General features: G+C 38.9%; 2 protein-coding genes across 3 annotated transcripts; one reads left to right on the plus strand and one right to left on the minus strand.

The window, feature by feature from the left end:
* The first annotated feature begins 15,047 nt into the window (after nucleotides 1-15,047).
* LOC126354921 (death-associated inhibitor of apoptosis 1-like) lies at nucleotides 15,048-16,830 on the plus strand. The gene has a single exon (XM_050005013.1). It carries the CDS (start codon nucleotides 15,240-15,242, stop codon nucleotides 16,350-16,352), a length of 1,113 nt encoding a protein of 370 aa, XP_049860970.1. The 5' UTR covers nucleotides 15,048-15,239; the 3' UTR covers nucleotides 16,353-16,830.
* A 42,837-nt stretch (nucleotides 16,831-59,667) lies between these two features.
* On the minus strand, nucleotides 59,668-120,576 carry LOC126354920 (uncharacterized). 2 transcript variants are annotated; one of them, XM_050005011.1, is made up of 8 exons: nucleotides 119,800-120,576; nucleotides 118,436-118,557; nucleotides 113,106-113,355; nucleotides 112,784-113,009; nucleotides 100,184-100,500; nucleotides 79,105-79,971; nucleotides 68,756-68,983; nucleotides 59,668-59,867 (listed from the first exon to the last, which is right to left on the minus strand). In XM_050005011.1, the coding sequence occupies exons 1-8, from the start codon at nucleotides 119,959-119,961 to the stop codon at nucleotides 59,760-59,762; spliced, it is 2,280 nt and encodes a 759-aa protein (XP_049860968.1). In that variant the 5' UTR covers nucleotides 119,962-120,576; the 3' UTR covers nucleotides 59,668-59,759. The 2 variants fall into 2 exon arrangements, with proteins under 2 accessions (XP_049860968.1, XP_049860969.1); XM_050005012.1 differs by lacking the exon at nucleotides 68,756-68,983 and having other exon boundaries at nucleotides 119,800-120,504.
* Between the last annotated feature and the right edge of the window lie 23,603 nt (nucleotides 120,577-144,179).

Here is a 144,179-nt window from a genome sequence, read left to right on the forward strand (position 1 = left end):
ACCAAGCGAGGCTTACCCTGGGGCCTAACCTAGAGAGGGTAGAAAAATATATGCAGATACCACAAATATAAAATATCATGCTTATAAGTTGTAGGAAAACCGTTGGCATTCAAACCAGCTTCCAGTCGTCTCGGAATGGATAAATACAGGTCCTATATGATTTTCAAGGGAATCGTACATCATTCTTCCTGCAAAACAGTGGCAAGTGCAGGTAAAGACGATGAAGGGAGAAAGCGATCGCACACCCTTGATTCCAAAGCAGACCAAAAAGGCTCAGTATTACGGAGATCTGGTGTTTTAGGTGTCTTCTGGAGCTCTCTTAGTGTTGTTTTGGTGCTGACAGGGTTCGCGAGTGCGACATTCAGCTCTGCAGTGACTTTTGCACCGTTGTCCTCCTATTTTTCGTTACAATCCACTTCAATGTCGGTTGCTTATGGTCATTGAACACATACTTTCGTCGGCGTTGTGACTTATAGTATGACGTTTTTCCGCACGTATCTTTGTATCGATCTGAGGGGAGACTACGACTCACTGGTGGTATACCGGCGAACTGCAGTTTGCTGGCGGAAGTATAGCTGAGAGGACGTGTCTTGAGTCGTGCTTGGGTGGCTCAGTTGGTAGAGCACTTGCCCGCGATAGGTAAAGGTCCCGAGTTCGAGTCTCGGTCAGGCACACAGCTTTAACCCGCCAGGAAGTTTCATATCAGCGCACACTCCGCTCCAGAGTGGAAATTCCATTCTGCAGTTTATGTACTAAACTGCATACAAACACTTGTACAGCCCGTACTTGAATGCTGAACAAGTGTATAGAATCCACACGAAGACACAGGCTGTAAACAGTTCTAAGGGGCAAGTTGTTTGTTTTGAGAAATTCCGCAGTAAAGTTTCTACAAAATTTGATAAATAAGATGTTTCACGTACTGGTGCGTACATCCATTGAGATTTTTTGATTCAGATGTATGATTGTTTCAAATATTTCTAGAACAGCGATGTAATTTTGAAATCGTAAGTTCTATCCAAAAGTTTGTTCGTAAAAACATGTAAGGTGGTACCTGACATTGTTAATTTGCAAATAGAGTGCACTTAGCATTGGTTAGCGTTGATTTTCCACTGTTTACTTACTGGGCCAGTTAACAATACGTTACTGTGAAACCATTAAAAAAATAAAAATTTGAAAGGCCCGAATTTTTTCGGTTTATGATACTAACGAATTGTTTCGGTTTATGATACTAAGATTTGCGTTACCAATTTTTGGAATAATAAAGAATGACTGCCTCATAAATTAACGTTAGATTCTGCGCTACATAAAATTAATTTTATTGTCTACTGCGCGTAAGCAACGTTAAGAATGACCCTTAACATTTCAAGTTATGATGACTATCATGTTTATTCACGTAAACCAACACAACTATATTTACCTGTTGAAATAAGTATTCACATATAGCTGACTACCAGGAATTTTCGAAGCGCATTTGCTTTCAGCTACATATTGAGGACCTTTATCTGAGTCGTAGTTACCCATCATACCACGATTTGTATAAATCGTTCGTGTAAAGCATTTTCCTGACACGGACATTGCACACTTTTCATTACTGGCAGTCATGTTTTTGGCACCTACTACTGTTTACAGGCACTCGTCTTGACAAAGTTGCGCTCGCAGGTTCGAATACTGCCTCTGGCATGGGTGTGTGCGATGTCCTTTGGTTGGTTAGGTTTAAGTAGTTCTGAGTTCTAGGGGACTGATGACCTCAGAAATTAAGTCCCATAGTTCTCAGAGCCATTTTGACAAAGTTGCCGTTAGCGAAAATCTGAAATTGAAGATAGAGCATCCATTTCTCGGTTTATCATAGAACCACCGACTAATGCGAATAATGCACATCATGTACCATGTTATACATGAAGTAACTCTGTTTTTCATCGACTGTCGCTTGTACTGTTTACAGCCGAATACTAACAGAGGATATCGTGCGTAGGCAAAGAAGAGCCGTCCGAAATATCATCTACTTGTTTCACTGGCGAGAGAGTGATACAAACTGAAAATCATAACAGGTAGACACTCGAAGGAAGATACAGTTCATCGGTAGAGAACCCGATTAGAAAGCTTTAAGAACTCCCTTTCAGGACAGAAACTATGAATATTCAGAAAAAATAGGAAATTCCAAAAAAGAAGATAAGTTAGATAAGCGATAATCCTGGCTTAAGAATATCAGAACGTGGACCTCTAGAACATCTACAGAGCTACTTAGAGCTGTAAGTGACAGGAAAAACACTTCCAAGATGGTTGCCAACATCCGGAACGGATAGGAACCAGAAGAAGAAGAAGATAAGCGAGCTAGAATAATTCAGGAAAAAACAGAGACATAAAAGATGAACAACACGGTAAAAAACCTAGAATACTTGAAAGCATTCTCTCCATTTCTTTTCAACATCTGTATAGAATATGTAATAAAGACTGCTATATAGAAATCAAAATAAATACAAAACGAATACATGTGCCTAGTTTTCCGGATGATGATGATGAGCTGTGATACTCCAAAAGGTTGGCGGTATTAATTCCGTACCAGGAAACGAGAAAACGGAAATTAACACAAAAACACTGATATACTAATGTAAGAACAGAAAAATTGAAACATTAAAATTCAAGTAAAAAATATAAAACAAACAATAGCACACAGATATTTAGATTGTAAAATATCTCAAGATAGACGAAGCGGACAAGGTACAAACAAAGAATTAAGGATGTAGAAGTACCGTCTTTGAATAAAAAGAAACTGTACTTTGTTGAATAAACATAAATATTGAAGTGAAGTAAAATCTGGTTAAAAGCTACCTCTGGAACACAGAACGTAATGGATGTGAAACGTGGACTGAAGGATAAAACGAAATGAACTCTTTTGAAGCGTCTAAGGGGATCTGTTAAAATAAAACAGACGGATAGAGTCCCTAACAGGAAGATCTTCAAAGACTTGGTAAGGAAAGAGCATTAAGGAAAACAACCAAAGAAAGACGATATGAGTTGATGCGTCACATACTGCGCCATTATCTGTTCCTTTTAAACATTCTAGTAGGAGCAAGACAACGAAAGCAAGCCCAAAGAAAACTTCGATTGACATTTTTAAAACAAACCATAGATAATGCGGCAGTCACTCAATGTGCCGAAATGAAGGAATTTAATTTTTAAACACCCGGATGGAAGAGCTACCAGCCAAACGAAAGAGTGATGACTGAAAGAGATCGTGAAGACAAAATTAGACAATAACATGCAGTCATTTTCCCTCAATCTATCTATGAATTGAAACTTTAATACAATATGGTACAGGGAAAAGTAATCTCTGGCATGCGTTTTACGATGAATCGCAGAATATTGGTGTAGATACGGGTTACCAAATACACTGCAAAGCAACAAAAAATGCAACATCCTCAAGGACAAGGTCATTTTATTGACAAGTGAGGTGAAACGTAGTTCATCATTGTAGGAGTATATGGTAACAAATTCAGACCGAATGAAACACGTCACAGTCAAGCGTGACCAGACAGTCGTATCAAATGTACAGTGTACCCTTCTCTGGTAGCAACATAGGCGCCTATTCTCGCATGCAAACGATCACAAAAGTGCCGAATGACATGCTGCGATAGATTGTCCCAAGCTTCTGGTGCCTTTTGTTGCAATTCGACAATGGTTCTCGCGGGTTCTGCAGAACAGGTATGTTTCCGCTTCATCATGTGCCGTATTTGTTCAATTGGCGAGAGATCGGATGACCTTGCTGGTCCGGGCAGGTTTTTACACCAAGAACAGCACCTTGCGTCGCAGCAGCAGTATGTAAACAGTAATGAAATTCTAAACTCAGATTGGAATGTATACCGCAGAGACAGGCTGGACAGTGAAGGGGGAGGCGTGTTTATAGCGATAAAAAGTGCAATAGTATCGAAGGAAATTGACGGAGATCTGAAATGTGAAATAATTTGAGTGAGGGTGGCGGTAAAAGCAGGCTCAAACATGGTAATTGGATGTCTCTATAGGCCCCCTGCCTCAGCAGCTGCTGTAGCGGGACACCTGAAGGGAAATTTGGAAAATATTTCGTGTAGGTTTCCCGACCATGTTATAGTTTTGGGTGGAGATTTTAATTTACCAGATATAGACTGGAAGACTCAAAAGTTTATAACCGGTGGCAGGGACAAAGAAACCAGTCAAAGTTTTTTAAGTGCATTATCTGAAAACTACCTTGAGCAGTTAAACAGAGAACCGATCGTGGCGATAACATATTAGACCTTCTGGTGACAAACAGAACCGAACTATTGAAACAGTTAAAGCAGAACAGGGAATCAGCGATCATAAAGCGGTTACAGCATGGATGATTTCAGCCTAAATAGAAATATTAAAAAAGGGAGGAAGATTTTTCTGTTTAGCAAAATTGACATAAAGCAGATGTCAGAGTACTTGACGGCTCAACACAAAATTATTGTCTCAAGTACAGATAGTGTTGAGTATCAGTGGACAAAGTTCAAAAGCATCGTACAATACGCATTAGATAAGTATGTGCCAAGCAAGATCGTAAGAGATGGAAAAGAGCCACCTTGGTACAACAACCGAGTTAGAAACCTGCTACGGAAACAAAGGGAACTTCACAGCAGACATAAACACAGCCAAAGCCATGCAGACAAACAAAAATTACACGAAGCGAAATGTAGTGTGAGGAGGGCTATGCGACAGGCGTTCAAGGAATTCGAAAGTAAAGTTCTATGTACTGACTTGGCAGAAAATCCTGAGAAATTTTGGTCTTACGCTAAAGCGGCAGGTGGATCAAAACAAAATGTCCAGACACTCTGTGACCAAAGTGGTACTGAAACAGAGGATGACAGACTAAAGGCCGAAATAATAAATATTTTTTTCCAAAGCTGTTTCAGAGAGGAAGACTGCACTGTAGTTTCTTCTCTAGATTGTCGCACAGATGATAAAATGGTAGATATCGAAATAGATGACAGAGGGATAGAAAAACAATTAAAATCGCTCAAAACAGGAAAGGTCGCAGGACTTGATGGGATACCAGTTCTATTTTACAGAGTACGCGAAGGAACTTGCACCCCCCCCCCCCCCCCCCTCTTCTTGCACCGGTGTACCGCAGGTCTCTAGAAGAGCGTAGCGTTCCAAAAGATTGGAAAAGGGCACAGGTCATCCCCGTTTTCAAGAAGGGGCGTCGAGCAGATGTGCAGAACTATAGACCTATATCTCTAACGTCGTTCAGTTGTAGAATTTTGGAACACCTGATAAGTTCGAGTATAATGACTTTTCTGGAGACTAGAAAGCTACTCTGCAGGAATCAGCAGGGGTTCCGAAAAAGGCGATCCCTTATCATTTAGCTACAAAATAGCAGGTCAGCAACTGGAAGCAGTTAATTCCATAAATTATCTGGGAGTACGCATTAGGAGTGATTTAAAATGGAATGAACATATAAAGTTGATCGTCGGTAAAGCAGATGCCAGACTGAGATTCATTGGAAGAATCCTAAGGAAATGCAATCCGACAACAAAGGAAGTAGGTTACAGTACGCTTGTTCGCCCACTGCTTGAATACTGCTCAGCAGTGTGGGATCCGCACCAGAAAGGGTTGATAGAAGAGATAGAGAAGATCCAACGGAGAGCAGCGCGCTTCGTTACAGGATCATTTAATTATCGCGAAAGCGTTACGGAGATAATAGATGAACTTCAGTGGAAGACTCTGCAGGAGAGACGCTCAGTAGTTCGGTACGGGCTTTTGTTGAAGTTTCGAGAACATACCTTCACCGAGGAGTCAAGCAGTATATTGCTCCCTCCTACGTATATCTCGCGAAGAAACCATGAGGATAAAATCGGAGAGATTAGAGCCCACACAGAGGCATACCGACAATCTTTCTTTCCACGAACAATACGAGACTGGAATAGAAGGGAGAACCGATAGAGGTGCTCAAGGTACCCTCCGCCACACATGGTCAGGTGGCTTGCGGAGTATAGATGTAGATGTAGATGTGATGCACTGACCTGTTACGAAACACATCATTATCCTGCCGAAGAAACGTCAGTAGCGGGGGAATAAAAGCGTATACAGTGTAGCGGACACTGGCTGCTTTTGCTTGCAGAAACACCGAATGTAAGAGCGACAGCACCATGGAGACTGGGATGGGATATGTCTGTCGTCGGCGGATGCGCTCTGGAATAGACGTCTCACCAGGCCTACGCCATTCACATGTACAACCACCAGTCCCATACAGCCAGAACCTGCTCCCATCACTCAAGACAAAAGGAGGACATCCCACTCTCGATCCAGCTCTTTCACGACACCAGAATAGCCATGCCTGGCAGTGTCGTGACGTCAGTGGTATCCTGGGCAGAAGCGCACTTGCTCTTAATCCTGCTACAGACAAATGTTTTCCAACGGTCCCTAATGACACAGCAGTTGCAACATGACGCCAGATTTCGTCCCTGGATGATGTTCTGTGGCCACTGCTACAAGTACACCAATCCGTCGATACGTCCGTACAGCTTCCCGCCGCCCCCCAGTGCTACACTAGTCGAAAGGCTGAAGCTGTTCAACAAGAGTACGTACTCGCGGCAGGGCATGGTTATACCCTAGAATGAATCTTGAAAACACTGTTCACCTCTAAACACAGCACAGTTGCTACATGCAGAATCAGAACAGACGGTGCACACACAGGCTTCCTCAGCGTCATCGGATCGCCAATGACGGTGACAAATGAACCACTAACACTACAACCTTTCAGTGTGCACATACATTACTGGTCATTAAAATTGCTACACCACGAACATGATATCCTACAGACGCGAAATTTAACCGACAGGAAGAAGATGCTGTGATATGCAAATGATTAGCTTTTCAGAGCAATCACACAAGGTTGGCGCCGGTGGCGACACCTACAACGTGCTGCCATGATGAAAGTTTCCAACCGATTTCTCATACACAAACAGCAGTTGACCGGCGTTGCCTGGTGAAACGTTGTTGTGACGCCTCGTGTAAGGAGGAGAAGTGCGTACCATCACGTTCCCGACTTTGATAAAGGTCGGGTTGTAGCCTACCGTGATTGCGGTTTATCGTATCACGACTTTGCTGCTCGCGTTGGTCGAGATCCAATGACTGTTAGCAGAATATGGAATCGGTGGGTTCAGGAGGTTAATACGGAACGCCGTGCTGGACCCCAACGACCTCGTATCACTAGCAGTCGAGATGACAGGAATTTTATCCGCATGGCTGTAACGGATCGTGCAGCCACGCCTCGATCCCTGAGTCAACAGATGGGGACGTTTGCAAGACAACAACCATCTGCACGAACAGTTCGACGACGCTTGCAGCAGCATGGAATATCAGCTCGGAGACCATGGCTGCGGTTACCCTTGACGCTGTATCACAGACAGGAGCGCCTGGTATGGTTTTCTCAGCGACGATCCTGGGTACACGAATGGCAAAACGTCATTTTTTCGGATGAATCCAGGTTCTGTTTACAGCATCATGATGGTCGCATCCGTGATTGGTGACATCGCGGTGAACGCACATTGGAAGCGTGTATTCGTCATCGCCATACTGACGTATCACCCGGCGTGATGGTATGGGGTGCCATTGGTTACAGGTCTCGGTCACCTCTTGTTCGCATTGACGGCACTTTGAACAGTGGACGTTACATTTCAGATATGTTAAGACCCGTGGCTCTACCCTTCATTCGATTCCTGCGAAACCCTACGTTTCAGCAGGATAACGTACGACCGCATGTTGCAGGTCCTATACGGGCCTTTCTGGATACAGAAAATGTTCGACTGGTGCCCTGGCCAGCACATTCTCCAGATCTCTCACCAATTGAAAACGTCTGGTCAATGGTGGCCGAGCAACTGGCTCGTCACAATACGCCAGTCACTACTCTTGATGAACTGTGGTATCGTGTTGAAGCTCCATGGGCAGCTGTACCTGTACACGCCATCTAAGCTCTGTTTGACTCAACGCCCAGGCGTATTAAGGCCATTATTACGGCCAGAGGTGGTTGTTCTGGGTACTGATTTCTCAGGATCTATGCACCCAAATTGCGTGAAAATGTAATCACATGTCAGTTCTAGTATAATATATTTGTCCAATGAATACCCGTTTATCATCTGCATTTCTTCTTGGTGTAGCAATTTTAATGGCCAATAGTGTTGCCGGCCGGGGTGGCCAAGCGGTTCTAGCCGCTACAGTCTGGAACCACACGACCGCTGCGGTCGCAGGTTCGAATCCTGCCTCGGGCATGGTTGTGTGTGATGTCCTTAGGTGAGGTAGGTTTAAGTAGTTCTAAGTTCTAGGGGACTGATGACCTCAGATGTTAAGTCTCATAGTGCTCAGAGCCAGAGCCAATAGTGTATTATACCCTGGTGCCACTGAACGCAGTCCTTGAAGGTTTTCCATTTTTTTACGGCAGTGTGCAATTAACGTACACACCATATTTTTATAAATATAATACTAAACTAGCAGAGCGGAACGTGTTTACGTCATGTTCACTGCTGTCATTTGCTACCATTAAAAACTAAGTGATGTAAACTGTCGCATATTGTCTGCTGAGTAACGTCGCTGAAGGGCATTCGCAGTTGCCTGTAGTGATTTCGTGCAATTTTGATTGTGAGAAGTATGCTTTTGGCTTAACATAACATCTCCTAGGTATGAGCTTGAAATCTGTCGATTCGTGTGCCATGTGAGAAATTGGATCCGGATTACGTACATCACTTAAGCTGACGTCAGACGGGTAGCCGAGTGGCCGGTTATTTGCAGACGCCCGAAGAGGGACACGGCAGATCGATGACAAACTCCGTAGAAATTTCCACTACGCTTCTGACGTGCTCGTTGTTGCAGTTACGGCGCCACCAGAACAAACTAACCATTCTCCGCGAGGCAAACACTGTAATAGATCGCCGAGGAAAAAGGGACCTGCTACTTTCCATATCCAATATGTGCTGTGTAGACGCAATACAGAAGGATCATTTTTGTGCACCAAGAGGCATGACGGGGTGTGAAGAATCAGAAGCCGTCCGGTAGGCAAAGAACGCAGTGAAGAATGGAGTACGGAGAGACGCGGATCCTTTTCCTGTAGTCATAGACATGGCCAGAAGTGAATGGAACAAGGGTTCAGAGACCAAAGTTTAGCGTTAGAGCACATGGAAGAGACAAATCCACCCACACATACCAGAGGCACAATGGTATGCAGAAAACTAAAGAATAATAAGTCCAAGAGCAAAGTGCTGGATTGAAATTCAACCACAGCTGCTTCTGACGCCTCTATAGAATTAACGTCGTACCATCTTCACACTGCGAGGGTACAGAAGTTCAGGAAATCAACCAGATTAACTTCGGCTGCCATAAGCACAAGAAGGGATTGTTTACTTACGGAAATGGTTAAAATGAAACGAGACCACCCCTCCACACTAATAACACTCTTGTCAGCAATGAATACCGACTATAGACTAGTTCATGGAATTCCTGTTAAAAGTTGGCATTAAAATACAATCGATCACTTCGAGTCTGTATGTGTTATTTTGCTTATTTAGAGACTACCTTGTTAACATAAAATGCCCAATGTTTTTAGTCATTGCAGTTAATTGTTATAGTCAATGTCAATTGAATTTTTTGTTCTAAATTACGTATCAAATTGTGGGAAGGTAGACATGCAAGTTTTAAATACCTGTGTTGGTGAAGAGATCAATAAAATTAAATTTAAGAGAACCTGCACATACAATAATTCATGTATCGTTGTCGGACGGGGGTTACGCGAAATATTCCACGCAACGGCTCGTGACACGATGAAATGAATTCTACCTTTCGATTTTTTCGTTCGGATATATTTATAAAACCACAGCGATTTCATTCGACCGGAAAAAAAGGGTTAAGGAAGATTACAAATACTTAAACTAAATGCCCGCGGTATACAAAGCTCGCCTCGGAGGTCAAGGTTTCTGAATGGAGACATCGGCCTGGTGTTGAAGCTAGTGTTTTCCTTTTTTCTGAAAGAAACTGAAGCGCCTAGAACCGCTCGGCCACCGCGGCCGGCGAAAGTTAATTAACCCTTCTTCTAACTATAATCTATCGTAGATCCCTCGAACAAAAAACCGTGCCCTGTTCTTGGAAAATGACACAGTTCACACCCATCTAGAAGAAGGATAGTAGAAGTGATCCACACATCTACCGTCCAATACCATTGACATCGATTTGTTGTAGAATCTTAGCACATGTTCTGGGCTTAAACATAATGACGTATTCTGAACAGAATGACCACCTCAGTGCCCTCTCCAGTATGGATTCCGAAAACATCGATCGTTTGGAACCCAACTTGTACTTCTCTCACATGACGTACTGAAAGCTTTGGACCAAGGGAAGCAGGTAGCTGCTGTATTTCGTGATTTCCAAGAAGCATTTGACTCAGTACGACACCTACACTTCTTGTCAAAAGTACGATTATATGGGGTATCAAGTGAAATTTGTGACTGGACTGACGACTTTTGGTAAGGAGCACGCAGCATATTATCCTGGACGTAGAGTGTGTCCCAGGAAACTATGTTGGGACCATTGCTGTTCATGTTGTATATTAATGGCCTTGCAGACAATATTAACATTAAAATCAGACTTTTTTTCAAATAATGCAGTTATCTATAATGAAAAATTATCTGAAAGAAGCTGCGTAAATATTCAGTCAGATCTTGATAAGATTTGAAAGTGGTGCAAAGATTGACAACTTGCTTTAAATGGTCGGAAATGTAAAATTTTGCACCTCAGAAAACGCGAAAACGTAGTATCCTGTGACTGTAATATCGATGAGTCACTGTTGTAATTGATCAACTCATTCATATGGCTCTAAGCACTGTGGGGCTTAACATCTGAGGTCATCAGTCCCCTAACTCATACATATACCTGGGTGTAACACTCCATACGGATATGAAATGGTATGATCACATAGGTTCAATCATAGGTAAAGTAGGTGGAAGACTTCAGTTTATTGGTAGAGTGCTAGGGAAGTGCAGTCAATCTACAAAGGAGATAGCTTAGAAATCACTCGTGCGACCGGCTCTAGGAAACTGTTCAAGTGTGTGGGACCCGTACCAGATTGGGCTAACAGGGATACTGAACGTATACAGAGAACGACAGCACGATTGGTCACCGGTTTGTTTAATCCGTGCGAAAGTGTCACTGAGAAACTGGAGGAACAGAACTGAGAGCCTCTGGAAGATATACACAAACCATCCCGAGAAAATATACTACAACCCCCTACTACCACGCGCACAGGAATCTTGGGGTTAAGGTCGGAATAATTACTACGCGCACAGAGGGATTCAAACATTCATTCTTCCCGCACTCCATACGTGAGTAGAACAGGAAGAAACCATAGTAACTGGTACATTGGGACGTACCCTCTAAATGGTTCAAATGGCTCTGAGCACTATGGGGCTCAACTTCTGAGGTCATCAGTCCCCTAGAACGTAGAACTACTTAAACCTAACTAACCTAAGGACATCACACACATCCATGCCCGAGGCAGGATTCGAACCTGCGACCGTAGCGGTCTCGCGGTTCCAGACTGCAGCGCTAGAACCGCTCGGACGTACCCTCTGCCTCACTGTGATTTGCAGAGTATCGATGAGTCAACGTTAAGTCGAAATACGGAAGCCGTGCAACCGTGGAGAGCGAGATAGTTAGAGACAGGAGATTAGCTCACTGTCTGGCAGACAACGGTATTGAGGAACCCGTCTAACCATTCTTTTAAATTGCCTTAAGAAAATCAAGGCCTATCTGAATACGGAAAGAACGGCCAAGAACTGAGCGCAGTTATCCCTAATGCACGTTCATGCCATTAATAATTGTATCAACTCCTTAGCTTTTCACACGTTAAATCCTTTTTATCAGAGGTATGAACGACCTACAACCAAACGCGATGCGACTATTACTTTGATTTCGTTGCGAGAAAATCACAAACTGGAAGAGTTGCTTGCGGATGATAAAGGGTGGGAAACGACACATAGCCCTTCTTACCAAAGCCATCCGGTCGGAACTGATAAACTTGCACGCTACTTGCGGGTATACGTAACAGACTCTTCATGCGAGCCTTGGCCAGATCAGACTCAAGAAAGAGATTAGCGCTTTCACCTAATCTTGCACGAAGGCAGGGTCCTTATTTATTACTAACCTGCCGCAACGTTTTAAGTGACCCCAGCTGAGCGGATGGGCAGGACGTAGAGAGATGAACCACAGAGGATGTCGCTCACGCCACGTCTGTGTGGCACCCACTAAGTTTTGCCGATGACAGTTCACAATAATTAGATCACTTACCTCCACCCGAATTCTACTAGACGTGTAAGTAGTTCCGGCTTACTATTATTTGATAGGAAAATGGAGGAATCGATATTTTTCCTGTGCTGAACTACGGGCAGATACTATCAAAGGCACAAAATACACCTCATCCAGTTCGAATTCATAACATGAAAACAAAAACAGCGACAATAAATCAAAATAGCAATTTTCAAACTCCAATTACAACCAAATGACATGAGACCAAGTCCGTCCTTACCTTTAAAAAAAAAAAAAAATAAAGAGTACGAACACAGAATCAAAAGTGTCAGCACTATATAATTAATGTTAGAGTAGTATTCCGTGTATTTTCTCCGCATAATGGGCGCAACGTATCAGTTATTTCTCATCAGTTTTCCTTCCCGTCATCTTCCTTTCCGTAGAATGGAGGTGAACAAGTACCTATCGCCGATCTTGTGACCAAGCGGTTCTAGGCGCCTCAGTCCGTAACCGCGCTGCTGCTACGGTCGCAGGTTCGTATCCTGCCTGGGTCATGGATGTGTGTGATGACCTTAGGTTAGTTAGGTTTAAGTAGTTCTAAGTTCTAGGGGACTGATGACCTCAGATGTTAAGTCCCATAGTGCTCAGAGCCATTTGAACCATTTGAAGTACCTATTACTATTTTGTGCCAAAATGACTCTGAGGAAGAATTTCTTCCAGTGCGGGTACCACCTAGTCTCTACTAAAAGATTCCGGGATCTTGACTCATTTCATCTCAGAGGACGAGTAATTACGAAAAGACTGATATTTTAATATTATTTAAGTTCTTGGTAATCAGTCTGCCGCTGTTGTGCTTAACTGAAAGCCAATCAGCGATTGTGTTTTTCAAGTACTCCATAGTAAATAACAATGTTCCTTCTGATCATAGATTGAAGGTTTTCACTACCAGATGACATAGCTGCTGGTAAACGCCCGACCAGTCAGTCGGCAAGACTCAGCAGAGGAGCGCCTCTGAAGACGTCCAGCGCAGTCCTTGACGAAATGTCAGGAACAGAAGAGTTCTTGGACCACGACCTCACATCTCGAAAGGTTTACCAGCAGCAATGTTCCTTTTGTTCATTCAGGCCACTCCTATTAAATATTTATTCCAGAGTAACATGGAGTGCGTATGGGATTACGAACTCAGTCACTGTTCCATTTTATATAACTTTTTGCTCCCTGGATATTTAGATCACATGATATTAGCCATATTCCTTTGATCCCACGGAGAGTGGCCTCTGAGGTATGGAAGGAAGTCAAAGACGTACGTTTTACTTAATTTAACAATAAGATCAATACAGTGAAATGGCGTAACATTACTAAAGACTGCTGTGTCACAGTACTTGGGCTAATTTTAAACTAATCTAAAACATTAAATGTGTGAAGACAGGCTACTCTTCAGTGGAGTAGGAGTTGCCCAAAAAAAGTTCTTTGACTCAGCCTTAAACTCTGCCACATCATCTATATGACATTTTTGATAACTTACCCAGTGATACAAAATGTATGACAAACAGAAAAGTAAAATGTGAAAAAGGACCGAAAACGTTTCTCCTTGACAGTTCCTTCCATTCCGTAGGATTCCTGTTATTGTAATAGATACACTGCATAACAGTAAATAATTACATAATATAGCAATTACAAGATAAAGAGATGGGTAGGAATTACTAACATCAGTACATTAAAAAAAATGTTGTAAATGTTCTGCATGTAGTCATATTTACTACGTGTGATATAAAGTGACCTGTTTCGTCATTATGATTTGTCGTGAAAGATGATACATGGACCACAATGCTTAGGAAAGTGCGCTGGTAGGTTGTTGAATACACCTGTACCCGTATACCGGTATCTGATTTCTTTCCTTACAAAAAGCTCTTTGAGCTTTGATGGAAGTGACAGCAGCCGTTGATCATATTTATTTACCTAGGCATATTGTTGTCTGTAAATTACCTGACGTAATGGAAAGAAGAGATTTTAATACTTTACTCGACAATTCACTTTAACATAAACAGGGTAAAACTAGGATTTTTGTTAATTTTACTTTGTTCTCTCTTGTTTCGTAATTGTCCTTCGCGCCTCAGTTTGTGGAAGATAATAAGCTACTTATCATCGGAATACTTAGTGACACCAGCGCTGTTACGCAATGCGTTCATTCATACTTGTATCAGAAAGAAAAATGGTAATGATTTCTTCAATGAGTGACAGACGATCCACATTTATCGTGAGAATTAACTATAAACTACAGACTTTATTTTGTAATTATATAAATATGCTGCGTCGTGTAACTATTTTATTACTGTCTCGTGTGCTTATTGTCAAATATCTGTTTAATTATTTGTTGCCGGCCGTTGTGGCCGGGCGGTTCTAGGCGCTACGAGCGACCGCTATGGTCGCAGTTTCGAATCCTGCCTCGGGCATGGATGGGTGTGATGTTCTTAGGTTTAATTAGTTCTAAGTTCTAGGCGACTGATGACCTCAGAAGTTAAGTCGCTTAGTGCTCAGAGCCATTTGAACCAGCCAGCCAATTATTTGTTGTGTTTGCCATTCATTTAATTATGTTGTGCTTTTATCTTGTAATTGCTCTATTATGTAATTATTTACTGTTATTGTCATTAACTTAATTGTTCAGTGTATCTATTTTGTATAGTTTTCTTGTCGTTTGTGACACGTCGTACTCTTGATTTGATGAGTTCGGCAATCAATCTCTCGAGTCCAAAGTTCCTGCGCAGAAGCAGGGAGTCGGTTTGGTGGGAGGGAGGGCGCTGAAAAGCAGAGGGGAACGAGACTGGTGGGGGAACTTGGGACGTATATCTTCGGCAGCAGAGCTTTGGCTCGGCCGTGTTGGCAACCGCTGCTAGTGCTTCGAGAGCCGTGTGTGAGTGCGGAAGTTGTATGCTCAGTGTGTGGTGCGTTGTGGCAGTTTAATGGCTCCTGATGTTGTCAGAGTAATTCCTCAAGAAGAAAGAAGCGGGCCGCCTCTCCCCAACAACGTCAAACCACCGGCTGCACATCAAGCTCCACCGACGGCTGCAGCAAATACGACGACAACGGATCGAAATAGGTACAGTTTGGAATCTGAGAGGCTGAAAACGTTCACAAACTGGCCCGTGCCTTTTATTGAAAAAAGGGAGCTAGCGTCTGCTGGCTTCGTTTATAAATACAGGGACGTTGTGCAGTGTATATATTGCGGTGTGGAGATTGGTGAATGGGAAGAAGGTGACGAACCCATCGTTGAACATGAACGATGGGCGCCATTATGCCCATTCATAAGGAACAGGACAGTTAACGGGTCGACTACGGAGCAAAATGCCGTGCCTCGAACTATTTCGTACGACACTTGTGGTCTGTACGGAACAGAAATTCGTCCAAATTCATCTCCAGAACCGACTCCATCATGCAGTTCAACTGAAAGTGCGCCGACCCTGGATAAGCTGGGCATCCACACAAACACGGGACCAGTTTGGCCTAAATACAGCACCCAGGAGGCGAGGTTAGCGTCGTTCGATGGCTGGCCGTTGGCTATTAAGCAGCGACCGGACAAACTCAGCGAAGCTGGATTCTTTTACACCGGTAAAGGAGACCAAACAGTGTGTTTCCATTGTGGCGGAGGCCTAAAGGATTGGGAAGAAGCGGACGATCCGTGGGTTGAACATGCTTTGTGGTTTTCTAAGTGTTTATTTGTGATACTTGTGAAGGGCAAAGACTTCGTGGATAATATCTGCCAAAACAAAGACGCAATAATCACTGCGAAGGAAGCAACTAATATTAAACTTCCTCCAAATCTGCAGGAAGCTGTCAAAGTTGTTAATCCGGAAGCAGCAAGTGCGGCATCGTCTGAACAGCAGCTGCCAGTTTTAAATACGGAGAGGGAGATAGACGACCCTCGTATCTGTAAAATTTGCTTCCAGGAAGAGATGGGAGTACTTTTCCTGCCATGCGGACACATTGTTGCTTGTGTTAAGTGTGCACCATCCCTTTCCTCCTGTGCTGTATGTCGGAAGCCAGTTTCAGCTACAGTAAGAGCATTCCTGTCATAATATAAGCGAACAGTTTTGAGTCAGTGCTTGACTGCATTAATTTTCCTTCTCCTAAAATTTGTGTAACGCTTAGCAGCTTTCTACTACTTTTATGTGGTACTCATGTATTGAAAGTTTGCATACGTTACTTATAATAATTGTTGATACTTCATAGTCTGCAGAATCCTTTTATGCAAATTGGTCAGCAATTAGTAATTCATTAAAGCAGTTAAGTAAACCGCTAATCTGAATTCATAAAGTTTTCTTCCTGTAATTTCATGTGTAAAACATTTGTAATAGATGTGATATTGCAGATGCACGCAGTTCTTTTTACTGGTGTTTACTTTGTAAGTTGAATGTTCAATCTGTTTGACCTCCTAAACCACGTAAATTTAAGCCTGCACTTTGAAATGATTCACAGTCAAAGGTATTTGTGTGTATATATTGTGCAAAGTTTACAGTTAAGACTTTGTTTGATTAAAATAAGTAGAAAAAAGTTGTTGCTAGTGTCCTCATTTTTTTCCCTCCACTGGCATTGTGCTATTTGGTTTGTAATGTGTAAAGATTGCAGATTTCAATTGAAAGCTTTTAATATTCAATGTTAGTTTCCACCAATATAGCTGATTTTTTTTTTTTTTCCTAACAGGGTGATTTTATCATACACCATTCAGCATAGATGTAGAGAACACTTTACATTAATTTGCAAGTATAAAAGTTGTGCCTCTTACTCGTATTTGTAACAAAATTTTTAAAAAATATCTAAGGTAGATGGCGGCAATTGACGTTTCGTCGTAAGTGCTGAATCTTTCGCCAACGGTTGTTAAGCATAGTTGTTTGGTGTCAAGATCTGTTGGCGTCTGTTTTCCTGGCATTTTCATTCACAACTTGTGCACAAAAAAGTTTTTGAGAGCTTTTTAATTTCCTGTTGCATCAGAACTCCATACTTTTATAACGCAGAAGTTTAAATATGATGGTGTTTACTTTGTAGGTTGAATGTTCAATCTGTTTTTCCCGTTCTCCAATTCCAAATAGTTATCGGATGTGGAATGTGCCCGGTGTGGTGCTCAGGTCACAGCGCACAGGACTCGTGACGTCACGTGAAAACTTGCAATACTCATGTCAACAGTGCCATTGATTTATGGAGTGAAGTTTATGAGGACAGTCGCTTGTGTCGTTCTGTCAGGTGTTATATTTAATCTGATAGGTGATAATTTGGTTGCCTCGGCAATGCCAACTCAACTTAAGAAGCTGAAGGAAGATTGAGCATCTCGTGCTAAGTGTGTGGGACGTCCGCCCCGATTTGTGTCGGTTGATATAATCTATTCGAGAAGAGGTGTCCGTGTCCCTCCCTCCCCCCTCCCCCCCCCCCCCAAGCTTGGTTCGTAGGAAGAAAGCTAATTCGGTGGAGCCGCGCATTAAAGAGCTCTCGAGAAAGCATTAGTTTTGTTCATTTTATGGTCCTAAAATGTTTAGTTCGACGTAGGTAGATTTAATAAAAATGCTGCCATTTCAGCAGCGCATTGTTGTTAATGTGGAATTTGAATTAATTCCTTGGCAGTGGAAGAAATTTGCAGGAGGGATTGACAATTTCAACTCCCACACGTAAATATTTCAAATACGTAAAATTCATCTACATTTAACACATTGAGGTACAATGAAAATTAGATTTTTAAAATTTAATTTGAGTATTCAATTTTAAATTTGTATCGTGTGTTGGAATTAGTAGCAAGCGTTTGCTGATAGTGAGTAAGCAAGTTTCTAGAAAGTTACAATGCAGGTTTCCAGTTGCACTCCGTTTTCGTTGAACTGTCTCTAACAACTTCTTCTAAAGTGATACAAATGCAATGACTTTAACATCAAAAATGTTTGAATGGCTGTTCTGTCATAAATAGTGGAATTGGGCCTCGATTGTAAATGAAAAACACTATTACAATTTGGGAAAAAATATATGAACTCAGAATTTGTAAATTCTTAAAGTGTCAGACAGAATGAGATCGTGTACATTTGTCATTAATGTTCAATGTACATATCTGCTGCCTGTACTCAGAGTAAAACAAGTTTTAAGACATATTACATTACACAATTCCACTTTTCATTGGTGGCTTAGTGGAGAGCTACAATTACTATAGTGATGTCAGCCAGTGAGATGTGTTGTAGTGAGAAGGCATTCTGTGTGCTGGATTTCGCATTTTAGGTTCAATACCGGTTACACTTTCAACATCTGAAATTTTCTATGTTTCTTGGCAGAGGAGACCAAATATTATGTTCAAATTGTTGTATGTTAAACAAAATATTGCTATGACTACATGTTATTTGGATCACACATTAAACTGTAGATCTCTATAAGGTAAGTCTATTCAAAGGCCAGAGTATGGTAAGTATCGGCTAAAATACTACCACACCCAGTAAAACCAGTGTGATGTTTAAACCAACCAAGAAGCAAGAGTACAGCACTATCTATTACATGACTTGTTCCACATCTTTCAAGCCAACAGCACTTGAAAATGCCAGTAGCATTAGAGTAATTACAGAGAATGTCATTTAACATTTGATATATCTTGGTAGTTGAGGATTTATGAGTAGGGGAAGTAAAATAGAATGAATGCCTGATTTGATGCACTAAAGAACTTCAGTTTAGTAGAAACTGATAAATTCAGCAGCCAAATATGAGTACATGAAACTGTCATGTAGCATCTTAAAAATTTGAATTGCGTGAAACTAAATTATGTAATTCACTGCTAGTCCCAGGGTGGTATAATTGTACCAAATGTTCTTGCAAGTTAGCAGTTCTTTGATGTATTTGTATGTTCTATTTTTTTACACTTACTCATAAGCAGTTGGACTTTGTGGTTCTTACTGACAAAGATATAGACATTGTGACAACTCAGGGCACTGATGAATTTGCTGTTAAGTGCCTTCACACACAGTTCATCCATATCAGTACCCTAAAGTCAGTTTTCAAAGATATGTTAATTTGTGCCAAATTATCTACTCTGCAATCTCTCCATATGTATGGGGAATTGCTGTGATGTTGGTTGAAAGGGATGACAGTATCTGATATAGGGTCTTTGGAACATGGTGAAATTATCAATGAATGGCAACTTATGTCCTAATATAGAAAGTAGTCTACAGGTAGAATTCTTTCCTGGGTCCCAGGCTCAATCTCAGCCACAGTTTAAATTCTGATTAAAAATCTTGAACAATGGTGGCCCAAGACATCCTGAAAAGGCTGCACACATTCTCCTGACAGCTTTGTTAAGAGGGTGGACAAACAGGAAGAGGGTAGGTGGAAGAATCAGCAATGATCAACAGCATGAGGATGCAGAAGACAGTGGAAGCAAATGCATTAAAAATGCGGAGTGAGGAATTTTTTATTATTATTATTATAGGAAGAAAATAAGTTATTTTCTTTTGTTGTAGTGATGACAGTAGAAAAATCTAACCCAAGGATTCCTGGGATTTGAGATAGATAGTTCCCTTTTAATTCTTTTTGGTGTTTTATATAATTTTCAGGCCTATTATCATGTCAGATAACTGTTACAACTGGTTCTAATTTTTTTTTATTCCAGTTCTGCTGTAGCCATAAAGCTGCTGCCTGATACTATGTTCAGTTTTGAAAGTAAACTTTCTGAGATAGGAAAATGCAAATTCTGTAGTGATTGGCTTGAAGATAAACAGTTTGAGAACTACGAGTCTCAGTGTGTGTGGGAAAAGCTAGTGAAACTGAAGGATTTTTCAGTGTGTGTTCTTACTGTATTAATTTTGATACAAAAGATTTTCAGGCAATATTTAACCACTCACATTCAACAAAACCGTGTTATGATATACAGGCATCAAAATTGGCCCAGGATAGGCTAGATGGTGTGCAAATCATGAATGAAAGGAAGGGAGGTGGAAACCATTTGGAAAAATATTGAGAAAAGAAAATCTATCATGATTAGATACTTTATTTGTTGTTACAAAAAAAAAAAAAAAAAAAAAAAAAAAAAAAAAACTGGAACCCAAAAATATTGTTTTGATCTTTTTGCATTACTGAAATGTAGAATTTAGATTACCAATTTTGAATTACCAATGTACCTGTGCAGACCAATGAATTTGTATGAGAAAAGGAAGTGGCCATACCCCATCAAGGATCAAAAAATTAAGATTTATTATGATATTAATTGTCCTTCTTGGTTGAGGATTGTCAAATATGAAAACAATTTCTGCTGAATCTTTTTGCTGAAATAATTTTCACCTTTTAAGCACTCTTAAAATATTTTATCAACACTCACTCTTGCCAATTGCCTCCATGGCCCATCACCCTCAAAACACAATGGGTATCCACGGGATAAGTGTCATATCTTTCAGTTGGTATAGAATTCCAGGTTGGTCCTCCATTTGTGTGTCTGGGAGAGACTTCCAAGGGGGAGGTAACCATGAGAAAAAGATCGAATAAATTATGAAAGGGTGTGGTAGGGCAGATAGAAAATCTGAAAAGAAAAATTTAAAGGCTGTCTTATTGTGGGGGTCTCTGAGAAAGTGAAAAGAAAATAAAGATTTATGGTCACATGAATATGTGGTGAAATCTGCAGCAGCAGTAACTGGTTTAAGATCTGTTACAAATACAAAGATAAGTCAGAAGGAGTTACTTCGAACTATTCAGAATTGAATCACACTAGCACACAGCAAACCAACACCGATAAAAACATTTAAACTACATTTGCTGGCATGATAAATAGATGGAGAGATTGAGAGTGAAAGTGTATGGGGATATTGAACTTGTAATTCAGTACACAAAGGATTGGCTTGGAGAGGGGAATGAGAGAGGAGATACATTAATAGAGTTTGGCAGTAAACTTAAGTGGGTAACAGCAAATATTCTTCATAAATCACGATAGGAGGATCCTGATGAACATGTATGTTTGTAGTTTCAGGTCTGAAACTTTTTAACTAAAAAATTATCACCAGCAGAAATGTGAACTTAGTATATTTTGCACCCTGTAAGACTGGAAGTGACTGTTCGCTGGTCTTCTTACACCTAGTGCTTCTGGGCCTCTTTAGTTGTTTTTTATGGTCAACAGTATCAAAAGAATAGTCTAAGAATATAACTAACACACACATTCTTGTCAAGAGCTTCAAGTACCCCTTTTGTGAACTGTTTAGTAGCTGATATTGTACTCCCACTTTGGAAATCCATCTGTGCTTCATTAAAAAGGTTATATTCATTCATATAACTCATTAGTCTATCTCTCATGGTGGATCCAGTTACTTTTGAAAATGCAGACAGTAGTTCTCAATATTCTCTGCATTACCTTTGTTTGATAAGGGCATAACACATACATGCTTTTTAGATGCTTTGGAATGCCTGAACTAAAGGATGATCAGTTTCGCTTTAGTAAACTTAAAGGCACCAGAGAGGCTGTTCTGACATCCTGCTTGATAGTGGAAGGAAGATTTGAGAAAAATCAAGACACTGTCATGTGATTTGTCGATCTAGAAAAAGCATTCTCCACATCTGAACTGTCTTCTCAAGCCCAGGGTGTTAAAACAGACATTCTATATAAATATGTCCCTGTAAGGTAGTTAATATCACATACAGACCGTAACAAAGTTATTAGAAGTGCTGTTGTCACTGAACTAGACTGTATGGATTAATAAAAATGAAAGTTTGGGGTCAATTCTAGAAAGACAAAACAGCTATTTCCTTTTTTATTCTACATATAACTTATCAACTGTGGTTTCAGGGGTCAAGTGATACACCACAATCCTGTTCAATTACTTTCAACAAGCAATAACAAGATATTTAACTCTTGGACATATTGAACTGATGATTATTAAATTATTTACCTCTACACATGAAAAAAATTTTATCACAGGAAAGAATGATTAAAATCTTTATTAGCTCATTTACATCTATGATGTCGTAGCTGGTCAATGCACTGAGTTGATAGAAAATAAATTTAAACCAATGAAAAAACTCGTATACTCAATGTGAGGGTAGGTTAGTATCCTAGTTTTTGATATTCAATGGTCAAAGCGTACACAAGTTGGAGTGAGCAAAATCTCAACTCAACATTTACTGTGGCCTAATGCACAATGGTACTTTACCAAGCGGCATCAGCAACGGCTTTGTCTCCATGCTGGATCTGGAACGCTAGTTCCCTACTCTGGCCATGACTGAATTCACTCAGTCTCAACTTTCCTGCGTTCCATAGAACATTAATTTCTCCCTAGTTGAAATAATGGCTGTTGCACACTCACAGAGGATTGGAGCGATGTGCACAATTTCTTTGTCTGCAAAAAAATCTCGCAGGGGTAATTAACTACCTCTTTGCTATCTGTCGGCACAATACGTGAAACACATCGTCCACATTTCGCAGAAAGCAAAGATCTCAATGCCCTCGCTGTTTTCCACATACTCGTGTGGTCTGCCACGAGATGAGAGAGATACCTAGAAACTTAAGTTCTCAAAATGCTTTTATATACCGAGTTGCATCTGCATCACTCAGTATGGCTTTGGCCAATCGCTGTCTCCTTAGGGGTGAATTTTAATTTTCTTGCTGGGTTGCAGCTTATCCCTGTTAAAGGCGTCCAGCCACTTACCGTCAGTCCCGGCCATATTTACGTTAAAAGGGATAATGTAGTGTTCTGGCCTTATCTCTTCCTGCGGTGAAGCTTGCTGCTCTCTTGTTAAGTGGGGTTTTCTGGTGCCATTAACCACCTGCTCATTCGTCTCCAAAATGCGTTTCACTTTAACTTATTTATTCATATATTGGCACATATTATTTTGATACTTTTCAGTACTTGAGATTACTTCAATTGCTTTTTGTTGATGCAATATAATCATTATTTTCTGAGGTTCTCATACTGAATCTTATTGTCACTGTGGATTAAGCTCATGTAATGTCCGTAAAATCTGGATGCCTTAGAAGTTAATAGACAATATGTGTAAGTACCAAAAGGGAACAATAAAAATGAAACATCACGAATGAAGTGCTCAGATTAAAAAGGGTATAAGACAAGGATGTAGCCTTTCTTCCCTACACTTTTATCTGTGTATTGAAGAAGAAGTTATGGAAATAAAGAATAGGTTCAGGAGTCAGATTAAATTTCAGAGTGAAAGAATATCAATAAGATTTGCTGATGATGCCATTACTATCTTCAGTGGTAGCAAGAAGTAATTACAGGGCATACTGAATGAAATGATCAGTTTACTGACCACAGAATATGAACTAAGAGTAAACTAAAGAAAGACACAAGTGATGATCATTAGTAGAAATGAGATTAGTGATAAAATCAACATTAAAACTGGTGACTGCAAACTAGACAAAGTGGAGGAATTTTGCTGCCTTGGAAACAAAATAATGTATGATTGAGGAAACAAGGACGGCGTGAAGAGCAGACTAATACAGGCAAAGAGAGCATTACTGGCAAAAAGGAGTTAGCAGTATCAAACATTGCCCATGATTTGAAGAAATTACTGGGAATGTTCATCTGAAGCCCAGCACTGTGTGCAAGTGAATCGTGGAATTTGGAGGGAGCTGAGATATGGTAATATAAGATGCTGAAAATTAGGCGGACTGATAAAGAAATGAAGTGATTTTCCAGCTATACAAAGTAGCTGTGTTTATTTTCTAATAATCACTTAACATTTACATGATTACACCGAATTGTGGCGTAGAGACAAGATGTTGGACAGGAGTCCTAAATAATGACTAGTATTGAAATATTCGACACTACAGGAAAACAAAGCTTGTCAGGAAGTGAAAGGGCTGATGGGTTGGGTATCTTTAGAGATTGTATCCATTCACAGTGAAAATGACAGAAGAAAAAAATGTATGAGCAAATGACACTAGATCTAAAGAAAGAAACATTTTGTCAACTGAATAAAATTGTGAGAGAGGAAAGAATGGAGGATAAGGCATGTCACCATTCAATAAATGAATTGAGAGCAAAATGAGACACTACACTGACACTGAAAGACTAACAATTTACGTATGCATGTATGTGAAAACAAATCACTGAGTTTCCGCAAAATATTACACTCAGAATAGCAGACCCATCGCCCAGCAGATGCGCTTAGTAATGTTATAGCTTTATGTAGATATTTATTGTAGGATGTTGGATATCTGCAGAGTTGTTTATGTGCTATGAGAATAGGGGCTTAGTTAAAATGAACTTGGATACCTGTCCTATTAGTGGCATATGTGCTCAATCCTTAAATCAAGATAATTTTTTTGGAGTGGCGAACCATGAACCATGGACTATGCCATTGGTGGGGTGGCCTGCATGCCTCAGAATACATCTAGCCATCCTGTAGGTGCAACCACAGCAAAGGAACGTCTGTGGAGAGGCCAGACAAACATGTGGTTCCTGAAGACGGCAACAGCCTTTTCAGGAGGTGCAAGGGCAACAGTCTGGATGATTGACTGATGTGGCCTTGTAATATCAACCAAAACAGTCTAGCTGTACTGGTATTGTGGACGTCTGAAAGTAAGAGGAAACTACAGTCATAATTCCTCCAACAGGCATGCAGTTCTACTGTATGGTTAAACAATGCTAGTGTTCTCTTAGGTGAAATATTCCAGAGGTAAAATAGTCTCTCATTCTATGGATTGGAGTGTGGACCATCCTTATCAGGCAGGTAGGTTAAAAAATTTAAAATGGGAAAAGGGAAGGTTGAAGTTGGATATAGTGGGTAATGAAATTCGGTGGCAGGAGGAACAGGACTTCTGGTCAGGTGAATACACAAGTATAATTAAGAGTTGAAATAGTGGAGGATCAAATAGGTAAAAAGGCAAGGCCTAGTAGAACTACTTGGATAACACAAGATATATTGAATTTAATTGATGAATGCAGAAAATTTAAGCTGCAGCAAATAAAGCAGGCGAAAGGGAATACAAACATTTCAAAAATGAGATTGGCAGGAAGCGTAAAATGGCTAAGCACGAATGGCTATAGGACAAATATGAGGATCTAAAAACATGTTTCACTAGGGGAAAGATGCCACCTACAGGAAAGTTAAAGAGGCCTGTGAGGAAAACAGAAGCAGGTGTAAGAATATCAAGAGCTCAGATGGAATACCAGTCTTAAGCAAAGAAGGGAACGCTGAAAAGTGGAAGGAGTATATAGAGGATCTATACAAGGGAGATGAACTTGAAGACAGGAAGAGAAGTGGATGTACATGGAGATGAGATGGCAAATATAATACTGAGAGAACAATTTGACAGAACAATAAAAGACGTAAGTCGAAACAGGGCCCCAGGGTTAGACGATATTCCGTTAGAATTCCTGATAACTGGTAGCCTTTGGAGAGCCAGCCATGACAAAACTCTTCCATCTGGTGTGCAGGATATATGAGAAAGATGAAATACCACTAGACTTCAAGAAGAATGCAATAATTCCAATTCCAAAGAAAGCAGGTGCTGATAGAGTTGAGTATTAACTGAACTATCAGTTTAATAAGTTGGGGTTGCAAAATACTAACATAAATTCTTTACAGAAGAATGGAGAAAACTGTTAGAATCTTACCTGGAGGAAAGAAGGAATACATGAGGCAATACTGTCCCTACAACTTCCTTTAGAAATATGGGTTAAGGAAAGGCAAATTTCATTTGTAGACTTAGAGAAAGCTTTTGACAATGCAGACTAGAATACTCTCTTCGAAATTGTGAAGGTAGCCAGGGTAAAATACAGGGAGAAAAAAGCTGTGTACAGCTTGTATAGAAACCAGATGGCAGGGCATGAAAGAGAAGCAGTGGTTGGGGACTGAGACAGGGTTGTAGCCTAACCTCAGTGTAATTCAATCTGTACACTGAGCAAGCAGTAAAGGTGTCCAAAGAAAAATTTGGAGTAGGAAATAAAGTAGAGGGAGAAGAAATAAAACCTATGAGGTTTGCTGATGTCATTGTAATTCTGTCAGACAGCAAAGGACTAGGAAGAGCAGTTGGACGAAATGGACAGTATTTTGAAAGGAGTATGCAAGATGAACACCACCAAAAGAAAAAACGAGCATAATGGAATGTGGTTGGCTTAAATCAGGTGATACTAAGGGAATTAGACTAGGAAACAAAACACCTAACATAGAAGATGAGTTTTGCTCTTTGGCAGCGAAATAACTGATGGTGGATGACGTTGGCAGAATATAAAACGTAGGCTAGCAAATGCAGGAAAAGCATTCCTGACGAAGAGACATTTGGTAACATCGAATGTAGATTTAAGTTTAAGGATGTCTATATTTATCTGGAGTGTAGCCTTATACGGAAGTGAAACATGGATGATAAACAGTTTAAACAAAAAGAGAATAGAAGCTTTTGAAATGTGGTGCTACAGAAGAATGCTGAAGATTAGATGGGTTAATCACATACCTAATGAAGAGGTACTGAATAGAACTGGGAAGATAACAAATTTGTGGCACAACTTTACCAAAAGAAGGGATCAGTTGATAGGACACATTCAGAGACACCAAGGGAACACCACTTTAGTGTTGGAGGTAAGTATGGGGGTAAAAATTGTAGAGGGAGACCAAGAGATGAATAAAGTTAGCAAACTGAGAAGGATGTGGGTTGCAGTAATTATTCAGAGATGAAGAGGTTTGCGCAGGATAGAGTAGCATGAAGGGCTGCATCAAACAGTTTTTGGACTGAAGATAACAACAAGAAGTTATGTCTTTAATTTGAAGAGATGCAGTTTATTGCTTTGTCTCCTGGCAGGGTATTAAAGATCCTTGCCACATAGTACAGAACTCTGAATTCTAGGTAAGGGAGCAAGGTCATAGGGAAATTATTTTTATATGTGCAGATTTCAGTTCATTTGTAACCAATTTTTTAAAGTATAGAGTAAATGTTTTTTTGAGAAAAAGTGTATAAAATATTTGAGAAAGTCTGTGACTGATGGGGTATTATCTGTTCTACGCAATATTATTAGTGCTAACCTTTGCTGTGTAAAAACTATTTACTCAATTTCATTTTTTGATCATGCTGGATGATTGGTGATGAATCATGCAAGTTCTACTGTCCACACACTTCTAAGCCAGGTAATTAAACAATAGGAAATACAGGTTGGTATATCAACAATTATGGGAAAGGTAGATTGCTACTCACCATAAAGATGAATTGTAGACGAGCACAATGAAAATGCTATTACACATTAAGCTTTCAGCAAAAGCCTTTACCAGAAAAGAAAAAACACGCACAAATTCACCCATTGAAGCTTGTGTGAGGTGTTCTTCCTTGTGTGAATGCATATGTGCTTCTTGTTTCCTGATGAAGGCTTTGGCTGAAATCTTAATGTATAACGGTATTTTTGTTGTGCCTGTCTGCACCTCAACATGTAACCTGTACGGTGAGTAGCAATTTACCCTTTCCATAATTGTTGGTAAGTATGGTAATCTGAAGTGTAGGCTGTGGCACTTCGTACAGGAGGAATAGTCTTCTGTGTCCTTTGCTGTGTATGCTGATATTACTGTGTATGCTGATAAATATTGTGTAGTGTAACAAATCACATTTCATCTGTGTGCTATCAGACAAGCTTAGCTTCTCATCCATGCCCTGAAGGCCCAAGATATGTCGACAGGCCGCTGTGTCGTCATCTGTCACTTGGTGTCATGCTGATACAGTAGGGAGAGGTATGTGGTCAGCAGACTGCTCTTCTGGCTGTTTTGCCAACTTTCCAGATCTTAAGAGCTGTTACTTCTCAATCAAGTAGCTCCTCATGTGGTGTCACAAGACTGATAACACCCTGTATCAGTCCACTCACCAAGTAAAATTTGTTAGCAGTACTGGAAATTGAACCTGGGTCTTCTGCATGGCAGCCACCTGCGCTGACCAGTCAGTTATGGAGGCAGGCTCTGTATGCCGTAAGTACATGGGAGCAGTCACAATTGTTTTAATTTCTGATGAGCAGAACTCTGAAATTATTATTTTCGCAGCAATTTTTAGTTGGCTTTTCTCCGAACACCTCGTATCTCAAGAATTTTCCTCAATCTATCTAATGTGCACTTGCCATTGGTTGACCAAGGGCAATAACATACATGATATCCCACAAAAAAGTTATCCAAAACTACAAATGGATTGGACACATATCATGATAAGCTTATGACAGAAAACTGTGTTGATTAAAGAAAATGTAACTGCTAAACATCATGAAGCAATAATATATTAAACAACTGGTTACATGGAGTCTTGGCCGATACAAAATAGCATTTCAGGGCTATCAAAATATGGTAGTTGGAGTACACTCGTCACGGAAGCCATTTAACAAATTATTCTGTCACACACATTAATCAGTTTATCTATTTAGTCCTTTGATGATATGTTGTACAGTGAACAAAATGATACTGGTTTTAACTCTAGTCATTACAAAGAACAATAATCAAGACTACATGTTGGCTTACGTGCTATAAATTATGATAGATACAAATTACAAAAGAGGTCTGTTCAAAAAATGCCGGAACCCTGTCCACAAAATTTTTATATGTTTACCTTATACTTAGTGTGCATAGTCTTCTTCAAAATATTCTTTACCACTATTGACACACCATTCCCAATGCTGTTTCCACCTGAAAATTTTCTTGATCTCGTCTATCATTGCAAATCTTCATCCTTTCAACAGAGTTTTCAACTTTGGAAATAAAAAAAGAGTCCACAGGGGCCAGGTCTGTAGAGCATGGAGGATGAGGCAGCACAGCGATTTCATTTTTTGTGCAATAGTCATGCACCAACAGGAGTGAATGTGCAGTGTGTTATCGTGATGCACGAGCCATGAATTTTCTCGCCACATTTCAGACTGTTTCCTTATCATATTTTCTCACAGGCATCGCAACACATCTTGCTAGTACCACTGATTAACAGTTTGGCCCTGTGGTACAAAAGTCCAAGAAAACTATCAGTGCGGTTTTGACATTTGACCTGACCTGATGAACTATTTCTGGTGTTGGAATACCCTTCCTGACTCATTGTGACGGTTGAACCTTGGTCTCAGCATCATAAACATAGTCCAGCATCTCATCATCGGTTTTGATTCTCTTAAGGAGCATCTCATTCTCATATGTGTGATCCAAAATCTCTTCACAGATAGCGAGGTGAAGGTCTTTCTGGTGTTAACTCATGAGCCATGGGATGAACTTGGCAGAAACACAATGCATTCCAAGATGCTGTGTCAGGATTTTGTGACATGATCCAACTGAAATGTTACATTCTTCTGGAATCTCTTTTATGTCATTCTTTGGTTGGTATGCACAATTTTGTTGACATTCCAGACATGAGCATCGGCAGTAGATATCGAAGAATGTATTGAATGAGGGTCATCTTCAACTTCCATCTGGCCATATTTAAACTACATAAACCATTCATAACACTGAGTATGGCTTACGCTCTTATCACCATAGACTTCTTGAATTATTTGGTGTGTCTCTGTAAAGGTTTCCTTCACTTTCATGCAAATTTTAATGCAGACGCATTGCTTCTCTAACTCTGCCATCTCGAAATTCATAAGCCTTGCGACACTATGTTCTATTCAACACAGCACTGAACAGTAATCAACAGACATACAACAATGAAACTTCCGTCAGTTACACATTAAACGCAGGCATGTGCAGGGATGCCTACCACACTTTGCTCCAAAGCAACATTGGCACGAAATTACGAATGTTCCAGAATTTTTTGAACAGACCTCATATACTGAAGTTCGCTCACTGAATAGCAGCAGTGGTAATCTAGATATTCTCTATCATATTGTTCACAAATGTTAATATTTAGCAGTACATTTTATATATCCCAGCGACTTGTTGAGTAGTTTTATCACCATATAGCATGTACTTTTCTGATACAAGCATGTATTGCCTGGTAGTACATGCAGATTACCTTTTTGTCTAGTGGTGTGGTTATGTAACTCATAATTTTTTACATTCTGCTATCGTTTTCAAATACATTTCTTTAATATACATAAGTGTGTCAAGAATAAACATGTGGCAGCGACAGTACTTTCAGTGTTATTTTAAGTTTACCTGACTCTCTAACTCTGGTCCCTCTAATAATCCCAGTGGCTCCACTTTGGGTTCTGTAAGTCCCCAAAGCTGTCAGAATTTCTCCAGAGTATGAGTACATATTTCAAATGTGCATTAAAATATGTGTAGAAAGTACACTCAGTGACTGTGTGTTTATATATTCTTTTAGAGCCCTTGAAAGCAAACATCCTGTACTCAGCTTGGCATTAATGTGTTCAATAAGTTGTTTCCTGTTTTAGGCCACTTTGTATCCTAATCCCAAGAGATTTTGTTGCCTCTTTGTTCACTATGGATTCTTGGTTGATGGTAATGTACATGATAGAAGATGTTTTGACAATTACGGAAATTTAATGCTACTGTCTTTCTGTTGTTTATTATATGCTGATTTATTTTTGACCATTTTTTTAGTTTTCAGAATGAAATTTTCACTCTGTTGCAGAATGTGTGCTGATATGAAACTTCCTGGCATGTTAAGACTGTGTGCCGGATCAAGACTTGAACTTGAGACCTTTGCCTGGCAGAGCACTTAGCCACGAAAGGCAAAGGTCTCGAGTTTGAGTCTCGGTCTGGTGCACAGTTTTAATCTGCCAGGGATTTTCATTTATATGGTTGGTTTGTAAGAGTTTATTTCATGTTGGATATCTTTGTTTTGATTGCTTGTACCAATGATGTCAATATCAAACAGAAATTTTTGGTGTGAATCAACGTGTAGACGCATATAATTGATGATAATCAGGAAAAGTAGAGGTCCTGTTGTGGACTCTTGAGATACACTGTAGGTGACTGGGTGTTCATCTGACAGGTATTATTAGACTATTCGTACTTTTTTCATCTATGTGTCTGATGCACACTTTTTGTTTTCGGTCCTTAAGAAATGAATGAATCAATTCATTTGACATTAATGCCACAGTTTTAGCCATGTTTAGAAGAGTTCTGCAGTTTACCATGTCGAAAGCTTTGGTTAAATCTAAAACTATACCTGCAATTTGCTGTTATTCATCAATGGTTTTTAAAACAGTGATTGTGATACCATAGATTGCTGTCACAGTTTATTTCTTGCTTCATAAACATTTTATGAGTTGGCGAACACTTCTTTTTTGTTTATAACCTTTGTTAACATAATGTATAGTTTTTTTTTTGCCAATAATTGTGAAAAGTGGGAGATTATCATAATGGGGCAATAGTTGATCACTTTGTCCCCAGCTTTGAATATAAGAATAAATATGAATGTTTTTAACTGATCAGGAACAATGGCTGGCTGTAATGAGCAGTTACATATTTGAGGAAGGGGATCGATTATATTGAGGAGGGAGAGCTGTAAGATGCTGTTGGTTATGCTGTCAGTTCCTGCTAAGTATGTTGTTTTTAGATCAGTAGTATCTGTTACTGTTGCGTCCCTCCTAACAAGATCCACAAACAATCATAATTTACAGCTGTGTACTTCATTGTCCACTGAAACAGTTTTACATTAAATTTTTATCTATTCTGGTGAAGTAGCTGTTAAGTATATTTGCTGTTTCACAAGGCTCTGTAATCTTTTTATTCACAATTAATAAAATATTCCGGGCTATGATGCTGTGGTCAAATGGATTTCACATTAAAACCCAATGTTATGTCTCTATCTGCAGAGGACATTTTGAAGGGAGATCACACCTTCTTTGAGTGTCCAATTCAAACCCTGTCTCACTACTGACTGCAGCAAAATTCCATTTACACATCTCCTGTGTAAACGTAATTTAGCTACAGTAAGTAGTAAGCCAGGGTGTGAAGTGGGCACTTCAAGAAGCTACAATCCCCATTGAAAATGCCTCCTGCAAATGAGAGAAACATTGGGTTTTAATGCGACATCCATTTGGCTAAGGCATAATAGACTGAAATATTTTATTAATTGTGACATTTCTGGCTGTGAAAGTTTGCATTTTACAATCTTTTTATTGTAATGTAAGAACATAATATTATCATTGATTTTTTATTTTTGCCCATTTCCTTTCTTTTGATGTCCAACATAACTTTTACTTTACTCAAAGAACTTTTTACAGACTATTATTGTGCTTTCTTTTCTCTTCATCCCTGTTATGACCTACTGTAAAAATTTTCTGTATGTTTGTAGCAAGTGTACAATCTGGTGCGATATTTTCCTTGCAGATTTGGTGCAGTTCTCTTTTTCAAGCAAGAAGTTCTAATTCCCTTAATGATCCAGCCACTGCCTCTTGTATTATTTCTGATATATGCAATTTTTAAAAAGAAGGATGTATCACAATGTTGTACTAGTTTTCAAGAAAGATGTTGAATTTTGTACCCAAAAATTAGACAACATATTTTTTTTAAAAAAGGCAGATACAAAAAAGTGTCCACTTTCACAGTTTGCATCTTTGGATCCGTCACAAAGAAATATCACGCTACTCATAACTCACACATATTTTACCCTGTTGACTGTTCACTTAATGAATCAGATTATGAATCTGTGTCGTTAAGAGTAGCTACAAACGAAGGAGATTCCGATGACAACTCCAGTGAGATATTGAATCTATGATGTAAGAATTCACTCTCATTGCCATAATTGTGTGTAAAATAATTAGTTTGCTGTATTGGATAAACACTTGCAGCAAACTGCATGGAACTATTTTCTGATCAAAACAAAATTACTCGGTGTCACATTGTAAGTGAATTGTATTCAGCACATTTAACTGAGGTGGGAAACCAAGAATCTGGGGCTAAACAACAACTATGGATAATGTTCAGGTACCTACACCATAAAGTAAGTGTAGGTGGGTTGAGTGCCTTTCCTCAGCAGCAGCTGTTGTAATTAATTTGTTATTTTCCATCTTACACACACTAGACACCAAAAGCCTCATTCATCATATAAAACTAGTATCCCCCCCCCCCCCCCCCCTCTCTCTCTCTCTCTCTCTCTCTCTCTCTCTCTCTCTCTCTCTCTCTCTCTCTCTCCCCCCCCCCCTCTCCCCCCATCTTTCTTTTACCAAGAATTGTGAATGTTAAACAAATATACATTTTATTCTTTTGATTATGGAACTGTAGCATGTAGAAATAGTTTTGCTTAAGAGTGTTGTCATTGAAATTGTCCTCACAGTGAAAAAAATGCAAGAGTAACAACACAGCACTGAGTGAAAAATGTGAACACCTGCAAAGAGATGTTTTATTTGTTATGAATACTAAAGAGTTTCCAATGCATGAAGTGAAAGTGTGAAAAAGTCACATGCCATGACCAAAAATAGTAAGCATAAAAAAGCCATTAAAAAAATAAACAATGAATTTGTGCAGTGCTAGTTCAGCTCTAGCCTCTACAGACAACAAAAGGCAAGTAGGTATCATTACATGTGTCATCTTTAGGTGTATAATAATCAAAAGTGCTGATGGTTTAGTAACAGCTGCTGGTCCAGAAAAGGAGATGAACAGCAGGCTGCAGTTGTTAGCTGATGAACTGAAAACAAATAAAATATGCCATTAAATAAGAAGAAAACTAAAGTAATGACAGTTAGGGAAAAAAAGATTAAAGACAACATGGAGATAAAAATAAAATAAAGCAGTTCAAGTGTTATGATAGAATAGTTATAGAAATGAAAAGAATAATAGTACTGTACCAAAACATGTTTATGGCTACAAAAATATTCTTCCAAATAAACATATCAGAGGAGGAGTGCAGGAACTCCTTGCAAATTAAACTGTAAGAAATATACTTCTCTGTGAATGTGAAAATGTGAAGGCTAGGTCCTGGAGAAATAAGAAAATACCAATCTGAAGGGAACGGAAATGTAGATGTGGCAGAAACTGGTCAGGAGAAAAGAAAACACAGTTATAAGTACCAGAAAACGGAGGTGACATTGACAGGACACAGCTTTACACACAAATAGGGGATGACCTAAACATTATAGATGGCAGAGTAGAAAGATTGTGGTTATAAAATCTTAGTATCATGCTTTGGTAATGATTCCAGGAGATATAAAAAAATTAAATGCACAGTCTCTCTAAATATACAGGAATCCTACTCCTCAAGTGGAAATGTAGCCCCAAACTCCAACGGCAAAGAGTCTACACCCTCCTTTTCAAAGAGGAAAATGAGACCAAAACATTCTCCTTGTTAGCACTACATGTAGTAACACAAAATCCATTTACATGTTAATTCAGCTCCTCACAAATTTCACGATTCTATTTACATGGTAAAAGGAGCCACCTTCCCCCCATCCCCCAACTCCATGAACCTCAAAAATTGCTGCTGGCTGGTGTGGAGGCTTGCATGCTTAAGTGATACAGATAGCCATACCAAAAGTACAACCACTAGAGGGGGGGGGGGGGGGGGGGGTATCTGTTGAGAAGACAGACAAACATGTGGTTCCTGAAGAGGGACAGCAGCCTTTACAGTGATTGCAAGGGGTAACAGTCTGAATGCCTGACTAATCTGGCCTTATAACATCAAACAAAATGGGCTTGCTGTGTTGGTACTGTGAACAGCTGAAAGCAAGGGGAAACGACAACCATAATTTTTCCTGGGGGCATGCAGCTCTACTGTATGGTTAAATGATGATGGCACCCTCTTGCATAAAATCTTCTGGAGGTAAAATAGTCCCCCATTTGGATTTATGCACGGGGACTACTCATGAGGATGTCGTTATCAGGAGACACAAAACTGGCATCCTACAGATCGGAACATGAAATGTCGGCTCCATTAGTCTGGCAGGCAGGGTAGAAAATTTGAAAAGGGAAATGTATAGGTTAAAGTTAGATATAGTTGGAATTAGTAAAGTTTGGTGGCATGAGAAACAGAACTTTTGGTCAGGACACACCTTTATACACAAATAGGGGGCGACCTAAACATTGTAGATGGCAGAGTAGAAATATTGTGGTTATAACATCTCAGTATCATGCTTTATTATTGATTCCAGGATGTATAAAAAAATTAAATGCAGTGTTGATATTATAAATACAAAATCAAACAGGGGTAATGCAGGAGTAGGTTTAATAATGAATGAGAAAATAGAAACACAGGTAAGTTACTATACACAGCACAGTGAATGCATCATTGGAGCCAAGGTAGACACAAATCCCACACACACCATAGTAACGCTTTTATGTCAACTAGCTCCCCAGACAAGGAAGAGATTGAAGAAATGTGTGATGAGGTAAAATAAATTATTCACGTTGTTGAGGGAGACAAAAATTTAATAGTCATGGGAGACTGGAATTCCACTGTAGGAACAGGAAGAGAAGGAAATATAGAAGATGAATATCGACTGGGGCAAATGAATGAAAAAGGAAGCCGCCTGGTAGAACACAGAACATAATTTAATCATTGCTATCACATGGTTTAAGAATCATAAAAGGAGGTAGTATATATGGAAGAGATGTGGAAACACCAGAAGGTTTCATATTGATTATCTACTCGATAGGCAGAGATTTTTGAACTAGATTTTAAATTGTAAGTCATCTCGAGGGGCAGATATGGACTCTGACGACAATTTATGAACTGTAGGTTAAGACTGGAGAAACTGCAAAAAGGTAGGAAATTGAGGAGATGGGGTCTCGATAAACTAAATGAACTAGAGGATGTAGATGAAGATGAGGTAGGATGTACGATATTGCGAGAATTTGGCAGAGCACTGAAAGACCTAATTAAAAACAAGGCTCCACGAGTAGACGAAATTTCGTTAGAACTACTGATAGCCTTGGGGGAGCCAGCCATGACAAGACTCTTCTGTCTGGTGAGCAGGACATATGAGACAGGTGAAACACCCTTAGACTTCAAGAAGAATGTAATAATTCCAATTCCAAAGAAAGCAGGTGCTGACAGATGTGAATATTACTGAACTATCAGTTTAATAAGTCATGGTTGCAAAATACTAAGATGAATTCTTTACAGAAGAATGGAAAAACTAATAGAATCTGACCTCGGGAAGATCAGTTTGGATTCCAGAGAAAAGTAGGTACACACGAGACAGTACTGACTCTACGGCTTCCCTTAAAAGATGTGTTAAGGAAAGTCAAACCTAAGTTTATAGCATTTGTAGACTTAAGAAAGTTTTTGACGATGTGGACTGGAATACTCTCTTTGAAATTCTGGACATAGGGGTAAAATACAGGGAGTGTAAGGCTGTTTACAACTTGTACAGAAATCAGACAGCAGTTATAAGAGTTGAGGGGCATGAAAGGGAAGCAGTGGTTAACAAGAGAGTGAAACATGGTTGTAGTGTATCCCTGATGTTATTCAATCTGTACATTGAGCAATCAGTAAAGGAAACAAAAGAAACAGTTGAAGTAGGAGTTGAGGTTTAGGGATAAGAAATAAAACTTTGAGATTTGCCGATAACATTGTAATTCTATCAGAGACAGCAAAGGACTTGGAAGAGCAATTGAATGGAATGGACAGTATCTTGAAAGGAGGATATAAGATGAACATCACTAAAAACAAAACAAAGATAATGGAATGTAGTTGGATTAAATCACAGATGATGCTAAAAGAATTAGATTAGTAATGAGACACCTAAGTAGTACATGAGATTTGTTATTTGTCCAGCAAAATAACTGATGATGGCCAAAGTAGAGAAGATTTAAAATGTAGAATATAAGATGTAGACTGGAAAACACAAAAGCCAGATAAGCATTTCTGAAGAAGAGAAATTTGTTAACAACAAGTATAGATTTAAGTGTCAGGAAATGTTTCCGGAAAGTATTTGTATGGAGCATAGCCATATATGGATGATAAACAGTTTAGACAAGAAGAAAATAGAAGCTTTTGAAATGCGATGCTACAGAAAAATGCTGAAGATTGGAGGAGTAGACCTTGTAACTAATGAGGAGGTCCTGGATAGAATTGGCGTGAGCAAAGAAGTTTGTGGCACAACCTGACTACGAGAAGGGGTCGGTTGATTGGACACATTCTGAAACATCAAGGCATCACCAATTTAGTATTGGAGGAAAGTGTAGAGGGTCAAAATCGTAGAGAGGGACCAAGAGATGAATACAGCGAAGGATGTAGTGTGCAGTAGTTACTTGGAGATGGAGAGGTTTGCACAGGATAGATTAGCTGGAGAGCTGCATCAAACCAGTTTTCGGACTGAAGACCACTACCACAACGACAACAGTAAATGTAGGATCAAGCAAGTGTATCATATTAAAGGGAAAATATTTAACTGTTATAATGAATATTTTGGGCCTATGATACAAAAATCTAAAACCTTGATTCATTTTTCATATGCATAGCAGTGTTGATAACTGAAGAGAAGACTTTTTCATTTGAAAAGTAAAGTCTGCTCCACTATCAGTCATTATACTATTCCTCAAAAGTTATATGGTTGATCCTCTGATAGGCAGGAAAACACTACTTTACTGCACCTCTCTGACTGTTGTTCCAGTCACCTTCCCCCTGTTTTTCCACTGGCCATGAAACAGGGAACTGCTTCCTTGAGCATGGCAACTTTGGAATGAATTGGCATGTGTATTGTCCAAAAGAAGTCCTTGTCAACTGTATGCAATATAACTGTACTTTTCTTCCTTAATATAGATAAAATTGTCCTTCCACTACTAAAATTTATTTGGTGCAAAATTGAATTGATTACTCACAAATAAAATTATCTAAATGCACAAAACTGACATTCCTAAAATTTACATAATAGGAAACAGTCTATGCTAGCATGTTTTTAGGCTAATGTATAACAATAATGGAAATCCCTGGATGAAACAGTACATACAACAGGGGAAAGACTCCCACTCACCTATAGTGGATTGGAGAAAGAAAGGGGGGAGAGGAAGGTGAGGGGTTGAAAAAGGGGGAGGAAGAGAGGAAAAGTGGTGGAGGGTAGATAAAAGAGTGGTGGGAGGAGGCAATGCATGATCTGGGCAGAGAAGGGGTGGTGTGATAGAAGAGAGTAGAGAAAAGGTGAGGCAGTGGGAACAGGTTAATGAAAGTTTAGGCCAGGCGGATTTTGAGATTGCAGGATGTGTTGGAGAAACAATTCCCATCTGTATAGTTAAGAAAAACTTGTGCAGGAAGGGAGTACTCATATGGTCTCATAGTGAATCAACTGTTGAAGTTGTTTGTATTGTGGTGTGCAATATGTTTGGCAACTGTATGGTCAAGTTTGTGGTTTGCCACAGTTTGGCAGTGGCCATTCATGCAAGTTGACAGTTGGTTACTTGTCATGTCCACATAGAATGCTGCACACTAATTGCAGCATAGCTGGTAAATAACATGGTTGCTTTCACACTTACCCTGCCTTTTATTGGATAAGAAATGCCTCTGACTGGAGTGCAGTAGGAGATGGTGGGTGGGTGCATGGTCAGTTCTTGCACCTGGGCCAACCACATGTACTAGGTGGACATTCTGTTAGTAAAAGGGCAAATGGCCTTCCAGACCATGATGCACAAATTTTAACACTAAAAGGCTTTTGTACTCAAACAAATGTCACATGTAAGTACAAAGTATGTAAGGGTATCAGATGAATGCCACATTTCTTGACTTCTGGAAAGCGTTTGACTTGGTGCCCCAATGCAGGCTCCTAACTAAGGTACGAGCATATGGGATTGGTTCCCAAATATGTGAGTGGCTCGAAGACTTCTTAAGTAATAGAACCCAGTATGTTGTCCTCAATGGTGAGTGTTCATCGGAGGTGAGGATATCATCTGGAGTGCCCCAGGGAAGTGTGGTAGGTCCGCTGTTGTTTTCTATCTACATAAATGATCTCTTGGATAGGGTGGATATCAATGTGTGGCTGTTTGCTGATGATGCTGTGGTGTACAGGAAGGTGTCGTCGTTGAGTGACTGTAGGAGGATACAAGATGACTTGGACAGGATTGTGATTGGTGTAAAGAATGGCAGCTAACTCTAAATATAGATAAATGTAAATTAATGCAGATGAATAGGAAAAAGAATCCTTTAATGCTTGAATACTCCATTGTTAGTGTAGCACTTGACACAGTCATGTCGATTAAATATTTGGGCGTAACATTGCAGAGCGATATGAAGTGGGACAAGCATGTAATGGAAGTTGTGGGAAAGGCGGATAGTCGTCTTCGGTTCATTGGTAGAATTTTTGGAAGATGTGGTTCACCTGTAAAGGAGACTGCTTATAAAACACTAATACGACCTATTCTTGAGTACTGCTCGAGCGTTTGGGATCCCTATCAGGTCGGGTTGAGGGATGACATAGAAGCAATTCAGAGGTGGGCTCTTAGATTTGTTACTGGTAGGTTTGATCATCACGCGAGTGGTACGGAAATGCTTCAGGAACTCCGGTGAGAGTCTCTAGAGGAAAGGAGCCATTCTTTTCGTGAATCGCTACTGACGAAATTTAGAGAACCAGCATTTGAGGCTGACTGCAGTACAATTTTACTGCTGCCAGCTTACATTTCGCAGAAAGGCCACAAAGATAAGATAAGAGAGATTAGGGCTCGTACAGAGGCATATAGGCAGTCATTTTTCCCTCATTCTGTTTGGAAGTGGAACAGGGAGAGAAGATGCGAAGATGCTAGTTGTGATGTGAGGTACCCTCCGCCCCGCACCGTATGGTGGATTACGGAGTATGTATGTAGATGTAGATCTAAAAAGGGAAAAAGGGATAATGTAGACAATTTTAGACCTATTTTTATGCCATCAGTGTTTGCTAAAGTTATTGAAAAGGCTGTATAAAATTGATCATTTTATATCATATAATTTGCTACCAAATGTACAGTTTGGCTTTAGAAGTCATTTAACAACTGAAAATGCTATATTCTCTTTTCTCTGTGAGGTACTGGATGGGTTAAACAAAGGTTTCAAATGCTAGGCATATTTTTTGATTTAACTAAGGCATTTGATTGTGGTAATCACAAAATAATGCTCCAGAAGTTGGACCATCGTAGAATATGAGGAATAGCCAACAGTTGGTTCACCTCTTACTTCAGCAACAGACAGCAACTGGTCATTATTCACAGTGTTGAGAATGACTGTGATGTGAGGTCTGAGTGGGGTACGATCAAATGGAGGGTTGCCACAGGGATCAGTGTTGGGGCCACTACAGATCCTTATTTATAAAAATTATATGCCCTCTAGTATTACAGGTAACTCTGAAATATTTCTGTTTGCTGATGACACTAGCTTGGTAGTAAAGGATGTGCAACATTGGCTCGGTTTCAAATAGTGCAGTTCATGACATAAGTTAATTGCTTGTAGAAAATAAACTAATGCTAAATCACAGTTAGACTCAGTTCTTACAGTTTCTAACACACAATTCAACAAAACCTGATGTTTAAATATCACAGAGTGGGCATATGATTCATGAAACTGAACAGTTCAAATTTCTAGGTGTTCAGATAGATAGTAAACCGTCATGGAAAGCCTACATTCAGGATCTTGTTCAAAGACTTAATGCTGCATTTTTACTATTTAAACAGTCTCTGAAGTAAGTGATCATTCGACACGAAAATTAGTCTACTTTGCTTATTCTCATTTGCTTATGTCATATGGTATTGTATTTTGGGGTAACTCTTCCCATTCTAAAAGGATATTTTTGGCTCAGAAATGGGCAATTCGGGCAATAAGTTGTAAAAGTCTATGAGTCTGGGTATTTTTACATTGGCTTCTCAATATATATTTTCCTTACTGTCATTTCTTGTTAACGATATTAGCTTATCCCAGGAATAAGTAGCTTTCACTCAGTTAATACTCAGCAGAAATCAAACCTGCATTTGGATAGGACTTCCTTAACTCATGTACAGAAAAGTGTGCAGTATACTGCTGCATCCATTTTCAATAAGCCACCACAAGAATTCAAAAATTCTAGCCGTAATCCATGCGTTTTCAAATCAAAACTGAAGAGTTTCCTCGTGGGTCATTCCTTCTATTCTGTCGAGCTGTTACTGTGTTTACTTAAACTTGTGGCTTGACTTTTTTCGGGTCCATAAACATTTTATTTTTATCTGTTTTTACTTTTATGTTATAATTTCATGCACTGACACATTACATGACCTTGGAGATTTGCTCCTCAACTTGGTCGTACGGAACTTGAGGTGCGAATTAAGAACTTGAGGTGCAAATTAAATAAAAAAAATCCATACCCATCACCTCTTTTGTAATAGTTCTAGCCAACCACAATCTGACCCACAATTATTTCACTTTCAAAAGCCAAATCTACCAATAAATCCACCTCACACTACGCTAACTTATTTATGGGCCATCTGGAGCAGTACTTCATATCCAGTCAACACCTAAAACATCTTATCTACTCCAGATTCACTGATAACATTTTCGTGATCTGGACTCACGGCATAACCTCAAAACCTTTTCCCAAATTCTTCACTTGGTCTTTCTCCATCGAGCCATGTTTCTAGATATTGACCTCTACCTCTCAGACAGCTCCATAAATGTCTGTCCCTATCAAGCACACCAACAACCAAAAGTACCTCCACTTTGACAACTGTCACCCATTCCACGTCAAAAAGTCGTTTCCTTACAGCATCCTCATTTGTGGACATCACATCTGCAGTGGAAAGTAGGAGTTGTTGAAGTAGATCAATAACTGTACGAGAACCTTTCTTGACAGACAATATGCTATCCAGCTCATCCGCAAACAAGTTTGCTGTGCTATCTGCTCCCCTGACACAAGTAAACCTGTTAATCAGCCACTGATCGGTACTCCTCTGATTACCCAGAAATCACCCTGACCTTTATAAGTTTAACCACATCCTCCACCAGGACTTCTCCTACAACTTTTTGTATCCTCAGATAAGGGATAAAGTACCCAAGATCTTACCCACATCCCGCAAAGTAGTGTCTCACTACCCACCTAAGCCACAGAATATCCTCGTCTATGCCTGTTTCAATCCTACTCTCAATCTTGCACACCATGAGTTGTTCTCATGTGTTTGGCTCAGGTGCAGGATCCATCACCTCCCACCACAGTCCATTCACCCTCCACTCCCACTCCCTCCACCTCCTTCTCCCTGTGTATCTCCTCCCTTTTTCAACCCATCTCCTCTCTCTCCCTTTCTCATACTTGATCGTCAACTTTTCCTGCCCTCCTCTTTTCTCCTCCTCTTCTTACACATTCTTTTGTTGCACTCTCTGTACAATTTTAGTCTTGTGCACCTGCAGAGTCATTTGTCTAAAGATCTGCCTCTTTCCTACTATCACCTCCTCGCGTTCTTCCGTAATCTTCCCCATCTCCAACTCAGTCAACTGTTTTAATAATTGAGTGTCTAATTAGTCTTGCTATGGCCATGGGAGTGTGCATTTGGATGGCTGTGTGTTTATGTGTGTAGTACTGTTAGAAAATGAGTAGTGTTTGAAAGCTAGTGTGAATGCTGCTTTCTGGTACGTATCTGTGTGCTCCACTTATTGATCCACAGCATTTAATGATAATGTAATTATTAAGTATGTCACTGGTTACTAAACTTTTATCATGGGCTTACAGCCAACTATGAAATGTGGGGGGAGATGAAAGGAGCCTCCTAGAAGAGTGCATATTTAGTCAGAAGTCCCTTGAGGATAATAAAAATACAGTAAAATTACCAGCTGATTCTTTCAATAAATAAGCATTCTTTGAAATAAAAGATAATCTTCCCACTCGACTTCAGCCCTTTTACAGCCAGAGATGACAATAATTTCTGCCAACATAGAAGGCTTACCACCAGCTGAAACAAATTTGCTGAAACAGCTATGCATCGATCAGAAATGTGATGATGTGTGTATGCAAGATACCCCCTCTTTGCTGAAAGGCCCCATTCACAGTACTACTATTCATTGTTTGCAGAACCAGATATTAAGATCATAAATGCTGATGTTGGTGAAAGGAGTAACTTAAACATTATCACTGTGGAACTTGGTGATTATGTTATTTCCTCTTTATAAGAGGGTGTTTCACATGGAAACCTTAAAAGTTCCATAAAATTTCGAAAAGTTGTGTAATGGAGTTGGTAGGTGGCAGTAGTGTTTCTTGAGTTCTGAAAGTGGCCAAGAGGTGCAGAGTGACGCTACAACGCAGGAGAAGGTAGCAGCATCCACTACAAGACAACCACTTTGCTTTCAATGTGCACTGCGACTGAGCAGCAATCTGTAATGCCTTTTTTACATAGTGAAAGTGTCAAATCAATCAAAATTCATCGCTGAATGACAGTGCAGTACAACAATTTATGTGTTGCGGCAAGTGTGTGAGTGGTGTAGAAAGTTTAAAAGTGGTGTAACATCTGTTGAGGGTATCCCAAGACCAGGGCAGGCTCAGTCACGAATGAGGATGTTTGTTAGTAGAGGAGCTTGTAAAGGAGAACAGATACATAACTCAGAACAAAATAGCCGCAAGTCTGAAGATTAGTTTGGGTTCAGCACAGAATGTTGTTCACTATGTACGGCACTTTAATAAGGTGTCTGCAAGACAGGTATCACGTCAGTTGGTTGCAAAATTGAAAGACCATAGTGTTGATGCCTTTGAGGAACTTTTGCATCATTTCCATGTCAAAGGTGATGCATTTCTGGAAAAAATTGTTTCAGTTAATGTGACTTGGGTCCACTATCACCAATTAGAAATGAAACACTCAAGCAAGGGATAGTGCCACAGCTCATCATCAAAACCAAAAAAATTCTGCACTCAACCGTCTGCTGGAAAAGTCTTGCTCATTCCCTTCTGGGATGCAAATGGAGTAATTTTGAATTATCACATGAGGGGGGGGGGAGGGGTGACAGTAACCTTTACATTTTATTCAGAGATGCTGAATAATCAACTTCACCCTGCAATCAGGAGTAAATGAGAAGGACTTCTGGTTTCAGGAGTATTGCTATGGCATGACTGTCCTGACTGCATACAGCACATGAGACAGTTGAGACTATTCAGGAAATTAAATTTTAGTGTCAGGTATATCCTCCTCACTCACCAGACCTCACTCCTAGTGACTTTTATTGGTTTGGTGCACCCAAAGAAGTGGTGGGAGGCAGGAGAAGCAATGGGAGGCGGAAGAAGCAATGGGAGGCAGGTATTTCAGAGATGACAAAGAGGTGAAAACTGTAGTGCATGACTGGCTACAGACATGACCAAATTAATCCTTTTATCATGAAGCATTCAACATCAGGGAGATTACATCAAAAAATGACATGTAAGATTTTTGTTCACTGTTACAATTACAAACATTACAGCATTTTTAAAGTTTTTATTGGAATCGCCCTCGTACAGACCTTCAAATTTGATTTTGGTGAGCCAGAGAACATTTATAAAGGAAAGATGAAATATATAATTGGAGATTTCAAGAGTCATTGTATGCTGTATGGGGGGCATTATAATGATAATGAAAATTATGAAAGTGTTTTCACCTAACAGTAATTAATGACAACAAATGATTCACATGATTCAATAGTAGCAGATGGAAGTGTGGCTACAGACCTGACCTTTTTTACATTGACCATAACACTGCTGAACAATGTGCAAAATCTGAATCCACAATAATCCCATGCACCCAGCATCAACCAGTAATATGCCAAGTAATGTCATAAATAAGACCCCAGGTAGTTCATTCTGTCATAACTAAAGAAACACTGATTGGAATAAATTGGTTCAGAAGTTAATTGATCTATTCCCTGAACCTTAGTCCTTTCATCAGTTTGTTTAAATAGAACAGAAATGCCCAAGGTTGCTGAACCAATCAGATACAAGGACTTACTCTGGGTGCAAGGCAACAACTAAAGAAGTACCTTAAAGTTTTAAGGAAGACCCACGGAGTGAGGAAAGAGCTCTAGCTGTTTAACACCATAAATAAATAACCACTGAAGTCAAGAGAGAGGACAGTATCAGTTATTTAAGTTGCTGGTTTTAGATGGTGAGTAGATCCCATAGTTGGAGGAAGTCTACTGTAGTTCCCATTCTGAAAACGGAGAGGCAAACAAGTTGACAACCCATAGAGTCACAAACCCATCTCTCTTATATATCATCTCTGCAAGATCTTTGAATGAAATAGTTGTGATTGACTCTTAGAAGAGGCTGAATCCTTCTTAACACCACCCCCCAATTTACACAAGGTAAGGACTGTACAGCACAGGTGTTGAATGCAATCCAGCATACTAGAGACAGCTTTCAAACAAGAATAGTCAGTGGGATAGCATTTTCTGATCTAACAGTAGTAATGATTTCAGAAATAAATGTAATGACAAATATTTTTAATATGTGGTTTATGTATCAAAAATGTTGATGACAAATTGATTCGTAGAGATCAACATGTAGAAATGTATTGTTAGGGAATGAAAACCTAGAGGGAAGTAACTGTGTATAGGATGTGGTTAGCACACCCATGTACAAGGAATAAGGGTATATAGAGGTGTGCCAAGATAGGAATGGCCAAACAGTCAATTGGTAGCCTTTAGACCGTTGACATCTTAAGCCTTGGATAGCCATTTAGCCAACTTACTGCATAGTAGAATGTTTATACATTATCCTGTGGTGTTTGTATGTGGAATAAAGACTTACATTAGAATAATTTGTATGATAAGTTGTGTTGGCAAAATACTAGCCTGAACTTTCCTGCCATTACTAAATGCATCATAATCTCCAGGCAATGTATCGTCTCATTAGATTTGCAAAAGCGCATTAATCAGTATTTCCTTTGCTGTGAATGATAAATTTGTGGGCTTCAATTTTCATGTGTTCCAAGACTTGACCTTAGTCACGCAAGCTCTCGTAAAGGAATTAAAGACATTAGTGACCAGTGAGTACTGATTTAAATCAATGGGGAAAGTTGAAAATTTGTGTTGGACTGTGATTCAAACCTGGGACCTCCTGCTTGCTAGGCAGAGGCACTGACCATGACACCATCCAGACACAGTGATCATTGCAACTGAAAGAACTATCCTACTACATCTCCCGTCAGACCCAAATTACCAACTTCATCACACACTACTGGCTTGCCCATTATCCTTATTACCCGTGGCATGTCGCCTATTTCTGTAAGAGTTTGAACTTGCTGTGCATCTGCACTAAAGGGATCACTGGCTATCCTCGCCTTAATTGTATATGTGGCGCCTGTTCTTTCACAGATGAGGATAGCCAGTGATCCCTTCAGTACAGATGCACACCAAGCTTGAACTCTTACAGGAATCAGTATAATGCCACGAGTAATGAGGATAATGGGCAAGCGCACTACATCAGTAGTGTGTGGATAAGTTGAGAATTTAGGTCTGACGAGAGGCGAGCTAGGGAAGACCGTGCAGTTGTGGTGTCCACAGTGTCTGGATGGTGTAGTGGTTAGTGCATCTGCCTAGTATGCAAGAGTTCCAGCTTTGAACCCCAGTCCAGCAACAGTTTTCAATTTTCCCCATTGTTTTACATCTACAGCTACTTGATTACTCTGCTATTCACAATAAAGCACCTGGGAGAGGATTCAATGAACCACCTTCAAGCTGTCTCTCGAATGGTGCATGGCTAAAATGAGCACATAATTTTTCTGTGCGAGCCCTGATTTCTCTCATTTTATCATGATGATCATTTCTCCCTATGTAGGTGGGTACCAACACAATGTTTTCGCAATCGGAGGAGAAAACTAGTGATTAAAATTGCATGAGAAGATCCCGTTGCAAAGAAAAACACCTTTGTTTTAATGATTGCCACTCCAATTCACATATCATGTCTGTGGTACTACCTCCCCTATTTCATGATAATACAAAATGAGCTGCCATTCTTTGTACTTTTTCGATATCATCTGTCAGTCCCATCTGATGCGGATCCCACGCCGCACAGCAATACTCCAGAATAGGGCAGACAAGCGTGGTGTAAGCAGTCTCTTTAGTAGAGCTGTTACACCTTCTAAGTGTTCTGCCAGTGAATCACAGTCTTTGGTTGGCTCTACCCACAACATTATCTATGTGATCATTCCAATTTAGGGTATTTGTGATTGTAATCCCTAAGTATTTAGTTGAATTTATAGCCATCAGATTTGTGTGGCTTATCGCGTAATCAAAATTTAGCAGATATCTTTTAGTACTCTTGTGAATAACTTCGCGCACTTTTCTTTATTGATGGTCAATTGCTGCTTTTCGCACTATACAGATATCTTATCTAAATCATTTTACAATTTGTTTTGGTCATCTGATGACTTTACAAGATGGTAAATGACAGCATCATCTGCAAACAATCTGAGACGGCTACTGAGATTGTCTCCTATGTTGTTAATATAGATCAGGAACAATGGAGGGCCTATAACACTTCCTGGTGGAATGCCAGATATTATTTACTTTTTACTTGATGACTTTCCATCTATTACTTGAACTATGGTCCTTCTGACAGGAAACCACAAATCCAGTCGCACAACTGAGGCGCTATTCCATAGGCATCCAGTTTGGTTAGAAGATGCTTGTGAGGAATGGTGTCGAAAGCCTTCTGGAGATCTAAAAATATGGAATCAGTTTGATGTACCCTGTCATTAGCGCTCATTATTTATGAGTATAAAGAGCTAGTTGTTTCACAAGAACAATATTTTCTGAATCCATGCTGACTAAGTGTCAGTAATGTTCGAATACAATATATGTTCCAAAATCCTACTGCAAATCGACATTAGTGATATGGGCCTGTAATTTGACGGATTACTCCTACTTCCCTTTTTGGGTATTGGTGTGACTTGAGCAATTTTACAGTCTTTAGGTACCGATCTTTCTGTGAGCGAGGAGTTGTATATAATACTAAATATGGAGCTATTGTATCAGCATACTCTGAGAGGAACCTGACTGGTATACAATCTGGACTGGAAATCAAAGCCCACTAGCACCTAATGTCTTTAATTCCCTTGTGTCTTGATTCATTGTGCCTGCGGGATCAAAAATGGCATTTGTCCTTTCGGACATGTATGAAGGAACAGACACCACAAATATAAAAAGAAAACTTTCACTTTATAATAATAACTGAAGCACTAAAAATATGAGTAAGGCAACTAATAAAGTTGAAGAAAGACTGCACTTCTTGGACTGTGTAATTTTAATTGGAAATTTGCTTGCTAAAGAAAATAACTAGCATCTTATTCCATTCATTTTGAAGCCATTCTTAAATAAGTGATACAGAAGAGGAATATTGTGGTTTGCATTTCTGCTTTAAGAATGTCCTAAGCAAGCATTGCCATGTGTTATTTTATTGACACAGCCCCATATTGTAGAAGTAGGTTTGCTGTTTGCTTGAATAGATACTGGAAGGAAGATATTATTTCAAAGCTAGACAGTTCAGTTAGCAAATGTTATTGTGAGGGAGGTTTGCTAGTCTGTTAATATCTCATTCTAGAGAGTTGTATAGAAGCTGGTGATAGTGGCTGATTTTACAAATCTGTCTGTGTGTGAGACATCTTTATCGAATGAATCTCTGAATTTTAAAATTATTAACACTTATTTCAATATTTTATGTTCCATCATGACCGATGACCATACTTTTACCTGGCTAAAAATAATTACAGTTGCTAAACAAAATCCTGTTCAAATACTGCTTTGTAGTGTGTACTCTCATGTATAAAATAATGTTGTGTTTTGGAGATGAAACCAGTAGCTCAGTTGCTTAAAATCCATTACTTACAGAATCATGGACCTGTAAAAAGGAGCAAACTTGCTATTATAGGAAAATAGTAAAGGGCTGTTATATGTGGTGCCTGCATTACAGGACTCTGTAGTTACTAAGCATCTAGTGGCATGAATTTGTAGTAACATTATAAAATACAAAGAAAATAAATTGTATAGTCTGTGGCCAAATAACTGTATTGTAATGGACATGAGAACAGCAGCAGGACCAGGTGTAGAAGTATGAAACTGGAATTTGGTTGCAATAAGTACACGTCTGTTATTTGAAACTGAGAAACAATATTATATTCAAAACAATCTCCATTGTTATTTATACATTTCTCCTGCCTCTCCATCTGGCTATAAATTCCACACAAAAAAAGCAGTTCTTCTTTTGAAGCAAACCAGTCAGCGAGCCATTTTCATATGAATTGAGGCGTTGTTCAGTGAGAACGTGTCACAGTGGTGGAAATAGATGATAATTGGATGGAGCCAAGTCTGGAGAATAAGCCACATGCTCTAGTATTTCTCAAGAGAATGTCTCAATTGTTTCCCTGGCCCATTTTGCTGTGTGTGAAGGGGCATTATCATGGAGCAATATGACTGTGTTGCCTTTTTCCATATTCTGGTCATTTTTCTTATAATGCTCAATTTAAATCGATCATTTACTGTTGGTAGTGATCAGTGTTGAAGGTTTCACCAGGTTTTAGCAGCTCATAATAGATGACACCTTTCTGATTTCACCAAACACAGAGCATTGTCTTCTTTCCAAAGTGATTTGGTCTTGCAGTGGATGTTGATGATGTGCCCCAATTCACCCATGATTTACGATGCTTAGGATTCTCAGAATATATCCATTTTTCATCATCTGTCATTATTCGATGGAAAAACGACAATCTTTTGAATCTGGTGAGCAGCATTTCACAAGAGGTCTTTTGATTTCCTTTCTGTCTTTCATTCAGTTCATGCGGAACCTTTTTTCCCTCTTTCTGCACCTTTCCCATAACTTTCAACCAAAGAGAAACAGCTTTCTATGTCATATTCAGTTGTTCTGTGAGTTCCTATCGAGTTTGAGTAACATCTTCAACCAATAAGGCCTGCAATTTGCTGTCTTCGAACGTTTTTGGTAGTTTCCCATGCTCATTGTGTCTCACGTCAAAATCACCACTTTCGAATTTTTTGAACCACTTCAGCATGTTCGCCGAAAACTTTGACAAGCATTTGATGCGATTCTGCAGCAGTTTTCTTCAAATGATAACATAAAACCAATGCTGTCCACAAATCGTAGTTCGTAGGCACAAAACTCGACATGTTTACAGGTTTGAAATAGATGCCGGTGTGTGGAACTTGGGTTACTGTGTGTTGACATTCGTCATCAACCATTACAGGAAGTAGATGGCGCTGCGACGTGATCTCAAGGGCACTACACTGACGGCTTGCACCATCTGTAGGGAAATTCCAGTTTCATACTTCTACACCAGGTACATGATGTGGAGACTAGAGAACCATAGAACAGTGAGTGAATTGTACGAGACAGAAAATGCATCTGCTGCCTATGCACTGCAAGAAACTTATGTAGCCAGTAATTACTATGTAATCGATGTTCAGACACAGAGAACACAACAGAAATAAAATGAGAACCTGAATATGTAGTGGATGTAGGAGAAATGAGCAATGAGGAAGTTTTGGAACAAAGTCTTGAAACACAATCAGGTATGAAAAATTTTGTTAAAAATTGTTCCTGTGCTCTTAATTTGGGGAAGGCCTCTAAATGCCTCTGTACTTTGGACATGGAATCTGGCTCCAGCTGTATTTGTTTTACAGGAGTCATGAAGAGATCACTTACAAGGCATCCTCCGCCAAAAAGTACCACATTTCCCCTTTAAAAGTGACTGCGGTACGCAAAAGTGGTGTGAACACAGGAGTAATTTCATGTTACAATCTTCTAAGTCTGAGTAGTTAATTGTGGTATTTATTTGATGAATGCCCCTATTTTGTGATGTGTGACGAATTTGTTTGCTGGATTGTTTTTCTTTGCTACTGAATTGGTTTGACACAAGAGGGCATGCCCTCGGATATTCTTTGTTATTCTGTGATACTTACTTATGCTTTACATTTGATGAAGCCTTCATCAAAAATATTTTGCTGACTCAAAACGCTTAGTGCAGAAGTACTAAGATCCATTTTAATGTGTTACCTTTTGGATAAGTGGGGAGCCATGAAAATTGAACTGAATTTTGTTCTCTGGATTAGATAGTTTTCATTAATGGGTTAGCTTTAACTTCGTTCACTCCTTTTGAAGGATTGAGAAATTTTAAAGAAAATCTATTTCCGTACATTAAATAAATTTTGAAGATTGCTCTCATTGAGGCAGTGTGTTAATGCATGTGGTATTAAAATAATTGTATCCTGTGAGTTTGTTAAGCATATTCCTTAGCAATCAGTGGACACAATTAGTTCCAGCCGGTGTATCAGCCAGCCCAGTCCACCACTCCTTCCTGTTGTAGTAGTATTTTGTTTAAATGCCAAATGGTTTAATTCTACTGACCAGTACTCTGTGATAATTTGTTCTGAAACTAGCACACTATTTAATTAGGCCCTAAGAATCAAAAATGTCTAGGAACTGTGGGAAGTTCCAAAAAGATTCCAAGAGAGATGTAGGCAGCAACCACAAGTTTTGCAACGTCCCTGGAACATGTGGAAATCCTGGTTTCTTTAGGTATAATAACTAGAACGAACAAAGTAACAATGAACAGGGTCCATAACATGGTCAGTGTGATACTATAGATACAATTTTGCAGGCATGAGACATGACTTAGTCCTGGTAATGATTAGGAATGTAAAGAGGAACTTAAAGGCTGCATGCATTGCAGCTCCAACAAATGTGGTATGACTTTCTTGGCCAGGTATAAGAAGCACAGTTATACTGAAGCAGAAATTACCATAATAAAAATCTTAACAAGGAAGCATCAAAAGGCTATAGGGTCATTGTACCAGGTGAGCATAATAAAAAGCGATCAGAAGTGTGCCACCACAAGTTATCCCCCTGTGCATGATTCCGGGTTATGTGAGAGAGAAATAGCCCTGGCAGTGAGGAAGGGGCTGACATCACTGGAGCAAGCAAAGAACTCACTTTGCAGAAACCAGATTTAGGCTAATCATGAACGAATGTCTGAAAATAATCAGTGAGATAATGTACCATAACAGTGGTTTATCTGAAATCAATAAAGGAGACTATAATAGTAAAGTATTCATCAACCCAAAGATTGTTTTGAACATCACAGTGCTTTACTAGGCATGGTCCTATCGGAGGAGGTATGCCGTTGTCTTTTTCCGACCTTTCAACTAACGTTCCCAGCCAGTTTTAGGGGGACCTAAGGTTGAACGTGAATTCTGAACCACAGTGCAACTTGGCATTTTTTACATCAACAAAGATGACACAGGTGAAAGAAATGACAAGTGACAGAAAAAATCCTAGGATTGACCCAAGATCTTTTGATCCGTAGTCTAGGACTTTACCACCGAGCCAAATAAATTGCCAAGAGTACATTATTGGCTAGAACAAATCAATAACCTGTATATGATTTTAAAGCAAGGCAAAGGAGAGGATGCAAAGAGGAAAGTGATGATGAACTTAAAGAGGTACAATAACAAAGGTAAGGTCTTTCATAACACGATGCCACCAAATACGAAGGATGGGAGGTGCAGATTAACAGAAAGTACACTGCAAAGCACACAAGCTGTTAATGAGTGATGATGTATTAAGCAGTGTTAACAAAATAAGAAATGTTGCAAAAGGTATGGAAATTGTTGACACTGTTATTAGCATTGTGAATGAAGTATTCCTGGATAATGAAATAAATATGTAAAAGAACCAAGGGTACGAAGGCAAGAAGATGTGGCTGAAAATTACTGTGTATGCATAATAGGATTATACGAAGTATGAAGTCCAAACTGACATCAAGAGTTAGCCTGACAAAATTACCCAAAGTCGACACCAATCCAAAGAGAAAGAAACAGTCATCAAAGCAGTAAATATAAAATAATAAATAAAGGTTGCACAAGACATGGTGATCGGAAAACAGACAAAAACAAATTAGGAATGAACATTTCTATCAAGTGCCCTAATGGTTGACCAATATTTGCTGTGGGAGAACCTCGAAAGCATAAAACCGAACTGTACTTTGGAGAGTGAGTAGCCATTGACTGTAATGGTTCTTTACCCAAATGTCAGGACACTTTACATGCAGTCTGGTACCGTTGTCAAAATATATCCTCTAAGAAAAGTCACAGCTATATTAGTATTTGGTAAAATGATTGAATACTTTTCAAGAATGAGGAAACTAAATTTCTTTTTATCAGAAAATGGGCTCCAATTCATATCAAAATTGTAGAGAGAAGGGGTGTAAAAGGACGATGTGCAAATGGTTCATATTTCCATATACCATCTGGTGACAATCATACTGAATGCTGTATTGGGAATATTGTACAGTATACATTGCCATCATAATCATTAGAAGTGTGGCAAATTTATAGGGATTTTTAGAAAATCATGAATTCTCTAATGAATTCTCCAGATTTACACTTGAAGAAATTTTGTTGGGAATAAAGTCTAAAAGTTTACCGGAAGAAATGTTTGATTTTCTACCAAATAAAGAAGTTGAACTTGACAAAAAAGGAATTGTTAAGAGAATGAATGAGTAAACAAGTAGAAGACAGGATCAAATGGCATGATAATAAAAATATAAAGACCACACAATTTAAATCAGGAGATATTATTTTGGTGAAAATACATTAGATAACTAGTGAAATAAATCACAAAATTTCAAACTTCAGATATGTGTACAAAAGATCTTTTAAAATCCAAGAACTCTTCATGCTTACTATCTTACTTATCCAAAGTCTGAACAACATTCAGGTATGAGAAATACTGTTGACCTGAAAATCTGTCTGTCCACGTCCATAGCTGAGTGGTCAATGTAGATGGGTGCCACATGGAGGTCCCAGGTTTGTTTCCTGGTGCAGTATAAGAATAGTATCTTTAATGATAACGGTTTGATTGGTATTTTGTCTTTTGAGCATGTTATGGAATGTATGTAGAAACACACATACACCACTCAAAAACAAAAACTCTTTATATACATAAATTTAAATAATATTTGCAAAGTGAATCTTTATTGAATACAGTATATGTAAATTGTAATGGTTTATGACTTCTGTGACAAAAGTTGATGTAAAATATTAAACATTACAAAAATTGTTTAATTATTGTATTTGTACTGTAACACAGGAACATATATATTCAAGACTATGGTTGCACATTGTTGGATATTTCACTGATGAAATCCTTGGCAGAACATATCAATGAAACACGGGGCACATGTGCCATTAATAATAATAATAATAATAATAATAATAATAATAATAATAATAATTATTATTATTATTATATTCACCATTTGTAGTAAAGATTATTTTTTACATGTGGTTTGTGTAGAAAAAAAAAATGTTTATTACTGATTCATTTGTAGGGATTGATAAGCAGAAATGTATTTTTACCGAAGGAACAGTTTGACAGAAGTCCCTCTATGTATTGGAGGTGGTTAGCACGCCAGAGTAAAAAGCATTAAGGGCAGGCAGCAAGCACTCCAAGTGAGGATTGACAAGCAGTCTGACAGCAGCCATTAGAGTGTCAACACCTTAGAGTAGAATTGAGGCTAAATTATCTGAAATTTTACTGGAAATAAGCCTTCAACAGACACACAGTCAGCTAATTGTGGTGTGGAATGTTTATGCAGTGATCTGTGATATTTAGATATGGAATGAAAAATTTTATTAGAGCAGTTTGTATGCTGAACTGCACTAGCACAATACTAGTCAAGGCCACCACCCCTGCAGCTCGGTGCTCCAGCACCTCAAGGCAATGTACTGTTTCAGTGCATGAATAATTATTTTCTTTGCTGTGATCTAATACATTACTGGAATTTAATCTTTGCCTGTTCCAAGCTAGCCGCAATATGGTTACATATAATTATAAAACGTTTGGCCTTGTTAGTAATAACTGAAAAGCAAAAAAATATGAGTAAAATCACTAGTTAAGTTAAAGAAAGACTACACTTTTCGAATGCATACTGAGTCAAAAATTTGCTTGTTGAAGTAAATAATTAGCATTCTATTCCATTCTTTCAAAGCAATTCTTGTACAAGTGATTGATATGGGGCTGAATTGTTGTTATACTGAATGGTCCCCATTCTCTAGAAGTAAGTTCAAAACTTCCTGGCAGATTACAACTGTATTATGCCAGACTGCGAATTGAACTCAGGACCTTTACCTTTCGTGGGCAGGTGCTCTACCATCTGAGCTACCCAAGCATGACTCACGACCCTTCCTCACAGGTTTAATTCCACCAGTACCTCGTCTCCTACCTTCCAAACTTCACGAAAGCTCTCCTACAGACCATCCACAACCAGCACTTCTGGAAGAATGGATATTGCAGGGACATGGCTTAGCCACAGTCTGTTGGATGTTTCCAGAATGAAATTTTCACTCTGCAGTGGTCTGTGCGCTGATATGAAACTTCCTGGCAGATTAAAATTGTATGCCAGACTGAGGCTTGAACTCAGAACCTTTGACTTTCATGGACAAGTGCTGTACCATCTGCCTGGATGTTTCATATTAATGCACTCTCCACTGCAGAGTGAAAATTTCATTCTGGAAACATTCTCCAGGCAGTGGCTAAGCCATGTCTCTGCAATAGCCTTTCTTCCAGGAGTGCTAGTTCTGCAAGGTCTGTAGGAGAGCTTCTGTGAAGTTTGGAAGGTAGGAGACAAGGCACTGGTGGAATTAAACTTGTGAGGATGGGTTGTGAGTTGAGCTTGCGTAGCTCATATGGTACAGTACATGTCCGCAAAAGGCAATGGTCCCATGTTTGAGTCTTGGTTTGGCACACAGTTTCAATCTGCCAGGAAGTTTCATATCAGTGCACACTCCACTGCAGAGTGAAAATTTCGTTCCAGAAGGAAGTTTGCTCATTGCTTGAACAGATATTGCAACAGAGATATTCTTTCATAGACAGCTCAGTCACCAAATGCTATTGTGAGGGGAAAGGTTTGTTAGTCTGTGACTATCACATTGTAGAGAGCTACATAGAAGCTGTTATAGTAACCGATTTTGGGAATCTGTCTACATGTGAGATAAATGCTAGAAGGTACCATTTTATTTAATGAATCTCTGAATTTTAAAATTATTAACACTTAATAGGATATTTGGTGTTTTCGACGGGGTACAAATAACTACTACTTTTAAACTAATGCCTGTTCATATACTGCTTTGGAATCTATACTTTCTTGTATAAAATATTAAGTAATGTTTTATTTTGGAGATAAAACAGTAGTCCAATTGCTTAAAATCCATTAGTTACACCGTCACACTCATAAATCATGTAAAAGCATAACACCAACTTGCTATTATGGTAATATAGTAAAGGGATGTTTATACTGAGATACTTCAGTCAGTTTTAGAATGAAAAATTCAGACACCCACATTATTGTTGACAGAATCCTACTAGTATTAGAACCTGTTCAGCATATTCAGGAAACGTGATAAACAAAAAGAGAAAATGTGAGCAGTTACTACAAATGCAGTACCAGTAGCTCTGAATTTGCCACAAAGAGTTACTTAAATGCTTTGATATCAGTTCTGAGACTAGTTTCTACAGGGGATTACAGCTGTCTTGAGAATTGCAGTCCCCTGTCATACAGTGTATTGGGAGCTCTGATCAGTTGATTTGTGCACCAGAGTCCACAAGTGGGTGTTGTACTCATGACAGTGCAGAGATAAGTCATTGCAAGCAGAGATGTGTGTTATGTTTTATACATTTCAAATGTAAATAAATAGCAAAATACCTATCTTTATTTTGCAGTTAAAATATTTATTTTCAAAAAGCATTTTCTATTTTATTTGAAATACTTAAAGTAGAAATATTCTGTATTTATAGAATGCAAAATGCTTCTCTTGAATTTTTTATTTCATAATTTTCAGTTTTAATTTGTTTAATGAGTCACTTTCGTTTAAAAAAACGCAGTAAGCGCCAAAGGTATACCTGTCAAGTGAATATAACCATGATCCTAATTATTAGAAAAGACACTAAGACTTGATTACACATTATATGTGTACTGCTATTGTTTGCTTAATGAAAAACATATCAATATCATCTAATAATGCCTTGTGATCACGAAAGGAAGGGAAGTCAGTATTGCATCTTTGTGTGATTATGAGGTTAATTACAGGCAACACTAAGAGAGTTCATTCAATGCGACAGTATCAGCTATACCTATGCCCTTTGTAAACAGTGTTTACATCTGAAGTACTTGAAAATGGCTTTTTCTTTTTATGAGTAAAGGTAACAGCCACAGAACAATATACAGAATATGCTGAGAACACAAAAGTAACTTTGAAAAATCATTTTGTATGCACCACCGCTGATACTCAGCAATTATCCAAGTCAAGCTATATGGGTGTAAAACAGCTCATTGGCTTGATTGTAAAATGTGTGGAAAAAAATTAACTCTGGCTTGCAGAAGGTTTAAGGGAACACAGTAGCCAAACAGATTGTGGACATTCATTCTGAATTAGATTTAAAGCTGACAAAATTCGTGAAAACTAATACTGACAATGGATCAAATTTGGTCAAAGCTTTTAAAATACACAGAAAAGATTTGGATACAGAAGCAAGAGAAAAAGATTCAGCTCAGAGTCAAAATATTGAAGTAGTGCATGATAATGTTGTTGTTGATTGTAACTGCCTAATCATGAGTGGGACACACACACACACACACACACACACACACACACACACACACACACACACACACACACACATTACATTACATTTAACAGCATAAAGTGATTCATACAAAAAAACTTATGATGCAGCCATGTTAAAATTTAAAACATTTTGGTATCTGTGTTCAAGGTATCTCAAAGATTGTGAAACCTATTTAGAATAAAAAAAGAAAATCCCCTACTTATCTATGTCCAATACAATGGAATTCATACTATAATTCTATTCGAGATCTACTCACAGTCAAGGGAAAAGCTGTTCAAAACCTACTGCTGACTGCATCAGAAGTTTTGAAGGGTATAAAGATACGTACTATGGATGCCTTCTGCCAGAACTAACAAGAATGCTAAGCAGCTTGCAAATGGGGAACCCTATGTATTGTGGCATGCTGATAGAGGTTATTAAAGGAGGTCTTACTAAGAATTTTGAGAGAAGCTGTAAATCTGAGGAACCAAAAGCAAAGAATGGCATATTAGCACCCATATCTTATCCTCTTTTTTTTTTAATTTTTTAAGGAATGAAATGGGTACCAAAGGCTAGCACAGAATACCTTAAAGAACTGTTTATTGCAGAAGTGCATAAGATGAAAGATGATGAAGACAAAGACAAAGATGGGAAGAACTTGCAAAATTTTGATGAAAAAGAACAGGTTAAATCTTATTTTATCTCTATTGAGGACTCTGATTCTTCTGTAGCCAATGATAGTGCCTACACTGCAATTGATCTGGAAACACTACAATGTTTGTAAATGACTATTTCCTTTTGGTGAAATAATAAAGGTATTTTGAAAGAAAAAAAAACAACATATTTTGCATTTAAATACTTTTGCTTAAAACCATTTTGTATTTACATTTGAAAGAGAAAAAGCAACCAAGTATTTGCATTTTGAATTTAAATATTTTTAATATACTATTTTGCACATCTGTGATTACACATTCATGTGGAGGTTAGTTGATAGTAAATACAATCACAGGAATATCACAGTAAGAGACCTGTTTAACAGTGGTGAGGGTCTCTCTATGTACAGAGAATCACACCTTTGTGGGTGGTTGGATGGGAGCTATTAATGTCCATAGGTGCTACGATAAGGTACCAGCCACGTTTCAGAGGTGGTGTTGAGTTTATTTCTTCATCTTAAGTGATAATGCACATCTGCGTTGATTTGCTGTAGCAAGTAAATCTCTCACAAGTGAAAGACTCACCCTATGGGCTGGTTAGCAAGGTATCTTGATTCGAGACCTATAGAGCATGTAGTAAATGCACCAGAGATGGACAGCAGCCCATCATTTGCCACCATGGACTCTCCCAGACCTCTATATGAATCTTTTTTGGGAATGTGGCTGACTGCCAACTAAGTTCTTGAATCATCTCACAGAGAGCAAGCCATGTTCTTGCCAGTTCATTCGTGGCTTGAATTAACCATATACTCATGCTGCTGCATTGTGTCACTGTGGAACAAAATTCCACTGAAAGTGAATCCATGAGTCATGTGCAACTATTGTATAGCTAAACCCATTTGTAAAATGTATTATTCATGATTATTTAGATGCTTGCTTCATTTCAGAATCATAAAATATATGAAGGTAGTGACTGAACCATGATGATTGCACAAACTGAAAAATTCAAATTGCTTTTAATTGTATCAAGGAAAATGTTTGCTTGAATTTTTTTTGTCTTTTGGTAACCTTTCTCAAGGATATGAGTGACCTGCTCCTGTCCTCCTTTGCTCCAAGAGGAACACACTAAAAATTCTGTAAGTTGAAACAGTCTTTTGTACTTTGGATTCTCCCTTCTGAAGGTTTCAGGAAGTACTGGCCAGTCATTCTACCTCTTTGTTATTATATAAAACCTAATAGCTAGCTTTCAAGCTGCTTATTTTGAAGTTACATGGAAAACTAGGACAGTGAAGAATGTAATGGAAGTGTAAAATGCAGCACACATTAATCAGTTTGAAAAAAAGAAAATTAATGTGTGATAGGTAAGTTCAGAGGTTGTGCTGTGAATAAAAAATCTGTTTGAACGTAACTCACTGTTTAATATCTTAGATTCACAGTTAACAAACTAATTTTAATTACGTTGTCTCTTGTAGCACTTCTGGATAATTGGCTATGATGGTAATTTTTCTGTGACAGAGGTTCTCCATTGTTTTCTGAGTACTTCTAAGTTGTCTGCTGTTGGCTGAGCTCTTTCAATGTCCAGATTCATTCTGATGCTCTGAAATCATAATAGTTACTCGTCAATGGCATATTCGTACAAGGCTATCCATTATAAAAGCATTAAAGTCGAACTATTTTTGCACAATTATTCAGGTATTGGCTTATATTACACATTCTACTAATGAGTGAATGCCACTGAGTACATACCAGAATTTACACCACAAATTTTAAAGTGACTCATTTCATGGTAACCACGGCCTTATAAAACATAGACCAACACATTTTTACTCCATATCTGCATCCAGTCGTGCCTGTGGGCTGAGGATTACACGGTGGACGGTCAGTACCGTTGAAACTCTGGCCGAACAGGCCATGAAAGCCCGTTTTTAACACATTTTCTCAACTCCACTGACTACAGAGATATGGGTACCATTTCTTTACCATTGCTAGTTTTCTGCACTGGTCTAGGAGATCTATACAAGACAAATTTGGTGATATAGGCCTAACTCTTCCGTAAATGTGTCAAGAAGTTACTGAGCAAAAGAAACATTGAATATGGAGAGTTTTACATGGTTACAGCCATTTGAATGGTGCACCACTACAACTTTACTCCACATTACGTGGAAACTAGCGCACCAAAGGTAAGTAATACACCACTTTCGATGGAAACCTCTGTTGGAGTTGACTGAAGTACAGTAGAACCTTTTTAAAGTCTAATGCTCAAGCAGGAGTGTGTGTGTGTAATGCAGTGAAGCAAGTTTCCATGAAAATTGGAGTAAACTTCTATGGAGTACACCATTCAAATGGCTGCAAAGATTATATAAAACTTCCTAATTGAAGCCTAATTACAACCTTCTTATATGTGTGTGTGATCTGTTTTTTATCTATCCAATTAAATTATTCTGTCAAATTTATTGTCAGATATACAAAAGCATTATACCACAAAATTAATCTTGTGAAAATTTGCTGCTTTGGGATAGAAAAAAAGTATAGTTTTGTTTAAAAAAAGTTAATGATTTTATTTAGACAATGTAGAACAATGAGAGTAATTTACAGTGGATCAGCTGACACTTAGCATAAACAAGTGCCATTTTTCACACATGCAGGTAAATTACCTTGGGCATGTAATTATTGGGGAAGGTGTTCAAACCAATCTTCATCTAACAGATGCAGTCTGGAATTTTGCAGCACCAAAAATAACAAAGCAAATACTGCCATTCCTGGGTTTACACAATTCCTACTGCAGATTCGTTAAGAATTTCGAGCAGATTGCAGAACTCTTGAATTGGTTGTTAAGGAAGGGCATGAAATTCCAATGATCAGCAGCATTTGAGGCATCGAAAGCAGTTCCTAATCCTGCAGGCTAATACAGTAGCCCCAGTTTTAGGAAACAATTGGAAACTTAAACTGGGAGTACCTGACACCTTAGTCACGGATCAGGACACAAATTTTGTGTAAAGTTCGATGAAACAGTTATGTCACATACTTTGTATGCGTAAATTCAAACAAGCCCATTCCATCCATATACTAAGGCAGAACAAAGTGAGAGCATAGGACAATCTTTAAAATGTTGAGTTATTATGTTAACAGCTGTCATATAGACTGGGATACATATTTGCAACATGCAGTTTGTGCGCATAACTGTAAAGTGCACACCGGTACAAGTCCCTCACCTTTTGAGGTGGTGTAGGGTAGGAAAATGCCATCCTCATTTGATGTCACAATTCCTAAATTACAACCAAACTGTGAATCAATTAAGAAATTGGCTAAGAGAATAAGGGAGGTATTGCACAAATTTAAGTGAGCCAATGGTAAAGTGTTGGAGCTACGGTGATGGTCCACATACCATTCAGGAAAGTTACTGCAGTATTGAGTAGGTCAATGGCTGTTGGTCACCAATCAAAACACGTGTAAGGGAAAGATGAAAAAAAATTTTGACAAGGTATTAGGTTGGGTTCGTATCAGGCCACTGAGATCATTGAAAGCACAGTAGTATTCAGATTTAGTTATGTTATGTCTACGAGTTATTCTATACTTGTCAAGTGCATTGTGAAATTGTACTGTGGGCTGTTATATTTCTATAGTAGTTATGTGTTGTTTCTTAGTTGTTTTAGTGTGTATACACATTTTCAAAGGAGGGCTATGAATCACCAGGAACAACTGGATGAGTTGTGGTAATCCTGATGCAGCATGGAATCAAGGGAGGAGCAGTGCATACAGTTCACATTCAGGTGTGTTATATATTCAACAACATGATGTGTTGGTAACAAGTCACCAACGACATTGAGGGTCACCATTGGGGTATGGCAGAAAAGAAACGAAGTTCACAGACTGCAGAAAGTATTCATGCAGTTACATAAGGAACTGCAGGGTAACAAAATCCTCACCGTGGAGCAGGGTGAATATCATGAACTGAGGCTGTCATGCGGCAAACTGAGAGCTTAACTGATGCAAATCACTGACACTGTACCATGAGACATTAGCTTGCAGAAAAAGAGGGTGATTGGACAAAAGAGGAAAAATCTTAAAAACAGCAGATGATGATGAAGATATCCAAGAGCTGAATAACAGAGTTCAGCATGTGCAAATGTGCCAGACACTACCAAAGGTATAGTAGGATGGCGTATGACACAACTGTCAAATGTAGAGCAACAAAGGCCTTCTTAACTACATGAAGATGGAGAATGAGGTAACCACAGTGTTAGCCCAATACACTTGGGACACATTGAAAACACTGAACAGTAATTTAGGGAGAAATACAAAAATGACTGAGCTTACTGTACAGCAAACTAGCTGTAGCCAGACTCTTACGAGAATTAGCAGATTGGTTCAATTATGCAAGAATTGAGGTGGGGTCATTACAGGAGCAGTCTATCTTGTGCTAAACAGACAACTGAGTTCGATATTGTTGTTGTTGTCTTCAGTCCTGAGACTGGTTTGATGCAGCTCTCCATGCTACTCTATCCTGTGCAAGCTGCTTCATCTCCCAGTACCTACTGCAACCTACATCCTTCTGAATCTGCTTAGTGTACTCATCTCTCGGTCTCCCTCTACGATTTTTACCCTCCACGCTGCCCTCCAATGCTAAATTTGTGATCCCTTGATGCCTCAAAACATGTCCTACCAACCGATCCCTTCTTCTAGTCAAGTTGTGCCACAAACTTCTCTTCTCCCCAATCCTATTCAATACCTCCTCATTAGTTACGTGATCTATCCACCTTATCTTCAGTATTCTTCTGTAGCACCACATTTCGAAAGCTTCTATTCTCTTCTTGTCCAAACTAGTTATCGTCCATGTTTCACTTCCATACATGGCTACACTCCAAACAAATACTTTCAGAAACGACTTCCTGATACATAAATCTATATTCGATGTTAACAAATTTCTCTTCTTCAGAAACGCTTTCCTTGCCATTGCCAGTCTACATTTTATATCCTCTCTACTTCGACCATCATCAGTTATTTTACTTCCTAAATAGCAAAACTCCTTTACTACTTTAAGTGTCTCATTTCCTAATCTAATTCCCTCAGCATCACCCGATTTAATTTGACTACATTCCATTATCCTCGTTTTGCTTTTGTTAATGTTCATCTTATATCCTCCTTTCAAGACACTGTCCATTCCGTTCAACTGCTCTTCCAAGTCCTTTGCCGTCTCTGACAGAATTACAATGTCATCGGCGAACCTCAAAGTTTTTACTTCGTCTCCATGAATTTTAATACCTACTCCAAATTTTTCTTTTGTTTCCTTTACTGCTTGCTCAATATACAGATTGAATAACATCGGGGAGAGGCTACAACCCTGTCTCACTCCTTTCCCAACCACTGCTTCCCTTTCATGCCCCTCGACTCTTATTACTGCCATCTGGTTTCTGTACAAATTATAAATAGCCTTTCGCTCCCTGTATTTTACCCCTGCCACCTTTAGAATTTGAAAAAGAGTATTCCAGTCTACATTGTCAAAAGCTTTCTCTAAGTCTACAAATGCTAGAAACGTAGGTTTGCCTTTTCTTAATCTTTCTTCTAAGATAAGTCATAAGGTCAGTATTGCCTCACGTGTTCCAACATTTCGACGGAATCCAAACTGATCCTCCCCGAGGTCTGCATCTACCAGTTTTTCCATTCGTCTGTAAAGAATTCGCGTTAGTATTTTGCAGCCGTGGCTTATTAGACTGATAGTTCGGTAATTTTCACATCTGTCAGCACCTGCTTTCTTTGGGATTGGAATTATTATATTATTCTTGAAGTCTGAGGGTATTTCGCCTGTCTGATACATCTTGCTCACCAGCTGGTAGAGTTTTGTCATGACTGGCTCTCCCAAGGCCGTCAGTAGTTCTAATGGAATGTTGTCTACTCCAGGGGCCTTGTTTCGACTCAGGTCTTTCAGTGCTCTGTCAAACTCTTCACGCAGTATCGTATCTCCCATTTCGTCTTCATCTACATCCTCTTCTATTTCCATAATATTGTCCTCAAGTACATCGCCCTTGTATAAACCTTCTATATACTCCTTCCACCTTTCTGCCTTCCCTTCTTTGCTTAGAACTGGGCTGCCATCTGAGCTCTTGATATTCATACACGTGGTTCTCTTCTCTCCAAAGGTCTCTTTAATTTTCCTGTAGGCTGTATCTATCTTACCCCTAGTGAGATAAGCTTCTACATCCTTACATTTGTCCTCTAGCCATCCCTGTTTAGCCATTTTGCATTTCCTATCGATCTCATTTTTGAGACGTTTGTATTCCTTTTTGCCTGCTTCATTTACTGCATTTTTATATTTTCTCCTTTCATCAATTAAATTCAATATTTCTTCTGTTACCCAAGGATTTCTAGCAGCCCTCGTCTTTGTACCTACTTTATCCTCTGCTGCCTTCACTACTACATCCCTCAGAGCTACCCATTCTTCTTCTACTGTATTTCTTTCCCCTATTCCTGTCAATTGTTCCCTTATGCTCTCTCTGAAACTCTGTACAACCTCTGGTTCTTTCAGTTTATCCAGGTCCCATCTCCTTAATTTCTCACATTTTTGCAGTTTCTTCAGTTTTAATCTACAGTTCGATATTACTGACACCATAACAACTGCAACAATCAGAAAAAGAATTTCCTACAGAGCTATGACACATAGCAGAGGCATCAGAGAAAAACTTAGCAGCATTTTATCATGCAGCAAATGTACAAGTAAATATAGATAGAGCTAAAGTTATGTGTCAGCCCAACTACCAGCGGTGGGGATGAATGCACGATATCGAAGTTACATGGTTCACGCTTATCCAGTCAGATGGACAGTGATGGGAAAATGGGTTCAAGTAAGAACGCAACAGGTGTTAACTATTTGTGAGCATGGAGAAGCTCACACTCATATGTGACTGAGTGACCTACAAGAGTGATTGAAAGAGAATATCAGCATTTGCCCAACCTGAGAAGTGCAGTCTGATGTTCAGACATGTGAGATGCAACTGTTTCTGGGGATAACTAAGGCAACAGAATATCGGAATGAAATTTGACACTTGTGTCTCATTTTCAAAAAGTAGAAGCACACTGGTTATACTCAGTCTCTGAACCAGAAGCTGTAATTATGAACTGCTACAGGGAAGGAACACCTCAGGCAATGGTGAAGTTTGTCACATGGTAGATGATGCTTGTGAGATACTTGGGACACCCTTCCACCTACTAGCTACACTCACAGGTACGACCGTACACTGATTCACTCCCTCTGCATTATACTGGCCAGAGAAACTGTTTCAAGTGCTGCCAATGCAAAATCTAACTTACATTTCCCACACACTGAATCCTGTTGTCATACATTCCCTAGACACACTGATGGCATTTCAGCAGGGTAAAATTTCCATGGGACAAATGTTGCAACATATTCAAGAATACCAGGAGATCCAATGCCAAAAATGGTAACCATAAGCATTACAACCACTAATCTTTCTGTGTTACTGACAACAATTTATATAGAGAAACAATCAGTAAGTTGCAAATAAGAAATTTTATTTCATTTACCAGTTTCAGGCACTTTAGAGCCCATCTTCAGAAGGTTAAAACTGTCACATTATTTATGAGTGCTAACAGTAAGATGCTTACGCATATTGCTGTGGTCATGTGGTTCATAGTGCCTGCAGAAAAATGGTATAAAGAAGCTAAACAACAAGTACAGACATCACGCCAGAACTAGAGCTAATCAGTTAATAACCATTTTTGTACAGGCACTATGAACCACATGACCACAGCAATACACTGCACGCATCTTATTGGTGACACTCGCAAATAATATGATAGTTTTGACACTAAGTGCCTGAAACTTGTTAAGGAATTAAAATTTCTTTTAACTAACTGCTGATTATTTTGATAAATACAGTTGCTGAAGATTGATGAAACACTGATAGCAATTTGTGTACTTTACTTTTTCCGCGGACAGAGAAGTATCCATTCTCTAGACTTATCGACACATCAGATATTTTTTGAGCAGTTAACTACCATAAACTGAGAAATGCAGAATAAGGGAACAATAAAAAAAGCTTTTGTGAAAGGCAAATAAGGATAACAGAAAATAGCTGTAAAAAAGACTCAGCAAGCCAAAACTTTCAGGATGATAATAAAGAATTGTGAAACAATAAGTCAGCTCCCATGAGCAACAAACTTTTGCACCATGCACAATTATGTAATTAGATTTATGAGATTAGTATAAAGAATAAGCAAGAGGCAAAATTCGAGATGTGAATTTTTTGAAACAGGGAAGGAGTGTAGTGCAACAGAATTATCTTACTGTAGAGGCTTGGGGCTGAGCACAGAACAGAGTAGGTTAGTGCTGGGCTGATGTGACAATCGGTATGTTTAACAGACCACAGCACGGGGCAGGCAGAAACTCCCCAAGCACTGATGTGTTACTTAACAAGGCACTATGAGGTAACACTATGTAACGTCATTGGCCAAGCAACACTACAATATCAGATGTAAACAGGAAAGAACTGAGCTTGGCTACCCATAATTATTATTGAATTATCATAGCGAGGCAAGGAGCGACAAGGACAAATCTGCTCATACAGTCAGAGCCATCATGCCATAGGTGTGTACTCGGCCCTTTTAAACAGAGCCTTTCAGATATCAAGAACACATGCTGCCATTCCATCCATGTGACTAGAACTAATGAGAAAGGCAAACTATTGAGTTTCAGTGAAACCATGACAAGCTGATCAATGATGGACAGCCTGCTACTTGCTTGCCACCGCTAACTCTGAGAGGCAGCCAACCTGATACACTCTACAACTATGACCTGCCATTGTTGCTTAGTGGGTCATTGTGGACGAGGAGACTGGTGAGTGGCCGGCCTTAACCACTAAGTCATCACGAATGATCTACAAGCTGTCATCTTTGCATTGACCAGGCAAGGCATGTCTACGCAGCCTTCTGGCTGACTCTTGAGCATCTCCTGCAGTCTTAGTTGACCCACAGTAGTTGACCAGGGGCAAGCTTTCACAACAATTGACATTCTGGATCACAGTTCTTGTCTCCACCTGACCCACCTCAGTGTGCGATAGGCTGTCTTCGAGAATGCTGAGGTGGGAGCCATAGGAGGTCACTGTGGAACATCTGGGTGAGCAATGCCTTCCTCGCCCAATTACCGCTGCCAGCAGCACTGCACATGGCCATGGCACTGACATGTGGCGGCGATGTCATGACTCCCGCACACCTTTGTGGCATGTGCCCTTGCACCCAATTACTGACTATATCTTTGAAGATACTTATCCCTTTGTACACTCTGCAAAATAAATAATGTTATTACAGATACCACTGCATCACTGACACCTGCATACGTCCAATGGACCACTCACCCTCACTCTATATTTGACCTTCTAATCACAACGTGACCCCAACAGATGGGTTGCAACAGCACTAACTGGGCAGTTCAGCTACTCAGTTCTCAATGGAGAAAACATCTGATTACAGGGATGCATAATTGCCTTTCTCTGTTGTTCATTTTCTACTGAAAATGCATATGGGATGAAATTTTGTTACAATTATTTTTGAACTTTTAGTACGCAAGGAATTGCACTGTGGCAAATTTTGGTTCACTTGGTATATTAGAGGAGGGTATGACTGAGCTCTGTAATCTACATACAAAATATTTAATGTTCTCTGCTGTGTAATGCCTAGGAAGTGCAAAAAGGTGTAAGAAGCTACATAAAAATGATCTTGGGATCTTGGCTGGAAACTTGCACCACACCCAATCACAAATCCTTGTAAATGCTAGTAGAATCTCTTTCTCTGTAGAAACAAAAATATTATGGTGCTCTCTATTCAAAATCATCACTTATTTCACTACTGGTAAAACATACAGATGAGCTACTCTAAAAGGCATGCAACTTATGCATCACCTGACATCTGTTATTCCCTCTCAATGTCAGTGAACTGAGTCAAACAAATTATTCAACAATATCAAATAACTCATAAATGAACATGCTGTGGAATGTTGTAATAGAAAACTAAATGCTTTTTTTGTCACTTGGGTTGTGCACAGAACTTCCTGACATATTGCCAGCTGATGTACAGATATAGTAGTCTCTTGTCCTCTGAACAGTACGTGGCTTCCGTCTCTGTCAATTGCTTACATCTCATCACAATTTCAATATGAATCGCAGCTGTTATATTCCACTGTTACTTCTGACTTGTTTCAATACAGCTTTCCTCTCAAACAATTTGCTATTTCTTATTTTTTACTGTTTTATTTTGAGCTTACCTTCTCACCTATGTTATTTATTTATTAAGAGCTAGTTCAAATAAGAAAAAAAAAAGTTTGAGCTTTGTGTACATTATTGCATTAAGTTCTTAATAATACAGGATATATAGCAAGTATTTTAAGTAATTTTCATTAGGTACTAAACAGTGATCCATAAAACATAAATTTCAGACAGTACTGCAAGTGATCTTGCATCTGAAGAAACTTCTCACCTGTGCAACATCTACAACTGATATTGGAATCTTCACCTCCTGAGAATGTCTGCCAGCAGTGAGCATCTCTTCAGTTATGCACTGTTTGAAGGCATGGAGAGTCAGAGGATCTTTAGATTGTAGTTCTACAGCAGTAATGCCTGCATTAACAATGAGCTTACATAAATTCTGCCCCACTCTGACCCAAACCATCTGATCCACACGAACCCTGTCCTTGCTGGTCTGGAACTACGTTAAGATAAAACTGTATACATCACATTCATTCTTCAATACACAGTCAGGATTAGCACTTAACTGCAGTTAGTGTTTCTAAAATTGCCTGGGAAGACAAGGTAAGGGAATACTCAAGTGAAATAATAATTAATCATTGATTCAGATTGACAATGTGATTCACCTGGAAAGGCAAATACTTACAACTAATAAGCTATAACTTTAACTAACTTGGAATTTTATTTGAATCAACAGAATATCTCCCAAATTGAAATTATTAGACTTTAACATAAATTTTGATTGTACATGTCTTCTTTTCAGTAAGTGGATATCATGGTATGTTAGACAATGATTCACTTATATGGAATTATTACACCAAATATAAAATGAGTAAATTAACCAGCCACTAGGGGGTAAAAGAAAAGTTAGTGTATGTGCTATAAAAGAGTATTGTCAAATTGTTTTCAATACGGAAACAAAAAGATTTTAACAGCTACCTACATACCACTAATGCAGTTTCACACTAAATATATTAGATCAATTACAAAATTTATAGCAACAGATGACAAATTTTATTTGAATGTTTCTCTTGTAACTACAGTTCAGATTCTGTGAGATGTACAAGTAAAATTGTAGGTGTCCTTTACCAAGTATTTAACGTTCATATTGATACTCACGACTTCTTCTCTGCATGTCAAAGACATTTATGACAAGGAAGAGGTATAACCTAGTACGTCAATCGAACAGTCCATGGGTATGCTGCTGGGGGCACAATATTTCGTGTTACTACTGTCAGGTGCATTGACGAATTGGCAATGCACCTGATGACGGCGACATGTCTGATCACTGAAATATTGTGCCTGTTGGAAACTACGAACTTGCAGTACATCCGTGGACTATTTGATCAACAAAAATGCCATGACAAACTGAAGAATCACACAAAGTATGTCAAACCACACAATGAAATAGTCAGCACTGAAGATCGACCAAGGTGAGTCAGACAGAGAAAATCCATAAAATAGAATGAGGAAAGGCTCCCATCACACATACCTTCCAGAGACCTAACAAGAAGGCCATCAGAAAGCAACGAGATGAAGTGTGACCGTACATGATTAATCATGTGTAGGAATATGAGAATGTAGCACACATTTTTGGTGATATTAACATCTATCTTGGGTGAAATTAACATCTAAACCAACAGGGAAAAAAATCATAGCAACAAAAAGTAATTAATGTAAGTAATGAAATTTTGGGAACACATTTGTCTAGGTAACATATTTTGATGATTAATATTGCAAGATCACAGGTTAATATGTGGGCGAGATAAGCCATTGCAAATGTGAAATGCTGCTACATTAATAACTGCCAGAATGTTGAATGCAAGCATGCAAATGTGCATGCATTGTGTTGTGCAGGTGCAAGGTACCAGTTTGGGCATGGAGTTCCATGCCTGTTGCACTTGCGTCTGTCAATGGAAGGATGGTTAACGCTGTTTGTGGATGATGCTGGAGCTGTCATCTGATGATGTCCCATACTTGCTTCGTTGGAGACTGATCTAGTGATCAAGCAGGCCAAGGCAACATGTCAGCACTCTGTAGAGCATACTGGGTTACAACAGCGGTATGTCTACAACCGTTATCCTGTTGAAAAAAACACCCTAAAACACTGTTTACGAATGGCAGCACAACAGGTTGAGCCGCCAGATTGACTTACAATTTTGCAGTCACAGTGCTCCTGCTGCCATATGAAACACACCCCAGATCATAACTCCTGGTGCAGGTCCAGTGTTTAGCACACAGACAGGTTGGTTGCAGGACCTCAACTGGCAGTCACTGGCACTGAGGCATAACCAGCTTCCATCAGAAAAAACAACAGACCTTCACCCTGCCCTACAAAGAATTTTTTGCTGGACACTACTTAAGTTATAAATGGCGGTGGTTTGGAGTCAGTGGAATGCATGCTACTGGCGTCTGGCTCGGAGCTATCCTTGAAGTAACCAATTTGTAACAGTTCATTGTGTCACTGTGTTGCCAACTGCTGCTCAAATTGCTGCCACAGATGCAGTACAATGTGCCAGAGCCACACGCCAAGCTGAAAGGTCTCCTCTCTTGGTAGTGGCATCGCTACCAACAATCATGTACAGTGGCTACATTCCTGCCAAATCCTTCTGCAATATTGCAGAAGGAACATCCAGCTCCTCGTAGCCCTATTACACTACCTCATTCAAACTCAGTGAGGTGCTGATAATGACGTCTTTGTCACATTAAGGGCATTTTGACTAACATCTACTCACTACATCCAATCTGAATGGTAATGAATGCTTAAGGACCATTACAGTTTGTCAAGCAAACATGATTTACATCCTCATCGTGGTGCTACTAGTGCCACTATTATTCGACTGGTGCGAAATTTGCCTAGACATCATCTTTCAGATATAGAAACATGCCTACCAACTTTCGTTTATGTTGCACAACTACTCCTTCGGTGTTGCAATTATTTTTACCATCAGTGTATTCTTGGTGCAATAAGCATTATTTTTGACATAATAAGTGCTGTTAGGGGTAGTCACACGTTGTGGTAAGGATTAAGTGAGGCACACATCTTTTTCTGGGTTCTATATTCAACTATAAGTGAGTCATGCCACTAAGGAAGAAAACGCTTACAAGAAGAAGAAGAAGAAGAATCTGCTAGATAAATCTTCCTAGTCCCCCCCCTCTCTCTCTCTCTCTCTCTCTCTCTCTCTCTCTCTCACACACACACACACACACACACACACACACACACACACGTATAACATACAAAGATGGCCAATGTCATCTCTTGGCACTAAGGGCCGACTGCTTCTGAGATGTGTGGTAATCTTTATTGGGGGGATAGTGGGGGTACAAAAGAGTCATGTGGCAGTCTCTTTTCAGTGTATGTCTGTCACTCAACATCCCCACTATGTGGTAAGCAGCACACTATCCTTCTCATACTACTGTTATTCCAGCCCAGATTTACTTGTTGCTCAAACACATGGTGGTGACAAAATGTGCAACTAATGACCCACAAAATGATTTTCCATTGCATAGTAACTGCTTGTGAATGTGACAGCATTAATCACTACTGAGACAAAAATTATTCGCAGAGGACAGATGATTTGTGCCAGAGAACCTCTGGAAAGTAGGAACCAGCTTTCGACTAAGACTACCTTCTTGATGTAACTTCAAATTAAGAAGACAAATCTGTAAGTCTATCAAAATGATCATGCAAAAGCTTTCAATTCTGCTCCTCTTGAATGACTTTCCAGGTGACTTGAAATACATCTAGGATTGTTAACAGTTGGAAGAAAAGGCAAAGTATATGGAAGAAAACTTCCATTTCAAGTTTGAAATAATTAAAATGAATTTTATATTTTAATAAAAAGCATTCCAAATAGCAATACATTTTTATTTTTAATTCTGTTGCTGGCTTTAGTCTATACGAATTCCCTAAGACCAATGAGTTCTAGTGAAAATGGTATCTTTTAAGGACAGTATCTACCCATTTTTGGTGTGTTTAAGTCTGACTCTTTACTTGTACTATGAAAGTAAAACAAAATGGTCAGTTAAGAAAGTATTTGAGATTTCTATATTGGGACACAATAACTAATCAACTTCAACCATGTATTGAAGAAAGAGAATGAGAGAACTTGCTGAAAGAACACATTAGATTACTGCAAACCTTAAGTTTCTCAACATGCCCTCTAAGGCAATCCAATAACTGCAGGCCATAGATCAACATGTGATTGCAGTGCTGAACTGACCATCTACACTGTGCTGTGTGAAAAGTGTCCTAAACGGATGACGACAGAGTAAACATCAGGCTGGTTCCCAGTTTCTGCCTTGGTTGTAGGATGAACAAACACCTTGAAAAACAATGTTGCATTTGACCATATGATATACACTAGGCACGGACAGAAGGGGGAAACTTTAAAATGCTTTTGGGATTGGTGACCACATCATAATAATAGACTATATAAAGGTATTGTTATCCAAGAAATGTGATCCATGCCATTGGATCACATCAGTAGCAACCCGACATTGGCTGGACACAGAGCACCAGAACAGATGGCTGTAGCATATAACTAATAAGATAGTTTAATGATAATGAAGAGTGGAAACAGAATTAACATGTACAAGATGTGACCAAAAAGTAATGGAAATTTCTTCAATTTTGCAGGTTTTATAATTGTATTTTCAGTTCTTTTTATGTGGTTGGTACACATTTTCCTGATATATATTTGCATTTTCAGCTGTTTCGAATATTTAGTATATTGTTGACATCGAAAAGGTTAGATGCATTTTCAAGTGCTCGGTGAATTTTTAGTTTTGAAAAAGATGGATCAATAAATGCAGGCTGTAGCTTTTGCTGAAAATCTACTATGAGTAAGACAAGACTTTACAAATGGTATAGATGTTCCAAAGAGGGTCAAGAAGACATTGAAGACGACGATCACCCTGGACGCCCTAGCACATCAATTACTGATGACAAAGTGGAAGAAGTAAAGAAAATGCTTTTGGAAAATCACTATCAGAGAGGTTGCTGATGGTGTGGCATATCTTTTGGCTCATGACAAGGAAATTTTTTGAAAATTTTGGGCATGAAATGTGTATTACCAAAGTTTGTTCAAAATCTGTTGAATTTCAACCAAAAGCAACGTCATGTAGACATTGCTAAAGAATGCTGAATAAAATTTGACAGCGATCCAGAGCTTCTAAGGAAGGTTATAACAGGTATGATTGGTATGATCTCAAGGGCAAGGCCCGGTTGTCTCAATGAAACCTGCCTGAAGAACCAAGCCTGAAAAAAATTCAACAAGTTCTGTCATGAGTGAAGGTTTTTCTCACTGTTTTCTTTGATTGCAATGGGATAGTGCATCATGAGTTCCTGTCTTATGGTCCCAGGATCAATAAGGAATACCAGCTGGAAGTTATGTGCTGTTAGAGTGAAGCAATCTGAAAAAACAACCAGAACTGTGGCAAAACCACTTAGGGAAATTTCATCACAATGCTACCATATTCGCCAGACATAGCTGCCTACAACTTGTTTCTGTTCCTGAGACTGAAGAGAACCATGAAAGGATGTTATTTTGCCACCACTGATGAGGTGGTGAATGAGCTGAACACCACAATGAAAAGTGAGTTCCAGAAGTGCTTTCGAGATTGGAAAAATTGCTGGCACAAGTGTATCGTATCTGAGGGGGATTACTTTGAAGGGGAAAAAGTTGATGATGAAGAAAAAATAAAGATTCTTTAAGAACAACAAAAATTTTTATTACCTTTTGATCGCATCTTGTAAGAGAGCCTTTTATAAATAATGATAGAAACTAGCAATATTGTGAAAAGGAAAGTTGTCACTCACCTTATAGTGGAGATACTGAGTCACAGATAGGCACAACAAAAATACTGTCACAGTATAAGCTTTTGGTCATCAAGGTCCTTTGTCGAAAACAGATGAAACTCCCCCCCCCCCCACACACACAAACAAAACAAACAAGTAAAACACACATGAATGCAGCCTCTGGCAGCTTGTGCCTATCTGAGACTCTGCTACATGGTGAGTGGCAACTTTCTTTTCCATAACATTGTTACAATCCATCCTGGATTTCCCATTGTACGATACAAACTAAATCAGCCATGGACATGTGTAGAAAGCAAAGGACAACGCGTATCAACATAGTAAATGTAATCACAAGGTTATTATCCACAATAAATTCGTCTTTAATCCATTAGGAATGAATCTATCCTTACATAAATTAGGAATGCTGTGTTCTATTTTTACATGTTCCTGTCATAGTTCAGGGGCTGTGCCTCCTGAAACTAAGAACTGTCCAGCTTTTCTATAACTTTTGTGAATTTACTACTTGTCACATTATTCAAAATTTGCACTGTGTCAATGAAAATACACATTTTGTTGTGTGCTTTGTCGGTCTAATATTAACATAAGAAGATTGTGGTTTACAAACTGTTTACAACATCATTATAGAGCACTAGCTTGGCCTAGACAAGAATGGCGAAGGAAATCAGAAATATCTTCGAACGAATCATCCTGCTTTCACCTTAACTGATTGAAGAAACCATGTAAACCCTAAAATGGCAGGATAAAGATTTATAACTCACTGCCCCCACACTCAAGTACAGTGCCTTAATTATTGGGTACCATAACTTGGTACATCTATACAGAATATCAAGTTTGATTCATCTTTCAAAGCATGGATTCATATGTGAATGACATATCTAAGCAGTTACCAAACTTTAGTACACATCAGGATGTGCAGACTATTGTGGGCTGTCATTACTATGGAGTAGTGGTTATAGTCACAGGACGGCAATGTACGATCACCGATTTGATTCTCACCTCTTGCAGCTATTTATTGTTTAAGATTCATAATTTCTATAAGGTTCTGGGACTTATTTATGGAATACTGGGACTTATTACAATATTTTATGTATGTATCAATAAAAGCACTTTATGTCGAACCAGGCATTTCATCTCCACTTGTATTTTTATCTGTACTCAATAAATGTATTTTCAATATAAAGGATCAGTTCTTGTTGATAACTCTACTCTCATAAATTCTGGATCATATGTGACAGTTTGAAGGAGGCAAGAGGTATCTTGGACAAGTGAGATTGCCCTGCCTCAAATAAGGCCATGCGAAAAGGAATTTGAAAACAAACAAGAGATATTTTTGTATTTTTGAGGAGGTGCTGAAATCATTCTTGGCGCTTTTGGTCAAGAAAGGTGAACTGGAATTCCACACTGTTACTTGGTGATTAAGAGGTAGGTGATGTTGTTGTGCAAATCCACGGAGACAGGGCACCTAATGCTATTTTGATGACAGATAATTCACTGTTGTGACTGACTGCCATTATTTTGCTGTCTGACAAGTCTGAAGACTCCATCAGGATGAGTGGCAACATGAGCATTTAAATTTCAGGAATATGTCCTGGTAGTATACGAGAATGGATGCAAACACAAGGTTTTTCGTGGAGTCTATTGGATTGGAATTAGATTACAGTGCTGGAGGTAGCACAGTCATTACTTCTCTAACGAATATTGCTGCTGAATAAAACAAAGCTCCAAGAAACAATAGTGGCCTAAGAGAATGAATAAGCTGACAAAGGATAATTCAGATTAATATGTGGACTACTGTACAAAAGGAATTATGATTCAATCAGATGGAAATGGTTACTCATCATCCCAACTAATTTACAGCCAGATGAACTGAATTATTTTTGCAACACTCTGACATGAAGTCATCTGGAATATGTGTAGACCTTTGATAGAACCAGAAGCACGCATCACTTGCTAGGTCTCTGCCCATCTGTCAGGCACAACGTAAGCCACTGCAGGAAATACCAAAGATGGAAGCATATGCCTCAGTTGTCCACAGAACATCTGGTATAAATTCCTTCTATAGTTGCTCCATTTCACTAGACTGGATTGACCTCTTGGGGAGATTTCCAAGTTGACAAATGGGAATAAGTATGCACTGGCTGCATTATCAATTAAGAGAGGACCTCATGTAATGAATGATCACTGATTTTGGAAAAATCTGAAGTAATTTCATGATGCAACATTGTCCACAAGATAACAAACACCTACCATTTAGAGACAAATGGCCTCCAGTAGCAATTGAATATGATTACTAATTCCTGGAATTACAAATTAACAGTAACCCAACTTAGATTTAAAGAAGTTGGCATGTAGCCCATTCACATCCTTCACCCATGTAAAAGACTGAATTCAACAGCATTTCCCATTTGCTTAATTGCATCTATTTGTGATTTGGAAATAATAAAAGCTGCATTTCCATTCACTTATGACATATATTGGGGATAGCAATCAAAAGTAAATAGACTTTACGAAACAGAAGAGGGTCATCGGAATTATGAGTTTCACTGATCCAAACTCTCTGGATAGCTCTTCCTATTCTTTACAAAAATTTTTGACAGTGTGTAATACTTTGTGAAAAAACTAAACTTAACTCTTCCCGAACAGACCATGAAGGCCCAACAGTACCGACCGGTCGCCGTGTCATCTTCAGCACAAGGCGTCACTGGATGCGGATATGGAGGGGCACATAGTCAGCACACTGCTCTCCCATTCATATATCAGTTTCCGAGACTGGAGCCGCTACTTCTCCATCAGGTAGCAACTCAGTTTGCCCTACAAAGGCTGAGTGCACTCCACTTGCCAACAGCGCTCGGCAGACCGGATGGTCACCCATCCAAGTGCTAGCCCAGTCCGACAGCGCTTAACTTCGGTGATCTGACTGGTACCGGTGTGACCACTGCAGCAAGGTCATTGGCAATACTTTGTGAACTGTTTTTGATTTCAGGCTTTAATGTATGGCTTAATACATAGCACTGGACTTATTTGTAGCACTGGTGTGTCTCTTTTTGTCAGAACAGTTTATATATGAATATATGACCATTTACGTACAGTTCAAAGCACGACACAATAGGTTTCATGCTGGTTTTCCTTAGCCTATATTAAGAGGTTGAAACAACAATGGACACTTTGTTTTCATTTCCAACTAGCAATGTTGAGGATGATTACATGAAACATATTGTCACCCAACACAAAGGATAACTTCACATGAAACCTTATCACAGTCCTGAGGCATAGATCAACACCAAGCAAGGTGGCACAGTGGTTAGCACAGTAGACTCAGATTCAGGACGATGACAGTTCAAACCTGCATCTGGCCATCCTGGTTTAAGCTTCCCATGGTTTCCCTAAATTGCTTCAAGCAAATGATGGGATGGTTCTTTTCACAGGGCACAGCCAATTTCCTTTCCCATCCTTCCCTCATCCAATGGGACTGATGACCTCACTGTTTGGTCCCTTCCCCCAAATCAACCCACCATGCTGCCAATACAAGGGACATTAAGATCTGCCCCCATGACCATGTTGCCTTTGAAAGTAACTCATTTTGGGCACTACAGAAACAATGAGAATGTGACAACACCATCAGAACAGGAGGATCCACTACTGCCACTCAAGGATGACTGACTAAATCCAGATATTGATAGTCCACTTTGCAACAGTGGGTTACCGTTTTGCAAGAAGGGGGAGCAATTCCGCATACTGTATGTTGTCCACAATTTGACATACTGTATGCTGTCCACCACAGTGTAGCAGTTATAATCACTAGATGCTGATGTGTGGAGCTCCGGTTTGATTCCTGCAATTATTTATTGTTTTATATTCTAATCTATTAACTGTGTTTATGAAATATTGTAATTTTTATAACACTTTGTTATATATAAATAGGAGCACTTTCTTTTGCAGCACATGTACTTTGTGTGCACTAATAACTTGCTATTAGTGTAAAGTGTTAGTTCTTGTTGACAAACCTAATCTTGTTAATGGACTTTATTTCGGATTTTACATCACAATTTGACACTTTTGTTTATTTTGTACATTCATGAAGAGTTCGCTTCTAGGGTTCTGGAAGCTGAAATAAACGGTAACGTCACTTGTTTGACACAAAGAAAATGAAACTTTCCTCTAAAGACTTGTCCAGGGATCTAGCTATTGTCAGATAAATTATGAAATGATGGTCAAACAAGTGAAAAGCCAAAAATGAAATATATTTTTCTTAGAAATTTTTTTTGGTTGTAATGGCAGTACATGAGACACTTTGTATCAAATACATAAAAACAGGTTATGAAATAAAAGAGTTATTCTTTGGCATTCATGCAGAGTCCAACTCCAGTGCTACAAAGGCGTTTTCATCACTGACAGGGCACAATGCCACAGGAAAAACTATTTATTTTACAAATAAAATTAAAGATTACTATTTGAACATTGTGCCTGGATCACTTATTCAGGCAACAGTGCCTATCAGTAAGGGAGTTAAGGGGGGAAAAAAGCTCTCACATATATTTCCTGAACTGCTGGAAGATCACTAAACATTTCTAATACACTCTTGATAAAGCTAAATTGTACATGTCATTTTTCTCCACCAATAAATAAATACACATCATACTTTCTTTCTCTTTAACTTGCAAAAAATATGAACAGGTGTGTGAAAGTAACAGTAAAAAAAGTTCTCATGATCTGAATAGCACAGACTAAAGCAAATTGACCACAAATATGTGACTCACCCATGCATGGACATCAGCATTACATCTATGCCAACTCCTTTTAAAAATGATCTGCCATAAGAGGTCTCCACTGATGCCAGTTGGTAGTTTTATTTTACATATGTATTCTTTTTCAATTGGAGATACCTCACAATTCTGTGAGCATTCTGTATAATTTCCCTTAATCTTTGGTAATACATTCTTGTAGAGGCTGCCGGATGACAATGAGGCAATCTTTTGAATTCCTTCACTTAGAGACAACACTGGAGTGAGGAAATATCCAACATTTAATACAACACTGTCAACAGGCAGAAACAATGATGGGAGTACAGTATCTTCTGATGAATATGGAGGGGGCATTTTACAAACAAGTGTACTTGTAACCGTAATCCGATGCACTGGATTCTCAATATCACTACAAATCACTGTATTTATATCACATCCTTTTTTGAACACATCAGTAAAGTGAATGACTTTGTTAACTGTCCCATTTTCAGATTTAATAACTATATGTAAGTACCATATCAACGAAGAGAATTCCCTGTCTGAGGAGTTTTTCAAGCAGATGTCAAGGATGTACTTTACACCATGTTCAAGGTTGTGTAGATTTGTTTTCATCTCCTGCAAAAATACAAAAGCATTTTTTGCTGTGACATCCCAGACATTAACATTCATTGAGAAGCAGTTTTTGAGGAGTTCAGAGCGCATTGTCAGGCCAACTGCCGCAATCAGTTCATCTTCACACAAAATTTTTTTCTCTGCTTCCTCTAGTAACTGTAGCTGGTGCTTCAAGAAGAACGATGAATCTGTTAGTAAACCAGAGCCATTATCTGACTGAATACTTTCGTTTACAAGCTGTGGGAAAAGTTTGTAAATGGTGCCATGAATCTGAAAACAAAGTAAATAGCAAGTATATAGTAATATCTCAAATTCTCTGTTATAACAAACAAAAAACTAACACCAAATTTCAATCTTGCTCTCAGAAACAACAAAATGATAGCTTCATTTGTACCTTATTCCAAACAACAGACTTGATTTGCACATAAGCTCTCCTTGATGAAAAGTCAATAGAGTATACTCATCAGCCAGGACATTATAACCACCAACCTACTGTCGATATAAATCCGTTCGGACGATAGCAGCATCACCTGGCAAAGAATGACTACTAGTCAGACATACACATGGTGCATGTGAGCATGCTGTCCTTGAGTAGGATGGGGATGGTGGTAATCTATCTGAATTTGACAGAGGGCAGATTATGATGGCCTGGAGACTCGGCCCAAGCATTTTGGAAACTGCTCGATTGTCAGGTGTTCGAGAAGAGCTGTGGTGAGTGTCTTCAGCACATGGTGAAACCACATCCAATTGTTGTGCAGTTGGGTGGCCACCCCTCATTACAAATGTTGGACGTTGTAGGCTGGGCAGACTGGTAAAACAGCACAGCTGACAAACTGTGGTGGAGTTAGCATCAGATTTTAATGTTGGGCAGAGTACAAGTGTGTGTGAACACAAAGTGCAATGTACACTCCTGTTCACACCACATCAGCCACTATGACTGAAAGGGCACATTACCATCGGCAGTGGCAGAGCACTGCATGGTCTGATGAATCCTGCTACCTTTTGCATCATGCCAATGGGAGGGCAAATCCATCATTTTCCAGGGAAACAGCCCCTTCACACCTGTACTGCACGACGGAGACCAACTCGTGGCCGCTCCATTATGATCTGGGATACATTCGTTTGGGAATCCGTGAGTCTAGTGAAACTCAATGCAAGGCACCATGAGGGCCAAAGAGTATCATACACTGACTGTTGACCACATATATCCCCTCATGAAGATTATGTTTCCTGATGGCAGTGGCATTTTTCAACATGATGATGCATGATGCCACAAGGCCAGGAGTGTGATGTAATGATTTGAGGAATACTGTGGTGAGTTCCAATTGATGTGCTGGCCTCCTACTTGCCAGATCTGAACCCAACAGAACATGTCTTTGATGTCATTGAATGTGGCGTCAGAGCTCATCGCCCTCCTCCCCAAAATTTTCGGGAATTGGATTACTTGTTTGTGCATATGTGGTGCAAACTCCCTTCAGCGACCTATCGTGGCCTCATTGCTTCCATGCCACTATGCGTCGCCACTTATCTGTGCCAAAGGTGGACGTACCAGCTGTTAGGTAGGTGTTCATGATGTTCTGGCTGATCAGTGTATATTAGTAGAGGGTGAGTCTGAAAGTTCTTTAAAACTTTGGAATGACATGAACTTACAGAATCAGTAGATGTGTCATTTTGTAGCAAACAACCTTAAGTTTGATTCACATAGTGCAACAGTACCACGTTCCACTATCAGGAGTGCCAGCGTAGTGCACAGTTAAAATGGACAACTGTTCAGCATAAATTTCATACCGAATATGCTAATGAACATCGAAGCAGGCCTACACTTTTATCTGACTTCAAAAATAGAATCTACACTGCCATTGCACAAGTTACGCCCAATTTGCTGCAATGATTGTGAGAAGAAACTGATTACCGGTGGGATATTTGTGGCCTCACAAATGGTAGTCACACTGGACCAAAATGACACTTGACACTTTTTTGTGAAATTTGAGGTTGTCTACTATAACATAATACATCTATGGATTTTGTAAGTTATCTCAATAAATTTCTATATCATCCCAAAGTCCTTTTTGACTCACCCTGTATAAATATTAAAATAAAACTATCAAATCTTTTTTTCCTATGACTCCATTGCTACCTGTGAGTGTTGGTTTTTAGTTTATATTTGTATTACTGCATAATTGTATTTTAAAGTAACCTGTTAAAAGATTTCTATAAGCACATCATCAGATCTTCAATAAATCTTTTTTTAGTTAAATGCAGTGACTAAAAAGAAAACAAGTTACAATAATGGGAATTCCTGGATGGGCAGTACATGAAATAAGGGAGTGGCAACTGTTCACCTATAGTGGATCAATGTCTGGAGCACAAAGACACATTACAGGAAACAGCATTCACATTAAATTTTGAGTTCTTGCTCTTTAGTACACACATTCACACACATGACTACGCAGACACTCAAATGCACACTCCCGTGGTCACTGTGAGTCTCGCTGCAAGCTGGTCTGAATCCTGTTTCCCGATACATACCTCTGTGTTCCATGCATTGGTCTGCTATATGTGAGTGGTTGGCTCCAGGCTCATTTTACAGAATATACATTGTAACAATGTATAACACAGTTTTTATCCTTCTGATCATCAAAATATATGTGATGGCAAATTCTGCCAATTCAGCAGAAGGAACTGTTACAAAGAACTTATGGCAATGACACACTGCCACAAGATGGCACATACATCTGTCATTGGTATTCTATAACTATCAAACAGTGTGCATCCAGGGCTGGGAGCAGCAGGTATATTCAATGACATTTCTACTATTGCACTGTATAACTACCATTTACAATAAAGTAATAAAATATGTTAATATTTAATTAACAAATGCTGGAAGCACGGAAACATTCACAATAATCATAACTGCTGTGGATCCATGTTCAAACTCAAAGAGCCCTAATCTTTTGCAGCCACATTTTAAATTTCTAACATTATGGAACAAGAAACTGCAGAACAAAAAAGGATGTTACTGATGCACATAACCGTGTAAGAAAGAGTGAAAATCAGAGGGTTGTAATTATCACATGATTTACAGAGCTTTCAGTGACAGGGATTTTATAACAGTTTACAACAATGGGCATTAATGGAAGAACTGAAATCAACAACAGAAAACTAAGAACTTATCAGAGAGAGGTCAGTTGTTATAATTGGTGCAAACCAAAGCTTTAACTGCTTTATTACGCTTATCATCATCTTGGGCACAGTCAAAACGCAATCTACCCATAGCTTCTAGTCTTTAATATGAATTCCATGAGTGAACAATGCATGTAACATTTCCATGAACACACAAGTAAGTAATACATTTTTGTTAGTTTGGCTGTCTTCCACAGTAGGTATTATAAATTAATTATTACTGGTTTTTTCGTCTTAAGCTTAAGAGGAAAAAAAACAGTAATAATTAAATTATGCAAGTGCAGGATTGCTTCCTCAACAGCTGGATCTACATCAATACTCTGAAAATCCCTGTGACTGTGGGAACTTTCCATTGTACCAATTATTATAGCTTCTTCCTGTCCCATCTGCATGTGGAATGCAGGGAGAATAACAGTTTAAATGCCTCAGTGTGTGCTCTAATTAGTGTAAATTTGTCCTTGTGATCTGTAGAAGATTGTAGTACATTCCTACATTTTGGTCCCTTTACCCTACAAAGCAACCAACCATTCTTAGATTGATCATTTAAAGCTGGTTCGTGACACTTTATAATTAGACTTTCTCACAATACTTTGTGTCTACCTTCAAGTGTCTGTCAAATCAGTTAGATTCAGTTTTTTTGGCACCTCTGTGACACGCTCCCAAGGGACAAACAAAGCTCTGACCATTTGTGCTATTCTTTTTTGTACATTTTGAATATCCCCTGTTAGTCCTATTTGGGTCCCATGAACAATATTGTAGGATGGGTCGTACAAGTGTGTTGCAACCTATTTTGCAGACTGATTGCACCTCCCCAGTGTTCTACTACTGAACCAAAGTCTGCGACATGCTTTACATGTGAGTGCAGCAATGAGCAAATTCAGTATGCAGTATGGTATGTAAATTTAAATTTATGAGTCATCCAGAAAGTGAATAATTTTTCAACTTGACAGACAAAATAGCTGTCCCACAACCATTACCCTATTACAACATTTGCCACATTCTATCTCGGATTATGCCAGGTGCCAATACAGTGTGAACATCTATGTTTCTTACATGCCTTGAAAATTTGTGACAAAGCCCCACCAAGTACTATTATTGAGAACACAATTCTTATCATGAAGGAAAGCATTTTTATTTGTTCAAGTTGATGGTCAAACAATATGATCCTGTCCTAATACTGTACTAAATGAAACATGTATTAGGAAACTGCATAATATTTGATGGTGGAAGGTTCAATTTTGTATATGGTCTAACCTTTCTGATCCTATGATTAAAAGAAAAAAAATTATTAGACACACACTTCACTTTGAACAATTTGATGATAGTTTTTCCAGAGATTTCACAATATTGTTACCAATTATTTAGGTTAAAAATAACTGTGGGCACATTGCATGTGCACAGGTGGGCCATAAAACAGCAGCGAATTTGTCATATATCCCACACAGGTATCATGATTATAAGAGAGATTAGGATGCACGAGGAGATATACAGACAGTAACATTCTTTTGCACAATGCATGAATGGCCTAGGATAGGAATGTCTAACACTGGTGCAACATATACATTGCACCGTGCTTTGCAGACTATAGATGCACATGTAGATTTGCAGACTACATATGTACATGTAGAACACTGAATGCTCCGTGACAAAAACTGAACAGAGTTCTGGATAAAACTGCCATTGGCGAAATGGTCCAGAGAACATAAAAAAACTGAAAATTATCTGTTGCTGTATCAGACTGAAGACTGATTTGATGCAGTCCTCTACACTAGTCTGTTCTGTGTGTAATTCTCTGCCTAAATACTGCAACCTAAACCCACACGAACCTATTTACTGTATTTGAGCCTTTGTCTCCCTTTACCTTTTCAGTCCTCACAGTTACTTCCATTATCAAATTGACTATTCTTTGATGCCTCAGAATGTGTCCCATAACCAGTCCCTTCCTTTAGTTACACTAATGCAAAAATTATTTATTTTTTCTTCTATTCGATTCTGAGTAAGAGAAGTATGTTAACATCGAACATAGATTTAAGTGTTACAAAGTCTTGGTTGGTTGGTTGAATGATTAAAAGGATCAAACTACTAACTAGGTCATCAGTCCATTTTTCTTTGAACAGACATTGACTATAGATAAGAAAGAGCCTACTGAATTCCCAAGATCTACAAAATGTCAACAAATGCAAGATAAGGGACAAAAAGAAGAAAGGGATCAGAGGAAGAAAGACAGGCATGATGTTCCATCTAGGGAGCAGCCGGAAGCCGCCAAAAGCAAAGTGCAATGAGGGGGACATACAGCCCCCAGTCCCACCACTTACCAAAGGTACGTCACTCAGAAACTGCCTATGAAAGAACAGCAACACGGGCAGAGCAAGAGAAACACAGAGAGACAAAAGATGAACAAGTCTAACAGACCAAGTGAGGGAGGGGAAGAGCAGGTAGGGTGAGAACCAAGCTCGACCACCATGCCCAGACAGCCACAGCCCAGTCGGGGCTGAGGAGACAACAGTATTTTCCGCCACCCCTCAATGGGCCAACAAGGTTAAGTGGCCCTTCCGTAAAGAGAAAGGTAAAAGGCCCTCTCATAAATAAAATGTAAAACTGATTCAACTGCCGAGGCATTGTCTCCTGAAACCAGCAGTCGCGAGTCAGGGAGACTAAGAGTCCACTGCAGGGCGGCTAGGTCGGAACAGTTCAGCACAATGTGGACCACCATCAAACAGAAACCATAACACTGGTGGGGGTTCTCACAATGGAGGAGATGACGACAAGTCAGCCAAGTATGGCTGATGTGGAGCCGGCAAAGAATGGTAAAATCTTTGCAAGAGGCTTGCAGAGTCGGTTTACTGGTAGCCAGTTTAGCGAGGCTATCAGCGAGTTCATTCCCCGGGATTCCGACGTGGCCCGGAGTTCAGACAAGGGTCACCGAGCATCCACGGCGTTCAAGGATGTACAGGGAATCCTAGATAGCAATGATCAATGGATGGTGATGGTAACACTGGTTGAGAGCTTGCAAACTGCTCAAGAAGCTGCTGCAAATGTGAAAGGAATCATTGGTGCAGGAACGGATATGTTCAAGAGTCTGAGAGATAGCTACCAACTCCGCAGTGAAAACACTACCGCCATCCGGCAAGGAGTGAAATTCAGTATTTGGTGTGAGTATAAGCAAAGCCCTTGCAACCAGTAACCATCATGCCATCAGCTTCGGAACACACAAAGGATGGAAAAAATTGGTGGATGAGGTCCTTGGGAGGAAACGAGATTTTCAGGCCTTGTGATACGTCAAGATGAAACTGTGACCGAGAGGTGCATCAGGGATGTGTACGTGAGTGGGCTGAGAGGAGAGGCAGAAAAAAAAAAAAAAAAACCACACACACACACACACACACACACACACACACACCAACAACAACAACAACTGCAGTTTAAAGAGGAGGGACTGGGTGTGTACTGCAATCGTAATTCCTGATCTGGGCTGCCATTGTGGGAGATGGATTTCTGTGTTTGGGAAGAGAAGGCAGTAGTTCGGATGCTTAGTGCAGATGTGAACATGGGTAGCGTAATTGACAAGCTGTTGTTAGTGCCCAGCCTCCATGAGTAAGCTGTTCACGGAGCTAGTTTGAAAGGCTCCAGTTGCAAGTTGGACCTTGCAGTGGGGGAATTGGATCCAGTGTCTGCAATGCTGAGGGTGATGCAAAACCTATGCCAGACTTTCATAATCAAGATGGGATTGTAACAGGGCTTTGTAAAGTGGCAGAAGGGTAGTGCGATCAGCCCCCCTGCTGGTGTTACTCAGGAAGTGAAGTGTTTTAAGATGCAGCCAGCGCTTTCACTTAAATTAGTGAAGATGAGGAATCCACATCAACTGGAAATCAAAGATCAGTCCTAAAAAGCAATAAGTCACCACCACATTGAGTAGGTGGTCGTCAAGGTAAAATTCTGGTTGTGGGTGAATGGTACAACATCCGCATAACTTGGTGGCCAGAAACTGAAAGCCATGGGTGGGAGGCATGCCTGCACCTTTCATGTGGAGCCTTGCAGTTGACAGTGACACCCACACTAGAGGAGCAATAGTAGAGGAAAAAGTTGTGAGCATACAAGGAGGTTGATACTGAGAACTCCACAGCTGCTGTTAGATCATTGATGGCTATTACAAAGAGAGGGACAAACAGTACAGAGACCTGTGAAACCTCATTGTCTTGGATATGGGGGTACTGTAGGATGTGGTGTTGCCATACTGTCTCATAAGCCTCACACAGATCTAAGAAGACAGCTATAAGATGTCGACATCAGGCAAAAGCTGTTCAGATGGCAGACTCCAGGTAAACCAGATTATCAGTAGTGGAATGGTCTTGGCGAAAACCATCCTGAGATGAGGACAGAAGTCCTCAAGACTTAAGAAGCCAAAACAGCCACCTGCTCACCATGCATTCAAGCAACTTACTGAGAACATTGGTGAGACTAACTGGAGGATAACTGCTCATCTCTAGAGGGTGCTTGCCCAGTTTCAGTACTGGGATGATGATGCTTTCTTGCAATTGTGATGGAAACTTGTCCTCACTCCAGATGGGGTTAAAGATGGCAAGGGCATGACGTTGGTAGTCCACTGATAGATGCTTGATCACTTGGCTATGAATGTCGTCCAGCGCTAGGGCTGTATGAGGCCAGGGAGCATTATATAGTTCCAGGTGGCAGAGGTTTCAGCAGAAAAATGTTCAGCGACAGACTCTGGATCAATGTAGACAGTGCTCTTGAAGGTATTACCAGATACACCTGTGGATGTCTGGTATCTGTAGAGATGTCTGATCTTTGCCAAAAATCTATGAAGGGGAGGTGCGTGGTCTGATGGTTGAAACATATCATACCCAGAATTCTTGTTTCCGTTGGCACAGAGCCGTTTAAAGACAATGAGGTGCTCCATCAATGGGTGCTGCTTATGTCACTAGAGAGCTGGCCTACAATCTTTAATGGCCTCTGCAATTTCTGATGACCATCAATGTACTGCCTTTCATTGGGGCAGGCCCAAAAAATAGGAGATCGTGAAATCAGATGTTGAAAGAATGGCTGTAGTTGTAATCTGGACTGTCTCACTCATCTATATCTCCATACGGCAGGGAGCCAAGGGTGACAGCACAGGCAAAAACACCCCTGTCAATATGGGCAGGTGTCCACGGGAGTGACTCAGAGGGAGAGACAGAAAGATCGGGAACTGGTCATTACCATACATATCATCAAGGACCCCCCTCCCCCCGCCCCCCCCCCCCCAGTGGATGGATGGGAGAAGACAGGGGCTGCAGATGGAAAGATTAGTGGCTGCGAAAGTTCCATGCGGCCATAATGTAGTTTGTGGGGTTACGATTATTAGAGAGGCAAAAGTCAAGTTATGCCAGAAGGCTTTCGAGGTCTTTCCCATGGCCAGTGATTGTGGTTCTACCCCAAAAAGTGTCAAGGGCATTGAAATCACCCAAGATATGGAAAGGTGGTGTGAGCTGTGGAATCAATATGTTTCCTCGGGAGTGAGGTAAACATTGTAGGCGGTGATATCCTGAAAGGCTCTTACCCTAACAGCCTGGTCGGAGGTCTTCTCTGAAAGTCTTCATATGTAAGTGAAACATGGATGAAAAATAGTTTAGAGAAGAAGAGAAAAGAAGCTTTTGAAATGTGTTGCTATGGAAGAATTCTGAAGATTAGTTGGGTAGATCATGTAACTAATGAGGAGATACTGAGTAGAACTGGCGAGAAAAGAAATTTGTGGCACAACTTGACTAGAAGAAGGGATACGTTGACAGGATACATGCTGAGACATCAAGGGATCACCAAATTAGTGTTGGAGTGAGGTGTGGGAGGTACACCCCAGGTGTTACATGCTGCACCCACTGTCCCTGCTGTCGAGACATCTTCGCGGGTTCAGCGGCGTTCGCGGCGCACGAGGCGGAGGGTCAATGTGGAGGCTGGCCGTGTGGCATCGCCCGCTCTGCCTGTGAGTGGACATGTGACTGCTCCTTCAGCAAGGTCCGAGCAGGCACACGGGGGAGGGGTTTATTAGTTATTGGGAGCTCCAACGTTAGGCGGGTGATGGAGCCCCTTAGGGAAATAGCGGAAAGGTCGGGGAAGAAGGCCAGTGTTCACTCTGTCTGCTTGCCGGGGGGTCTCATCCGAGATGTGGAGGAGGTCTTACCAGCGGCGATAGAGAGCACTGGGTGCACCCGACTGCAAATTGTTGCTCATGTCGGCACCAATGACTCCTGCCGTCTGGGTTCAGAGGTCATCCTCAGTTCGTACAGGCGGTTGGCGGTAGTGAAGGCGGAAAGCCTCGCTCGCGGGGTGGAATCAGAGCTAACTATTTGTAGTATCGTTCCCAGAACCGATCGCGGTCCTCTGGTTTGGAGCCGAGTGGAAGGCTTAAACCAGAGGCTCAGACGATTTTGCGGAGAGCTGGGGTGCAAATTTCTCGACTTCCGCTATCGGGTGGAGAAATGTAGGGTCCCCCTGAATAGGTCAGGCGTGCACTACACGCCGGAAGCGGCTACGAGGGTAGCGGAGTACGTGTGGAGTGCACATGGGGTTTTTTTAGGTTAGAGAATTCCCTCCCTAAGCCCGATAAGACGCCTCCTGAGACGCGGCAAGGCAGGAGTAGGCAAAATGCAACAGGGAATAACAATATTAATGTGCTAATAGTAAACTGCAGGAGCGTCTATAGAAAGGTCCCAGAACTGCTCTCATTAATAAACGGTCACAACGCCCATATAGTACTAGGGACAGAAAGTTGGCTGAAACCACATGTAAACAGTAATGAAATCCTAAACTCAGATTGGAATGTACACCGCAGAGACAGGCTGGACAGTGAAGGGGGAGGTGTGCTTATAGCGATAAGAAGTGCAATAGTATCGAAGGAAATTGACGGAGATTCGAATTGTGAAATAATTTAGGTGAAGGTCACGGTTAAAGCAGGCTCAGACATGGTAATTGGATGTCTCTATAGGCCCCCAGGCTCAGCAGCTGTTGTGGCTCAGCACCTGAAGAATAATTTGGAAAATATTTCGAGTAGATTTCCCCACCATGTTATAGTTCTGGGTGGAGATTTTAATTTGCCGGATATACACTGGGAGACTCAAACGTTCATAACGGGTGGCAGGGACAAAGAATCCAGTGAAATATTTTTAAGTGCTTTATCTGAAAACTACCTTGAGCAGTTAAACAGAGAACCGACTCGTGGCGATAACATATTAGACCTTCTGGTGACAAACAGACCAGAACTATTTGAATCAGTTAATGCAGAACAGGGAATCAGCGATCATAAAGCGGTTACTGCATCGATGATTTCCGCCGTAAATAGAAATATTAAAAAAGGTAGGAAGATTTTTCTGTTTAGCAAAAGTGACAAAAAGTAGATTACAGAGTACCTGACGGCTCAACACAAAAGTTTTGTCTCAAGTACAGATAGTGTTGAGGATCAGTGGACAAAGTTCAAAACCATCGTACAATATGCGTTAGATGAGTATGTGCCAAGCAAGATCGTAAGAGATGGAAAAGAGCCACCGTCGTACAACAACCGAGTTAGAAAACTGCTGCGGAAGCAAAGGGAACTTCACAGCAAACATAAATATAGCCAAAGCCTTGCAGACAAACAAAAATTACGTTAAGTGAAATGTAGTGTGAGGAGGGCTATGCGAGAGGCTTTCAATGAATTCGAAAGTAAAGTTCTATGTACTGACTTGGCAGAAAATCCTAAGAAATTTTGGTCCTATGTTAAAGCGGTAGGTGGATCAAAACAAAATATCCAGACACTCTGTGACCAAAATGGTACTGAAACAGAGGATGACAGACTAAAGGCCGAAATACTAAATGTCTTCTTCCAAAGCTGTTTCACAGAGGAAGACTGCACTCTGCTTCCTTCTCTAGATTGTCGCACAGTTGACAAAATGATAGATATCGAAATAGACGACAGAGGGATAGAGAAACAATTAAAATCGCTCAAAAGAGGAAAGGCCGCTGGTCCTGATGGGATACCAGTTCCATTTTACACAGAGTACGCGAAGGAACTTGCCCCCCTTCTTGCAGCGGTGTACCGTAGGTCTCTAGAAGAGCGAAGCGTTCCAAAGGATTGGAAAAGGGCACAGGTCATCCCCGTTTTCAAGAAGGGACGTCGAACAGATGTGCAGAACTATAGACCTATATCTCTAACGTCGATAAGTTGTAGAATTTTGGAACACGTATTATGTTCGAGTATAATGTCTTTTCTGAAGACTAGAAATCTACTCTGTAGGAATCAGCATGGGTTTCGAAAAAGACGGTCGTGTGAAACCCAGCTCGCGCTTAGGCCTTAGACACGGGTTCACAGGTAGATGCCGTGTTTCTTGACTTCCGCAAGGTGTTTGACACAGTTCCCCACAGTCGTTTAATGAACAAAGTAAGAGCATACGGACTATCAGATCAATTGTGTGATTGGATTGAGGAGTTCCTAGATAACAGAACGCAGCATGTCATTCTCCATGGAGAGAAGTCTTCCGAAGTAAGAGTGATTTCAGGTGTGCCGCAGGGGAGTGTCATAGGACCGTTGCTATTCACAATATACATAAATGACCTGGTGGATGACATCGGAAGTTCACTGAGGCTTTTTGCAGATGATGCTGTGGTGTATCGAGAGGTTGCAACAATGGAAAATTGTACTGAAATGCAGGAGGATCTGCAGCGAATTGACGCATGGTGCACGGAATGGCAATTGAATCTCAATGTAGACAAGTGCAATGTGATGCGAATACATAGAAAGGTAGATCCCTTATCATTTAGCTACAAAATAGCAGGTCAGCAACTGGAAGCAGTTAATTCCATAAATTATCTGGGAGTACGCATTAGGAGTGATTTAAAATGGAATGATCATATAAAGTTGATCGTCGGTAAAGCAGATACCAAACTGAGATTCATTGGAAGAATCCTAAGGAAATGCAATCCGACAACAAAGGAAGTAGGTTACAGTACGCTTGTTCGCCCACTGCTTGAATACTTCTCAGCAGTGTGGGATCCGCACCAGATAGGGTTGATAGAAGAGATAGAGAAGATCCAACGGAGAGCAGCACGCTTCGTTACAGGATCATTTAGTAATCGCGAAAGCGTTACGGAGATGGTAGATAAACTCCAGTGGAAGACTCTGCAGGAGAGACGCTCAGTAGCTCGGTACGGGCTTTTGTTAATGTTCCGAGAACATACCTTCACCGAAGAGTCAAGCAGTATATTGCTGGATCCTACGGATATCTCGCGAAGAGACCATGAGGATAAAATCAGAGAGATTAGAGCCCACACAGAAGCATACTGACAATCCTTCTTTCCACGTTCAATACGAGACTGGAATAGAAGGGAGAACCGATAGAGGTACTCAGGGTACCCTCCGCCACACACCGTCACGAGGCTTGCAGAGTATGGATGTAGATGTAGATGTAGAAAATCGTAGAGGGAGATCAAGAGATGAATACAGTAAGCAGATTCAAAAGGATGTAGGTTGCAGTAGTTATTCAGAGATAGAGAGATTTGTGCAGGACAGAGCAGCATTGAGAGCTGCATCAAACCAGTCTTCGGACTGAAGACCACAACAACATTCAATTCAGCACAACTTCAATAGTTATTCCATCTGCTGGATAAATTCTACTATCTGATTCCACTCACTGGGTTTGACCAATGATGTCATACAAGACGCAAGGTCGCTACATAGAGTCAATCTTTGAAAGCAGCTGACGATATTCATAAATATATGATAAAATCACAATTACAGTTCATGTGATTTTTTACTTAGCCACAAATTACATCAAAATAAATTACAGATACCGGAAATAAAAAAGAACAAAACAAAACAGAAATATATCAATTTGTGTGTGAAACAAAATATTGTCATAATTTATCCGAGTAAGAAAAGCACAGAGACTCTTTAAAGCCCATTAAAGGACAGCGTATGGTGAAATGTTAATATTATAGAACAATGCTAATTTATAACAAAAGTTATTGAATATAATGGGGCTACCTCAGGAAGTGGGTGTTTTTGGTAGGGAGAAACTAGAACATAACACAACAATAGGAAAATAAAATAAACAATGATGTACATGAAACAGTAGCATGAAATGTGGAGAATCAGAGGCAAAAATCCTAAAATAAGACAATACATGAACAATGAAAATTAAAAAAAAGTAACAAATATTGGAATTGATAAATAGACTTGACCTATATAAATAAATTCTAGTTACCAATTCCAATACTAGTTACTTTTAACATTATTTCAGAGAGCAATTACAGGTGCAGGAAAGCTACTGTATTTCAGAGCACACACTTCCTGCAAAAAATGATGTAAATAAGCGATAACTAGAATTGACGTCTTATATAGCTTAATTCTGCTTACTGATTTCAATATTTATCATTTTTTGCAGTAATTTAGAGAGGAATTACAAATGCAGAAATCCTATCCCATAACAGTGTGCACACCTGCTGAAAAATGTTCTAAATAATGAAGCCTAAATTGTTGGAGTCAGTAACTAGAATTGACCTATACAGCAGGTCAGTTCTAGTTACTGATTCCAAGCATTCAATGGTTCAAAATTTTGGACATGTTTGCAGTAAGTGTGTGAAGTCAGTTTTAGTAGGATTTCTAGAGTTCTTATTGGTGTCTGAACTACTGCAAAAAACAACAAATATTGTAGGTATTGATTCCAAGATCCTTTCTTTTTCATAGTAGTGAAGACAGTGATACCATATTTATAAATCTTATAATACTATTGTGCACACATTTGTTGCAAAAATGGTCTAAATAACAGACAGTGGAATCATTAACCGGAATTAATCTATATAGGTAAATTATAGTTACCAATTCCAATATTTGTTACCTTTTTGCAGTAGTTTAGAGTTACAAAAGAAGAATTCCTATTACATTTCAGTGCCCACACCTTTTGGAAAAAGAAAACATTATAAAACTTCCTGGTAGATTAAAACTGTGTGTGAGACCGAGACTCTAAATCAGGACCTTTGCCTTTCGTGGGCAAGTGCTCTACCGACTGAGCTACCCAAGCACGATTCATGCCCCGTCCTCCTCACAGCTTTACTTCTGCCATTATCTTGTCTCCTACCTTCCAAACTTTGCAGAAGCTCTCCTGCTAACCTTGCAGAACTAGCACACTGCCAGGAAGTTTCATATCAGCGCACACTCGGCTGCAGAGTGAAAATCTCATTCTGAAAAACATTATAAACAATATAACCATAGGATGGTTCGAATCGGTAACTAGAACTGACTTATGTAGCTTAACTCTAATTACTGATTCCAGTACTTGTTACTCTTTGTGAATTTCCATTTCTTGTGTAGTGACTTTTCTTTTAGGATTCCAGTGTCAGTTTTCCCACATTTGATGCTACTGTTCTTTATATGTTTCATATGTGTTATTATTTATTTCATTTTCCCATTGCTGTGCTACAGTTTAGTGTCACTCCAGTTAAAAGTCCCCGGTAGCCCCTTTAGATTCAACAGTTATTATCAAAAATTAACGCTATTTCACAATATTATGACTTCACCATGCGATATACTATACTGGATGAAGAGGTTCTCCGTACTTTTCTCACTCACATTAAATGTGGTGATGATTTATGTCAGACATGTATACTTCTCTTTTTATGTTCCTGGTTTATTTTTTTCCCTTAAATTCTTTTCAATATAATTTGTGGACAAGTAATTAATCAGATGACTTCTGATTGTAATTTTGTTGTATGCTACTTTGTTTACGAACATGACGAGTTGCTTTCAAAGCTTGCCTCTGTGTACCACCTTTGCCTTAGATATGTCATTGCTCAAATCAAGAGTGGAATTGGATACTAGAACTGACCTCGATGTACCTATCTACTATTCAGTATTGCATTCTTGTATAGCACCACATTCAAGTGTTCCTATTCTCTTCTTGTGTGTACTTTATATCATCCATGTTTCATATCCATATAAAAGTACACACCATAAAAATACAAACAGAAAAGGATTCCTAACATTTAGATTTAAATTCAGCGTTAAGAATTTCTCTTTTTCAGATGAGCTTTTATTGCTGTAGTCCATATGCATTTTATATTTGCTCAACTTTGGCAACCATCAGTTGTTTTGCTGCAAAAACAGCAGAATTCTGATTTAATTCTACTACATTCATTTATTCTTATTTTGCTCTAGTTTCTAATGATTTTATGTCCACCTTTCAAGACACTGTCCATTCAGTTTAAATGCTGTTCCAAGTCTTCTGCAGCTTCTGACAGGGTTACAATATAGTCGACAGACTTCAAGGTTTTTATTTCTTCTCCCAGAACTGTAATTCCTTTTCCAAATTTCTCCTTGGTTTCCTTTACTGCTAGCACAATGTAAAAGTTGATTAACATAGGGGTAGGCTACCACGCTGTCTGACTCCTTTCTCAACCACTGTTTCCTTTTTGTGTTTCCTGGCTCTCATCACTGCAATCTGGTTTTCATACAAGTTATAAATAACATTTTACTCTCTCTATTTTATTTCTGCTGCTTTCAGAATTTCAAAGAGTGCACTCCAGTGAACACTGTCACAAGCTGTCTCAATATACTAATGTTATAAAGATAGGTCTGCCTTTTTTCAAACTATCTTCTTAAATAAATCGAAGGGTCATTATTGCCATGTATGTTCCTCTATTTCTCTGGAATCCCCTAAATGATCTTCCCCAGCATTAACTTTGCCCAGTTTTTCATTCATGCCAGTATTTTGCAACCACAACTTATTAATCTGATGGTAATGTCCACAACTGTCGGCAAATGATTTGTTTTGAAGTCTGAGAGTATTTTACTTGTCTCATATGTCTTCCTCCCCCCATGAACCATGGACCTTGCCGTTAGTGGGGAGGCTTGCGTGCCTCAGCGATACAGATAGCCGTACCATAGGTGCAACCACAACGGAGGGATATCTGTTGAGAGGTCAAACGTGTGGTTCCTGAAGAGGGGCAGCAGCCTTTTCAGTAGTTGCAGGGGCAAAAGTCTGTATGATTGACTGATCTGGCCTTGTAACATTAACCAAAACGGCCTTGCTGTGCTGGTACGCGAACGGCTGAAAGCAAGGGAAACTACAGCTGTAATTTTTCCCGAGGGCATGCAGCTTTACTGTATGATTAAATGATGATGGCGTCCTCTTGGGCAAAATATTCCGGAGGTAAAATAGTCCCCCATTCGGATCTCCGGGCGGGGACTACTCAAGAGGATGTCGTTATCAGCAGAAAGAAAACTGGCGTTCTAAGGATCGGAACGTGGAATGTCAGATACCTTAATCGGGCAGGTAGGTTAGAAAATTTAAAAAGGAAAATGGATAGGTTAAAGTTAGATATAGTGGCAATTAGTGAAGTTCGGTGGCAGGAGGAACAAGACTTCTGGTCAGGTGACTACAGGGTTATAAACACAAAATCAAATAGGGGTAATGCAGGAGTAGGTTTAACAATGAATAGGAAAATAGGAACGCGGGTAAGCTACTACAAACAGCATAGTGAACGCATTATTGTGGCCAAGATAGATACGAAGCCCACACCTACTACACTAGTACAAGTTTATATGCCAACTAGCTCTGCAGATGACGAGGAAATTGAAGAAATGTATGATGAAATAAAAGAAATTATTCAGATAGTGAAGGGAGATGAAAATTTAATAGTCATGGGTGACTGGAATTCAGTAGTAGGAAAAGGGAGGGAAGGAAACGTAGTAGGTGATTATGGACTGGGGCAAAGAAATGAAAGAGGAAGCCGCCTGGTAGAATTTTGCACAGAGCACAACTTAATCATAGGTAACACTTGGTTCAAGAATCATAAAAGAAGGGTGTATACATGGAAGAAGCCTGGAGATACTAAAAGGTGAACTCTGACCACAATCTATTGGTTATGACCTGTAGATTAAAACTGAAGAAACTGCAAAAAGGTGGGAATTTAAGGAGATGGGACCTGGATAAACTAAAAGAACCAGAGGTTGTACAGAGTTTCAGGGAGAGTATAAGGGAGCAATTGACAGGAATGGGGAAAAGAAATACAGTAGAAGAAGAATGGGTAGCTTTGAGGGATGAAGTAGTGAAGGCAGCAGAGGATCAAGTAGCTAAAAAGACAAGGGCTAGTAGAAATCCTTGGGTAACAGAAGAAATATTGAATTTAATTGATGAAAGGAGAAAATATAAAAATGCAGTAAACAAAGCAGGCAAAAAGGAATACAGACGTCTCAAAAATGAGATCGACAGGAAGTGCAAAATGGCTAAGCAGGGATGGCTAGAGGACAACTGTAAGGATGTAGAGGCTTATCTCACTAGGGGTAAGATAGATACTGCCTACAGGAAAATTAAAGAGACCTTTGGAGAAAAGAGAACCACTTGTATGAACATCAAGAGCTCAGATGGAAACCCAGTTCTAAGCAAAGAAGGGAAAGCAGAAAGGTGGAAGCAGTATATAGAGGGTCTATACAAGGGCGATGTACTTGAGGACAGTATTATGGAAATGGAAGAGGATGTAGATGAAGACAAAATGTGAGATACAATACTGCGTGAAGAGTTTGACAGAGCACTGAAAGACCTGATTCGAAACAAGGCCCCCGGAGTAGACAACATTCCAATAGAACTACTGACGGCCTTGGGAGAGCCAGTCCTGACAAAACTCTACCATCTGGTGAGCAAGATGTATGAGACAGGCGAAATACCCTCAGACTTCAAGAAGAATATAATAATTCAAATCCCAAAGAAAGCAGGTGTTGACAGGTGTGAAAATTACCGAACTATCAGTTTAATAAGTCACAGCTGCAAAATAAGAATTCTTTACAGACGAATGGAAAAACTAGAAGAAGACGACCTCGGGGAAGATCAGTTTGGACTCCGTAGAAATGTTGGAACACGTGAGGCAATACTGACCCTACGACTTATCTTAGAAGCTAGATTAAGGAAGGGCAAACCTACGTTTCTAGCATTTGTAGACTTAGAGAAAGCTTTTGACAATTTTGACTGGAATACTCTCTTTCAAATTCTGAAGGTGGCAGGGGTAAAATATAGGGAGCGACAGGCTATTTGCAATTTACACAGAAACCACATGGCAGTTATAAGAGTCGAGGGACATGAAAGGGAAGCAGTGGTTGGGAAGGGAGTGAGACAGGGTTGTAGTCTCTCCCCGATGTTATTCGATCTGTATATTGAGCAAGCAGTAAAGGAAACAAAAGAAACATTTGGAGTAGGTATTAAAATCCATGGAGAAGAAATAAAAACTTTGAGGTTCGCCGATGACATCGTAATTCTGTCAGAGACAGCAAAGGACTTGGAAGAGCAGTTGAACGGAATTGATAGTGTCTTGAAAGGAGGATATAGGATGAACATCAACAAGAGCAAAATGAGGATAATGGAATGTAGTCGAATTAAGTCAGGTGATGCTGAGGGAATTAGATTAGGAAATGAGACACTTAAAGTAGTAAAGGAGTTTTGCTATTTGGGGAGCAAAATAACTGATGATGGTCGAAGTAGAGAGGATATAAAATGTAGACTGGCAATGGCAAGGAAAGCATTTCTGAAGAAGAGAAATTTGTTAACATCGAGTCTAGATTTAAGTGTCAGTAAGTCATTTCTGAAAGTATTTAAATGGAGTGTAGCCATGTATGGAAGTGAAACATGGACAATAAATAGTTTGGACAAGAAGAGAATGGAAGCTTTCGAAATGTGGTGCTACAGAAGAATGCTGAAGATTAGATGGGTAGATCACATAACTAATGAGGAAGTACTGAATAGGATTGGGAGAAGAGAAATTTGTGGCACAACTTGACCAGAAGAAGGAATTGGCTGGTAGGACATGTTCTAAGGCATAAAATGATCACCAATTTAGTATTGGAGGGCAGCGTAGAGGGTAAAAATCTTAGAGGGAGACCAAGAGATGACTACACTAAGCAGATTCAGAAGGATGTGGGTTGCAGTGGGTTCTGGGAGATGAAGAAGCTTGCACAGGATAGAGTAGCATGGAGAGCTACATCAAACCAGTCTCAGGACTGAAGACCACAACAACAACAACAACAACAACAGAAACAACAACAACAACAGAAACAACAACAACAACAACAGAAACAACAACATATGTCTTACATACTAGGTGAAATAATTCAGTCATGGCTAGCTCTCCATAAGATATCAGTAATTCCAAGGGAGTGTCATGTATTCCGGGAGGGGGGGGGGGGGGGGGGGGGCAGTCTTGACTTTGGTCCTTCAGTGCTCTGGTGAATTCATCAATTCTTCTCACAGTATCCTTCCTATCTTCATCTTCTCTTGCTACAATATTATCTTGAAGTGTGCTTTCCTGGAGAAGACACGCTATACATTCCCTCCCCCCATCAGTTTTATCTGTTTTGCTCAGTATTGGCTTGTTACCTGAACTCTTAGTATTCATACAGGTGTTTCCATTATCTCCAACAACTCTTTAATTTTCCCCATGGGCGGCATCTTTCTTCTTCCTAGTTATGAATGCTTTCTCAGCCTTGTATTTGTCATCTAGTCAATCCTGCTTCATCATTTTGCATTTCTTGTGCCTTTACCATTTTGCACTTCTTGTGCTGCTTCATTTTTATATTATCTCTTTTTGCCAGATAAATTCAATATATCAGGTGTTATCCATGGATTTCTATTGTGTATTGCCTTTGAACCTGATTGATCCTGTATTACCTTCATTATTTCATTCTCCAAAGCTACCAATTCATCTTCCATTGTACTCCTTTCCTTTGTCTTTTAGTCAATTGTTGCCTAATACCACACTCAAACTCTCTAACAAGCTATGGTTCTTTCCATTTATACAGTTTTCACCTCATTAATTTGCTCTCTTCTGCAATTATAAGCAATAATTTATGGTTAGAGTCCACAGCTATGGGAAAAACACCCTTCTTGCCCCACGAAACTGCTGCTGAGCAACTATTACCTCATTTCCAAATGGAGTATTTAGTGCAGAGCATTCAATTTTGATATGATGGATGCAGTAAAAGCTCTATTCACTGACTCATTTGGTCACTCAGTAGGTAGCAAATAGAACAGAGGTATAGAGAAAGACATTCACCATTAAATGTTTGAATGTGAGTTGTAAGTATGTTTGAAAGATGTCCAGTTGTTCCAAAGTTATCAAACAAATTTTATGGATTGCCCATAATTTTTATATTTCACAAGATGATGTGCTCATTAATTTGTGGATGACTCATTATTTGCAACTTTCCAGATAGAAATCCACTAACTGGCAGAATGCTTTGTTTAACAATAGAAAGTACATTTAATGATGCCAATACCAAACATATACTCACAGTTATGACAAGAGCATCACCACTGGTGTGGAGGCAGCATATGTGAGTTACTCCTCTCACTGCAAGTTCTCTGATTTGAAGGCCACTGCCAGCACCACCACTATCATTATGTGATGTTTTGCAAGTTTCTGGTTGCCAGCACCACAGATGACTCCCATCTCCAGCCAAAACATGACTGCCAACACCACACGATACACGAATAGTGCCAGGGAGACAGGAAGTAACATATTCTAGCTGCCCCATAGATTTCTCATTGCTTCGTACTTCTACAAGAAGGCCTGGTTCCAGAGCTATGACCAATTTCATGTGTGTACCACCTGTTGGATACTAAACACTTAATGTCCTCATTAATTTCATTATTAGTCATAGATAATGATACTTACAAAGTTTAAAAGTAATAATAATTGCTACGAGTAAGTTGAATTTTAATGTAATTTTTATTTGGTTATTTAAATGTAAGAAAAATGCCAATATTTTTATGACAATTTAATCAAGGGAATACAAGCACAACTCTACTTCATGCAACTTAAATGCTCACTATCACTTTCTTTACTTTCAAATACTTCCTTGTATCCATCAGAAATGTGTTATTTCAATGTTATGGGGCAGAAACTGCATCTACATTCCTCAAGTTTACAAAGTACAATCAATACAGAGTTGTATGCCATAAATAAATAAACAATAATGAAATAACTTACTGATAGGCATATAGAAGTATATATTCCAGATTAAAGTGTTGACAGGAGGTTAGTTAATATCATCAAGGCAACTTATCTAAACAGCATAAAATTATTAACCCAGTTGGTAGATAGAAATTTGAACTACAAATACACATTCGGTGCCTTAACCACCAAGCGCTTGCTGTTACTGTCAATACATGGTAAAGACATTAGGCATGGTCCTACAAACCACTGCCATACTTGATATTAATTGTAGGATTACAGCAAGCTGTTCTTTGAGCTACAGAACTGTGAGAAATTTTGTTGACTATACCTTCGTAAATAAACATGACTGGAACCATTTGAGAATAGCCATGAAATTTGTAAATAGATCCCTTTCATAGTTCACTGTATCAACATACATTCTATGAACTGCAAGCAAAATATAAACACACTATATGACATGCTGTTGGTTGCATATGAGTTCTCTCTCCTGGACCCTCCTTTCTCTCTGCATTGGATAGATGTATCAGACAGAAATGATCATGAGCAATTTAATCTGACACACCTACCTGTTATGTGTAACATCGTCTTTCACACTGATGATGGGGCAATGTGTCATGGCACATACGAGGACGTTGGCATCAACATCTTATATCTTTTTGAGTGTAAACTCATACACTTACTGATAGCTTCTGCAGTTTCCATATAGAGTGGAAGCATTGTCCGATGATGGCAAAGTTTTATTTTTTGTGTTGGGCACGGGACCACTTTAGACAGTTTGTCTTGTACCAATGATGGGTAAAGGTGTCATGTCAACCGGACATGAGGTACTGTGGCTTACGTGTTGTTATAAAAATGTTATGTTAGTAGCAATGGGATAATTAGTAAAAAAATTAGCTACAAGCTTCTAACTATTCATTCTGTTGAGAGATGCAATTGGAAATCCATGTGTGAGGGTTTCTGGACCGATGTTCAGTTTGTTCACTTGAGGAACAGTGACTATTAGGAACTTATTATAGTATCTTTCAGGTTAATAAATCATCAATAAAAACACAAATAATGCAAGCAATAGGTAACCACTCACCGTATAGCTCAGTAAGCTAAAGGGACAATAACAAGACTGAAAATCTTTCTGAGCTATCAATGTCCTCATGCCTTTGCAGATTACATTGTCACAATGCTGGGACCAGGGCAGGAGGACACCGGAAGTTCGGCAACATTTTCAGTCTTGTTCTTGTTGCTGAAAGCACTGAGCTACACAGATAATCATTAACTTTACTCATAGAATTATTATCACTGCAGCATCAGGTAAATGATACCAGCTAGGAAAACGTAGCAATGCACAAACACTTATCAACCAGAACATTATGAACACCTACCTAACAGCCAGTATGCCTACCTTTGGCACGAACAACAGTGGTGCATAGAGACATGGAAGAAATAAGCCCTTAGTAGGTCGCTGGAGGAAGGTGGCATCACATCTGCACACACACACAGGTCACATAATTCCAGATAATTCTGTGGAGAGGGGGCTATGAGCTCTGACACCACATTTGGTCACATCCCAGATGTGTTTGATCAGGTTCAGACTGGGTGAGTTGGGGGGGAGGGGGGGGGGGGACAGCACATCAATTGGAAATCGCCGCTGTGTTCCTCGAATCACTACATAACAATCCTGGCCGTGTGACATAGCACATTATCTTGTTGAAAAATGCCACTGCTCTTGAGAAACATGGTTGTCATGAAGGGATGTATGTGATATGCAACCTATACCAGGTGTTACAAAAAGGTAGGGCCAAAATTTCAGGAAACATTCCTCACACACAAATAAGGAAAAGATGTTATGTGGACATGTGTCCGGAAACTCCATGTTAGAGCTCATTTTTGTTTCGTCAGTATGTACTGTACTTCCTCGATTCACCTCCAGTTGGCCCAATTGAAGGAAGGTAATGTTGACTTCGGTGCAATCACGTCATCAACACAGATTTTGTGTGAACGTTTGGGGAGGCAGTGTTGGTGATGTCTTGATTGGGCCCCATGTTCTACCACCTACGCTCAATGGAGCACATTATCATGATTTCATACGGGATACTCTATCTGTGCTGCTAGAACATGTGCCTATACAAGTACGACACAACATGTGGTTAATGCACGATGGACCTCCTGCACATTTCAGTCGAAGTGTTCGTACGCTTCTCAACAACAGATTCGGTGACCGATGGATTGGTAGAGGCGGACCACTTCCATGGCCTCCACGCTCTCCTGACCTCAACCCTCTTGACTTTCATTTATGGAGGCATTTGAAAGCTCTTGTCTACGCAACCCCGGTACCAAATGTAGAGACTCTTCGTGGTCGTATTGTGGACGGCTGTGATACAATACGCCATTCTCCAGGTCTGCAGCAGTGATCCCATGCGATGGAGGGTGGATGCATGTATCCTCGCTAACAGAGGACATTTTGAACATTTCCTGTAACAAAGTGTCTGAAGTCTCGCTGGTATGTTCTGTTGTGTGTTTCCACTTCATGATTAATGTGATTTGAAGAGAAGAAATAAAATCAGCTCTAACATGGAAAGTAAGCGTTTCCAGACACATGTCCAGATAATATATTTTCTTTCTTTGTGTGTGAGGAATGTTTCCTGAAAGTTTGGCTGTACCTTTTTGTAACACCCTGTATACGATACTCCTTGGCCCTAACAATGCCTTGCGAGAGCCCCACTGAACATGTTGATATCCATGTAAATGTTTCTCCGAGCATAATGGAGCCACCGCCAGCTTTTTTCTGTCCTGCAGTACATGTGTCAAGGAGCTGCACCCCTGGAAGACAAAGGATTCACACCCTCCCAATAGCATGAAGAAGATATCAGGATTTATCAGACCAGCCAATGTTCTGCCACTGTGCCAATGTCCAGTACTGATGGTAACATGCCCGTTTTCGTCATAGTTGCCCACATCATGGTGTGAACAGTGGCACATGCATGGCCATCAGCTGCAGAGCCCTATTGTTACAAGTGTTCAGTGCACTGCGTGTTCAGACACACTTGTACACTACCCAGCATTACAATCTGATGTTAGTCTGCCATAGTTCGCCACCTGTCCCATTTTACCAGTCCGCTTAGCCTACAATGTCCAACACCAGCAACAAGTGTTGGCCATGCAACCCTACGGTGACTGGACATGGTTTCGCCTTGGTTTTGTCACATGTTGAAGACACTGCAGCACTCCTTGAACACTCAACATGTCGTGCAATTTCTGAAACGCTTGTGCCAAGTCTCCGGGCCATCATACTCTGCCCTCAATCATATTCTGATAGATTGTGTGCCTTTCCCACTCTACACACAGATAGCACGCTCACTGATAATACATGCATTGTGCATGTGTCTGCCTAGCAGTCCTTCCTCGGCAGGTGACACTGGTATCACTTGGATGGGATTATATCAATAGCAGGTCGGTGGCCATACAGTTCTGGCTGATCAGTGTATGTATGTTTTGGTCTATTCCAATATTTGATTTGTGATCCTTGGAATAACATTTCGAGGGCAATGATTCTGTGCTTTCTTGAGTTGGACTCTGTTTTTGGACTAGAATGAGTGTTTCATATTTCACTGACTGTTTCTCATTTAAATTTCAAATATAGTGAGAACAAACTTTAGGCTGCTATGTATGCTTTAAGATGGTTTTTTATTTTTATTTTTCCTCTTCTCTTTCATTTCATGTCAAGTTTCATTTGTAACTGTTTCTTAGTTATTTATCTTCACATCTTATTATTTGCTTCAATATCTTTACTGGCAACCTTTTAAGCAGTAGCGCTCTTCTATATGTACTCAGAGGGTGTTATGTTTTCTAACTTTGTTTGAAACAGAGCGAAACACATATGATGTAAACTAGGTAAAGAAGAATAAACAAAAAGCAGCAGTTCCTGTGTGTGTGTGTGTGTGTGTGTGTGTGTGTGTGTGTGTGTGTGTGTGTGTGTGTGTGTGTGTTGAGGGGAGCATAAAGGCAAAAGAGTGGTAGCTCAAAAGCTATGACTCTGTGCAGCTGTTGTAACCGCGACCGGAACTGTCACGAGGTTGTCGAGAACAAAAGCATGGAGGGACCAAACGGGAGCAGCCCACGAACAAACAAAACAAACAGGAAAGGGCGGAAATGAACAACGATGGACGAACGAGCAAGCCCTAACGAACAACAACATGCAAATAGCAACGGGGTCACAAGCGAAACCTCACGAATCCGCAATATCCATTCGTACACGGAAATAAAGTAATGTATACACGTTGACTGTAGGTGAGATGTCGATAGACGAACGCGAATATCAGACAGCCTGCTGAGCAAGAGGCAGGCGTTGAAATATATGATAGAGTACATCACTATTGGTCACTGGGATCACGTGCTCCACAATGGCGCCCTCACATTATACGCAGGCCAGGAGCGTACGCACAGCCGTGGCTTACGGCGAGACGGTTGGAGAGACCTTTAGTGGTAATTGAGGTCCATGCCGTCTGGCACAGATTCGTAACCTGCGGTGCTCTGTACCAGAGCAGCGACATCATGCTTCGATCAGCTACTTCTGTAATTTTCGTTTATCAAAAAATATTTAATTTCAAAAATAAGGAACACAAAATATCAGTTATCTGAACTGGTAATAAATAGCTTAAAATGAAAAAATAGACGGGTTTCTGCAGTTGACAGAATTCGTACCCTACAAGATAACATTCTAAATCTCGTAACGCTTGCCGTCTAACATCATTTTCGTAGCACTATACAGTCTCAAGAATGTGTGTCCTCTGGAAACTGATGAAAGAACATACTATAGTATATATTTATTTATAATGTCTTTTATACACAAACATTTACTTTAAGGGTACAACAATAATATTCTGATTTATTATAAGCAGACTAAATACTTTCTACTCAAAATTAAAGCAGGAAATGAATGCTGCAAATATTTGTGAAAAAGGAATATTATCTATTTATCATCTGCTGGAACAGGAACAACTAACTGAAGCAAAGCTAACATACACAAAGAATTAAGAATACACTACAGTAGGGAGACCCTAAAATTCTCTCATAATGATAAAGGGAGGGGGAAAAAAAAAAAAAAAAAAAAAAAAAAAAAAAAAAAAAAAAAAAAAAAAAAAAAGCAACTAACAGACCAGACCAGATACTGTAATCAGATTAGTACTATCAAGAGAGGCTACAGATGGTTGATAAACCACCAATAGGGGCTTTTTTTTAATAGAAAAAAGAAAATAAACACACAGAAAAGAAATACAGAGGGCAAGTGAAAATGAAATGAAAGAAAAGCGACATAAATGGTGAATGGAAAAATAGTTTTATAAGCAAAGCAAGCTTGAAAAAAAAAAAAAGAGGAAAACTTTTCTTACTTCATGCATGTAACTGTAGGTTTCATGAAACATGCAAGTACATCCACTAAAATGAACCTTCTAGCCGCAATCTAAATACAGCTCTGTATGGTATAACTTTTAAGCTGTTCAGCAGAAATCTCTAATGTCCTGACAGGTTCCTTCGACCCTGGCCGTAATGTAAAATTTGTGATATGCAATATTTGAATGGGATGGCTTGATATACGCATTGCAAAAATGGAATTGCTAATATCAGCTTAACACCAGAGAAATGCATCAATGACACTTATGAGACAGACATGGTATACATTGTTTTTTCTTCTCTTAAAATAAAAAGGAAATGCACCACAAAGGAGTTATCCAAATGGGATGGAAATAATTACAACCTCAGAAAAACTGGATGATTTATTCAAGAGAAAGAACTTCACAAACTGTGCAAATCAATAATGCATTAGCTCACCTCTAGCCCTAATGCAAGCAGTTATTGAGCTTGGTATTGACTGAAAGAGTTCTTGAATGTCCTCCTGAGGGTTATCATGCCAAATTCTGTCCAATTGGTATGTTAGATCACCAAATTCCAAGTTATTTGGAGGACCCTGTTCATAATGCTCAAAATGTTCTCAACTGGGCAGAGATCTGGCAACCTTGCTGGCCAAGGTAGGGTTTGGCAGGCACGACGACAGGCAGTAGAAAGTTTCCCTTGTGTGGATGGTCATTAGCTTGATCAAACCTAAGTCCAAGATTGCTTGCCATGATGGGCAACAAAATGAGGCATAGAATATTATTGACATACTGCAGCATTGTAAGGGCACCGTGAATGACAACCAAAGGGGTCCTGCTGTGAAACGAAATGACATCCTTGACCTTAACTCCTGGGTGTCAGGCCATGTAGCAGGCGACCAATGCCCGAGGTGTCTCCAGGCATGTCTTCAGCCTGGAATCTCGTTAACTGGAGTAGGATTGTCCACAGTGATGAGTCCTGCTTTGAAATGAGTCCTGATGACCATTGAAGGCGTGTCTGAAGATGCCCCTCAAGAGGGCATCCAACAGCTCTATTAATCAATGCCAAGCCAAGTAACTGCTTGCGTAAGGGTCAGAGGTATACCAATGAATTATTGACTTGCTCAGTTTGTGAAGCTCTTTCATTTGACTTTTTCTGTAATTGGAATAATTTGTTTGCATGTACATTTACATATTGTAAAAACAGTTTCTTTGTGTGTAGTGGCATAAAATCCTATTAACTACCAATCAAAATTTATGTGCACCTGTCCCAGACAAATTTGAACTGTTTTGGATATCAAAGGTGACCCTACAGTGGGGATGAAATGGATACCTGTTTGGCCACACAGCAGATGTCTGGCCATTCTATAAGCTGATTTAAGTGGATATTTGGCTAACATTAATCTGGAGCACAACATTTAGGTATTTAGGTCTGAGTGATTTCTTGGAGATCAGGTGCAGACAAACGTATGGATTTGGTTAAATGCAGGAATTGTCGTTCATGAGTGAAGCAAGCAAATGACACACTGATTGACTGACTTGATTATTTGATTTGTTGCAAATTATGACCATTTTCCTCTGTTCTTATTTGACATTACCACTGGAAATAATTTTTTAATCAGCAACACAAATAAGGAAACATGTCGTTTGGGGATATTCTTATATAAACAGTGACAATATTAAGTTTCCTGTTTATTTGTCGTTCCGAGTTCAGATTTCTTGTGGCGAAGAAGGGAAAAAAAAAGCAAGTATGTACCAAAGCCTTAGCTTATCTTTTATTCTATTACACTGATAAAGAAGGTATTTCTCCATGGATTTGATGGTTAATATCACTAAGCAGGTAGCTATTTACTGAATACTCAGCTTAATTGAACTTGTTGGGATGCGCAAATGATTTTGTGAACTTACTTTTAAAACATAATTTAAATGAATAAAAATATGTACCCTACCTTGAACTCAACAAAATATTTTTTTTTTTTTTTTCTAGCAGGTACTTCAGCTATGAACAACCATTTGAAAGTTAAACAACCAGATAAATTCTGAGCAATTAATAAAGGTACAATGAGCAATTATCTGTCAGAAAAAGGACTGGATTTAAAAGACTGCCTGAACAAGATCTACCGCACTATACAATACAAAGTTGTATATGTTGTTTTTACTTCAAAGACTGGTTTGATACAGCTCTCAGTGCTACTCTATCCTGAGCAAGCCTCTTCATTTCCGTGTAACTACTATAACTTACATTCTTCTGAATCTATTAACTGCATTCATGTCTTTGTCCCCTAGTACAATTTCTACTCCTTCATTTCCTCCAGCACTAAATTGGTGATTCCCTGAGGTCTCAGAATGTGTCGCATCAGCCGATCCCTTCTTCCAGTCAGGTTGTAACACAAATTTCTATTCCCATCAATTCTATTCAATACCTCCTCATTTACCTGATCTACCCATTTGATCTTCATTATTCTTCTGTAGCACTACATTTCAAAAGATTTTATTCTCTTCTTGTCAAAACTGTTTATTGTACATGTTCTTCAAAATTGCTTTTCGTGCCATCACCAGTCTACATTTTATATCCTCTCTATTTCTGCTACCATCAGTTATTTTGCTGTTCAATTGGCAAAACTCATCTACTAATATTAATGTTTCATTTTCCTATCTAATGCCCTCAGCATCACCTGATTTAATTCAATTACATTATGTTATCTTTTTTTTTTGCTTTTGTTGATGTTCATCTTATATCCTCCTTTAAGACACTGCGCGTTCTGTTCAACTGCTCTTCCAAGTCCTTTGCTGTCTCTGACAGAATTATGCCATTGACAAACCTCAGAGTTTCTATTTTCCTCCCTTCAACTTTAATTCTTATGCCAAATTTTTATTTTGTTTCCTTTACTATTTGTTCAACACATGAGGTCTGTTCAAAAAACTCTGGAACATTCATAATTTTGGAGTGCTTAAGCCATACTCAGTTTTGCAAATGGTTCACATGGTTTAAAAATGGCCAGACGGAAGTTAAAGATGACCTTCGTTCAGGACACCTTTCGCTGTCTGCTGGTGCAGCTCTTGTCAGAACATCAATGAAATTGTGTGCCAATCGAAGACTGACTGAACGAATGATTGCAAAAGAATGCAACATTACAGCTGGATCATGTCATGAAAGCCTGACACAGCATCTTGGAATGCACTGACACAGCATCTTGGGATTCTTCGTGCTCCTGCCAAGTTCATCCCACGGCTCATGAGCCAAGACCAGAAAGATCTTCGCACAAATAAGAACAAGATGTTCCTTAAGAGAATGATAACTCATGATGAGACATGCATCTACAGTCATGATGTTGAGACCAAGGTTGAAGCTCCACAATGGTCAGGAAAGGTTCTTCAAGATCAAAAAAAGCTCATCAGATCAGTCAAATGTCAAAGCCATACTGACAGTTTTCTTTGACTTTTAAGGATTGGTTCATTATGAATTTGTGCCGCAGGGGAAAAACCGTTAAATGGTGATATCAGGATGTATTGTGATGCCTGTGAGAAGGAAACAGCTGAAATATGGTGAGACAATTAATACATCTTGCATCACAGTAATGGTGCACCTGCACATTTATCCCTGTTGCCATGTTGGTGCATGACTATTGCACAAAAAACACACTCACTGTGCTGCCTCATCCTCCAGAGACCTAGCCCCAGAGGGCTTTTTTTTATTTCCAAAGTTGAAAACCCGATTGACAGTATGAAGATTTGCAATAATAGATGAAATAAAAGAAAATTTCACAGACTGCACTTCACACAGTCCAGCAAGAGGTGTACCAAGACTGCTGAGGGAACTGAAAATGGCGTTGGGAGTGGTGTATCAATTGTGAAGGAGAGTATTTCAAAGGAGACCATGCACAATAAGTAAAAGGTAAGAATGGAAAAATTTTGTGGACAAAGTTCTGGAATATTTGAACAGTCCTCATTCAGACTGAATAACATCGAGGATAGGCTACAACCCTGTTTCACTCCCTTCACAACCACTACTTCCCTTATATACACCTTGAATTTTGCAACTACCATCTGGTTTCTGTACAAGCTGTAAATAGCCTTTTGCTTCCTGTATTTTACCCCTGCTACCTTCAGAATTTCAAGCTGTATATACGCTTCCCAAAAAATTGCTCCTGACATCAACAACATAATTTAGGCCGGTGGGGGGGATCAAAGGATCAATCATTTCTGGTGTTCTCATAGTTTTTGTAACTTTCTGACATATAGACCTGTTTGTATAACAATGCCAGCTTCCTGAGTTTCTCATCTCGTTGGTTATATCTTGAATTCCAAGTGCAAAGCGGAGTTCTTGCTATGAAGCCTTTTCTAGGTTTTTCATACTGGAGAAGACGTAGCAAGGGAGCATAATACTATTGCAGATAGCTGTGAGACTGACCAATGCAAAATACATTAACTTGTTCCTGACAATGGGACTATTAAGATGAAAGGCATTTCAGTAGCTGAGTGCGATTGTGCTATATGTTTCACTCATTTGTTTCAAAGGGTTGTATATCTAGATGTAGCAGGAATGATTGCTGCTCATGGATGTTTCGTAATGCACTTCAATAATTCAAGCTTTTTTCAAGAACTACTGTTGGCAATTCAAAAGGTGCTAAATATATCAAAGCATCAGTTGATGCAAGCTATCAGCAAGAAGTGGATTTCTGCTTTTATATGGTGGAGAACTCACAAAATAGGCTAAATTGTTGTATGAGGCTACTGTGATAAACATGATAGTCTGTCTCATCAGTGATGTTTGACAGAGCAGTGCGTTAAGCATCTGATGCCCTTTGAAAAAGCAACAAAAATATGTTCTGATCTCCACTGCATATCTGTAGTAATCCACATGTTGCAGTATTAAGTATCTTGGTACAGGTGAGACAGAACAAAGAACCCCTGACTTACCACATCTGAGAGCCTCATTGAAGGCTGAATTAGAAAGTTGTTTCAGCTCCTTAAACGAAGATCCAAATTCATTGATTGCAACTTTTCTAGACCCAAGTTTCAAGAAAATACAAGACTCTTTGGTGATTGTTTAAGCTGAAAGGGCTCAACAGAAGATCCTATTGGAATATTGTGAAAAAATTACTACTTGTAGCAGTTCATCTCCAGTGTCTACTAAAAGAAGTAAAGCAGATGAGACAATCAACTGTGAATTGCAATGTCCATGTCATGTTTTAGAATTGCTTTAAGATGGTGACAAATGAATGTAATAAATGTGTGATGGTCAAAAAACAAATGTGACTGCAAATGAGACTGACTTATTTAAATACTGTTCAAATCAATTGCAATCATGACCCTTATATTTGGGGGGGGGGGGGGGTGGAGGGGGGGGGGGGCAGCTAATGCAGCACAGTGCCTGAATTTGACAAAGTTTGCCAGAATTTATGTTTCACTGTCTTGACCAGTGTATATAGCGAATGACTTTTCTCTGAGGATGGCCTTGCTTGTAAAGACAAGCGATATTTACAACCTCTTACTGCAGAGAAATTGGGGGTTCATTCACCATAATTTGCACCTACTTCAGTAGTACTAAATTATTTATTTTTTTGTTAAAATGAATAATATATAATGTTTTGGCTGGAAGGGCACCAGCCTTGCCGCAGTGGATACACTGGTTCCCGTGAGATCACTGAAGTTAAGAACTGTTTGGCGTGGCTGGCACTTGGATGGGTGCCCATCCAGCCACCACGCATTGTTGCCATTTTTCGGGGTGCACTCAGCCTCGTGATGCCAAATGAGGAGCTACTGAACCGAATAGTAGTGGCTTCAGTCAAGAATACCATCATAACGACCGGGAGAGCCGTGTGCTGACCCCACACCCCTCCTATCCACATCCTCCTCTGAGGATGACACGGCAGTCGGATGGTCCTCGTAGGTCACTTGTGGCCTGAAGACGGAGTAGAGAGTACTTTTGGCTGGAAGGGATTGTGTTTTTATCTGTGTTTAGAGAACTAAATAAAAGTCAGGTTTATGACATTTTGATAATTTATTGAACAGTGGTACCTACAGGTTACTGATCTCTCATCCATTATCCAACCACATAGTACATTTGTGCCAGATACTGGATGCTTGCCACACATCTGTTTCATCTCTACTCTAAAGTAAGTTAGGTTTATGTTTATATTTTTGATTAAATCTATACACATATAAAATGTGATGCTTTCAAACTATGGAACTCATTGAAATTAGTGCAAGTTAATTATCACTGTTCTTTTTCTTTTCTTCCTTCATCTCTGATCTTTTTCTGTTTTGTGTTTTAATCTGAAAGTTTGGAGTGTAGTGAATTACTACCAGCTTACTCTCACGTCTGCTTGCTGGCCTTTTCTTCCTATTTCTGCTCACAAAAACAAAAAAAAAAAACTCTAACAAAATAAATATTTTTCTTATTGAAAGGTATCAATGACATGCTCTAATAATTCCTAAGTGAAAATTGAAAAAAATTATTAACAGAAAGGAGCACAAGAAAATAGGACACTAAAAGAACTATCTGGACATCATCTGTGTGATTACTAAGTTAAATTTTACCCCTGGGCCATTCACCATATGTACAGTCTTACCTTGCAGAAACATTACATCTATAACTGGATGAACTGAAGAGTATAGCAGTTTTGGAAGCTGAGATGTCTTGGTGTTTGGGACATAAAAGACTTGTCCACTTTTAAAAGCAATAAAAATAATTTCTATATCTAGTATTGCCATGTCCCCAATAAGAATGCCCATCAAATCGCGAGCCAGTCTTTTCTGCTTCACTGCCGCCAGTATGCATTCATTTTTTTTCAGAATCTGTGAATATCCATTATTCAAACATGAAACATAAGTATATAACACTACAGAACACACAATATTGTATTTTTCAGTTTGAAATGTGAATGTACATACCATTGGAGGTATATAAGATATTTCCTTTGAATGAAGTCTCTCTGTCTTTGTGAAACATTTTGCGACACTGAACACTTCAATGAAAAACTTGCCGAAAGTCTCTTGTACCACAACAAATCCTTCACTTAGAGGGCAGATATTCACTACATTATTTAGGGCAAGGATGGGATCAAAATAAAATTGTGATACTCTGACATCTTCATCAGCAGAGTCTCCTGATTCAAACAAATCTTCATCTCCTCTTTCATAGCTGAAAGAGAGAGAAATTAAATGCACTTACATAAGTTACAATTTTTTGGAAACTAAAGTCAAATTGCAAAACTTACAGACAGATAGAATCATAAGAAAGGTAGAAGAGGAGGCTCTGCTTAGCAGTTGCAGAAAGAGAAAGCATTGGAATGTCAATGACACACATTGAAACAAAAGAAAAATAATAGATGCTGAATCTCTAGCTTTCTATTGCACTTCACTCTGTTTAGCAACTGGTGAACCAGCATCCACCTACAGCACTACGAACCACATAAAAGTAATGTATATGTGAATATTTTATGTACAATGCATCCATTCTGCATACTTTTCATAATACACACAGTGTTCTTAAGTACTGAACAGTACAATATTAAATTCTGCTTTCTGAACACCAGAAATAAAATTACCTGTTTAAATACTGGCCATGTAAAGGGAACAAGATTCTACTTATGATTTTAAGAAATAGATGTAAATGTGGAAATAATCAACTGCAAAACTCCTATTCATCTGAATTATTTTACTATGAAAATCCTATGTGAACAAGGTATCAAAGTAAATATCAGCTGACACAAAATAGAAAAATTAATAGCTAAATTTGTTCATTACATTTCTTGTAAAACATTTATCACTGTGATGAAACTCAGGCAGTTCAATTTCCCCTGACATACAGAGGTTTGGTGTGCTATCACAACCAGCTACTTCTTATATGGTGGTAAATTTTATGACAAGATGTCCAAAATGGTTATGGGTTCTTCCAGTGTCTCCAGTGGCAGTACACTTCTTTATATAATATTTCGAGGAAAATGCATTAAGTTTGGCTCCATTTTGTCCATCTTCATTTTATTGTTTTGTTAACAATTTTCATAATCTGGTCATGGCATCTAAGCTTTTGAGCAGTTCCTTGAGCACATGAAGAACAATTCCTTGAGCACATGAAGAACATACACCCAAACATCAGGTCCAATATCCAACCAGAAAGAGAAGGAATATTGTAATTTTTTTTTACACTTTGGTACAAGTCAGAGCTCTGCCACTCTGTGTACTGCAAGCAGATGCTGCACACTGATTTATAGCTTAGTACTCAGTTTTCACAATCCAATCCAGAAGAGAGCCATTTAAATACATTGATATATAGAGCTACAGAGTTCCACATCTACATCAACACTCCGCAGTCTGCTGTACAGCATGCGGCAGAGGGTACCCATGCCACTACTGGTCACTTCCTTTCCTGTTCCACTCACAAATAGAATGGGGAAAAGTTGCTATCTATATGCCTCTGCATCAGCTCTAATTTCTTGTATCTTATCTTTGTGGTCTTTATGTGCAATGTATGCAGGAGGCAGCAGAATCATTCTGCAGTCAGTTTCAAATGCCGGTTCTCTATATTTTCTCAATAGTGTTCCTCAAAAAGAATGTGGCCTCACTTCCAGAGATTCCCACTTAAGCATCTCAGTAACACTTGCACATTGTTCAAACCTACTAGTAACAAAACTAGTGACCTGACTGAGTTGCTCTGACGTCTTCATTTAATCTGCCCTGGTGGAAATCCCAAAAGCTCATGCAGAACTCAAGAATAGAGCACACTAGTGTCCTATACGCGGCCTCTTTTACAGATGAACCACAGTTTCCTAGAACTGTCGCAATAAACCAAAGTCGACCATTCACCTTCGCTACTATAATTCCCACCTGCTCATTCATTTCATTTCCCTTTGCAATGTTACACCCAGACGTTTAAACAATGTGACTGTCAAGCAGGACACTACTAATGCTGTACCGCAACATTATGGGTTTGTTTTTTTTCCTACTCATCTGCCTTGATTTATATTTTTCTACATTTAGAGCTAGCTGCCATTCGTCACCCATCTAGAAATCTTGTCTAGTTCATCTTTTATACTCCTGCAGTCACTCAACAATGACACCTTCCCCTACACCACAGTAAACAACCACAGATTACTGCCCACTCTCTCTGTCATATCATTTATGTATATAGAGAATAATAGCAGTCCTTCACACTTTTCCCTGGGGCACTCCTGACTGTACCCTTGTCTCTGATGAACTGCCGCCACTGAGGACAACATACTGGGTTCTATCATTTAAGAAGTCTTCGAGCCACTAACATATCTGTGCCTGCAATGGGGCAAAGTATAAAACATTTTCCAGAAATCTAGAAATATGGAATCTGCCTGTTGCCGTTCATCTATAGTTCACAGCATATCATGTGAGGAAAGGGCAAGCTGAGTTTCGCATGAGCGATGCTTTCTAAAACCATGCTGATTCATGGGCTTAAGCTTCTTGTTCTCAAGAAAATTTATTATATTTAAGCTGACAATATATTCAAGGATCGGCAGCAAAGCGACGTTGGGGACACGGGTCTGTAATTTTGTGGGTCCATTCTGTTGCCCTTCATATATACAGGAGTCACCTACACTTTTTTTCCAGTTGCTTGGGATTTTCTGCTGGGTGAGAGATTTGCAATAAATGTAAGCTAGGTAATGTTCATTGCCGTAGGTTACTCTTTGAAAAACTGGATTGGGATTCCATCCGGACCTGGTCACTTATTTGTTTTCACCTCCCTCCATTGTTTCTCTATGCCAGGGATGCTTACTGCTTGTTGTATACACAGGAGCCCATTTGGTGCTCAAACGATGGTATGTTTGTACAATTCTCAGGCATGAATAATTTCTTGAATGTGAAATTTAAAACCTCGGCCTTCATTTTGCTATCCTCAACTGCCACACCAGACTCATCAATATATGACTGGATGAAAGCCTTTGACCCACTTAGCGATTTTACATAAGACCAGAATTTTCTCAGGCTCTCTGCCAAATCTTTTGCTAAGGTATGACAGTGGTAGCAGCTGTATGCTTCGCGCATAGATCTTTCCACAGACACACAAATCACTACTAACCTTTGCTTGTTGTAATTTGCACTTTCTCTTCTGGACTGAGAAAAGTGAGATGCCGACAACTGCTTATCTGCTCTTTCTAGCAGAAACACTCCCCTAGCCTTAACTGATTTATTAACTTTTGTAACCATAGCTGCTATAATGACACGATCGCTAATACCAGTTTTGATAGTGATGTTGTTGATAAGATCCGGCCTATTTGTAGTTACATGGTCAAACTCGCTGCTCAAGACAGTTTCCAGAAAATGTGTTCAAAAGTACTTCACATGACTGACGGTCTGTATCCTCTTCAATGGGCCCACAGACATCCCAGTCTATACTTGGTAGCGTAAAGTTTCCCCCCAGGTGCCCGGTAAAAACATCCACAATTAACTTGGCTTCACCTAGACCTGTTACACACAACCACATAACTTCACCGCCATGTTCAGTTTTGACCTCAATAGACCCAATATTTTTGTGAAATGCAATGAATACTCCCCATGCTATAGTCTGATCAGTCCCCCCCCCCCCCCCCCCCCGGAGGATCACGGATTCGGTGATTAAGTGACTGAAGTAGTTATTCTGAAAGAATCGCTTTGACATATGTGATATAAATAATAAGGTTGGTTCTCTCTAAGAAACGTAAACACGGAAGTATTGAACAATCATGTGACAACCAACTGATTGTGCTCATTCCTTTTTGTGGCGCTGCATCTAGCAAAATAGGCAGGGTCCTGGGAAGACGAAGAATAAGACCTATTTTCCAACCATCCAACAACACAGGAAGATACTGTGTCCAATTATGGACAGTTTCAGTCACAGTGTGCTTGGGATTTATAATATCCCCTCTGAGTGTAGAGCAAACTACATCTGTCAGTCCATCCATTCCCTTTATGACAACTGTGCAGAACATCAATGGTACATTAGAAACTGGGAACTTGAGATGTCAGCTATTGATTGGCACAGCCTCGCAAATAAACAAAACTACTGTCTGATGAAAGTAAAATTTTATCCTAGGCTTCTACATACAGGGATTTTGGGTTCTCACCTCCCACCTCTCCATTTACAACCATTAGAGACCCTGGCAAGTAACTACTAGTTATTTCTCCAGTTGGTCCCAGAACATGTCTAATTTTTTTACGTTTCTTCAGTTGTCTTCATTTGTGGGTGTATAGGCACTGAAAACAATGTAATACCTTTGGTTTGCGTATTTGAATGTGAGAGTAGAGAGTCTGTCTAAAGGAGAACTGAAGTCCATTATGGAGTCACTTATTAGTTTGTTAAAGCACAATTTCTTGCCAAGTTTCTGTGGGTTTCCTCTGATACTTCACCCAGGCTCCCCATTGCATATTCTGGTCCCCACCCCTATCCTGCTATCCCCCACCACCCAAATTGCTTCTCCCATGTGCTTCTGCTCGTAATCTGGCCTCGGCAGCCAGAGACAGTGGACACGTGTGTGTGAGAGTTGTGCTTGCATGAGTGTATTCGTGTATGATGTCAAATTCCGATTAAGGTCTTTTAAGCCAAAAGCTTAATTGTTTGACAGTCTTTTTGTTGTGCCTATCCAATACCCAGCATCTCTACTATATGGTGAGTAGCAACTATCCTTTTCATAATATTACCTTAAGTCTTATATCCCAAACTATTTTTTTCCACTTGGAACAAAAATAAATTGAGAGTAAACAGTTGTCTCCCTACAATATTTACAAAAGAATACTTATTCTTGGCCTAGAATTCTACTCAGCTTGTTCTCAAATTTCATTCATCAGCATACCATCCAATCACAGCATGTTCATAACCCAGTTACTCAGCTGTTATTTATCAATCCTTTCATACATTTTCTGAGCTAATGTGGTAAATGTGTATGTTTAAAAAGGATTGTAAAAATGAGCAGTTCTTAATCAGGCCATTACCAACAAGTTATTAAAATGTATCACATACCTACAATGTCATATAGCTTCTTCTCTTCAACTGCAAATAAAGAAATCTAAGTTTTCACAATGTATTGTACTTTATCACTTTTTTGTCAGGTAACTTGAGGTTTTCGTTGGCATATTTGCTAAGTAACATTTTTCCAAATATCTCTTAATGAAGCTCACAGCAGTCCAACTTATTATTACCTAAGCTACAGTCATATTTCTCTTAATACAGAAGTATGATGGAAGTAAAAAAAAGATTATTTGTTTCTTTCACATACCTTTTCTGACTGCTGGATCCGTCTGTCTTGCACAGCTTGTATAATGAGGCATCACTCCCCAGACAGCATACACTGCCATGCAGTTGAAACACATTTACAATGTCACTCTTTAAAGTTAGTACCTGTAAATACCATGGTGAAAGTCCACAGTGAGAATTCCCTCCATTAAAGTTATAAAAAAGGGGGTATTACAGAAAATATACAACAGGGTTACAATCAAACCAACGTCAATAGTTACAGTCAATTTGTTACATATTTTTCTATCATCTTCTGGCACAGACAACACAGAAAATATAGCTTCAAACAGTAGCAATTATAAAAATTGGTGTACATAATTTTTCCATTAGTAATATTTGCTCCAAATACTGTCTATTTCTCTCTTCAAATGGATTATTGTTTTCACAAAAGCCTCCATTCACGTGTGTGCACAATCAGAAAATGCTAGCATTGTGGCTATCATCTTACACAACAGGTGTTGCTGTAACATGGTAACTGTTACAAACAATCACACTTTAGTTACACAAATCTGATTAAGACATTGACACACTGTAAAGCAGAAAAACGGATTGAAAATAGTATACATTACAGGCTGATTGAATGGCCAAGGCAAATACTGGATTAGGTGAGACATGTTTACTAGGATGAAGACTTCCTACACGGCTTTCCTGTGAGACAGATGAACATATGGGAGCACTAGTGAGGTGGTTATTTCCCAGTGATGCCCGCATGAAAATATAAATAATATAATTGCGCTGGACCAAGAAAAGTAATCCTATGAGAATTCTAGCTTAAATAGTCACCAGCACGAGGAATGTCTCTTTTTCTGCTAGGAAATACTTCTAAGCACTCAGTTTTTTAGAAACTGTCACACCACATGCCCTAGTAGCATCCAAAATGGAAACTGTTCTTCAAGTATATAATTAAAGGTCTAATTTCGAAGCAATTTTCCTCAAAAACAGGTGTGTTCATAAGATACAAGATATGTAAAACGCCTACTGCTCATAGTTGTGGCACAGACTGTTGATCAAGATTTGAGCATACTGCAATTTGCTGTTGTGATGCATCAAAAAGGCTCATGTCAGTACAGATAATACTGCAGAGGGAACTTGTATGCTGGACTTGGCGAGTTGTGACTTGGTATTCCAGATGAGTATAAAGGAGAGTCTGAGGAAAATATATAGGTTTCCCCAACACACTCAGTGAGAGTTTACTGTTGGAAGTACAAATTTACTTATACACAGCAGCGTTGTTGGGTACTGGATCCGTAAGTTGACATCTTTTTAGAGTGTTAGAATACCCAAATTACTACCCGGAAATGTAATCTTGAAAATACAGGCAAAATTGACCCCATCGTGTGTACTTACTTCTGCGGTAGTGTCCTTACTATCAATCGCACTGACATCATATAACACCAACTCCTTCCCCTGCCACAAGGCGAACAACTCTTCATGGTCACTTCTAAGAACGGTGATTCCGTCACATCCAGCGCTTGGTGTTTTTAACGGAATAAACTGGAAGTGACTCATGAAATGATCCACAGTGACACGACTCCAAGTAATTAATTCTTCGTTTCAAAGTAAATGTCTGTTCACTATTTACATGTGTGGGGTCTACTTTGCATGACATTCTATGTCACAATAAAGGCCGTAAATATCTTAATAATGTTCTAGAACGAAATTGCCTTTTTATGAAGGCGGAATGAAAAGCAAAATTCACAATATCAGTCATATTGTTTGTTTATTAACGAAAATTTAACTCCATAGACTACTTCCTAACCTCACTCCCGAAACCATATCTCCCGCCTGTTATATCACCTGTGCTTTTACAAAAATCTTTGAAATGTACGCTGGACGGTTTCCACAGGAAATGAAAACTTGCACTCCCTTAAGCCAATCTTTAACAGACACCGAAAATTTTCATAAGCATTCCCCAACACTATCCCGATTAGCCAACGGATATACGGAAACATCCTGCTGGCTCGCTGTCATGCGACCTGGTCTGACTGTTAGAAACTTTTAAAATCATTTAACGCAGTAGCCTCATACACCTTCCTTCACCTTTGCCAAGAGTTTCATCAACTTCCACTAGGTGGGCCTGCTCTCGTTCGCTCCACAGTACAGGCTCGGAATTATTTGTTTGTTAGCGTGAAAAAAAGTTAACGACTGAGCAAAACATGAACTGCAAGTGACTAAATACTTTGTAAGGCAGCAAAATGTTCTTAACATTCGGATAGGTATTTAAGTGTGGCTATTACAATTACCTGTAAACACTTACTCCATTATCACTAGCATGGGAAAGTTTTTCAGATGGTTTGAATTATGTAATTGTTAAACCTCTTTTTAAGAAAGGGGACACAAATACTTAAATAATTATTGCCTAATTTCCTTACTGGCACCCCTTTTCAAAATATTAAAAAAATAATGTAGTCAAGAGTAGCCTCATACCTAAGTAGAAACTTACTTAGCATATCATAGCTTGGATTCCGGAAGCATTGCTAGACTGAGAATGCTAGTTATGCATTCACTCATCAAATAGTACAAACTTTAACTGATTAACTATCGCCAGTTGGTATTTTGCGATCTTTCCAAGGCGTTTGATCATGTAGATCATGTTATTCTCTGAGAAAAACTGAAGTTTCGTGGAAATGATGGCGTTACACAATGGTGGCCAGAATCATACATAACAAACAGAATACAAAATGTTGTGTTGTGAAATTCAAACAATGTTGGAAAGGTAGATAATTTTAGTGACTGAGGACAAACCACGAAGGGAGTAAATGTGAACTTAACATTTAACAAGCAAAATTGATACTAGTGTCGTAATAAATCCCATAAGAGATAACACAACAGAAGAAACTGTAAATTAAATTTTTAGAATTGCACTTCACATTTAACAAGCAAAATTGATACTAGTGTCATAATAAATCCCATCATAGATAAAACAACAGAAGAAACTGTAAATTAAATTTTTAGAATTGCTATTATGTGGTTCTCAGAAAATGAACTCTCTATAATAAAAAAAAACTATGTTCATGTCTCTACGAGAAATAGGATCATATCTCGTGGAGAGACCATGAGGATAAAATCAGAGAGATTGGAGCCCACACAGAAGCATACCGACAATCCTTCTTTCCACGTACAATACGAGACTGGAATAGAAGGGAGAACCGATAGAGGTACTCAGGGTACCCTCCGCCACACACCGTCAGGTGGCTTGCAGAGTATGGATGTAGATGGATGTAGATGTAGATATCGACAACTGATGTAGCACATAGAGTGGAAGTTAGTTAATAGGGTAAAATGCTACAAATTTTTGGATGTGCCTTAGTCAGCATCAGTACTACCTAATGAGCTATTATTGAGCTAATGAGCTATTATTGATGCTTATTAAAGTCTCAATGTTGTTGCATTTTAGTGTAAATCACACACGTCACAGTACTTGTATAATACTCCTAAGTGCAGAACATCATAACAATCTGTATATTACTTAACTTGAAGTTGGCATCAGTATCCAGTTGTAGATCAGTATTGATAACCTTATTGAAAATAGCTATGGTTGTGGGTTTTAATTCAAAAATGACTGAAGTATTTCATGACGGTTTAATGTAACCACTTTCTATTTCCACTTCACAAAGATAAAAAACAGTAACTCACAAGCATTTTCATATCTACTATATCACAATATTCACACAAAGACAATATGCAGTGTCTCATTGTTCTACCAGCTTCATGCCAAAAGTGTTGTTTAGTGAAGACTTAGACTACAGAGCTGCAAGTAAAACCTTTAGCGTCAATTACAGTGGATATATCTATTAAATATTGTTCTAGAACCATTCAGAACATTTGATGAACCAAATTAGTGGGGAACAAGTTTCTGCTTTTAAGATTTAGCACATATCCAAATTAGTCTATGCCTTTTTATAAACGAAAAAGTTTTGAAAATTTATGGAAATATGAGATATTTGCGAAAGTAAAAGAATAGATTAAACATTTTTTTTAAAATACAGATGTTGTGCCATGTCATAAAGGCAACATAATGTAAGTTGGTCATTTAATCAAATATAAATGGCATCTCTAATGGATTTTATAAAACTGAAATAAAACCAGAGTAGTAATTTATATTTTTAGTGACTTTACAGAAAGATTAATTTTCACAGAATAGCCCAGTAGAGAGCAGAATTATGGGATGTACTCGGCTAACTTTGAGCAAGGCAGAGCTTTTTCAAAGTGCTACTAAATTATATAAATATTCAAAAACATCAGTCAGATGCTTCATATCCAAAAATATGTGCAAGCATAGCAGAAAATAAAGCGTATCAGAAGTTCCCATAATCTGAAGAAGTTGTGTAAAATCTTGGTTTATTATAACATATTGATGAAAATGTGAACTTCTCAAACAATTAAGTTCAGCTACTTTTACTCTTTGTGTAATTGCTAATCTTGGACCCAAATGAATTAATATCTTGACACGTTTAGTATATTTTCGCTCAATAACAACTAGTGGAATACTTTTATGTGCTAACTGGTGACTTAGAAATAATGTACTGGTGGTATACAAGCAAGCAGTAAGAATAAAATGTGGTGTTCATCTTTGGACGTGATGTAGGTGCGTCTGCAATCGACTAGACGTTTTAACTGTGCTTTCATAATACGTATTTACGCTAGTGAAGTTCGTCATAATTAATCCATCACGATTCCAGAAGAGCTGTGAGATCCATACCTAGAACACTACAGGGAAAAATGACCTTTACTACTCACCATTAAAGCTATCAGTGGCTCAGAAAGGATTCCAATAAATATCAACAGAAGTCTCTGATCACTTGCTCAGTACCAGTAACATAAAATTTCTGACAGGTAGCAAAGCAAATTTTAAATGTAAACTTAAATCATTTCTGCTCGAAAACTCCTTCTATTCTATGAATGAATCTCTAGAAACTAGTGACCTGTAAAAAAAGGTTTTAAGTGTAGCTGATGAGCAGGACTAAAAAATTATACTTTTGTTAACATTAATAATAATCATGTATACATATCTTGTAAACTGACTCATTCCACGTAATTTCTATAAATGAATTGTTCAAATGATCTATGGTACATGTAACCAACTAACTAGCTACTAGATTGTTACTGGATCTGCACCACTTACGAGTTACGACTTATCAGAATGCATCAAAGTCCCATTATTTACTGTATTGCATGTAAGTTTTAATCTGTCAGGAAGTTTCATATCAGCGCACACTCCGCTGCAGAGAGAAAATCTCATTCCACATGTAAGTTGTTTACAGTTTTTCATATTGTGTTGTTGTATACTGGCGCCAGCACACCAAGCGGCGTAGAGGATACGAGTGTATCGATAGAGACCAACGACAAGACTCGCTGGAAACATGCCGCCAACGCCCTCTCAGCCGCCAGCGCTTAGGATCGCCGCTGCGGACTGGTGGGCCAGTTTAGTCAGTTATTTCGAGCCTGTTAAACCAGTTAGTTCGAGTCTGTAGGCTGTGAGAGTTCCAGCAAGCCGCCCAGATTGAGCTGCAGACTTAGGCTCTAGCACAGAGACAGGCAACACACAGCAACCTTATAGTGAACATAGAGGATTTCTACTTCAACAGCATTGAGGCTATGTGAACTATACAGAAGAGATCTTGTACTACAGCACATGAAAACTTAAGTTACATAGCTCCTTGTTTATGAATAAAGAACCCAGTTATTAATTGCATGCAGTCTGTGTTATAGATTGAGGACACAACAAGGATATATATATATCCTTGTTGCATGCAGTTTGTGTCCTCATACTATAACACAAACTGCATGCAATATATATATATCCACTCAGGGACTGGGTGTTGTGTTGTCCTAATCATAATCATTTCATCACCATCGACACACTAATCGCCGAAGTGGCGTCAAATTGAAAGACTTGCACCCGGCGAACAGTCTACTCGATGGGAGGCCCTAATCACATGACATACAACAAATGAATACGCTATTTTTATTTTGTCCAGTCACATTAGTCACTATTGACAAATTCTCCAGTATTGTATAATGGCTGCTGTTTCAAGCCCTTTAGGACAATCCTGGTACCAGACTTGCACTTCTTGAGGCAGTCAAAACAACCATTGGAAAACTATGCCATATTGCAGACAGTCATCAGTTTGGTGTAATTATATATTTCTTGCCTTGTGCTGAAAGCCCCTTGCTTTTCTTTTATAGTGATAAGGCATAAAATCACATACTAGCTGAAAATTGTCATTATTCCAAACTGGTTTAGTATAGACTCACAGGGCTCCAGTCTTTTGCTTGAGATGATAATCCTGAGAGTTTTTCTTTGTAGCATTAACAGATTCTTGCAACCTGCAGAGTGTCTGCATTACAGCAGTCCATAATTAATATGGCTATGAAATATTGCATAATACACTGTTATAAGGAACTGGTCGATTAATACACCCTTTGGTCTCCTCACAAGGAGAGCTTGGGGCACGAGTATAATGTGAGCTCGTTGACTGATAGTTTGCTGTCGATCATGAATCCCAGCAGTTTGATAGCCTCTATATTATCCTGGCATCGAACTTTGCTGAGGCTGCATATCAGATAATGTATTTTTTCTTCATTCACTTTTATTTTGTTTTTGATGAACTTCTCTTTAATGGTTTCGGAGAACTTGTCTGTTGCTAGTAGAGATTGTGCAGCAGCTCTTCCTTTGGTAAAAAGGGTGATGTCATCAGCAACCTGTAAGCTGTGGATGCTACAACCTACATCACTGACATAAATAAAGAATAGGAGAGGTCTTATGACAGATCCTTGAAGTAGCATGCTCCAGTTTTTGTTCTTGGGGGATTGCTCCTTGGAATGACACTACCAACTTTCGGTTTTCAGGATAAGACTGATGGGTTACCAGAATAACACCTCCAATAACATCATGTATTATCTTACTGAGTATTATCTTGCTCAAGAGGCAGTCAAATGACTTCCTGAGGACATAAGGTTTCAGTGCCACACTTTCTCTGTCCACACCCCTGCCTTATCTTTGTAGAAGAAAAGACTGGAAAGTAACACACAATAATTTTATTATGAAAATATTTAATAGGATACAAAACAAAACAAAAAAAACACAAGTGAACTTACATGGCTTACCTACTTTTCTACATAACCACCAATGTTCTCAACACATTTCTCTCATCGTTGTACCAGTTTCAAAATGCCCTGTACGTAGGAGTCTCGTTAGAGTACAGACATCTGCGAACTGCTGATTTCACTTCTGTATCAGTCGCAAAGCATCGCCCAAAGTGGGCGATTTTCTCACGAACAGGAGCAGCAACATGGGGATGAGCATTCTCGTGAAGAAGTTTGACATGATCAGCATCAATATTGTGATGTTTGGCAGGAAGGGAACGACACAACTTACCCAAAGTTTTAAAGTAGGCTGTAGCATTTGCAGTGGTCATGTGTTGAGTATTGTCCACCAATAACACACCATGCATATCCCAAGGCACTGACACAAGCACTCTCCTGGAATATGGGGTGCTTTGAATTTATTTTTGCACTGGGGAACCAGTATGTTTCCATTCCACAGAGGCCTGCTTAGTTTTGGATGTGTCCACGACTCATCACCAGTGACAACTCCTTTTTCTAAAATCAAGCCCTTCTGCCACATGATGCATTAAGTGATCCAAGTTAGTCATAATTCCCTGGCCCTTGTGGTTGTCAGTCAGGTTCTTAGGCACACAGTGAGCACTAACTATAAGGAGTTCCAACGTGTCATGGACAATATTGTAAACAATATTGTAGGAAATGTTGAACTACTTGTATAAAGTTCGCAGTTGCACACACTGGTCCTTCAAAATTGCTGCCGCAATTACTCCAACCTTCTGTGGGGTCGCAATTTCTACCACCTGCCCAGAGCATGGCAAATCACTAAGATTCACATGGGTCTCTTGGAAGAATGCACACTTCTTGGAGACGTACTATTGTTCATGCGTTCGTCCCCATACACGTCATACATGTCTCTGAATTTCACTTGGTTGGACCATAAATATTGAACTACACATTACTTCCCGATCAAGTTGACGACAGTAGCATGTGTGCCAAGTTTGTTTCGTAGTTTAGGCTTTTCTCGCTAGAGCTGCACATGAAAACAGAATACCGTCTGCAGCGCACACTTCAAACTATATAGTCGCGAAATTTCAACATTCCAGCTACAATACCAGGGGAGAAACAAATTGTTGTGCATTACATTCCGATTCTCTCTCGTAATTAAGTCCAGTGCGGCTGCAACCATTGCCTTTCTTTTGCAAAAACCATTCTGTGTGCTAGAAGAGTAACTGTCTTCAGAGTACCTGTTATTTCATTACAAAATCCATAGCTTTAGCTAAAACAGAAATTGGTCTAAAACTGAACATTCCATATGGGTCCCCCACTTTTTAGATTGGTGCTATCGATGCCAGTTTCAGGAATTGTGGAAACAATCTGACGGAAAAGCATTTGTTGATTACTTTGGCTAGTGTTTGAACAAACTCTGGAATAATTTTCTTCAGGATTGTAGAGGAAATGCTGCAGATATCTGCACTCTTTGGATGCTTATAGGGATTCAGTATTTTTACAATATACTTAGGGTGTACGTCTTACCAGTTTTTAATAGTGCAACAGTTTACAATTTTTATATGAACTGCAGGATCTAAGCCTGAGTCAGGCTTTCATTTCCAGTATTTTTTCACTATCCTAACAAAGTACTAGTTGAAGATATCAGAACCACAGGAATTTAACGTGGAGGTAGGCTTCTTCCTGTGCTCATTTACGAAATTCCAGGGTACGTTATACGGATTATGAGCCTCTTCAATGAACCTTGTGAAGATAACACTACATAATGATATCGATTTTTTCCTTTTCCTGTGCTTTCTTTTTCCTTGTTCTTTTTTTCTGCTTTATTTGCATGATACACTGAAAGAGTTATTTGAGGACGAGTTTTGTAAGTTTCTTTGTTCAAATATGTTTCTGTTTCTTTCTTGCTGTTGTCATGAATGTAGTTGTTATTTTAATTTTTTTGATGCTGTGTGTTCTCATGTTTATTAGCATGTTGTTTAAATGCGTTTGTGTGAACAGAATAATATGAAATTGCGATTCTTAACGAAAATGTAAATCGTCATACACTACTTTTACATGCCGCACATCTTCCAAAAGAATTACAGAAGCTTTTTTTCACTGTTGTGTTTACATGTAAGAACCTGAAGCTGATTTCGTAGCATACTTAAATATGGCGTCTGGAGAACAGCTGTCCAGTTTCCGATTTAGTCACAACAGTCGCTATTTCTTGTCGCTTGATTGCTACAGGTTGACACCTTCATGCTCAGTCTAATATTTCTGCTTCTCCTTCACTGCACAATAAGTCACTCCATCCATGTTAGCCCAATGATTTGAGAGCAATACATAATCTGACAACCCAAGCATGTTTGAATAACGGTTATGTGTTAACATAGGAGCGAAAATCGATTGCGGAATTGGAAAACTGGCAACTAGAAGCGGATTTCCAAAAACGATTTAGAAGTGTTTATGTGACCATCCAAAATTCGCATTGGGAAATCGGTTTACGAAATCCGGTTTTGGGAGACCCATGCAAACGGGGTGCTACTGAGTGTAGTGCTGAGTGATACGTGTTGATCAGTGGAGAAACATATCGATATGGTGACAGAGAAAAGCTTCAACGAAGAGTCAGGAGCTAAAACAAGAAGGCCATTGTCATTATGCTGCTGATGTAAAATAATTGTCTGAACAGTGATAAGTCTTATTATTTTGGTGTGTATGGAAGAATATGTGTCACACTGCTTATTAGTCAGAATTGCTACTTGACACATTAATCTTATAAAACTACAATGTGCACATAACCAAACTGTGTGAATGACATAAGTGCACAGTTTGTATTGTAGAAAGAATGGGCAGCTTAGTGCATATCATGGACTGTAAATCTGAACAGAAATATGGTAATGAATTTCCTTGTTGTGCACTAATGTTTAGGAACTTTTAATCATATATATATGGTGTGCAGATTGCCACACGAGTGATGTGAGTGTACAGTAAATATTGTGTGCACTACAGGTTGTTTGATGCGTACTGTGGATTGTTAATTCAGATTACAAGTATGTTAATGTTTCTTCTTATTGCAGATGGCTGTACCGCAAAACATGTAAAATCCACAATTCAATGGAAACCATAAATCTGGAGTTGTGACTAGGAACAGCTAACAAATATTATGACTTTGTGATAGGTCACACGTTGATTGACTGAAGTGTTGGGGCATGGTGGGTTACTCTCTCACTATATTTTAAACAATCAGTCCACCTACCTGGATAGCTTTCAGGTTGTCTGTCTCTTCACTCTGTGATGCTATATACTGGTTTAGCTGACAAAAGCAACATTGAAGAAAAGACAACTAAATACCTACCATGCAAAGGCCACAAAACTCCAGTACAAGGGTAGCATTTGAAAGTTAGATGAATGTTGGGTATTTAGGATTCTTGCATGACTCTTTTGAAAAATATCTAAAATTTCCTGTAAACTGGTTTATTGTCGTTAAAACACAGAAAATAGCTATCAAGTCAGTATTTAATATCCCAATACAAATTGTGTAACGTTACTGACTTGCTCTGTAACAACTTCACATGCAAAATCAATACTACAACGCTCACGCTCCGCCATCGCTCCACCACGACGGGCCCAGCCAACACGATACACCAGACTGCTAGCTATAAACTACTTACTCCTACAACTACACAGTTCCTACTGCAGCCAACACTGCTCTTTGGTCTCAGATTCTCTTATAGCTTACATATCCCAGGTAGCGCGTGAGCAATCCATCGAAATTACATCTGCTCGAGTGCGCTAGCAACAAATTCCTTAATCATTGTCCTCTTACACCATCTTTACACATAAGACACTTTGGGGTGTATCTATTACAAACATAAGCTGTTCCCAAAGTGCTCTATAGTGTGTTCCGAAAAAATCTTTTAGAACAATATGCAATCTAGAGTTTATAGGGGTACTATGAAGGTCGCCTCCCTTTTAACTAGGTGCACATTTTCACAAACTTCTCACAAAAAGTTTTTGACAATAGTAAGGGAGTAAGAACTATTTCCTATCCTGCACAATTTTTTCACTGTGGTGAGTGACTATCCAAAAAAAGATATACTTTCAGCACCTAGTTTTCGATGAAACAACATGGGAGCTTCTTTTCACATTTATTCTTGCATCAGTTCCAAACTAGGGTACTTTATAAATATCAGTGTCCATTCATCTGTCAGGTACAAATCATTCTCATATCCAGTTTCCATAGTATGGGTACCTCCAAGACCATACATCTAAGACCAAGAAGCATTAATCTGCTTCCTGCAAAGAAGAATATTGTGCATGATTCTTCCAATTATGGACATTATTTGTTTCTTGTCACTTATAAAGACAGTATTCTGAATTTCCATGATTTTTCATATCCAATAATAACATTACTTCACTAAAGTATTATACAAAATAAATACGTCTTCAGAAAGAAATTTTTTCAGTAAAAGGTGAACTAACCTTTAAGAATCAAACGTAAATGGCACTGTGACTGTCGATATCGTTTCCCAATTCAAATTCCAAAACAGCAATCTGTAAAAGGCACTTTAGAATCAAATTTACTCTAGAAAGTTCCTGCTGAAAAACAATCTCCCTTTACTATGCAAGTTCTTGGCTTCTGTGCATAAATTGTTCCAGCTTTACTCTCAAATACTAGTAAACACGTTCCATAACTTTTAGATAATCTTTAGATATAAAGGCTAACACCTGCTGTTTTATAGGTTTTACAAAATGCATAAAATTACACAATGAATGAAAAGTTACTGAACATGTACAACAAGTGCCTCAGTTTGCAGTTGTCATGAAACACACTTACTGTTCACCTTTACCTGTGTTTGAAATCTTTTGGCTTTGTCTATTGATGATCATAACAGTACTGCCTCTGTTTTGAAACTTTTACATAAACAGGTAGAAACACATTTCATCATGCTTACATTTCACATTGTCTTATTCTACAAAACTTTCTCACACTTTCCCCACTCATTCCTTATCTGTTATTTAGTATGTTAGTACACATTTTTAATACTGAAATTTATTCAAAAATGGTTAGTCAATAATTCTTATCTCCTACAAAACACTATGTACACTATAAAAACAAGATAGTGAAGAAGTAACAGATGATAGCAAAAGTTCTGAATGAAGAAGAGGTAGGCTGACAATACGAAAACGAGAAGGAAATAGTTTTGCCAAAAACTTGGGATGCCTGGTGTTCATCAAACACCTGACATCGTAAAGAATGCTCGTTCCTTGAGGCCAGTTAGTTACTACTGTCCCCATTGTCTTTCTGTATGTTATTTTCCTTCCTTTCCCCATATTCATTGTACACCACGATATCCACTTTTTGCTGCATCAGAGTATAGGTATATCGAATTGCTCACCTTCCGGATACCGCTTTCTTCCTGTGAATGGCACTGTCAAGTGCTTTCAATCTACTGTAATGACAGATTTGTTAATCAGAAAATCGACCTTCCCTTCGTTTTTTTTCGGAAAATCAGCCCTATCCATCTTCAAACTTAACACAAAAATTACCAGGAAATTTTGGTACAGTTGCTCATCATGGATATTTACAGGGAATGTGACCTCATAAGCCACTGCTTTCTTATGTTTACCTGTGGCTACTACAGTGTTTATTCTGGAGATGGGCATAATAACTATTTCTTCCCAATTTGGAATAGCATCTATATAGTTTTTCTGACAGTGCACATATGTCACAATTACTATCAGGTAAACAAGGAACTTTTTCATCAAAAACTACAACCTCTGACGTTTCTTCAACAGTTTCAGGACCTGGTTGTTCCAATGAATCTCGCATTACCTCGTGTCTGTCGAGTCCCATACCCTCTGTGGAAATAATACACATATTTATAGGGTCTTCTTCCTCTTTAATTGTGGCAGCATTGATTACTCTGTCTACTAGCGACAAGTCAAAACATTTCACCAAAAATTCACCTTCACTGATCCTCTCAGATTCTTCAAAACTTCCATCTATGTTATTAGAATTTTTCAAAATAATCCCCAGCTTCATCACTATCCAATGAGCTGTCTCTCTATTTGTATGTTCTTTGACATCTGAAACTGCTCCATCACTAGCAGACAGAATCTCTTCTACTCTAACTAAAACTTCATCTGCCAGTATATCTTCCTCCACTGCTACACTTTCCCCCATATATTGCACTTTCCTCCACATTCTCTATTGGATCCGCTTTAATATAACAGTGCTCAGTTAAATTAAGATCTTTCTCCACAATCTCACATATAACTCCCATTCCTTGCTAACATGGTCCCTAGATTCGCGAGTTTCATCTAATCTTTCACAAAATCCAACCATGTTTTCCTGAAAAGTAAATATTTTCACTTTCTTCATTTACTCAGGTAGATCTATAGTACCTGTACCACTATTAGGTTGTTGTGTTGGTTGCTGGCTCACAATTTAACATACGTTTTGGCAATCTGGAAACACTAGCACCCTTACAGTACAGACTATTATTAGTTTTACTTATCGCCTATTCTGTCATTAGCTGTAGAGTTCCATTCATTTGGCTATCTCGAATGCTGCTCTACTTTCTCAGCTGAGTGCCAATTTTGATAAATGTCATTCCTGTTCCAGCCGTAATTTCTATATCCAGAAGAGCCCCGCCCTTATCCTCTGAACTCTTCTCTGTGATAGTTAGCTTTTTGCACACCTATTCTGTTTACTTGCATTTCATGTTGCCTAGTAGGAGGCCTGTAATTTATATTATTTTCCTCTTTTTTCAAAAGATTTTCAGTCCTTTCCAGGTAACCAATGAACTTGTTAATGTCCTCTCTGGTTTCAGAAATTATTTTATTTCGCCAGTACAAAGGCAACTTGCTCTCTAACCCCATTATAATTTGTTCTGTTTCTAAACTGGTAGTAATGTAAGACGAAATAGTTACTCACATTTGTAAAAATCTCTTAATAGTATCTTTCTTTGGGTAACACGTTTCACCTGACCAAAAGCTGTTTAATACTTCGATCTATTATCTTTTTCCCCAGTACTCCTCTCAGAAAGCTTGTTTCAAACTTTCCCTGTTGTCATAGTTGTCTACAGCTAAATTTCCCCAAGCTTCTCCCATAAGATTAGATACCACAAAGCCTTTTTTCTGTTTGTCACTCCATGACCTAGGCAACACACCCTTGAGGATGTATAAGCATAGGCAATTTCAGATGATTCTGCAACACTATTTATTATAACAAGACCACTACTGTTAGTAATTCTCTGTTCTACATTTGTTGCTCTAATGTCATTCTCTTGTGGGTTACCATTTACTGTTGTCATAAAATCTGACAAGTTAATTTCTACATCAGTTATTCTTGTACAAACTTGCCCTCCAAACAGTTTACCTTTGTCATTTCCCTCCTTAATTTTACTATCCAGAATTTTATGCCCCTCATTACACTGTTTTTCAACATGACCTATTTGGGCCTGCACTTGAGTCAAGTCAGCACTTAACTCTTCACCTATCTGTTTATTACATTCAGCATCCTGCCTTATATGGGTAGTTAGTTCACTTTTTATTGTTACAGTTTCATTCTTGCATTCTTGTTTTGCATGACAAATCTGCCCTTTTACACCTTCGTTAAGCTGTGACATCTCATTTTTTTTACAGAATCACTTAAGCCTGAAATTCTATGATTCATTTACTTCTAAATTTCCTCTTTAAAGTTTTTCAATTTATAAGCAAATTGTTCTGACTGTTTTATAAAACACTGATTAATTTCAGAAACTAATCTACTTATTTTACTATCCACATCAGACCCAAGTTCAATTATTTTTGTGTTCATATTACTTATATCTGTGCCCAGTCCAGTTATTTTTTCCATCAACATCAGACTCAAGTTCATTTATTTTACTTATGTCAGTGTCCAGTCCTTCCATTTATATCTCATCTCACTCCATTCATACTCCTAATGCCTCTAAACTGTTTCACAATGTTTTGGAAGATTACAAAATCGTTAAGGCTTTCGTGGCCATTTGTTGACACACTGCCTGTTGGCTTCTGTCTTGGGTTCTTCGGCCGACGTTCATCTAATGATTTTTCTGACGTTTCGCCAGCACGAGTGGCTGGCATTGTCAAAGCTTCACTCTCCATTGGTGAACTGGAGGATAATGGAGGGTGAAGCTTTGACAATGCCAGCCACTCGTGCTGGCGAAACTTCAGAAAAATCATTAGATGAACGTTTTGGAACATTGTTGCAGTTCTAACTCTCTGATCACCAGTCTCCAATTTTGACTCTATTTTCACTTCAGTAACAGTAAATGGTACTAGTTTAACATTTGGACCAGGTGTCTGTTCCCTGTTTATTTCCTGAACCGAAGTACTTATAATTTTCTTATCAACTTCAAAACATGACTCCCTTTTCATTGCCTTTACAATACCAGGTGCCAAATTAACATCAACTACCCCCATATTTTGCTCATTAATTGACCTATAAATATCTCAGTCTTTCTTGGTTCAATCTGCACATCAAAGATGCAATGCTAGAAACAAAATAAAGGTTCATGAGTGGTACTAAAATTCAAGGTGAAATGATATCAATGACACGATTCGCCGATGACATTGCTATCATGAGTGAAAGTGAAGAAGAATTACATGATCTGCTGAATGGAATGAACAGTCTAACGATGGCAAAGATTGACTCCATTTAAGAGAAAAAATTATTGTTTTTTATTTTCCTTATACCATTTTTTCCATATAAATGACGCAGATTCAAAAACAACCAGAGCAATGTTGTGTCAAACCCAAATTTTATAAATATTGTAATACTGATAAGTCAGCTGATAATTTTGCTTCACAGTAATGTGTAAATGATGGATACAGAACGATGTGTAGATAATGAGCAAAGGAATATCATGTAAAAAAGTACAACAGTAAAGGAATTCCTTGTGTATGTGGAAAAAATATTTCTAAATATTATTATAAAAATCGTTTACAAAAAATTCTGAATGAAAAACATTCAAAAATATTATTATCGATGAATAGTGATGAAAAAAAAAGAAACCAATACATCTACAAAGAAATGTAAAACTTGTCAAGAGATTAAAAATTTCAGTCGTTTCTTCATAAATCCTTCACATTGAGATAAGCATAATACTAAAACTATAAATCTACTTTACAATATGTGAAAAAAAGAACATAGTAAATTTTATTTCCTATAAATAAGAAGACCAAATAGAGAAATTCATGCTTGTTCAACATTGTGAATATTGTACAAGAAATAATTTATGAGGTTATAGTAAACTAAATAAAGCTGATAGAATTAAATTTATTAATAGCCATCATCTATTGTAAGGTGGAAGTGTTTGGAAACAATTGACTTGTTATAAAATTGAAAGTGATGAAGAAATTTTTCAAAATAATGAAACTACACCATTGAAAGAAATATTTCCATTTTCTACCGATGTTTTGCAAAACAAAAAACTAGAACAAACATTGAAACATTATTTCCTTTTTGTACTGATTTCTTTGAGAAAATAACAGACAGAAGAACAACTCATGATTATCTATTTGATAATGTATCTGCAAACTAATTCAGTTATTGTTATATAAAAAATTTGTCTAAGCTTGTTTCGACTCCAATTTCTAAAGACAAAAAGCAAAATTTATTTGTTATTCATGTTTGCTCAATTTCACTAGTAAAGAAAAATTACACAATCACACATCAAGTTGTTTAGTTAACAAACCAATGAAAGTAAAAATGTCAAAGGAAGGTACATATGTTCATTTTAAAAATTATTAACTTACACAAGAAGTTCCATTTTGAATGTTTGTTATTAAAGATGGACAATTGTTATGGTAATGCAGAAAATTTATATACAATGAAATATCAAAAACATGACAAAAATGGTTTCTGTTATTATATTAAATATATAAATGGACATTACGAAAAACCTGTTCTTTATAGAGGGCTGAATTGTCATAACAAATTTGTTGAACGTATTAAAAGAGAGATTCAAGAAATTGGAAGAATTTATTCTGAAATTGTATTGAGACCACTAACACATGAAGAACAATCATGATATGCAAAATGAAAAAACTTATATTGTGTAAATGTCGTTATTCAGATAAAAATGAAAATGTTCGTCATGATGATAACTGAAATGAAAAATTTATCAATACATTATGTAATGAATGTAATTTACATTCAGAATATCCTAATTTTGCACCAGCTTATTTAAATAACTTATTACTATATGATTTCCAATTGTTTGTAAAAGAGCTTTGAAATGTTGCAATGTGCTGTCCATGAATGACCACACTCCAGATAAGTAATAATTTTAAGAACTTTTGTAATAGCTAAGAGTATGAGGTGGCCTCAGAAAGAAACTCGGTTGTTTAATTAAGCAAACATCGATTAGAATGTAGTGAGATGCCAAACAGATGGCCGGCCAGCGGAGGTAGTATGCCGATGGGTTATGATGCAAGTTGGGTGCGGCAGGCCAGCACGGTGACTTCCAAGAACGTAAAGGTGGAAGAACACAGAAACGCCAGTGGTAGCTTAGAAATGCGACACAGCATACTCAGGCAGACATCCCTTGGGGATGGAGTAGGTGGAATGGTCCGACCAGAAGCTGCTAAAGGATAAAAAAGTAGTTCGTTAGAAAAAACTACAATATAGAGCAGAGGGCCAGAGTAAAGTTTGCCGAAGAGTGTACATCAAAAGTGTATATGTGCAGAAAGCAACAGGTAAAGTATAAGGTAAACTGTGTCTGTTTTAAGGGCAGAGATGGTGGCTGATGTCACAAGCGGCTTAGTGGGGGCAAAGTTGCGCACAGCACGCCATTGTTGAGGACTAGTGGTTAGACCAAGGAGCAGTGTGGATGGCTCACAGTTGTGTTCCCAAAAGATTACCAACTAATCTTTGCTTTTTGGCTAAGTCTGAAAATTAGACTGTGACAAAGTAACATTCGCATATTTTAACTGTGAATGAATGTTTATCTTAATATGTGATAATTACTGAGGCTTAGAAGCAAATGGTTAATTGAACAAAGTTTAGTACATGCAACAACACAGCAGTTATTGGACACCATAAGTCAGATGCTGTGCTCATTCGTGTTGTTTCAATTCTGTTTTGTTTTCTGCCAATGATCATATTACCATTTGGTTATGGTCATGCTTATTTTTATGTGGATTGTCAAGTGTAAGTAACGGCTAAGTACCGTGGTACCCGGTAATACAAGATCCTGGCCTTGTGCATTTAAGACCCATGTGGCAGCTGAGTGAATCATATTAATATGATCTCATTTGGGATTAGCCTGATTGAGACAACAACCAAATGCAGTCGGTATCCGAAAGTGGTCTTAAACCCACTTAGAGGGTCATATCCATCTGACTGCTATCTGGCTGGATTCTGGCGTGCAAACTACGATTTTGCAACTTATTTGTAATAAATTGTATCAAAGGTTTTTGAGGCCAGTGTGTCTCTAGAATATAGCTGCTTTTATCAGAGCTCTATTGCATTACTTAGTAGCACCGCACTTTCTCTCCAAAACCTTAGTTCTACATACTTGCTAAGTCCAGAATCCACAGGGTGCAGAATAATGTAAGAGCATGTGAACTGCAGGTAAGGGCAGGTAAGATTACATGTCGAGAAAATGCAGAAGCTGACTACATTGACCATGAGGATAAAATCAGAGAGATTAGAGCCCACACAGAAGCATACTGACAATCCTTCTTTCCACGTACAATACGAGACTGGAATAGAAGGGAGAACCGATAGAGGTACTCAGGGTACCCTCCGCCACACACCGTCAGGTGGCTTGCGGAGTACGGATGTAGATGTAGATGTAGATGTAGACATTGCCACCACACAGGTAAGCCACTAAGAGGATCTGCCATGCACCCCTCTAAATCTACCACTTACCATACCAGACAGTCCAAAGGTTCCAGTATGTCATAAGTTAGGGTTTGTCATTCTACAGAGGGGATGTTACAAAGTGGTATGCCGGTATAGGGAATGTTACAATTTGGTTATGATAAAAAAGAAATAGATTTAATAGCAAATGATGAAAATAGATATATTAGTTTCGGTAAGAGTATAGAAAGTTTGAAATTGTATTGACACTTTTAAATTTATGGTTTTATGACTTGACGAACTTATAAAAAATTTGGAAAAGGATCAAATGAAAAGTATAAAAAAGTTTTTCTCAGAAGAGCTATTCAATCTAGTGCTTAGCAAAGGTGTATATCTATCTGATTAGATGGATTCTTGGAAAAAAATTGAAGAGACACAATTACCAACAAAGGGAGAATTTTACAATAAGCTCAAAGGCTGTGAAATAAGCAATGAAAATTATAAACTGTGAAATAAGTAATGAATATTATAAACATGCAAAATTAGTATGGGAAAAATTTGATCAAAAATGTTGGTGAATAACATTTTCTGTAACTTAAAATTGATTTTTTGTCATTAGCTGATGTGTTTGCTAATTTCAGTAAAACTTGTATAAAAACATATTGATCCAACTAGGTATTTTACTGCATCTGGTTTATCTTGAGAAGCAATGTTGAGAATCACTAAACAACCAGTCTATTTATTAGATGATTATGATGCGATTTTAATGGTTGAAAAGGGAATAAAAGGAGGAATATCACGGTTTGTAAAAGATATATTAAAGCAAATAATAACTACATGAAGGATTTTGATAGCAAAAAGATATAAAATTATCTAGCATATCTGGATGCAAATAATTTATATGGTTATCCTATGAGTTGATATTTACGATATGTTGGATTTGAATAGGATGAACCAAATAGTTTTGATTGTGTAGAAATAGATCAAATAAAAGACACTGCTAAAATTGGATACATTTCTGAAGTAGATTTAAAATGTCCCAAAAAATTACATGATTTACTTAAAGGCTTTCCATAAGCTCCTGAAAATAAAACTATACCAGGAACTTAAGTACAGAAATTGTTGACTACTCTGAATGATAAACATAATTATGTAGATCACTATAGAAATCTTAAAGAGTATCTTTCTCTTGGAATGAAAATGACAAAAATACGTAGAGGCTTAAAATTCAATCAATTGGTTAGGTTGAAGAAGTATGTAGATTTGAATACAGAAATGAGAACTAAAGCCAAAAATGATTTTGAAAAAATGTCTATAAATTAATGAATAATTCAGTGTTTGGAAAAGGATGGAAAACATAAGAAATATAGAGAACATATTGTGTTGTGTTATCAAGATACGGACTATATAATATTTATTGTGTTACCAAAGTAAAAAAGAGAGTTTTAGAAAAAATGAAAGATGAATGCAGTGATAAAATAATGCAAGAATTTGTTGGTGATAAAACAGAGAAAAACGTAAAGGAGTTAAATAATGTATTGTCAAAAATAGAATAACTTTAAAAGATTAAGAAGATTGTTTGTTTAACAATAGAGAAAAGTATAAAAAATGTATATAATACAAAGTGAAAAAACATGAAGTCTATACAGCTGAAATCAACAAGAAAGAGTTGAGTCCTCATGATGACAAAGGATATGTTTTGGAAAATAAAATAGGTAGATTACCATATGGACATTACAAATTATTAAAAAAGTGTAATAAAATTTTTCTATTCACTTGGAGACACTAATCAAGAAGCTCAACAATGCAAGTATTTCGAAAGAGATTAAAAAACTAAGTGAGTTAGAGAAAATTTTTTTATAAAATATTACTGGTTGTGAATATTTAAATACCAGATAGATATTATATTTTAATTACTGACTGGGATTTTCAATTAGCTGAAAAAGATTAGATGAAACTGAAATATAAAGGAATGAAGAAACTTAGAAATAGAAATAACAGATCTCATGATCTGGAATTCACTCTGTGAAAATTCATTAAAAATTTTATTTTCTTATTAAATTTATAATCTTTAAATAGACAATACCAAACAGCTAAATCAGTGTGGTGACTGTCTACAGAAAAAGAATATTGATGAATTTTAGAAAGATAAATATTGCAATGATAGATATTGAAGGAAGCTTCATATTAGTGCACACTCCACTGCAGAGTGAAAATCTCATTCTGGAATGATGGATATTGTTGGATTTTAAAGAACATAAAAAATATTACCCGAAAATTAAAGTTATTTGCGAATGTGATAGAATTGTAAATAAGCTTCTCTCAAGAAACGTTTACAAACAACAGTTCATAAAAATCTTATGGTTGCTCAAGAAGATAAAACTAGAAAAATTTTTAGGTAAAAAATAGAACTTATAGAATGATTTTTTTTTGTCTTTTTCTTACCATCAACGTTTTTCAGAACATATTGAATTTATTTTCTTACTCTCAACTTTTGTAAAAAAATAATTGTATTGTAATAAGTGAAAGTGATAAGAAGAAATATTCATTTTTATAAATTTTTTAAAGTAAATTATACTAAAACAGACCTTTTTAAATGAAGATATGTAAATTTTGATTAAGAAATGTGAGTGTAGCAGAGAAGAAATATTGGTCTTGCGTAATTTGTGTCAGTCCTGGCATGAGCTAGGACTCTGAGCCATGTGAGCTAGGACCCATACTTTTTATCTACTGTATTGCTTTGCATCACATCTGGTTTGTGACAGAAATTACCCAAAACATCATATGTTACAGTCACATATGAAACAACTAACGTCTGTCAGTATTACAAGACTACTCAAAAAGAAGGAATAGATTTCTAACACTTATTGCTTCCAAACTCCAAAGTTACTGGAAAGAGAAAAGTTCAAATTTTTATGCATACAATGTGAGCATCAAGTGTTACATGAGAAATATCAAAATTGTGGCTCATTACCTGCCATACATGAAGCATACATGAGCTGGTCTCTTGTTATTGTATTCACAGCTTCAACAATGAGATATCACTTTTAAGAGTGTCAGGTGTAGGGAGGGGAAAAAGGGGATCTAAGCTCAAGAGAATTTCTCTAAGCATGCCTGGCGTTACCTGAATGACACCATTTCAAGATGTTGGACTGGAAGAGGAGGAACAGAAGATCAACTTCATAGCCAGTGGCCTCCCAGGTGTCCAGACCTCACATGTTGTGACTTTTATTCGTGGAGTTACATAAAAAACCGTGACTTAGAACACTATTTACCTATGATCGTTCACAACAAATCTCTCCATACCACAATCATCAGAGTACTTCCAACTCATGTGTGTTGAAACATGTCTGTCGATGGACAACCTGTTTTGGCACCCTCCTCTAGAGGAACGAAGATTTATGCAACGTAGTCCATCTTGGGCGTAAATAGAGTCTTCACTTTCATAACTACAGTGATTCTAAGTTAGTGGCAGGTGTTTGTGAGGTACTGCAATACCTCTGTATACATCTGCTTGTTAGAAGCCCTATTTACGGAGTTAGTGGCAGCATGGCATGTAATTGTACACACTAAATACTGCCGCTACGCACTTGTCTTTTTCCTCATAACCATTTATTTCTGAAGATACATCTCTCCTTTAGTGATGCCATCGCGGCCATCTACCGCTGCTTGTCTGGGTGCTCCGCGAGTGGCCAGCAGCTACTCAGGAAGTGGATGCTGCACTCTCTTTTGGTGACGATCATTTTGTAAGGATGATACGAGCATAATATAATTTATGAACCATGATTGGATGTGAACAGTTGGCGCTATACACATACAGAAAGCTACATTGTGGACGTACCATAAAGAATCTATGCTTCTTTCTTTGGAGTAGATGGAAGTAGTTTTATCATCTTAAAGTTTGTAACCATAGTGAGTGGGATAGAAAGCTTGCAAGCTGGATGTACGTCAGATGTTGGACATATATGTCCAGCATTAGAGTATAATGAGCGCTGCGCTCCCCATGACTAATATTTTGGAAACCACCTGGCATTGACATCACAGCGTGTTTAAGTGCACAACCATGTAGCCTTAGGAGAGCATGTGTTTATGTACTACAATCATTTCTCTCTTACCGAAACCTTCTTGGTACCGACCACCGACACTAGAACAATGCTTTAGAATTGGTAGTGCAGCTGATTTATGTAAAACGCTTCAAACTCCATCCATCTGGAGCTCCATCACGCATAAACCACACATTTCTTCTTAAACGTTTGTTATATTATCACAACACTCTCGTATCTACTGTTTACTGATAGGGGTGCTAAATTCCTCGACGTCTGTAGAGATCTTGTGCACTTGGATGGGTGCTGTGGGTAAGATTGGTGCGGAACAGTCTTTGCTGAACAGTAGTTACAGACTCGCCTCACTCTGTTCCTTCATGAGACATGGAATGTAGCAAATATAGAACCTTCCTACTTCTGGTCAGCTGCAAGATAAATCGGTGACAGTGTTGCAGGGAGAAGGGTTGCTCATGGGAAGATCTTTCAATCTCCAACTTTATCTTAAGAATGTGAGAATGCTCTGTGACTCCCATCAGGTTTCAATTGTATTCGATATTACACACTTTGGTCAAAGCACTAAAAATATAGAGATTGGTTAGGACGCTGTCTGGTATACTTTGGTACAAATGTTTGAGAATTAACAATGAATGGACATACTGGACAGTCATCTATCTACATTCTCAATCTAGTTGTAGGTGGCTATTATTGGGAAACGTGGCAGATGGATGGTATGTGGCGCCCAGATCGCCACTGGTTGGTTCCTCAGGGAAGAGGAGGTGGTTGCAACTTGTGTACGCCATTGGCTGCAGTAAAAGAAGAGTGACATTTAACCATTTATTTCTGAAGATACATCTCTCCTTTAGTGATGCCATCGCGGCCATCTACCGCTGCTTGTCTGGGTGCTCCGCGAGTGGCCAGCAGCTACTCAGGAAGTGGATGCTGCACCTCTACCCTCCACATTCGAAGAAGGTGATGCATGTATATGTGGCTTACACATGCTGGCCTGGGAAGTCCTCGATCCTCTCTCAGCCGGCCGCTGGTGGCCGAGCGGTTCTAGACGCTTCAGTCTGGAACCGCGCGACCGCTACGGCCGCAGGTTCGAATCCTGCCTCGTTCATGGATGTGTGTGATGTCCTTAGGTTAGTTAGGTTTAAGTAGTTCTAAGTTCTAGGAGACTGATGACCTGAGATGTTAAGTCCCATAGTGCTCAGAGCCATTTGAACCATTTGATCCTCTCTCACAACTGTGGCTCATTTCTGTTCTCTGAACCACAATGACGGTTGGCATGTGGTCGAGAAGAGCACTGGTTCTGGTCTGCCATGCAGGTAGGTCCCATGGCTCCGCTGATGTTCCGGAATGCTGGTGTACTGGCCCAAGTCGACACAGAAGAGCCCCCAGGCCTTCACTACTGCGTTGGAAGCTGCCAGGCGCGCAGAACTCATGAGTAGTGCTTACGAAGAGGAAGACATCTCTCTGACAGCTGTTAGTGGTGTTGAGTAGGAGCAGGAAATCTACAAAATACTTATCCCAGCATTAACACCATGTCAGGAAATCGAGTACTTGCGTCCTGTATTCCATCGATCCTTCTGACCAACTCTCTTTTAATTCAGATTCTGGAGTATTTAGAGTGTGAAATATCGGCTGGTGTTGACCCTACATCACTTTTAATGACCACATAGACTTTCCTAATACGAATGTATCAGCGATTCGTAGCGCGCCCTGTTTGCTTAACACATTTGTATATCAAGAGGCTGGACTGTAACAATATTCAGTATGCCTTCTTGCGTTAGCGACGCGGCTTCTTACTTCACTTAACAAGATGACGTGATACTTCTCAGCTGTATTGCTTTACTATGCTTCTGCTGATGATAGTTACCCAGTTTGAGCTAAGTGGTGATGTCCTACTTTCTGCCTGACTTGCTAACGTGATGAAATGCTGCCGTTTCGTGTCGCTCTTGTTGACACTTCCACAAGTAACACAAACTTAACGAGGTCTCATAACCTGATATAGGGTTGGTACATAGTATGGTATATAGTACTTGCAAAGTAGTGGAGGCGTGGTTTAGCGATGATAAAGGAACTGGGAGGTATACTGTTGTGTCATTGGTTGGTGTTGAAATTACAGGAAAACTGGTAAGATTGCTAAAACTGATCACACTATCAACTGTTTTGCTTATAACAGTACATTGTCCCATACCGATGGTGTCTTTTCCAGCCTATCTGTCCACTGGTAGACTGTTGATTACCACATAATGATTGACGGACATCACTTGTTTGAGGTGGAGAGAGTCTTGGTGGTAGCAACAACTTCTGGGGATATCTAGCTCTGAAACACTGACTGCACATGTGATTGCAACATGAGGAATCAATCGAAACAGAACACCGTGAAATCTGCTATCCTGTCACTGTGAAAGATGAGATTAAATGTAGAAGTCGCCGTCTTCAGCCAGCTGTTTGTAAACTCGTTGCAAGCTCTTTCAGATTCCATATATTGCGAGGTATTTCGCATTTTTTTGTCAATAAGAAAAACCATCTCTGTCTTTTATTTTAATCATCCTGCGTATTGTGAGAGCAGCAGCATAGTTAACATTGTGTGATGTCCAGTTTTCTGTGACAGCCAATGGATTGAAACTTGTTAATGTTGATTAACACCTGGCACATACCTCGAAGTCGTGGTGGAAAAACAAAATGTATGGTGGTGTACAAAGCTGTGGTTATATACTGCTTGGATGTGTTACCGCAGAGAAAACAATGTACCAAATAAGAACACAATGACCCTCTTTTCCTACAGT

This window comes from Schistocerca gregaria, chromosome 3, assembly GCF_023897955.1.
Source record: "Schistocerca gregaria isolate iqSchGreg1 chromosome 3, iqSchGreg1.2, whole genome shotgun sequence".
NCBI classification, from domain to species: domain Eukaryota; kingdom Metazoa; phylum Arthropoda; class Insecta; order Orthoptera; family Acrididae; genus Schistocerca; species Schistocerca gregaria.

Coding starts and splice junctions, on each gene's coding strand:
- LOC126354921 (XM_050005013.1), top strand. CDS start 15,240: ATGGCTCCTGATGTTGTCAGAGTAATTCCTCAAGAAGAAAGAAGCGGG.
- LOC126354920 (XM_050005011.1), bottom strand. CDS start 119,961: ATGAGTCACTTCCAGTTTATTCCGTTAAAAACACCAAGCGCTGGATGT. Junction 113,356..118,435: donor GGATCCAGCAGTCAGAAAAG/GTATGTGAAAGA, acceptor TCTCTCTTTCAG/CTATGAAAGAGGAGATGAAG. Junction 100,501..112,783: donor AGATGTAATGTTTCTGCAAG/GTAAGACTGTAC, acceptor AGTATCCAACAG/GTGGTACACACATGAAATTG.